The sequence below is a fragment of the Camellia sinensis genome, chromosome 6, assembly GCF_055761805.1.
Source record: "Camellia sinensis isolate YWXY chromosome 6, ASM5576180v1, whole genome shotgun sequence".
In the NCBI taxonomy this organism is placed as follows: domain Eukaryota; kingdom Viridiplantae; phylum Streptophyta; class Magnoliopsida; order Ericales; family Theaceae; genus Camellia; species Camellia sinensis.
In genome coordinates this window covers 166,618,016-166,762,194 of record NC_138966.1, presented here as the reverse complement: position 1 = coordinate 166,762,194, position 144,179 = coordinate 166,618,016, and the positions used below count along the sequence as shown (strand labels likewise).

At 40.0% G+C, this 144,179-nt stretch overlaps 1 pseudogene across 1 annotated transcript in view; it reads right to left on the bottom strand.

Moving 5' to 3' along the window:
- LOC145792545 (DAR GTPase 2, mitochondrial-like) overlaps positions 1 to 178 on the bottom strand; it is a 16,173-nt pseudogene extending 15,995 nt beyond the window's left edge. The window contains exon 1 of the transcript XR_014331919.1: positions 97 to 178. The product of XR_014331919.1 is annotated as a DAR GTPase 2, mitochondrial-like (transcript). The remainder of the gene's footprint in view (positions 1 to 96) is intronic.
- Between the last annotated feature and the right edge of the window lie 144,001 nt (positions 179 to 144,179).

The window sequence follows — 144,179 nt, the reverse complement described above, 5'->3', positions numbered from 1 at the left end:
TCCTCATCAGTTCAAATGTAGTAGGCTCGCGAGCCTGGTATAGCTGGGAGGCCCAGACCGGGTGCGCAATAGGCAACCTGGGCGAATGTGGTGCACCACCATCGATCTCGCCCTGTAAACTGATTCCTTGACCTAATGTGGTTGTCATAACCACAGTCTCTTCTGAATTCTGCGCCATCATAAGTCCTGCCTCAGCAAAGGGGGAACACTGGCTATTCTGTATCACCTCTCCGACTCTCTGAACCCTCAAAGGAAAAACAGACAGCATTTCAGCCCAAACTGATCAAACACGGGCGTAGCCAAACAACTGTACCCTACTGCTGATCACCGTTCCCAGATTTCTGTTCCCGAAATACTGAATCTGATACCCGCGGATAACTGATTCCTGATAACTGATTCTCAACAATACTGATTCTAGTGCCCTCGGGCCCGATACTCAAACTCGCAAACTGGTATATGCGTTCCTATAGAGGTACACTCTAAAAGCACATAGCAAATAAGAGAGAGCCAAAACACCCCTATGTTGGGGTAGGGTTTCCCTGTCCTATTTTGTCAGGAGCTAGGGTTTCACTACGCACACAGCGGTTTCAAACAACCTATAATCGGGTAAGCAACCTGTCCTAGCTTGGAATGGTCACTATGGTTTCCGAATATGCACTAGGTCGAATGGTCAAAATGGGTACCCCGGTAAAACCAGGGTTTGTGTTCCCATACTGTCAGAGCCCATAGCCGGTTAGCCTTATGGTCATGCCTTGACAAGACAAGCCTCCGGCAAACCGTTCAGGAATGGCAGATGGCAAACACGGTGTCCTAGGCGCACCAATGCACATGCAATGCAAAGAGACACATAAATGGAATCAAAACAGGATATCATGCGTTCGAGTCAAGCTCTCTAAATTCCCCAGCAGAGTCGCCAGAAACTGTAACAGCGCCCGCGTGGGACCTCGTGCTACAGTTCGGACTCGATTTGTGTCACGGTTCTTAATCTGAACCAAAGAGTCCAAATCTGGCAAATCGTTTTGAGAAACAGATTTTTGAAAAAGTAGTGCCAAACATGGACTGCTTTGCCAGATACAGAGTCGCCACCTAAATATTTTTTATGGGAGAATTTAGGAAACCCTGACTCGGTGCCGAAGGCCACATGTCCGTCATCACCGGAGTTGTCTCGGCTCGGGAGCTTGGGTACGATCGGGGAAGGTCAGCTATGAGCACCCCCTTTCGCCCGGTCCGAAGACCGGCCTCTACTAACCGTGATATCTGTTTTTGAAAACTTTATGTGTTCCTATACCAATTGTTAGCCTAGAATTACTATGTTATGCGCGCGGCAAACAAGTATAGACCGAATCGCCCAAATTGGAAATAAAACATTTTATGTTCGTTTTGAAAATGGTTTGCTACTCGTAAGTAGGCTAAAATGCAGGTTTTGCCACCTTCAAGTGGGCTTTTGGAAAAGATGGTTTTGCCACTATCTAGTGGGCTTAAAAATCGCAGTTTTAACGCATTATCCCAATTTAAGCAATTTGACCTCCACCCACAGGCATTCAAGCAGTTATATCACATAAGCAGCTAGCCTCATGGTAATCATACTGTCATGGCAACACTCACACGCATGCGATATGCTAAAGCATAAAAGCTTACCTCGTACTCCGTGCCAAAACAGTAAACTAGTTAGCAAACATGCATGTCCTAGTTCATGTTAAAAGTGGCTAATGCATCACATGCAAAATGCGATCTAGGCAGGCTCGGCTAGCCCTAAACATGGCATATGAAATGCGATCAACTATCACATAGTCAATTTTTGAATTGAAGTACGAATGCAGTTAGCGTGATGTACCGAGCCTAATGCATGTCAACAAATGCATGAATGCACGCATGCATAGCATAAGGTATGCTAAAATAAATATGCCCTAATCTACCATCATAAGCAGGTAAATAAAAGGGAGAAAGAAGTGGGGGTTGGAAGACATACACACACGCACCCACACTTATTACAGACTTGCCCTCGCTCGGAGGGACCGAATAAATATTACAAATTAATTAACTACGCAAGCTAATTAATATTACAAATTAACTAATTTAATTAACAAATTAAATAAATTAATTGAAACAGGAAAACGCCTCGGGAAGCGCGCCGCCATGCGCAAGCTGCCTCTGTTTTCCTTCTTTCACTCATCTGGAGACTGTCAAAACCTCAGGGTTGCATCCCTAGGCACTGGGGAGTACCACCGGCTGAGTGGAATCACCACCGGCACTGGTATATGTCCATCGGCACAAAATTGAATCTGTCGGCAGAGAAAAGGTTGCCGGCCGGCACCTTACACTGCCGGTCGGCAAAGAAAGTCTGCTGGACCTGCAATTCACAGCAACAGAGGGCAAAACGAGGCATGGCAGCGCAATTCAAGGCATGTATGCATCGACCATATCCCTTATCATTGTAACGACTCAAAGGGACATGTGCCTCGGTTCCCGGACCACCAATCACGCATTTCCATGCATGATGGCCCAAAGAACCAAGTATGCAACTTTGATTTCAAATGTATGCAAACCAATCAAACAAAACTCCGAATCCCTATCACCCAAGTCAAGGGACAAGGAATGCATGCAAGATGCAATGCAACCTAGGCATACAAGCTAAGAATGCAACATGGCATGGCAAGGCACTTATGCAAGCATACAAGCATACATATGGCAATGAAAATAGATGGAAAGATGGACTTTATACATGAATTAGGCAGCTCTAGTTAGGCCCAAAACAGTGGCCAATGGAAGAAAATGAAGTGCCTCGAAATGCGTGCGCACGGGCACGCAAACCGAGCCAAAGGCATATGCAATGCAATGGCTAAAATGGCATATAGAATGCAACATGGACTTATACTAACATGAGAGAGCCTCAGCCACACTCACATAAGAGGCCGATGAATGAAAATGAAGTGCCTCGAAATGCGTGCGCACGGGCACGCAAACCGAGGCAATGGCATATGCAATGCAATGGCATGGAAAATGACATGCAAATATGCTAATGGGATTTCAGCACTGAAATATGGGGGAAAACAGCCCCGGAATGAGGCGAAAACACACCCGATGCATGGAATAGTCCCGAAACATGGACTTTGGCACCCGAAATGGCCTATAGCTATATCAAACATGCACAACATGGATATGCAATGAATAGACAGTAGCAAGGCAGCCCCAAAATTAGCATTTTACTAGTACAACTCATGGCCAAAAAGCAAACAAAGATAGGGCAACAATGGCATGCAAAAATGGCCCTAAACATGAGATTATGAAGCAACTCACAGCTGCTGTCTCCAAACATGTTAGGGCCCTTCAACAACATTGAATAGGGGCCCAAAATATGCACATTCACAGTTCATGGTAGCCCCGAAATCAGTATACAAACATGCTAGAAATACAATGCAAAACGAGGCTCAAAAGTGGCTATAACATGAGGTATACAAAAAATTAACCAAACAGCCAAAGACCCTTAATAAAACATGTTAAGAAGGTCAAAATAAAGCCACTTTTAGTTCGGACCAAGGTCCAAAAACAGCAACATCAGGGGCTGCCAAGACATACAAAAATGGGACCAAAAAGAGGATATAAAGGGAAGTACAATATGGAAGTCCCAAACAGTGTTGAGCCCTTCCTCAATGTTGAATAGGGGCTCAAAATAAGCCTATCTATAGTTTACTACATCCCCAAAAACAGATTACACATAGGCCAAAAACAACATGCAAGATTAGGGCCTAAAGGAGAGATAAAGAAGGAAGTGCTAGCTACTATCCTCAAACAGCAAGAGGTCCTCAATCAAACATGAAGAGGACCTCAAAATATGATGATTTGAAGTTTGGGTCGGAGCCCAAAGATGTAAGCAACTATGGCTTAGATATTAAGCAAGAAAAGGCTAGAAAAGGGAAGATGAGGACTCACCCTTGAAGACCAGCAAATCAGCGCCTCTTGGACCAAGTTTAGGTGCTCCTAAGCTTTGGAGAACAGCCTCAAGCTACTGGAATGGGCGTTGGATGCCTTGTGCTATGAGTTGATGAAGAAATGGCCCAAGAACAAGGGTATTTGATGGTTGAATGAGAGAGATATGGAGAGAGATGGAGGGTTGCATGTATGTATATCAGATATATGTCTATATATCTCTGGTTTTTTGTCCTCAAAATCCAACCCTAACAAAGGAGGAGGAGAGGTGCTTATATAAGCAATGCTAAGCTTCTAAGACAAGCTTCAAAGGGGCCAAAGGGTTCAAGGGGGGGTGCAAGGCTTCTAGAGGAAGCTAAAACAGCTGGCCAAGCTTCTCCAAGAAGCTTGGCCAAAAGGTTCAAGCTTCTAGAAGGTTAAGGGGTTCAAAGGCTCACAAGGTGCAAAACAAACACACATGCACGTGGGGGATCAATTCTGTGCATTCCAGCTGGCACAGCTGGAATCCACTCAATCTGCAGAATGCTCCGGAAGGTCGTCGGCTAGCAAAAACTGCCGGTCAGCAAAATAAAGTGCCGGTCGGCACAATAAATTGCCGGTCGGCACAAATATAGTGCCGGTGGGTGGCCGGTGAGGTCAAAAAAGTTCCGGTTGGTGTCCAAATTGAAGCCCCGGAAGTTAGCTTTCCAATGGCGCAAACCTTGCATCAAAATTCCTCCTGTGCAAAAAGTTATGCCCTTTTCCGCGAAGCCGCGCAGATTCGATCCAACCGGGATGATGCCCGACTTCAACTGATCATATCTCCCCCACCCGGACTTGGCTCTAGGAGATTCTTGAGTGAAAAATGAAGCCGCGGAAGTAAGCTTTCCGATGGTAGCGGCATCATAGATAAAATCCAAGTGTACAGATAGATAAGCCCGATTCAGCGGGGGCCTGCTCGACTCGCTTCTACCCGGATTCATGCCGAACTTCTCCCAAACTAGTTTTCTCCTCTCCTTTCCTTTTTTCTTCAACTCCAAAACCCTAAACAAAGTGTTTTGAAATATTTGCCTCTCTTCTAGCCGAAGAAACTGATTTTTGCCCTGCACATCTCTCAATACCGAGCAAACCATCAGTAGTGCCCAAGTCTTAAGGGCGGTCAAAAATGGGGTGTCTACAGTTGCCCCTCTTTGACAGAACTCGAAAGTCATAACAATGACGGGAGTGAATGTCAAAGCCCAGAGACGACCCATTTTTGACAAGGCCGAAGACTTGGACAAACAAACAAAATACCGATAAATAAATGGTTGTGCCCACAGGCTGCCTACGTATCCCTTTGCAAGGAATCAAACCAGCGTAGTTCAGGGGCATGATGCAAATGATATGCAGGAAGACTTTGATAATTGGACTTATACGCCACGCGAAGCCAGTTTTGAAAGTTGGACTTATACGCTACGCGAGGCCGATTTTGAAAGTTGGACTTATACGCTACGCGAAGCCGGTTTTGAAAGTTGGACTTATACGCTACGCGAAGCCGGTTTTGAAAGTTGGACTTATACGCTACGCGAAGCTGGTTTGTATTCAAAACAATGCAATGTACTAACAAGTACAAGTGAGGTGCGCAAGATAGCGCGATAGAATGCATGCAAGATGCAAGTGAGGTGCACAAAACAGTGCGATGCGCAGAACAGCGCGAACAACTTTGAAATGCACAAAAATAGTGCGATGCACAAAACAGCGCGAACAACTTTGAAATGCACAAAACAGTGCGATGCGCAGAACAGCGCGAACAACTTTGAAATGCACAAAACAGTGCGATGCGCAGAACAGCGCGAACAACTTTGAAATGCACAAAACAGTGCGATGGATTGAAATGCACAAAACAGTGTGATGCGCAAAATAGCGCAAAGAAAATACAATGCACTAACAAGTGCAAGTAAGGTGCGCAAGATAGCGCGAACAAATGCAATGCACAAAATAGTGCGACGCGCAAAATAGCGCGAAGGAAATGTAATGCACAAAACAGTGCGATGCGCAAAATAGCGCGAACAAAATCTAATGCACTAACAAGTGCGATGCGCAAAATAGCGCGAACAAAATACAATGCACTAACAAGTGTAAGTAAGGTGCGCAAGATAGCGCGAACAAATGCAATGCACAAAATAGTGCGATGCGCAAAATAGCGCGAAGGAAATGTAATGCACAAAACAGTGCGATGCGCAAAATAGCGCGAAGAAAATACAATGCACTAACAAGTGCAAGTAAGGTGCGCAAGATAGCGCGAACAAAATCTAATGCACTAACAAGTGCGATGCGCAAAATAGCGCGAACAAAATACAATGCACTAACAAGTGCAAGTAAGGTGCGCAAGATAGCGCGAACAAATGCAATGCACAAAATAGTGCGATGCGCAAAATAGCGCGAAGGAAATGTAATGCACAAAACAGTGCGATGCGCAAAATAGCGCGAAGAAAATACAATGCACTAACAAGTGCAAGTAAGGTGCGCAAGATAGCGCGAACAAAATCTAATGCACTAACAAGTGCGATGCGCAAAATAGCGCGAACAAAATACAATGCACTAACAAGTGCAAGTAAGGTGTGCAAGATAGCGCGAACAAAATCTAATGCACTAACAAGTGCGATGCGCAAAATAGCGCGAACAAAATACAATGCACTAACAAGTGCATGTAAGGTGCGCATGATAGCGCGAGTGAATGCATGTTCTATGCAAATGAGGTGCATTTTCTATGCAAATATGGAAGAGTGCATTTTCTATGCAAAAGATACGAGCATTTTCTATGCAAGAAACAGGAGCATATTCTATGCAATATTGAAAGCATATTCTATGCAGAATCGAAAGAAAACATATTCTATGCAATGGAAGGGCATCAAACATGTACTCTGGTGCCTCCGATTTACCTTTCGGAGGACTTTGTAACACACCCAGCTCAACAAGGGCACACCCTGTTTATGTTGGCAAGAGATAACATCTGTTGCTGCTTTAATTGCCATTCTGACTTGAAGCAGGCTTACACTTGGGGTCGAGATACACTCATACTCCAGAGAAATGGCGAGGTCTGGGAAGGTGCACCTGAAATGCAGTCTCGGATCTTGCCAAAGCTGGAACACCCTAAGATGCTCCAAATTTTCCTTTTTCTTTTGCTTTGCAGTCTGGAACCTACATAGCTTCAGATAGGTCCTTGTTCTACTGTTCACACTTATCGGGGGTGGACCCTGCAGTTTTATGAAAGAACAAATACTGTTTTGCACAAATGTGGAGAATGGCACAGCACTCTGAGCACAAGATGATTTATTTTTGAAATTGAGATATGAGTTTTCGACCAGGTATTGAGCCTACAACTGAACACAGCGAGAAAGACTCAACAACGGAAAACAAAAGGTACACAACCTAAACACGTCGAGACACGCTCGGAACGACTCAAAACAAGAATCGAGATAAAACAAAAAGACACGACACTCAGACGTGCACAGGGAGCCTGTTTCACCGGGTATTATTCCCACCCTTTCTTATTTGTGATTCTCACATCACTCAGCTCTCAAGCTCGGTTTTTCTCTCAAAACCCTTTTCTCGCTTTTTCTCTCAACGCACATCTCTCTATTCTTTAATCTCTCGTTTTTCATCCCTCCCCTGGGTGGTTGATGGATAAGCTGGAAATTGTGGGCTCTTGCCCCTGGTATTTTACCAGACTCTGATTCTTGTTCACAACAGTGAATTCCTCCCATAGAGGGGTTGTGCTACAACTGGGTGTGTAGCAAATCTGCAGCTAACATCGGTTGATGATGCCCTGCTGGGGAGTTTGGACGTGGTTAGATCTGTCCAGATGAGGGAGTGGAACATCTCGCCCCATTCCAGTTCGTGCTTCGCACTTGTCTTGATACCTCGTTGCTTGGAGGATGAGAGAGCTTTCAGCCCTTTGTTGTTGACTTCAGTTGTGCCCTTTTCTGGCAGGTAGAGTGCCCTCTGGCAAATGCATTGACAACAGGGGGAAGACAGGAAGCCTGACTCAACTGTGCCCCTAGTTCATCATTTTGACCATTTTTTGTTTTGGTTTTCTACTAAAACAATTTTGACCAACATGAGAGTTAGATTAACACACTTGTTCGATTTTTGATTTGAAAATCATGCAAGTCAGGCTATGAGCACTGAAAATTTTCCTTTTTTGGATCCAAGAAATGGTCCAGTTTTTGGAAAAGATGGAACAATTTTCGAGAAAAGTAGTCAACTTCAGTAAAAATTCTCAAAAACTATTTTTACAAACGGCCAATGCTTAACAAGCACGGAACCCACTCTTGAGACGCACAACCTCGGATTTGGAGGAAAATTGCCCCCTTGCTCGAAGAGAGCTACATGGCAACGGAAAGTTGCCCCTTGTTTGCACGGCACCACAGCGCATTGAATGGCAACGGGAAGTTGCCCCTTGTCTGAATGGCCCCGTAGCGTATTGTAATCAGTCCTCAGAGCGATGATCACAACCGAACTCCCGGATACAGAAAAGACAAAGATGACTAAAACCATCACATGGACACAGTTGAATTTGAAGTATTTTACGGCTGGACTTCAGAATGAAGTTGCCTACGTATCCCAAACATGGGAATCAAGCCTTACGTAGTTCGGGGTTAAGGTACACTCGGGTATTTAACCTCTCTTTTTTAGGCTCTAACTTTTGCCAAGGCGCCCGTTGCGGGTTTTCGACCTTGCGAGCTTTGTTCTTCTTTTTCTTTTCAATTCTTTTCATTTCATTTCTTTTCATTTATTTTCATTTCATTTCCTTTTTTTGATTTTCTTTTTTTTGTTCTTTTCTTTGCATTTTTTCTTTTTTGTATTTTTCTCTTGCTCTAACTTTTGCCTGGGTCGCCCTTCCGGGTTTTCGGCCCAGCGAGCCTCTCAAAGGGTAAAAGCGTAACAAGTCCATGTCAAATGGTTTTAGGGTTTTGAAGCCATCCGTATCCAGGAGAGTGGCTGTTGTATTGATTTACTGAAGGATCCATCTTCGGCTCTTCGAGCACATCTGACATTTTTGCCCCTAGTTTGAGGGGGGGCTTCTGATCTAGCTTTACAAGCTTCCTTTGACCTGATCTTCTTGATCTGACTTTCTTGCCTCTCGTCCGAGGGCTGCTTCAAATCTGGCCACACAGGCCTCATATGGCGGTTGACCATTGAACGTTCTGAACTCAGGTTCAAGGTTTGAAAGTGAGGGGTCGAATCTCGAGGCTGAGAGCGATCCTAGGCTGCCCAATCTCAAGAGCGATTCCACACAGGTCTTCGCAGGACCGCGCAAAACATTTTGTTTTTGAAAGTTTTTAAGAAAGCGACAAATCGCTCGCGCTAAAGATAGTGTGAAACCAGTCTGGATCAAGCCAGGGTCCTTCTCAGTACTCACGCTAACAAGCATGATTTCATTCATTAAGGGCTTAGCATGCCTCTCTTTCTCTCAAATGATCAAATTTTGCAAATCCCGAGGAATTCCTTCCTCTTCGTTTTTACCGCAGTGTTCAAAAAAAGTTTTGAAAAAACTTAGGTCGATACAATGATTTCAAGGCACAGAAAAGGCAGGCGAAGAGCACTGTCATTCCATTCAATACTTCTGGCACAACTGGCACACGGCAGAAGCAAACACAAGAGTGTGAAAACCACTGCTGTTCCATTCAAATCTGTTGGCATAACTGGCTCCAAGGCAGAAACAGACTCAAAAGAAGGCAAAAAGACAAACACAAAACAAAATAGTGATGCCCGAGGTAACACCCCCGGAATCACCTGACCCTAACAAAACAGGACTGACTCGATACAACAAGACAGACCAGACTGACTCAGTATGAAAAGACTGACTCAATAAAAATTGAGAAGACTGACCCAATACCCAAGTCAGAAAACACAAAAACTAGCATTCGTAAAATGCTCGAAACAGTGCGTGCCAAACGCCACATCTGGAGTAAACTGAGTGCCGTCCACAGGTGGTTCATCCCCTGATCACATATTCGTACTATCCCTCGAGTTCACTGATCCAGTGCCGATAGATTTTGCAGGACCTGGTGCGGGGATGACTCCATTGTCAAATAGATCCTGTACTTCATGGCGAAGACGGAAGCAGACGTTGGTAGTATGGCCAGTTTGTTGATGGTACGCGCAGTACTGGGTAGTATCATGTGTAGCCAGAAGAGGGTTCGGGAGAGGCCGAGGCTCAAGGGGTTTGAGATGGCCTTGTCCAACAAGAATTTGGAGAGCTTTGGATAAAGGCATATAGAGGGCATGGAAGACCCTCCGACCTCGGGGTTGGTACTTCAAGGCTTGTGGATTTTTACTGGGCGCACCAGCAAAGGGATTGGCAGGTGCTGGCCTGGTTTGTCGATCATTTCCGAGCACGGGATTAGGGCTGAAGGGAACATTCCTGGCACAAAGGCCCTTCTCCTGGCTTGCCCCTTGATTCAGAATGCTCTCATTCTGAGCGGCGAAAGTGTCATCCACAGCTTTTGCAACAACTGCGAGGACTTGCTCTTTGTTCAGTCCCTCAGCTTTCAAAGCCTCAATATCCCACTGAAGGTGTTCATGGGGACCTATGCCTGCTCCTACCTTGTTCTTACCAGTCGCTTCCACTTTGTCAAAAGATTGGCCTTCTTCCAATGCAACCCGTCCCAAAGTTGGGGAGCCTTTAGACATGAACTCCCTGGTACGTGATGTGGTTGATGATGGGGCCAAAACCCCAAAGGCCAGATCTGCCACAGTTCTCTGAAGATCTTCGATCATCCTCATCAGTTCAAATGTAGTAGGCTCGCGAGCCTGGTATAGCTGGGAGGCCCAGACCGGGTGCGCAATAGGCAACCTGGGCGAATGTGGTGCACCACCATCGATCTCGCCCTGTAAACTGATTCCTTGACCTAATGTGGTTGTCATAACCACAGTCTCTTCTGAATTCTGCGCCATCATAAGTCCTGCCTCAGCAAAGGGGGAACACTGGCTATTCTGTATCACCTCTCCGACTCTCTGAACCCTCAAAGGAAAAACAGACAGCATTTCAGCCCAAACTGATCAAACACGGGCGTAGCCAAACAACTGTACCCTACTGCTGATCACCGTTCCCAGATTTCTGTTCCCGAAATACTGAATCTGATACCCGCGGATAACTGATTCCTGATAACTGATTCTCAACAATACTGATTCTAGTGCCCTCGGGCCCGATACTCAAACTCGCAAACTGGTATATGCGTTCCTGTAGAGGTACACTCTAAAAGCACATAGCAAATAAGAGAGAGCCAAAACACCCCTATGTTGGGGTAGGGTTTCCCTGTCCTATTTTGTCAGGAGCTAGGGTTTCACTACGCACACAGCGGTTTCAAACAACCTATAATCGGGTAAGCAACCTGTCCTAGCTTGGAATGGTCACTATGGTTTCCGAATATGCACTAGGTCGAATGGTCAAAATGGGTGCCCCGGTAAAACCAGGGTTTGTGTGCCCATACTGTCAGAGCCCATAGCCGGTTAGCCTTATGGTCATGCCTTGACAAGACAAGCCTCCGGCAAACCGTTCAGGAATGGCAGATGGCAAACACGGTGTCCTAGGCGCACCAATGCACATGCAATGCAAAGAGACACATAAATGGAATCAAAACAGGATATCATGCGTTCGAGTCAAGCTCTCTAAATTCCCCAGCAGAGTCGCCAGAAACTGTAACAGCGCCCGCGTGGGACCTCGTGCTACAGTTCGGACTCGATTTGTGTCACGGTTCTTAATCTGAACCAAAGAGTCCAAATCTGGCAAATCGTTTTGAGAAACAGATTTTTGAAAAAGTAGTGCCAAACATGGACTGCTTTGCCAGATACAGAGTCGCCACCTAAATATTTTTTATGGGAGAATTTGGGAAACCCTGACTCGGTGCCGAAGGCCACATGTCCGTCATCACCGGAGTTGTCTCGGTTCGGGAGCTTGGGTACGATCGGGGAATGTCAGCTATGAGCACCCCCTTTTGCCCGGTCCGAAGACCGGCCTCTACTAACCGTGATATCTGTTTTTGAAAACTTTATGTGTTCCTATACCAATTGTTAGCCTAGAATTACTATGTTATGCGCGCGGCAAACAAGTATAGACCGAATCGCCCAAATTGGAAATAAAACATTTTATGTTCGTTTTGAAAATGGTTTGCTACTCGTAAGTAGGCTAAAATGCAGGTTTTGCCACCTTCAAGTGGGCTTTTGGAAAAGATGGTTTTGCCACTATCTAGTGGGCTTAAAAATCGCAGTTTTAACGCATTATCCCAATTTAAGCAATTTGACCTCCACCCACAGGCATTCAAGCAGTTATATCACATAAGCAGCTAGCCTCATGGTAATCATACTGTCATGGCAACACTCACACGCATGCGATATGCTAAAGCATAAAAGCTTACCTCGTACTCCGTGCCAAAACAGTAAACTAGTTAGCAAACATGCATGTCCTAGTTCATGTTAAAAGTGGCTAATGCATCACATGCAAAATGCGATCTAGGCAGGCTCGGCTAGCCCTAAACATGGCATATGAAATGCGATCAACTATCACATAGTCAATTTTTGAATTGAAGTACGAATGCAGTTAGCGTGATGTACCGAGCCTAATGCATGTCAACAAATGCATGAATGCACGCATGCATAGCATAAGGTATGCTAAAATAAATATGCCCTAATCTACCATCATAAGCAGGTAAATAAAAGGGAGAAAGAAGTGGGGGTTGGAAGACATACACACACGCACCCACACTTATTACAGACTTGCCCTCGCTCGGAGGGACCGAATAAATATTACAAATTAATTAACTACGCAAGCTAATTAATATTACAAATTAACTAATTTAATTAACAAATTAAATAAATTAATTGAAACAGGAAAACGCCTCGGGAAGCGCGCCGCCATGCGCAAGCTGCCTCTGTTTTCCTTCTTTCACTCATCTGGAGACTGTCAAAACCTCAGGGTTGCATCCCTAGGCACTGGGGAGTACCACCGGCTGAGTGGAATCACCACCGGCACTGGTATATGTCCATCGGCACAAAATTGAATCTGTCGGCAGAGAAAAGGTTGCCGGCCGGCACCTTACACTGCCGGTCGGCAAAGAAAGTCTGCTGGACCTGCAATTCACAGCAACAGAGGGCAAAACGAGGCATGGCAGCGCAATTCAAGGCATGTATGCATCGACCATATCCCTTATCATTGTAACGACTCAAAGGGACATGTGCCTCGGTTCCCGGACCACCAATCACGCATTTCCATGCATGATGGCCCAAAGAACCAAGTATGCAACTTTGATTTCAAATGTATGCAAACCAATCAAACAAAACTCCGAATCCCTATCACCCAAGTCAAGGGACAAGGAATGCATGCAAGATGCAATGCAACCTAGGCATACAAGCTAAGAATGCAACATGGCATGGCAAGGCACTTATGCAAGCATACAAGCATACATATGGCAATGAAAATAGATGGAAAGATGGACTTTATACATGAATTAGGCAGCTCTAGTTAGGCCCAAAACAGTGGCCAATGGAAGAAAATGAAGTGCCTCGAAATGCGTGCGCACGGGCACGCAAACCGAGCCAAAGGCATATGCAATGCAATGGCTAAAATGGCATATAGAATGCAACATGGACTTATACTAACATGAGAGAGCCTCAGCCACACTCACATAAGAGGCCGATGAATGAAAATGAAGTGCCTCGAAATGCGTGCGCACGGGCACGCAAACCGAGGCAATGGCATATGCAATGCAATGGCATGGAAAATGACATGCAAATATGCTAATGGGATTTCAGCACTGAAATATGGGGGAAAACAGCCCCGGAATGAGGCGAAAACACACCCGATGCATGGAATAGTCCCGAAACATGGACTTTGGCACCCGAAATGGCCTATAGCTATATCAAACATGCACAACATGGATATGCAATGAATAGACAGTAGCAAGGCAGCCCCAAAATTAGCATTTTACTAGTACAACTCATGGCCAAAAAGCAAACAAAGATAGGGCAACAATGGCATGCAAAAATGGCCCTAAACATGAGATTATGAAGCAACTCACAGCTGCTGTCTCCAAACATGTTAGGGCCCTTCAACAACATTGAATAGGGGCCCAAAATATGCACATTCACAGTTCATGGTAGCCCCGAAATCAGTATACAAACATGCTAGAAATACAATGCAAAACGAGGCTCAAAAGTGGCTATAACATGAGGTATACAAAACATTCACCAAACAGCCAAAGACCCTTAATAAAACATGTTAAGAAGGTCAAAATAAAGCCACTTTTAGTTCGGACCAAGGTCCAAAAACAGCAACATCAGGGGCTGCCAAGACATACAAAAATGGGACCAAAAAGAGGATATAAAGGGAAGTACAATATGGAAGTCCCAAATAGTGTTGAGCTCTTCCTCAATGTTGAATAGGGGCTCAAAATAAGCCTATCTACAGTTTACTACATCCCCAAAAACAGATTACACATAGGCCAAAAACAACATGCAAGATTAGGGCCTAAAGGAGAGATAAAGAAGGAAGTGCTAGCTACTATCCTCAAACAGCAAGAGGTCCTCAATCAAACATGAAGAGGACCTCAAAATATGATGATTTGAAGTTTGGGTCGGAGCCCAAAGATGTAAGCAACTATGGCTTAGATATTAAGCAAGAAAAGGCTAGAAAAGGGAAGATGAGGACTCACCCTTGAAGACCAGCAAATCAGCGCCTCTTGGACCAAGTTTAGGTGCTCCTAAGCTTTGGAGAACAGCCTCAAGCTACTGGAATGGGCGTTGGATGCCTTGTGCTATGAGTTGATGAAGAAATGGCCCAAGAACAAGGGTATTTGATGGTTGAATGAGAGAGATATGGAGAGAGATGGAGGGTTGCATGTATGTATATCAGATATATGTCTATATATCTCTGGTTTTTTGTCCTCAAAATCCAACCCTAACAAAGGAGGAGGAGAGGTGCTTATATAAGCAATGCTAAGCTTCTAAGACAAGCTTCAAAGGGGCCAAAGGGTTCAAGGGGGGTGCAAGGCTTCTAGAGGAAGCTAAAACAGCTGGCCAAGCTTCTCCAAGAAGCTTGGCCAAAAGGTTCAAGCTTCTAGAAGGTTAAGGGGTTCAAAGGCTCACAAGGTGCAAAACAAACACACATGCACGTGGGGGATCAATTCTGTGCATTCCAGCTGGCACAGCTGGAATCCACTCAATCTGCAGAATGCTCCGGAAGGTCGTCGGCTAGCAAAAACTGCCGGTCAGCAAAATAAAGTGCCGGTTGGCACAATAAATTGCCAGTCGGCACAATAAATTGCCGGTCGGCACACATATAGTGCCGGTGGGTGGCCGGTGAGGTCAAAAAAGTTCCGGTTGGTGTCCAAATTGAAGCCCCGGAAGTTAGCTTTCCAATGGCGCAAACCTTGCGTCAACATTCCTCCTGTGCAAAAAGTTATGCCCTTTTCCGTGAAGCCGCGCAGATTCGATCCAACCGGGATGATGCCCGACTTCAACTGATCATATCTCCCCCACCCGGACTTGGCTCTAGGAGATTCTTGAGTGCAAAATGAAGCCGCGGAAGTAAGCTTTCCGATGGTAGCGGCCTCATAGCTAAAATCCAAGTGTACAGATAGATAAGCCCGATTCAGCGGGGGCTGCTCGACTCGCTTCTACCCGGATTCATGCCGAACTTCTCCCAAACTAGTTTTCTCCTCTCCTTTCCTTTTTTCTTCAACTCCAAAACCCTAAACAAAGTGTTTTGAAATATTTGCCTCTCTTCTAGCCGAAGAAACTGATTTTTGCCCTGCACATCTCTCAATACCGAGCAAACCATCAGTAGTGCCCAAGTCTTAAGGGCGGTCAAAAATGGGGTGTCTACACAAATTAACTAATTAATTAAAGCAGGAAAACGCCTCGGGAAGCGTGCCACCATGCGCAAGCCGCCTCTGTTTTCCTCCATTTCCTCCTCTGGAGGTTGTCAAAACCTCAGGACTACATCCTTGGACAGAGGGGATCACCACCGGCTAGATGAAACTTCCACCGGCAGTGTAGTATGGCCATCGGCACAAAATAGGGTCTGTCGGCAGAGAAAATTGTGCCGGTCGGCACATTACACTGCCGGTCGGCAGAGTATTCCTGCAGAACCTGCAACTCACAGCAACAGAGGGCAAAACAAGGCATGACAGCACAATTCAAGGCATGTATGCACCAAACATGTCTCTTATCATTGTAATGACTCAAAGGGACATGTGCCTCGGTTCTCGGTCCACCAATCACGCATTTCCATGCATGATGGCCCAAGGAACCAAGTATGCAACTTTGGTTTCAAATGCAATGCAAACCAATCAAACAAATTAGGCCCAATTCCTATCACCAATTCAAGGAACAAGGCATGCATGCAAGATGCAATGCAACCTAGGCATACAAGCTAAGGATGCAACATGGCATGGCAAAACACTTATGCAAGCATACAAGCATGCATATGGCAATACAAATGAGTGCAAAGATGGACTTAAACGTGAATTAGGCGACTCTAAAATAGGCCTAAAACAGTAGCCAAAAGTGCTAAAGAGTGAGAGCTAAATGGCATGCACACACACATGCACATAAGGACCAACACTTAAGCATGAATCAAACAACATTCAAGCACACTTGAAAGGAGGGATCATGGACTAATTAGCATGCAACATGAGCCCTAAAATCATGTTATAAAATGATGCCAAATCAAGTTATAAATCAAGCCAAAACATGCAAAGAGTAGTCCAAGTGTTCAAGGCAAATCAATAATGCATTGAACTACACTTATCATGACCAAACATGGCATGCATTAAACAACTAAAAACAGATTTTTAGTATGTTAAAACAAGGCCAAAGGACTCCTTAGATGGCATCTAAGTGGCCCAAATACAAAGGCATACACCATGGCCAAAACATGGAGCATTGCAACACATGCTTTCAAAGCATTAAAGAGACATGCAAGGCAATCCAACAAGCATGGAAATGGGACTGAAATAGCATGTAGGATGATTCCAAATCATCAAAACAATGCAAAGATGGCATGCTACACATGCACATACTCAAGGCCAACAAGCCCAAATACAAAAGAGCTATATAATGCATGCTAAAATCAACCTAAATACTTATGGACAGACCTAGAACATGGCAAAATAAGCACATAATCTTCACAAGACTAAGCCTAAAACATGCTCCAACAAAGGCTAACAACCTAAGGCACATTAAGGCATAAACAAGGCATTACATGGCAACTATGCTAAACATGCATGGAGTTCCAAAACCAACTTGAAATCATGTTATACCATGGATATATAAGCATGAAAAACAAACCAAACATGCTCAACACACACTCAAGCATAGGCTTCCTTAAGAGGCCAAAATATGCCCTTTTCAAGGACAACAAGGAGAGGGGGTGGCCCTCTCCTTCTTGGGACTTCAAAGCATCATCTTCACCACTGAAATCCCTCAAGATTTCAGTGGTGAAGAGACCTCAACACCAAAATCCCGGAGCTAGCACAAAATGGCTCAAAATGAGGCCTTTTGAGGCCTAAGGGTGGTCAACACCCCTCAAACAACAAAACACTCTTAATAAACAATAAAGAGGGCTTAAAAATAGAACTTTTTTATGTTATACAATAATCACAAAAACAGTTCTAAGATAGGTATAAAATTGATGCAAAAAAGGGGGAAAAATGGACTAGTTTCTCACCCTTGATGCCTTCTTCAACAAAGATGCTCCAATGGCCTCCTTGAGCTTGAATCCAAGACCAAAACTTCAAAACACACTCTTTAGGACCTCAGCTCCTAGAGAAAGGTGAAACACTAGGTGTTTGTGTGCAATAGTAAGACACAAAACACCTAGTGTGCAAAATGAGAGGGAAAGAGAGATAGGTGAGTGTATCTAACCCTAACCCTAAAAAACCAGAGCTCTCCTCTGTATTTTCCTCCCTCAAAAATGTCTAAAGCCCTCTTTTTTTTTTTTAGAGAGAGTTCCTCTCTATATGCCTCTTGTAAAGCTTACAAGACAAGCTTTGCAAGAGGGAGATCCCTCCATACACGTGTATGGAGGGGAGCAAAATCAATACAGCTGTCCTAAAATATCTACAAAAGCAGATGAACAGCAATCGGCCGGCAAAAAATGCCATCTTGGCCAAACAAAGTGCCGACCGGCAACAAATAGTGCCGACCGGCAAACTAAATTGCCGGTGGCAGCAAAAACCAGCCGGTGGCATCTAGCCACTGCCGGTGATGGGTGGGGATGGTCTACAAGCCCCACCCTGCCTCTCAAAGGCAAGATGCAAGTGTTTGGTGCAAAACCAGACACTAAACGGTCGAGTTCGGGGATCCTGAGGCGGGGCGCGCGAGCCGAGACCTCCGGGAACTCCAAACGAACACAAACATGGATAATCACCGAGTGTTCAAACGGTGACGTCCAAGTCTTGAGGACGGTCAAAAATGGGGTGTCTACACAAAGGTTGGGCCGGGACAGCACGAGATAGATTTCCACGTCTTGGAGGTTCCTGCAACGTTCAACCTGCTTTTGGGGCGGCCGTGGCTGCATCAGGTAAAGGCGGTCTCCTCTACCCTACATCAAATGGTGAAATACCCCTATGGGAAGGGAGTAGCCATTGTTTTTGGAAACTCATCAATTCATCCACCACCGGAGGTATCTACGCCTGTTCTAGAAATCGAGCATGGTATGGAAGATGTGTTCATATCAGGTTTTACCTTGGCCGAGGCTCGGGTCGTACAGAACATCATGGCAGCTAATGAAGGGGTGTATGTCAGTGCCCAAGCAGTCTATCTCATGAACAAACTCCAGCACATCCCTGGGATGGGATTAGGCAAGAGCGGCAGGAAAGGTGCCGCAGCATCGGCCGAAGTGCCACATAACCCACATACCTTTGGTTTGGGCTACCGACCCACCAAAGAGGATTGGATAAGGAAAGGAAAGGAAATGGCCGGAAGGGCCAGGGCAAAACAGATGGGGAAACCCTTTGACTTAATGCACCAGCCCATTCGGGGTACCCTAAACGGACGCTTCGTCCGGGAGGGGGAGGATTTTCCATTCTATGGTTTCCCGGAGCCGTGGCTCAACGCGGAGAAGAAGCGCGTGCCGGGATTTGAGATTTTCTTTGATTTACAGTTACCTGAGGATGACATCGCCGAAGGGCGGGCAGAACTATCGGCTGAGGCTGAGCAAAGTAAGGAAGTGCAGTCTGAGGACGCTGAAAACGAAATGGGGGCAGCACTGGCGTGTCTGCTTTCAGATCCTCCGATTGAACAGAAGTGCTTGGGGGATAGCTCCTCGGTATGTGTGATTGGGAATGAAGTGGCTGCGAGCCTACCATCAGCTATTTTGGATGCGTCCATCGCACCTTCTCTCATCTGGCAATATGAAGAAGGCTTTTTATCAAGCAGCACCGGGTCAAGTAGTGAGCCGGAATCTGATTCTACCGAATCTTGTGCGTCGGAATCAGATTCCAGCTCAACTGAGTCTGAGTCCGGTATTCCCGGGGGTGGTAACCCGGATGCCACAGTCCTGTCTAGGTCGTCTTTTTCATTTTCTTTTGAGTCTGTTGTAACAGAGGAATCCGACGGCTCGGAAGTATTTAATGAGAACGACGTGGATGTGGTTTCGGAGTATTTTTCTGTGCCTTTGATTTATTGCTTAAATCTGGATTTTCAAAATTTTGATGAAAACGACGAGGGAGAAATCCCTATGGTTTTGCAACGGTTAATTGATCAAGAGCAGGAAAGATTTGTTAAACCTTTAATGGATGAAATCACTACTGTGAATGTTGGTACTGAGAAGGACCCGCGGCTGGTCCAGATCGGGTCCACGTTGTCTTCCGAGGAACGCGAGCGCTTAGTCGCTTTGTTAAAAGATTTCAAAGATGTTTTCGCGTGGTCCTACGAAGACATGCCTGGAATCGATCCTGAGATTGTACAGCACCGGATCCCTCTTGATCCCGAGGCCCGACCTGTCAAACAGAAGCTCAGAAGGATCCGCCCTGATTGGGCCATTAAGATCAAGGAAGAGGTCACCAAGAAGATTGATGCAGGCTTCCTGTTGGTGTCTGAGTACCCGACTTGGCTGGCCAACATTGTTCCGGTACCGAAGAAAGACGGCAGAATTCGGGTCTGTGTAGACTTCAGAGATTTGAACAGGGCCAGTCCGAAGGACGACTTTCCCCTGCCACACATTGATGAATTAATAGATTTCATTGCAGGACACACCTTGCTTTCGTTTATGGATGGCTTCTCAGGCTATAATCAGATAGTAATGGCACCCGAAGATCGGGAGAAGACTGCATTCACTACCCCGTGGGGTACATATTGTTATAGAGTGATGCCATTTGGGCTGAAAAACGCTGGAGCTACCTATCAACGGGCAGCAACTACAATATTGCATGATATGATCCATAAAGAGGTCGAGGTGTATGTGGATGACATGATTGTCAAGTCCAAAGAAAGGGAGGGCCACTACGCCGCCTTACAAAAATTCTTTCAGAGGATCAGAGAGTTTCGGCTGCGGCTGAATCCCCAGAAGTGCACTTTTGGTGTTACAGCAGGGAAGATGCTAGGGTTTCTGATTACGCAAAGGGGCATCGAGGTCGACCCTTCCAAAATCAAGGCCATCTTAGAAATGCCACCACCAAGGACTGAAAAGGAGGTGCGAGGCTTTCTAGGTAAAGTGCAATTCATAAGGCGGTTTATCTCTAAATTAACCTTGACTTGTGAACCACTTTTTGGCCTCCTGAAGAAAGGAAAGAAATTCCAATGGGACGGCCGATGTCAAGTAGCTTTTGAACAGATTAAAGGATATCTACAGAACCCGCCCGTGTTGTCACCACCAGAGCCAGGGAGACCGTTGATATTGTACCTTTCGGTAACTGAGACTACCATGGGCTGCATGCTCGCACAGGAGTCAGAAGACAAAGTGGAAAGGGCCATCTACTATCTGAGCAAAAAGATGCTGGATTACGAGACCCGCTACACTCCGCTCGAGAAGGCTTGCTTCGCCTTGGTATGGGCTACCAGGAAGCTGCTGCACTACCTGTTAGCTCACTCTGTAATGTTGGTTTCACGTTTGGATCCCATCAAATATCTTTTCGAGAAACCAGCACTTACGGGTAGGCTAGCTCGTTGGTTGCTATTGCTTTCCGAATTTGACTTGAAGTATGTAACACGCAAGTCGGTGAAAGGGAGAGCGGTAGCGGAATTCCTTGCCGACCATCTGGTTGAGGGGGATGAAGCGGTCGAGTACCTATTCCCAGATGAAGCCATTCTGCACATCGAAGATGAAACTTGGACGATGTACTTTGACGGAGCGTCAAACCAGTATGGGTATGGGATAGGGGTGTTGCTGATAGCACCTGATGATTCCCGTATCCCTTTAGCGTTCAAGCTCCAGTTCAGAGTCTCGAACAATGAAGCAGAGTATGAGGCATGTATTGCTGGTCTGGAAGCGGCCCTAGAACTAGGGGTAAGACGATTGGACGTCATTGGGGACTCGAATCTTGTTGTGTCTCAAGCAAAAGGAGACTGGAAGGTCAAGGAGGAAAGGATGATAATTTACCACCAAATCTTGGATTTGTTAATTCCTCGGTTCGAGAAGCTAAATTTCACCCACCTCGTAAGAGAGAACAACAGGTTCGCAGATTCACTAGCAACTCTATCTTCCATGATAGACATCTCGTCGGGAGTCCGGATGCGTCCAGTCATCATTGATCAGAAGTTTGCACCAGCATACGAGTCAATTTCCGCCATAGATGAGGCTTAAGACGACAACCCCTGGTATTACGATATTTGGAACTTCTTGGAAAAGGAGACGTATCCACTAGGGGCAAATGCCAAGGATAAAAGGGCGATCAGAAGAATGGCTGCTCAGTTCATCATCTGCGGGGGTAAACTGTACAAAAGGGGTCATCTGGGAATGCATAAGCTCTGTGTAGAAGCTAAAGAGTCGAAGCGCCTAATGGAGGCCATCCACGGAGGGGAGTGCGGCGCGCACATGAATGGAGTAATGTTGGCCAGAAAGATCCTCAGGCAGGGTTACTACTGGTCGACCATGGAGGAGGATTGTATCGGCTTCGTTCGGCGATGCCACAAGTGCCAGATCCATGCAAACCGTATGAATATCCCACCATTCAAGCTTTACAACATGACGTCCCCGTGGCCATTTTCCGTGTGGGGGATTGATGTGATCGGAGCTGTTACCCCGAAGGGGTCGAACGGACATGAGTATATCCTGGTAGCGATAGATTATTTCACAAAGTGTGTCGAGGCCCAATCATACGCGGTGTTGAAAGCGTCACACGTTGCCAAGTTCATCAGAAACAACATCATTTGTCGCTACGGGGTGCCAAACGAGATTATTTCGGATAACGGATCCCACTTTAAGAAAGAAGTGGTCGACTTGTTGGAGAAGTATAACGTGGCTTTTCATAAGTCGTCTACATACCGGCCGCAAACCAACGGAGCAGTTGAGGCCGCCAACAAGAACATCAAGCATATACTGCGGAAAATGGTGGAGACCTACCGAGATTGGCCAGATAAGTTGCCGTTTGCTCTGTGGGGCTACAGGACTTCAATTAGAACTTCTACCGGAGCAACTCCGTATTCGTTAGTTTATGGAATGGAGGCTGTTCCACCTATTGAAAGTGAAGTTCCGTCTTTACGGGTATTGGCTGAGTGTCAGATAGCTGAGGCAGATTGGCAGCAGAGCAGGTTCGAGGAACTTATGCTCTTTGACGAAAGAAGGCTGAAAGCACTGTACCACGTTCAAAGTTATCAGCGCAGGATTGCTCGGGCTTTTAACAAGAAGGTTAAGTCCAGAAATCTAAAAGAAGGGGATTTGGTACTCAAAGATAACCGAGCACCCATCCACGACCCGAGGGGCAAGTTTAGGCCCAATTGGACTGGTCCCTATATCATCAAAGCTATCTGGTCAGGTGGAGCTGTGGTTCTGATGGACTTAGATGGCTTAGAATTTTCCCAACCGATCAACATGGACAAGTTGAAGAAATACTGCCCTTGAGAGGCTCGCTAAGCCGAAAACCCGAAAGGGCGACCTAGGCAAAAGCTAGAGCACAAAAAATTAGAAAATATAAAAACTAAGCTCGTAAGGCTGAAAACCCGCAAAGGGCGGCCTTGGCAAAAGTTAGAGCGCAAAAGGAGAGTGAAAATACTCGAGCGAACCTAAGCCGGAACTACGTGAGGCTTGATTCCCATGTTTGGGATACGTAGGCAGCTTCATCCTGAAGTTCAGCTATAACACTTCCCCGATCAACTTTGTCCATTTGATCATCTCAGTCATCTTTGTCTATCAGCATTCGTTGGAATCCCCAATACAGTGCTCTTCAGACTAGGGGCAACTTTCCGTTGCTATGCAGTGCTGCGGCGCTCTTCAAACTAGGGGCAACTTTCCAGTTGCAGGGATCTGGGGTTGTGCATCTCAGTGGCAGATCTCAGACGTGTCCAGTTCTGATCCACATCAAAAATGTCTTTGAGAAGTTTTAATAAAAGCTGACTTTGTTCAAATAATCTTTTTAGAACTTTGACCATTTTTGGACCAAGGTGGAAAACTTTCAGTGCCACAACTTTCAATTTCTTTGATTTCAAAACAGAGATCTCCTACTCTTACATACAATTGAAGTTTCTTTTTATTACATTCATAAGAGAAAACTTGAAAGTACTAATAAAGCAATAAATCTAGGGCATAGTCAAGTCAGGTGTTCCTACGCCCCCTCCCAGAGCTAGTCGAAGCCTCTGATGCCAAGCTGGGCCCAATCTGCGCTTCTTCATTGAGCCAATCCATGCACTCATCAGACAAAGTGCAACTGAAAGTAGGAGCGGGGGCCAGGAGTTCTCTCATCCTCCACGCAGTGGCCTGCCAAACAAGCTGTGCGCCTCGGGCTGGAAATGCAACAGGATACTCTATCCCCTCTGGCGGGCAGGTCTGGTTGTGGCCAAATTGACGTCGAATCTGAAATGGGAAATAGAATACACAGTGAGTGAGACCAACCAGTTGAATCCCAATCTGCCGGGGCATGTTGTAACTCATCGCTGGAAGGTTCAGCCAAGGACACCGCGAAACAATATGGTCTGCGGGGCTACACATCCAATCAACCCACCATTCCTCATCCAAGGCATTGACCAGACGATGCCGGAAGAAGTAGCCGCGAGCTGAATATGCTGGGTAGGAGTCCACAACCTGTAGTTTATCCATCAGCCACACCTGGGGAGGGATTGAAAAATGAGAGATTAAAGAATAGAGAGATGTACGAGGAGAGAAGAGTGAGAATGGGGTTTTTGTGAGAAAAGACCGAGCTCGAGGGCCGAGTGATGTGAGCAATACATAAATGTGAGATTGGGTGGGAAACATTACCTGTAGTAGTAGTGGACTCCCCACCAATCTAGGCGTCTCATGACGATAAAAGGCGTCTAAGCCCATTAGCGTCTCGGCCAGAGCCATGGCAATACAGCTCTTGCCCTCCTTCAAGCCTTGGGCAACCTCAATCAACCGGATACTAGCCCCTCCAGAGCCTGAGACGAACAGGAAATGGGACAGCATGCACAAGCAGAAGGCATGTCGCCGGAAGCCTTGCCAGTGATGGTTGTTGCGATCACCAGCATCAGAAAATCGATTAGCCAAACTCGGAATGTCCAGCATCCCGTCACAAATCAGGGACCGAGCGTCACGCATGCTGAGTCCACACATGCACCCTAAGGATTGGACATGACCAAAATTAAGTTGGGGCAGGAGTTCCTCGTCGCGCTCGGACTCCATTAAGGCTCGGAAGTCTTCGAAAGTAGGACATATCTCTTGCCCGGCGAAGCTAAAGACATGTGTCACCGGATTCCAAAACCTTGCCGCGGCTTGAAGAAACGGGAAGTGCAAGGGGGTATGACCCAAAGTGAATAGTGCATTTATGCCAAAACCCCGGAAATTCACTTTTTCCGAGCCATCCAAGCTAGCAATCCAAGCTGTGAGGTTTTGAGCAAGAAACTCTTCCATTGGAGCAAATCAGTGTGAAAATGAGAAAAACTACGAAGCTGGGATCTTTTGTAGGAGATAAGGATAAGTGGGGGACAGGTGTCAACATTCTGCTGATCCCCTCATTTAGTGTCGACCGGCCAAAAACTCTGCCGACCGGCCATTTTATTTTGCCGACAAAACAGACACATGGCCGGTAGCCATTCCTTGCAGCCGGTGGTCCCTACACCATGCCGGTGGACTTCCTTCTGGTTTTCTGAGCTGTTTATGCTAAGAATTGGGGAACTTCACCACCTCCAACCCCTCCCCGGCAATCTACTCTCGCGGGGCCACGCCTGTCTGCTTGTCGAGTTTTTGAACATTTGCTTATCGAGTTGTATTTCGCTCTCTTGGAGCTCTTGATTTGTTTATCAAGTTGTATTCACACTTGTTTGGTTGCATCATGTCCATGTTTTGCTTATCGAGTTGTAAGTCGGTTCACTACCTGATTATTACGATGGCAAATTTCCAAAATGAGTTCAATTTCGTTCACATTGTGGTGTGATACCCTGCGATGCGATGCATAGAAGATCCACAAATGCAACATCTTTTAAATAAAACGATTTGTTTCATTCCCATCACATGTTTTGCAAAGTGTGTGAATTTTGAGAAAGAAAATAAACCTGCCTGAGGTAGTGCAATGTGCTTAAACTACTAGTAAAAAGGAAAATAAAACGTAGAATGGCAGGGTAGCCAAGTGTCGGAATAGATACCAGCAAAACTCCCCTTGTGGTTAACGCACCTTCCGCACCTCCGTTCGGGTCAGCCACGTCGCTGGACGCCCTCACAATACGAGAAAGCATGCCTTTGAAACGTGAACCTTTGAGTTGACCTCAGGCCACAACTACTGCAAGCAATGCTCAATGAGTGCGAAGAATGTCCCGCCCCATATCCTTTTCATGCTTTGTGAACTCCACAAATTGTTTCAATTATGGTATGTAATGGTAATCCTTTCTTTACTTACGTAGACCGCATGTTCATTAATTTCATTACCTGCGTAGACCGCATGTTTTGATTGCGTAGACCGCATGTTTAATTCCATTACCTGCGTAGACCGCATGTTTTGATTGCGTAGACCGCATGTTTAATTTCATTACCTGCGTAGACCGCATGTTTTGATTGCGTAGACCGCATGTTTAATTTCATTACCTGCGTAGACCGCATGTTTTGATTGCGTAGACCGCATGTTTAATTCCATTACCTGCGTAGACCGCATGTTTTGATTGCGTGGACCGCATGCTTAATTCCATTACCTGCGTAGACCGCATGTTTTGATTGCATAGACCGCATGTTTAATTCCATTACCTGCGTAGACCGCATGTTTTGATTGCGTAGACCGCATGTTTAATTTCATTACCTGCGTAGACCGCATGTTTTGCTTGCGTAGACCGCATGATTTATCGATTTCAGTACCCGCGTAGACCGCATGTCATGATTGCGTAGACCGCATATTTAATTTCAATACCTGCGTAGACCGCATGTTTTGCTTGCATAGACCGCATACTGGTCAATTCCATTGCCTGCGTAGGCCGCATGCTTATGATCAATTTCGTCGCCTGCGTAGACCGCTTGCTCCACTTACCTAGTTGTATTTCCATATGCATGGTCATGCTCCCACTTGCTTTGCGCTGTCACGCATTTCGAGTACACTACTTTGCATGTTGCTAACGATATTGTACCTGTTAAGTTTGTTTTCTTTTCAGGCATGATATTGTATGTACGGTTCATTTGAGGTTGATGCAACCAGACGGGCCGCACAGGTATTGTATCTCCCGAGTGAGACGTATTGAGAATGGCATAATTCTCTTACATCCTTTCTGCATTATAGTGTGGTTTGATGTGTGCTAGCTTAAAACTGTCGCATGTATGCTTCGTTACAGCTTTCTTTGCATGATCATAAGTTACGCTCGGCTCTGCATTGTCTTGCATTTCGCCCCTGCCTTCGGGCGCGTATCTTATTTGTCTTGTGTGTTTGTCTGAGTCTTCGGCCGTGTCAAAAATGGGTCGTCTCTAGGCTTTGACATTCACTCCCATCATTGTTATGACTTTCGAGTTCTGTCAAAGAGGGGCAACTGTAGACACCCCATTTTTTACCATCCTCAAGACTTGGACGTCACCATTTGAACACTCGGTGATCATCCATGTTTGTGTTCGTTTGGAGTTCCCGGAAGCCTCGGCTCACGCGCCCTGCCTCAGGATCTCCGAACTTGACCGTTTAGTGTCTGGTTTTGCACCGAACACTTGTGTTTTGCCTTGGAGGGGCAGGGAAAGCCTTGTAAGACATCCCCACACCCCACCGACAGTGGCTAGAGGCCGCCGGCTGGTCTTTTGCTGCTATCGGCACTTTTGTTTGCCAGTCGGCATATTTTATTGCCGGTCGGCATAGTTTGTTGCCGGTCGGCACTGTTTTTTGCCGAAATGGCATTTTTGGGCAGCCGACCACTGTTCATCCACTTTATGGAGATATTTTGTGCCAGCTGTGATAGCTGGCACCAACTCTTCCCCCCTCCATACACGTGTATGGAGGGATCTCCCTCTAAGCAAGCTTGTTGAATAAGCTTTGCAAGAGGGAGTCTTATAAGAGGAGGGCCTTCCTCTTTGATCTAGGTTAGACTCTTGCAACCAAAAACCAGACCTTGGAGATATAGATACATATTATCTCTATACCTCCCTCTCTCTCCTCCTTTGTGTGTGTTTCTTAGCTCAAAAGGTGGTTTTTACCTTACTTTTGCACCATTACACACACCATTACACCTTACTCCGAGATTGAGGGACTTGGGGGGTTGTTTCTTGAGTTTTTGGACTGGTTTTGATCAAAAGAAGGAGGCTAGACCATTTGTTCTTCAAAGGTTCTTCAAGGGTGAGCATCTTGATTTATATTCCCCAAACTTGCAATATTTTTTTACCTATCTTGCTTGCTGTTTTAGGCCTTGCGTATAACATAAAAAGGGCTTGTATTTTCCTGCTCTAGCACTTTCATTAAGGTCATTTTGTGGTTTGAGTGCAAACTCACCCTTCTAGGCCTTGTTTGGTCCATTTTGGTGCCTCTTTGATAAGGTTTTGTTCACTTCAGTGTTTTGGCCCTTTGACCATTGAAAATCAGTGTATTTTTAGTGTAAAAAAAGTTGGTTTGAAGTCTTGCATAGGGGAGGGACACCCCTCTCCCTTTATGGTTTTGTTTCCTTGAGTTGTGGCCCAAGAGGGTGACATGCATGCTTGCTCGATTTTTGCTTCATTTCAGAACTTTTTGGGTGTTTTTAGGTCATGTGAGATCTCTATTTTTGGCTAGATTTGTACCTGCTTGTATACTTGTAGTACTTGCTTTGTATTGCTCCATTTTGCTTAGAAGTGCATCTCATGATTAGGCCATGATCCTTGTGTGTGTTGGCTTAGTTCCATGAAATTTTTAATGTTGTTTTTCCATGCTAAAAATCTGTCCTTACTTGTCTTAATCATGCCATAGCTTGGTCTTGTTGTTGGGGGTAAGTTGTCCCCTTTTGTGCCTTAACCTTGGGACCATAAGTTTGCTTGTTAACATGAGTTGTTAGTCCATCATTTTGAGCACTTTTGGTGTTGTTTTGAGGTGAATAAAGGTCTGCACCTTTATCACTTTGAGGTCCCCTTTGTATGCTTATCTCATGTTGGTTGCATGATTGTCCCATTAATGTGCTATTCCATGCTAACTTTATGGCAAATTGGTTCATGTTTGTATCTCAACTACATCTTGCATGATAACATTACATACTTGTCATGTTTTGTTGCATGATATTTGGCATATCTTGCACGTTTAGCATCATGTTGTATTTTGAGCCTTGTGAGCATAACATGCATTGCATCATTTGGCTTGGGGTGTCAAGCCAAATATTAGGGTCAAGGGACATTCATACTCCAAGTGATGCAATGTACCTTGATTCTCGGTCACCGGGGCCTTTGACCTCGACATGAAAAGGCTTCAGATCTCATTTTGTTTGTTGCATGCATCCTTACATTGAGTGGCGAATTTGATCCCTTGGGTCATCATGCTCCATTGATGGCTCAAAGATCGAGGGTCGTGCTTCTTTGAGTTCAAAACATGATAAGAAGCACAACCATGCCCGCATGTACCTGAGAACCCCATGCCATGCACTGTCTGTTCTCTGTTTGCTGTCAAATTGTCTTCTGCAGGAAGTTTCTGCCGACCGGCAGAATTTAGTGCCGACCGGCAATATCTGGAGTGCCGAGGAATCCAACAAATGCCGATGGGAGTTGTGAAGTGCCGGTGGGAATTCTGTCCGGCCGGTGGTGCTCTGCAGGATGCAAGGAACTTGCTCCAGTACTTTGGCAATTTTCAGAAAGACAAGGCAGTACAAACAGAGGCGGCAAGAGTACGGTACGGGTTTTCCGGGCGAGACGGATTCGAGCATGCACCATTTGCGCATCCCGAGGCAGCGGCTGCGGCTGCCCTCTTCTTTCCTTTGCCATCTTTTCTTTTAAATTAAAATAGAAATTTTGTAATAATTTTATTTGTTTTTTTTATTTTGGGACTGTAATATTTATTTGGGCCCTCCGAGTGGGGGGGGGGAAATCTGTAATAAGTGTGTGTGGGTGGTGTGTATGTTTTCCAATCCCCATTTCTTTCTTCCCTTTTATTTACCTGCTTATGGTGGTAGATTTGGGCATTTTTCAAAATTAGCATACCTTATGCTATGCATGCGTGCATCCATGCATTTGTATTGCATACATTAGGCTCGGTACATCACGCTAACCGCATTTGTATTTTAAATTCTAAACCGAATATGTGATAATTGTGCATTTTCACATACCATGTTTTAGGGCTAGCCGAGCCTGCCTAGATCGCATTTTGCATGTGATGCATTAGCCACTTTTAACATGAACTAGGACATGCATGTTTGCTAACTAGTTTACTGTTTTGGCACGGAGTACAATGTAAGTATTTTTGCTTTAGCATCCAGCATGCGTGTGAATGTTGCCATAATAGTATGCTTGCCATGCGGCTAAGTGCTTACATGAGATAAACTGCTTGAATGCCTGTGGGTGGAGGTCAAATTGCTTAAATTGGGATAATGCGTTAAAATTGTGAATTTTAAGCCCACTAGATAGTGGCAAAACCATCTTTTCCAAAAGCCCACTTGAGGGTGGCAAAATCTGCATTTTAGCCTACTTGCGAGTAGCAAACCATTTTCAAAAACGAACATAAAATGTTTTGTTTCCAATTTGGGCGATTTGGTCTATACTTGTTTGCCGCGCGTATAACATAGTAATGCTAGGCTTATAATTGGAATAAGAACACATAACGTTTTCAAAAACGGATATCACGGTTAGTAGAGGCTGGTCTTCGGACCAGGCGAGAGGGGGTGCTCATAGCTGACCTTCCCCGATCGTACCCAAGCTCCCGAGCCGAGACAACTCCGGTGATGACGGACATGTGGCCTTCGGCACCGAGTCAGGGTTTCCTAAATTTCCCCATTTTAAAAATATTTAGGTGGCGACTCTGTATCTGGCAAAGCAGTCCATGTTTGGCACTACTTTTTCAAAAATCTGTTTCTCAAAACGATTTGCCAGATTTGGACTCTTTGGTTCAGATTAAGAACCGTGACACAAATCGAGTCCGAACTGTAGCATGAGGCCCACGGGCGCGTCTACAGTGGGGACAACAAATCCATGGCCTACGTTATTCTTTCTATTTTGCAGGTTTGAGATAAGGGTATCTGGTTAGTTTCTTACAAAGACGTCTCAAAGTTTCGTAAAGCAGGAATCTGTCACGACCCCAAACCGCCCCTTAGTAGTTTGGTGCCGTGATGGCCAATAATCCGAGATTACTGAAGGCCAACTTTCGAAATTGGCTCACAGTCAGAGTATAAATATATGGGGCTCACAAGTGCGGAAGCAATAATCTAAAATACAAGTGGTCCATAAGAGCAGTGCATAAGTCACATGAGATAGTAACCATCCACATATGGGTTATAACTTAATAACAAGCAAGCAAAGTGCAAGTTACAATTTTCGTATTAGTAAAGGGCTCCATAAGCCGACATAAACAATTTGTACAAATTACAGATTTAAGTACACAGTTCGCCAGGTTGCCGACATCTTCTTTGCCTACATAACAATCACACAAAAACATACATCTTGATCAAAAGGCTTCTCAGCCGACGTGTTCAAAATACAAATATTACAAGTCGAGAAGCATGATTTTCAAGACTGCTAGCTTAGGTGCAGGTTAAGCCGACATAAATAAGACACAAAAACGAGCTCCAGAAATCACATCTATGCGTCACCGCTGTAGACGCGCCCGCGTGGGGCCCTCGCTACAGTTCGGACTCGATTTTTGTTTGCGGTTCTTAATCTGAACCAAAGAGTCCAAATCCGGCAAATCGTTTTGAGAAACAGATTTTTTGAAAAGAAGTGCCAAACATGGACTGCTTTGCCAGATACAGAGTCGCCACCTAAATATTTTTAATGGGGAAATTTAGGAAACCCTGACTCGGTGCCGAAGGCCACATGTCCGTCATCACCGGAGTTGTCTTGGCTCGGGAGCTTGGGTACGATCGGGGAAGGTCAGCTATGAGCACCCCCTTTCGCCCGGTTCAAAGACCAGCCTCTACTAACCATGATATCCGATTTTGAAAACGTTATGTGTTCTTATTCCATTTATTAGCCTAGAATTACTATGTTATGCGCGCAGCAAACAAGTATAGACTAGAATGCCTAATTTGGAAACAAACATTGCATATCCGTTTGTCTTAAAAAAAAGTACTTTGGAATTTGCTACTCGCAAGTAGGCTAAAATACGGATTTCAATGAGTTTTTCCAACTCAAGCAATCCAACCTTCACCCACAGGCATTCAAACAATTTATCACATAAGCATTTAGCCGCATGGCAAGCATACTGTCATGGCAACACTCATACGCATGCGGTATGCTAAAGCATAAATACTTACAATGTACTCCATGCCAAAACAATAAACTAGTTAGCAAACACGCGTGTCCTAGTTCATGTTGAATTGGCTAATGCAGCGCATACAGGATGCAATTAGATAGGCTCGGCTAACCTAAACATGGCATGTGAGATGCAACCAATTGATGCACGTATTCAATTTGGAATTGAAATACAAATGCAGTTAGCATGATGTACCGAGCCCGGTGCATGCAAGACAAATGTATGAATGCAAGCATGCATTGCATAAGGTATGCTTATTTAAACGTGCCCTAATCTACCATCAAAGCAGGTAAATAAAAGGGAAGAAAGAAGTGGGGATTGGGAGACATACACACACTCACCCACACTTATTACAGATTTGCCCTCACTCGGAGGGACCAAATAAATAATACAAATTAATTAACTACGCAAGCTAATTAAATATTACAAATTGCCTAATTAATTAATAAATTAACTAAGCTAGGAAAGACAGTAAACCGCCTCGGGAGGAGTGCCAGATGCAGCGCGTGCTTGGGTCTTGCTCGGAAATGCACCGCCATGCGTAGGCTGCCTCTGTTTTCCTTCCTTTACTCCTCTGGAGGCTGCCAAAACCTCAGGACTTCTTCCTTGGACATTGGGGAACACCACCGGCTGAATGGGATTGCCACCGGCAGTGGGATGTGGCCATCGGCCATTGGTGAAGCTATCGGTAGAGAAGGGATTGCCGGTCGGCACTGGAAACTGCCGGTCGGCAAAGTGTTCTTGCAGAATCTGCAATTGACAGCAACAGAGGGCAAGGCAAAGCATGGCAGCACAATTCTAGGCATATATGCACCAATCATGTCCCTTATCATGTTTGTGACTCAAAAGGGCATGTGTCTCGATTCTCGGACCACCAATCACGCATTTCCATGCATGATGGCCCAAAGGATCAAGAGTGCAACTTTCATGTCAAATGAAATGCAAACCAAACAAACAAACCAAGGCCCAATTCCTATCACCAAGTCAAGGAACAAGGCATGCATGCAAGATGCAATGCAACCTAGGTGTGCAAGCTAAGGATGCAACATGGCATGGCAAGGCACTTATGCAAGCATACAATCAAACATGAGGCAATGCAAATGGATGAAAAGATGGACTTACATATGATTTAGGCAGCTCTAATTAGGCCTAAAGCAAGGGCCAAAGTGCTATAATGAGGGACCAAATACACATGCACACATACACATGTTGAAAGGCCAACACTTAAGCACAAATGAGGCAACTCTCAAACACAATTGAAAGAGGCCTAATGTGGACTAATGGCATGCAAAGTAAGCATTGTAAATCATGTTAGGATGATGTCAAACCAAGCAACAAGATAGGCTAAACATTAGCATGCAAATGGTCCAAGTACTTGAAGCAAGTGAAGGGGACTTGAATCATGGCTAAGCCAACCAAGCCTCTCAAGGCTAAGAGGACTTAAAATAGGTTCAAGACAGTCCTAGACCACGCAAAGGGGACCCCCTAGATGGCATCTAAGTGGCTCAAATTCAAAGGCATACGCAATGGCCAAAACATGGAGCATGCAAGACAAGATTTCAAAGCATTAAAGAGACAACTAAAGCAAGCATACAAGCATACTATAAGGTCTGAAATGACATGGTGGATGGTCCCAAATCACCAAATCAATGCAAAAAAGTCATGCTATACACTCATACACTTAAGGCCAACAAGCCGGAATGCAAAGGAGCTATACTAAGCATGCCAAATTCGACCCAAACAACTATGGACAGACCTAAAACATGGCAAAATATGCACAAAAGCTTCACAAGACTAAGCCTAAAACATGCTCTAACAAGGGATTACATGGTAGGTATGCTAAGCATGTATGGTGTACCAAAACCAACAAAAAACAGAGGTATAATATGACATATTAAGCACAAAAAACAGCCAAGGCATGGTTAACATGAAGCTTAGCTAAGTACTCCCTCAAGAGGCCAAAAATGGTCCATTTCAAGGACAACAAGGAAAGGGGGTGGCCCTCCCCTTTTGGAGACTTCAAGGCACCATCTCCACCACTGAAATCCCTCAAGATTTCAGTGGTGAAGAGGCCCAAACACCAAAGTCTCGAAACTTGCTCAAAATAGCACAAAACGAGGCCTTACAAGGCTTAAGAGGGGCCAAACACCCTCAAACCACAAAACACTCTTAATAAACAATCAAGAGGGCTAAAAAACAGAACGTTTTTATATTATACACTAAGCACAAAAATAGTTCAAAGATAGGTAAAAACAAGATGCAAAAATGGGGTAAAAAGGGGTAAGATTCTCACCCTTGAAGACCTCTTCAACAATGATGCTCCAATGGCCCTCCTTGGCTTGAATCCAACACCAAAACACCAAAATCAGCCCCTTAGAACCTCAGGAGCCAAAGGAAGGTGAAACACTAGGTGTTTGTGTGCAATAGTATGGACTAAAACACCTAGAACACTAAAGAGAGGGAAAGAGAGATAGGATGTGTATCTAACCCTAACCCTAAAACCAGAGCTCTCCTCTGTGTTCTCTCTCTCTCTAAAATGTCTAAAGTCTCTAACCTTAAAGCCAAGAGACAAAGCTCTCTCTTATAGAGCTTATTGTCTTGTAAAGCTTACAAGACAAGCTTCATAAGAGGGAGATCCCTCCATACACGTGTATGGAGGGGAGCCAAAAGCAAGACAGCTGTCTTAAAATATCTGCAAAAGCAGATGCACAGTAGTCGGCCTGCCAAAAATGCCATCTTGGCAAAAAAGAGTGCCGACCGGCAATCAATAGTGCCGACCTGCAACAAAAAGTGCCGACCGGCAACAAATAGTGCCGATGGCAGCAAAAACCAGCCGGTGACCTCTAGCCACTGCCGGTGATGTGTGGGGATGCCTCACAAGGCATTCCCTGCCCCTCCAAGGCAAAACACAAGTTTTTGGTGCAAAAACTGTCGAGTTCGGAGATCCTGAGGCAAGGCGCGCGAGCCGAGACCTCCGGGAACTCCAAACGAACACAAACATGGATAATCACCGAGTGTTCAAACGGTGACGTCCAAGTCTTGAGGACGGTCAAAAATGGGGTGTCTACAACCGCCTTCTTGTTCATCACCTACATATATATAGAGAGGGTGAGCTTGGATACTCAGTGAATGGCATAAATAATAAAGGGGTTTGCATGAATAATAGCCGAAATCCTTTCAAAACAATACAAGACAAAACACTATATATATATATATATATAACAAGGAATGGACCTCGTCCATCTAACAAATCTTCACAGTTTCAAGGGATACGCACTAGCATCACATATTACAAATGATAACATTTCGGCGAACATATCCACGCGGTAGACCGTCCGTGGCAAAACAAGACCAAGCAAGATAGACATCTCAAACAAGGGTGCTACGAAAGTTTAGAGTCCTCTAGCACAAGGGACTTTCAAGACAAGATGTGCTGCGAAAGTTTAGAGTCCTCCAGCAGAAGGGACCTATGTTACAAGAGCCCGTAGCCCTTTAACACTTAGGTGCTGCTCAAGTTTAGAGTCCTCCAGCACAAGGGACTTTCCAAGAATATCGTCAAAACAAAGCTTACTTGATACATTGCCATTCAAAACGAAGCTTATACTTGATACATAAAATAGGGATATCATTCATGCTTAACAAATACTTTTATCAAAACAAGGCAAAGCTTTATCAAAACCTTAAGAACATAACTTTATTAAAAATACCACTCACATAGTTCTTCAAACGTCGGGGTCAAGGTAAGTCCAAGTCCTGCATCACATGTCAAAGTCTATTGAATGCACTACTCGAAACAAGTCTACCTTTTATGCAAATGGCCTCGGCATTCTTCAAAAACTAGGTCAATCGAGTTGAAACACAGTTTCTTATCCTTGGAAAAACGCGTTGGGCAACTACCAGGTCTAGGCCGAGGTCCCACACCTCCTTGCCGAGGTGTAGCCTCGATGGCCACCTTCAAAAGTGAAGTCGGGAAAAATCTGGGTTTCGCTCTTGATAATCATGAAGAACAAGAGCATGAAGAACTTGAAGAACATGAACATGAGGAAGATGAATGCAAAGATCAAACTTGCTATACAAAAGCTGAGATTTCATGCCACAACTACGAAAACGTGGACCTGGGTACCCATACCCAAGGATCTTATCAATACAAACACAAACGCATGAGCTTCGATGTAACCTTTCGGATCAAATGAGGCTTTTCTCCAAAACACATAAAAACCGCTTTTATCTTTCTAAAACCAACTTTAAATCAATGAATGGTGTGTAAAACAGGTTTGATCGTGCAATGCAGCTAGATAATGAATAAGAACAACAAGAATAGGTTAAGATTCTAACCTCAAAACTCGAATCTAACGGTTCAAGCTCCAACATTCAAGCTTGGAAGCCTCCTTCTCTAGCTCAACTCCTCCTCCTTCTAACTAGAGCTTCTCTCTCTAAAAAGGCAAGATTCATACCAAATGAAATGCCTCACACGACAAACACTGACTTAATCCCTCTGTCGGGACACGTGGCATCGGCTGATTCGCTCAACTCAAAAAGTGACTGACTTGACAAGACAAGACCAAGACAAAGCGTACTCAGCAAGTTAGGCGGCACGAACACACCGGCAAGTAACGACATCGGCTAACAGCAAGACTCCGGCAATCAAGAGGCAGGGACATCGGCTTGGGAGGACAACACTTGACTAAACTGTGCCACACCCTGGCCTAGGTGCGCCACACCTCGGTCTAGGTCATACCATCCCAGGAACAAAATCACTCAAGCAAAGATCAAGGATTTAGAACACCTAGACATTAACATCTCGGCCCAGATGGTGCACATCTCGGCCTAGGCAACGCGCACCTCGGCCTAGATGGTGACATCTCGGCCAATATGCCAGAGCGAAGATAGAGGTCAACCAATGGGGTTCTAAGATAGTTCTAAGTGACAAAGGTCTCGAAGGTGCCTAGGCTTAAGACAACCTCGGCAACACACCAGGTGAGAACAAAGCATGCAAGTAACACTCGAGCAAAACAAGACAAGATATGCAAATGCACATAACAAAACAAGATCATACATAAACGTATGCATGTATGACTAAGTCAAAATGAGGGTTGCTGCAGAATCACTCCTAGTATGTTTCCTTCTGGCAAAAGCTACATGGACAATGTTCAAACATGATTTTTGGATTTGGATATGTTATTTTGTGGGTAATGGTGATTGGATATTAATTGAATGAGAAACTGAATTAATGCTTCATTTGTTATTTGAATGGGAGTTATTATTTTATCTGTTAGTTTTATTACATGTATTTGGATGGGAGTTAATATTTTGTATGTTAGTTTTATTATAGGTATTTTTTTATTAATTGAATGAGAAACCAAATTCAATATTTTCTTACAGGTATTCTTTTTAATTTAATCAAATAAAATTAGCAGAATCTCAACCCAAAAAACAAAAAAAAACAAAAAAATATATGACAGCGTTTATACAAACGCCTCCTAAACCCTCAATAGTAACGGTCATATTTTTTAAACAGATACGACGGCGTTTCAAAAATGTCGCTAAATATCGTTGGTGATGTCAGCGTGTGTATAGTGGGACATTTGGCGACATTTTTTAAAACGCCTCCTATACTAATATCACGACGTTTTTAAAACGTCGCAAAGCTATAGCGACGCCCGCAGCTTTGACGTTTCGTACTAAACGCCACGAAATGAATTAGCGGCGTTTTTGATACATATAGCGGCGTTTTTAAAACGCCACTAATAGCCCGATTTCCAGCAGTGACACTTGCATGTTTATTTCTCTAGCACATTTGATTTTTTTTTTTTCTGAAATTTTCTATCATGTTGATCTTTTTAGGCCATCACACACTTACAATCTGACTTGCATACAAAATTTCTCTACAAATGTAGTCAGAGAAATTTACTTGCATGTTCATTTTTTCTAATATATTTGACTTTCTCTAACATTTCTTTGCAAATATAGTCAAAGAAATTTACTTACATGTTAATTTTCTCCAACACATTTGACTTTATCTGAAATTTCTCTGCAAATGTAACTGAAATTTACTTTCATATTGATTTTCTCGAACACATTTGAATTTCTTTGCAAATGTAAGAGAAATCTACTTTCATGTGGATTTCCACTTTCATGTGGATTTTCTCTTTACACATTTGACTTTTTCTAAAATTTCTCTACAAAAGAAATTTACTTTTATGTTGATTTTCTCTAACACATTTGACTTTCTCTGAAATTTCTTTACAAATGTAGTCAGAAAAATTTACTTTTATGTTGATTTCTAACTCAGTGAAATTTTATCAATATTTTCCCCTGAGTTTCATATTCCTCATACATCTTGTTGGATAGATCTCAGTGAGGGCATTCCAAAAATATAATTTTTGTTAAAAATGAACATCTAAATCAATGGTTATTGAATTTTTAAGTTTTCAAAATTTTCAAAAAGTGAAAGACGTTAAATTGACTGTAAAACACAAGGATATTTTGGTTCAATAATTTTGGAGGGAAGAGGTGCATATTTTTGAGGGACCTAAGGTACTATGAAAGTTTGGGATGCCCTTTATCTTCTAAAATTGTAATATTAGAGACCTTAAAAAAAATCTCAAAAAATCTTAAAATACAATTCAAAACTCTTTTCAAAACTCATAACCAAATAATTTTTTTCTTTTCAAAAATTTATCTTTTAAAACATAACTCAAAACTTAAAACTCATTTCAAAAATTAAATTGAAAGGAAGCCAATCTTTTTCTTACAAACTCTTATCTTTAAAAAGTTCAGAAAATATTAAATATATGTAAATATATATCTTAAAACATAACAATTGTGTCAACATAGGTGACTACACTAAATCGCTGTCCGCAGTGAATGAAAAAATAATAATAATAAATAAATAGACAGACCGCGTTTGACAAGGTTTTTTTTTTAAAATTGATTTTATGAACATCATTATATTTGGAAGAGATGAATTAGAGAATGTTGAGAAGTTATTACAAATTGAGCACAAGTATAAATAAGTGATTATTGGAATTGACTTGCAACTAAGCAAAGCAAAACAAAAATTTCACAAAGGTGGTCGTCTCGGATGACTGGGTGAGGAAAAATTATTTTTTAGAGAGAAATAGAGCAACAAAACACAATGAAACTTCAAATAAACAATTATGCAAGAAGATTATTCTTAATAATAAATCGGAAATTGTAACACAGAACAATACAATATCGTCAAGGCTTGTGTTAGACACAATTTTCTTAAGGTTTAATTTGCCCCTACCGAGGTGCTCAGTTATTGGTGCCAACCTCCCAGGATACAACGACTAAAATCCAAGACTGCAACACAATGATCTCAAATATAGCGAACCAAACTTGTGTTGCACTCTCTCTAACTCAAACTCTGAAATGAATAATGATGAAGAAAACATAGTAGAAATTTCGAAAAAATCGACGTGACCGTGACTCTAATTTATATTGTAATTCGATATGAATTTTCTTCTCTACAACAACTTAGGAAGAGTGGGGTACTTACAGACTTGAGATGGTGGTGTGAATAGCGTTAAATCTATTCTAATTTCAGTAATCTGACTTCTCGAAGTCATTGGAAACGCAATGAGAAATGCAGTGTCTTGTACAAAATTCAACGATGAAGTTACCAGAATTTGCCTATATCAGATCAAACCTCCATCAAGAATTCTCAAGAAAAAGAGAGAATCCAAATCACAATTGAAAATGAATTTCCATTAGAACACTTCGGAGTTTCTGAATGAAACTAGAGACGAATTCAAATTTGAATTCGTTCAACTACCGTGTTGTCGAAGCCTTCTTGGGAGTCAATTTTAACTAGGATGATATTAATCATGTCCACACTTGGTAATTTACCAGTTTACTTTTTGTTTGTATTTAAGATTCCTTATGTGTGGCTAATGAATTGGAGAAATTTCAGTGTTGCTTCTTACGTATGAGAGACAAGGAGGATTAACGAAAGCTTAGGCTGATTAAATGGGACAATGTGAATAGATCAAGAGATTTTGGTGAGATGGGTATTTGATCACTTAAAAATTATAAATTATGCCTGCGCTATAAAGAAAAGTTCTGTGTGAAAAATACAATGTAGAGAGAAATTCATGGTTGCATAAGACATTTAATTCAAATAAGGTATCAAGGATTGGTATGATATTATATCATTGGTAGGGGGTGAGACAATATTTAGTAATATGATAAAAAAAAGGTTTAAATTAATTGTTGGTGTTAGGACATATTCTAAAATGGGTAGGCAATTTGTCATTAAGAACAGCTTAGCCTAGTCATTACAAAAAAGAAAAAAAGAAAAAAAAAGAAAAAAAGAGGTCATATCTAATATTGTGGCCATTAGAGGAGAGAGAGCATTGGATAGAAGTTAAGTAATAATAGAGAACTTTATCCCTGGGAAAAAGAAGAGGAGAAATTATAAGATCATTAGATGGCTTTAAGGGCAACAATCAAACTCATGATAGAATGTCATGGAGTTATGCAAATGATGATTTGATTTATGTAGCCTCCATGAGTAGATTATATCATTTGGTTATGAGTTCCAAGTTTTCTGTTGGTTCACAATGCAAAAAAAATAAAATAATAATCACTACTTGCGATCTATTAGTAAGGAGGAAGATAGTGTCACCTCGAATTGTTGATAATTGTTGCTTCTATAAACTGCTCTGGTCAGTCTGTAGATCACGTGCTGCTAAGGTTTGGTGTAATGTGTTAAGAGTGTTAGGACAGGGAGATACCCTGGAAAACCTCATTACCAAAAAAAGAAATGATTAGTTCACAAAAGATAAACTCTAGTAAAAGCTTAATGTTCCATCAAACTACTCAAATTGATATAACAGAATTTTTTTTTTTTTTAGGTAAGTAAGTTATAAATTAAGACAAAAGAATGTATATATACAAGAGGCATTCCTCAGGAAGACCCAACAAACTAAAAGCAACAAAAGCAGCCATGCCTCAACAAAACTAGAACAAAATGACCATCTCGGCCAACACACTAAACTACAAAACAACAAAAACAGGAAAACGTCAAAAAAAAAATCAAAACCATGAACCAACAACATCTTGAGCTACCAATATGACAAAAGAGATTTCAACAGCACAGCATGCTAAACACAGTGACACTTAACACCTAACAGCTCTGCAGCAGACCAGTATAGCAACACTAATATAGTTGCAGGCAAGACCAACACAGTAGAACAGAGGCAGCACATCAAACAAGACAAAAATATGGGAGAAGGGACAGCAAACAACATAGCAAACAGGACAACAAACAGCACAACAAATAAGCTAAATGAACCGGTCACTTCTCACCTAGAAATATGAAGACATTGCACAGGAAAGGTCTACTCAAACACCACATACCAAGACCATTGGGGGGGGGGTTGCACAAAACAGGTGCAGCATAAACAAACTTCTTAGTCAAACAGAGACAACAACAGGAACAAAGCAACAACAAATATGAGACAGACAGGCAGAAAACAACAGACAAACAATTCAAAAAAAAAACTCAACTTTCAAACAACTCTCAACACTACAAGTAGTATATGTACTAAATTCACTCAACCCTCAACAAAGATTTCCCTTACATAAATGCCAGCTTGACAATCTGCATAAAAAACAGTTAGAAAAATCTAGCTTACAACACTTATCCCTAAGAAGAAGAGAACCTATGTATAGATCCTCACCAAACTCAACCCTCCTCCCTACTATTAAACTAGCTTAACAACTTGCACAAAAATTAGAACATAGATATGTAAAAGATTTATGAGCTCACATCACTTAACCCTCATATATAAGCTCACCATGCACTCAACCCTCAATGCTCACCACACTCCACTCTCAAAGACACACTCACACTACCGTAATTGTTTTAGCTGACAACACTCAACCCACAACATCTCTAAGTTAGTACCAGCTCAACCTGCAAAGTAAAACAGAGAGGAAATTTGGTGCTGCTCCAAAGATAATCCAGGAGACTTACAAGAGGGAAGCTACAAATAGTATGAGGTATTAGAAATCTGAGAGGAATGACAGACAAATGAAGGAGCATGAAGCCTTAACACAGAAGGAGGGAGTTGCCATGAACCCAAAAACCAATCATTTGCACCATGCTCCTTAAACTTGTTCACAGACAATAACCTAAATCTCATAAGAGATTCAACTTTTTTCACAATAACAGCAATAGGAGAGCAACCAAACGAGAAAATCCTAGCATTTCTCTCTTGCCAAATACAGTAAACAGTGCAGGTAGACACCAATCTCTTAATAGTGGTAGCCAAAAAATGACCAGAAAACTATTTAGACAACCAGTCCACCAGATTACTCTAGCTCAAGATAGGCCAAGACGTGTTACACTTAGCTAACAGAGGGCCTAACACACTCAATGAATAGTTGCAATTGAAAAAGAGGTGATCATGATCCTCATCCTGATGATTACACAAAACACATTGAGTAGAACTCCATCCCATAAACATCCAACCTATCAAGGGTATTCAACCTATCCAGAATAGCCAACCAAACCACAGTACTCACTCCAAGAATATGAAACTTAAACCAAATGAGCTTATGCCAGGTCACTCTAGGTTTATGAACTCTAAGCAAATCCCAATCAGACTGAACAGAGAAAATACCATTAGGTAAAGGGGTCCAAACAGATTGATCCTCATAATCAAAGGGAACCATATCACCAATAACAGAATTCCTAATCTCAATAAGCTCACAAGTTTGGGCATTCGGCCAATTCTAATCCCTAATGATAGTAGAAACAGTAGCCTATGATTCTAAACCAGGGTCAAACACAATCCTATCCCCATACTTGAGAAGAAGGGTACCTAACGGATTCCAGTTATCATTTCAAAGGTAGGTAGTGATACGATTTTAAATCTTTATGAATCAAATCATTCATAAAATCAGTCTATCCAAAATAACTAGGTACCAATGAAAGCCCAACAGGACAAGATGCGATGTTAATACAATCAAAAAACTAAGATATGATAATCAAGGATTACCATTCAAGAACATAAATTAAAGGAAATTGCTCCTACAAAAAAATCTGTATGTCACTCGTGTATACTCTTATAGGCTCATATCAAGGCCACAAATAAAAACTAGTGAAATAACAATGTCAAAGCGGTTTTTTTGTTTTTTATTTTTTTTTATCATCAAAGAAATATTTATTAATGTAGATAACACCACCCTATCCATCAATGGGAAGGATGGGATAAAAAAGTGTAGAAAACATGCCCAAACAAATTGTGAATGTTCCACCAACACAGAGTTAAAAAGAAAGAAAAATAAATCCCAGTAAATAAGGCTCCTAAAAACAGATGGCATCCAAGAATTCTACAGCAACATAAATAGGTCAACAATCTCCTTAAGATGACAGACAAAGTGGTTTTTCATATGACAATTGATATGTCAAAACTACTAACCAATTACGTAAATTGGAAAATACCATAAAAAAAAATTATAAAGAAGAAAGAATCAATTCTTGGATATATATATATATATATATACAGACACATTTAGAGATACTACTATTTGCATTCCTAAAATGGTGCATATGGTGTGCCCTCCATAACACCACCATAACCTTTTGTAAAGTAAATCACAAAAATCATTATTTTCAGCACCATAAAAAGTATAACTTTAACTTTACTACACACCATAAATTCATCATTCATAGCTTCTATTACAAATTGACATAACACCCCACAACCATTCTTGACTTTCATCACAAATATTAATCAATTTCATAGGATTTTTCCTATTTTAGGGTTGTGTATCATAGATTTTAATATATATATATATATATATGCATATGCTAAGAAGCACAGACACTTTTAAGAAGGTGACGTATCCGTGTCGGACACCGACACTCTTTGGACACTCTTAGGACACGTGTCCAACACTTTTCAAAACGTATCTTAATTTTTAAATTTTTTTAAAGACCCGGACACTCTTTGGACACTTGGAGGACACACATGTTAATCATATAAACACACGTGTCTATCGATTGGACACATGTGAAACTAATTATAAGTTTAAACAAAATAGCTTAAGATACAATAATAAAACAAAAACCATATAAATTTATAGAAATTAGTGTCATATTGTATTTTTTTATTATCTTAGAATGATATATTAATATATATAACATATAATAAATATATAAAATTACATATTTCACGCGTGTCCCCCACATGTCGTGCCCTTCATTTTTTGAAAATTAACATGTCGATGTGTTTGTGTCGTATCCGTGTCGTGTCATATGTCCGTGTCTGTCACGACCCGCTCCCCGTACCCAAGGGTTAAGCATCGTGATGGCCAGTAACTGAAGTTACCTACGGCCAATTCTGAAACAAATAAATAAACGCGAGCGAAAGTAATATTTAAAAGAGGGTACCAAAATAATCATTGAAGCTTCTATTTTTATTACAAAAATGAATTGACCAAACAGGCTGATATTTACATAGAAAAATGTCATAAAAGTGCTATGTGTGTCTAATCCGCAGCCCCGCATCTAAGACTTTCCAACAGCTATTTTTGACTTGCACTGTTTCCTGAAAATTGGTAAACAACTATAAGCACTTGGCAGAGTGAGAAATATTATACCAAGAGTATAAGGGATACGAAATAATCATGGATAGTTAATTAGGCCAAAACATTTACATAACTCAGTTTGGTAAATAAATCTTTGGTAAACAAATCATTTAAGTGGCAGAAACTGAAATACATAAATTATGTAAATATATAGCCATAACCACGGTACTGAACAGAACATAATAGAAGCCACAGAAGTGACAGTCAGAACAGAGGTACGGATTCAAGGGGTGGTTCGTACAGATTCTAGAGGTGGCTCCCACAATAGTGTAGCACTTAGCTCCGCACAGAACAGAGGTACAGATTCAAGAGATGGCTCGTACGGATTCTAGAGGTGGCTCCCACAATAGTGTAGCACTTAGCTCCGCACAGTACTTTACTCCGCACAGAACAGAGGTCAATGGATCCATGACAAACAAAGGACCACAAAGTGATCAAACAGAGGCCAATGATTATTTAAGTCCCCCAAGGCGTGAGACTCTCGTGGTGGTACTTACAAAACATAATTGTTTATAAGGCCATACCCAAATATTCTTTAAAATATAAACAAACATATCCATGGGTTTCACTTTCACAAATAGGGTTCAAAAAATAATCTACGTAATTGAAACTTTTATAAAACATAACTTTTATTAATATACTAATAAAATATAACTTGTATAAAATAGATTTTGGTAAGTCAAAACATATGTAAAATACATTATTGTAACTCAATGTATAATATAACTCACCTTAACTTTAATACCTTACTCTTCTTTTCGACTACCAAAGACCTTCTCAGCTTTCATTATTTTTTTCTTCCTTTCTTTTCTTTCTTTCTCTCTTCCTTTCTTTCTCTCCTTTCTTCTTTTCTTTTCTGTCTTCTTTCTCTGGCCCAGATCAGCGCCTCCCTATTTATAGGGAATAAGGCGCATACGTGGCAGATTCAATAATAAATTCACAAATTCGTTCTTATCCTTCATAGATATTTAAGATAATTATCTTTTGACTCAATATTTTAATATAATTATATAAATTAATTAATTTTTAATTAAATTACACATTATCGTATATCAACAGAAAATTAATTATTTATTTTACTACCACATCTATTATTATTATTATTATTATTATTATTATTATTATTATTATTATTTATATTTTGACCCCTAGATTTATAATAATTATATTATTTTACAAAATTACCCATAATAATATATAATAAATTATATATTTTCCTAATTGTGATTAAACAATATTAGTATAAATTGTATAGAATAATTAAAATCTGGGTTGTTACAGGGTCTATGCTTTTTATGTATATAAACACAACCAAAAGAAGCCTAGTTAAAAAAAAAAAAAAAAAATCAGATTGTGTTTCTTCTCAAAATAAAAACCAAGTTCAGAATTTATTTTTAGTAACCGCTAGCCAACATATTAAAATAGCAAAGGGCAATGTTTTAAAAACCGGACCGGTGAACGAACCGGAAAAGGCATCGGGTGGACGGGTCACCGGTTCAACCGTCGGGTTGAACCGGAATCGAACCGTGACGTAATAAATATATTAAAATTATATTTAAATAAAAATATAAGTAATAAAATTATAAATTAAAAATATTAAAAATATTAAATTATCTTAAATATTTGTCCTAATATTTTTTTTACTGAAAAATATAATAATATATTTTAAAATATTATTAATTTCAATTTTGGAAGATGAAATCAATTATTTAATATTCCCTCCATATGATTTTAATTCAAATAATTTGATTGAAAGGAAAACAAAAATTTTGGAGGGATATCAAAATTTCAATATTCCCTCAAATACATTTGATTGAATCCCACATGGATTTCTTGAGTTTTTTTGAAAGAGTTTTTTTCTTATAAATAGGTGAAGACTTTCACAATAATTTCATCAAACTCTTAATGGGATTCCTCACAAGAGGAGACCCTTGAAAAAGAGTTTCAAATTAAAATTTTCTTATATTCTTATATTTTATATATATATATATATATATATAATAAGAAAGAAAGAAAAGAAAGAAAGAAAATAAAAAAAAACAAAGAAAAAATTAAAAAAATAAATAAATTTGAAAAAATAAAAAATAGGCCAATTCTGATTAAAAAAATAAAAATAGGAAAATTAAAAAAATAAACAAAGAAAAAATAAAAAATAAATAAATAAATTTTAACCGGTGGGTTCACCGGTTTTCAAAAAATAGGCCGGTTTTTACAGTTGGCCGGTTTAAGGGGGCTGACCGGACCGGAACCCCATCCGGTCACCGGTTCAACCGGTTGAACCGGCCGGTCCGGTCCGGTTATTAAAACCATGGCAAAGGGCTTATAAGGTCTAAAACTTAATTTCATACGTCACACTCTAAATTAACTTTGACTGAATTTATTATTTTTAAAAATATTATAAATCTAAAATCTGAACTGATCAAATTAAATTGGAGATAAATCCCAATTCTGATCCAATGCACAAAGACTCAAGCTTTTTACCTAAAACTTCAAAACTAATTACGAAAACTGCGATCTGCGGAAGGCAACAATGGAAATCAGTCCGCAATAGAAACTGCGATCTGCAACAGTGCACTTGTGCAATTGGGTGAGAGGAAGAAAGAGAGATAAAGAGGCAATTGGGTGGGTGTGTGATTTTGTGTGTGCGCGTGAGAGAGAGAGAGAGAGAGAGAGAGAGAGAGAGAGAGAGAGAGAACTAGAGTTTTACACCTAGATTCGAGTTTGTTGTAAGAGGGAAAGAGCAGAGCAATCCAGCGGTAGAGAAGATGGGTTGTTTGCTTATAGAGAGAAAGAGGAGGGGATACAAGCGTGAGAGATTTTGATTCATTTTTTTATTAAAACAAATGTCGGATGTTTTCTTATAAAAACCGTATAATGAAACAGGTTGCAAACTTTCGGCGATGAAAATATGTTTGTTGCTAAAAATAAAAATCTTTGCCAACTAAAAGATTTTGTTTCCAAAACAAAGTGACTAACAACGAGACATATTTCGTTGCCAAAAAAACATGGTCATCGCTAAAACTTTTTCATTTTTGGAGAAAACATTGTTCCTTGGCACCTCATTAATATTTTCAATCTATAGCGACATATTGAGAATTACGTTGCTAAAAGTTTACCTTTACCAACGAAAATGATTCTTGTGTCGCAGAAAGTGCACTTTTGGCTACAAAAAATATACTTCATCTCCGAAAGTTGTCGCTAAAAATGTAATTTCTTGTAGCGATGTTTTGTAAATATCTTTGGTGAAATCATAGTTCTAAATCGCGGTATCGGGTAACGTAACGGTATCGATCGTGGAATATCAGTATCGGGAGTATCGGCCGGTACGTATCGGGTATCAGGCGTCGCGGCTGTGAAATTTCAAAAATCTTTAGCAATCCCTTTAAAACTCAATTTTATGTATTTTTTTGACTCTTTTAGCCTTAATTTATCATATTTTAATCAAAATTTTGATATGTAGAGGCACTTTTGACTCATTTTCAACTAAATGATATGTATTTATTTTAGTCTCAAGCTTTTATTTGGCATATATGTTAAATTTTAATATAAAATTGATGTGAAAATATTTTTTTACTTTTTTTCAACAATGAAATACTTTCACATGCACAACAAATTAATAAGAGAAAGAGGGACATGAAAATAAATCATTCGCTTCAGTCATAATCGCATACAAACAATCTATTACAAATCAACAAATTTTTTTTTATTTATTTTAATGCACTTTCAATCAATAATCAGGGTGACTTTAGTCTCATCCCCCATCAAGCAAACAAAAGCTCTTAAATTTTTTTGATTTGTATTATTAATATTTTATTATATATAGTTTGGTTATTTAAAAAAATCAAGGATCCCATCAAATAAAAAAAAATATTCAACACAATAATAATACTATCTAGAGACACTATCTAGATACACGTAAAAAGTAAAATATTTGTGAATATTTTTTTATAAAAAAATTACTAATTTTTCACAAATATGTTATTTTTTAGGTACTAATACAATACTAAGGTACTAATACAATACTAACCTCCACCTCTCATCATAATGTTAGATAAATGATTAGATCGGAAAAATATGATTCAGAATTTGGTGCACATAATGTTGGACTCTGCAAAGAAACTAATCACCACATGGGAGACTGAAATAGAAAAACAAAGTGGGACAGGTGTAGAGCTTTGCTTCAATATACATAAATGCTCCTAATATATATATATATATATATATATAAATATTTGAAGAATTATAAATATATATTAAAATATATCTCATTCCCATCCCATACCATAATATAAATAAAAAAAATAACCACAGAAAAAAGAAAAAAAAAACAAATTATAAACAAACCAAACACAACTTACCAAACAAAACCATTCCATACCATAATATAAATAAAAAAATAACTACAGAAAAAAGAAAAAAGAAGAAAGAAGAAAAAAAAAAAAAAACATATTATAAACAAACCGAATATGTTTTCGGAGCTGATGTTGTTAGGGATGAATCATGCTCTGTTTGTGTTTTTCTCTCATTCCCGTTATCACGATTCGTTTCTTCGGAGCATATTATAAATGAATGCAAAAGAATAAAGAAGAAAGAAAAAACCAGAGCATGAAACAAATACAAACAGAGAGACAAACCTTCAACAAAAAACAGAGCATGAAACGAATCGGACACTATATCGCTCACGTATCGGATTCAAGCCGATACGTGTCGGGAATCGGCCGCTACGGACGCGAAATTCATTCTCACCGGTATACCGGTGAGTATCCGACTCGGCACTCCCATTTTCTGTTACGAACTGGCCGGTACGGAACGTACCGGCCGATATTTAGAACCTTGGGTGAAATGAAAAAATCGACAAATAATATAAAAATATGAGGTTAGAGTTGCACCGATGTCATCGAGCGATTTAAAAATCTGTTCCCAAAACATTTTGGAACAATCTACACAAAAGGCTGCAAAGTTATAGATACGTGCTCCCCTATACTATTTTTCCCAAATTAAAACCCTAGATTCACTTTTTGCCAAAACTTTTCATCGCTCTCTTGTTTTTTTTTTCTCTCTTCAAATTCAATTTTCTCTATCTTTGCTTTTTCGATCCATATTAGAGTTTTGTCATGCTCGAATATGCATCGAAAAAGCAAAGACAGAGAGAATTGAATTTGAAGAGAGGAAAAAAAAAAAACACGGGAGTGATAAAAAGTTTTGACAGAAAGTGAATCTGGGGTTTCAATTTGGGAAAGATAGTACAGGGGAGTGTGTATTTATAACTTTGCGGCCTTTTGTGTAGATTGTTCCAAAATGTTCTAGGAACAGATTTTTAAATTGCTCGATGACGTCGGTGCAACTCTAACCTCATATTTTTATATTATTTATTGATTTTTTCATTTCACCTAAGATATTTACAAAATATAAATTTTTCAAGTTTCCAAAAAACTTTTCAACGTAAACAAGCATGAACGAACAAATAAATTATTTATAAGACTCTAAAATTCATGTAATTACATGGAATATTCAACAAACATGTTATGGTCATTTTCCATAAAGAAATTCCTAAAAATAATTTATGAATAATTTTGTAAAATTTCAAGAAATTTCATGACACAGATTCATCACATTTTCTTAAAATAATTCCACACTTAAAATTTATAAATCAATTCCATAATCTAAAAATTTATTATGAGACTAGACTTCTCAAATTTCATTTTTTATTTAAAAATTACCAGATTTGATTTAATATAGGATTTTTAATGATTTTTCAAACATGCAGTAAAATCTGTCTACAGTTTTAGATTTAATTAAAATTTTGTATAGATTCATACAAAATTATAATAATTTTTTCAAAAATTCTTGGATGAACTAAACATCATTCTTAACAACTTTAAGTATAAAATTGTCTAAAAATTAGTACAAGTTTTTGGCAAATTTAAGAGTCATATAACCAAATCAAATAAAATCTTTAATCATCTCTTTAATGGCACAAACTACACATGCAAGCCTAATTTCAAAATTATATCATGATTTTAAGGGTACTAATATGAATATATCCTTCAAACATTTGATATACAAATCACAAATTTACATACAAGTATAAATAAAATTCTATCTACAATTTTAGATATTTTATCATATGAACACAATCTAAAAATTTCAACAATTAAAAATAATGAGAGGGTTGAGAGGGTTTTTTTACTTAATGATAGGATTAAAATGAGGTAATGAAATGATAAGAAAAATTGTAAACTTCTTTATTCTTCTACTCTTCTTCTTCCTATTTTGACTTAGCTTTGCTCAAAGAATTTTTTATTTTTATTTTTAAAATTCTTCTCCCATCAGTTGAGAAGAGAATTGCAAGCCATATATATATAGCAGCTTCATCAAAACACCTTAGGCTCTCTCTCTCTCTCATCATTCTATTACATCCCATCTAATCTTCTAAATCCAAGACTAATCACAATCCTACTCTCCCTACTATTGCATGCATGTTTACAAGTGTTAGGTGATTAATCACCCCACACTGCCATCAAAATTCACATTTTTTTTAAGAATAATTAAATGTGAGTTCTTATAAGACAGATATTTAAATCAAAAGCTATAGAATTTTGAAATTTTCAAATGAGTTAAAAAAAAAAAAGGTATAAAATTTTGTCACTATGCGTTTTGGAGGACCTAAACTAATATAGAAAATTATGTTGTCCTTATCCTTTTAAAAAAACATTAATAGGATCTTAAACTAAAAACCCCTTATTTTTTCCCCTAACAATATAAGATTTTATGTATAAAATATAAGATCGTATGTAATATATATATATATATATATATATACACACACACACTAGCATAATACTTGTGTTATGCATGGACATAAATAAATTCTTAATTTTTTAAACGTCACATGTAATTTTTATTTTTTAAAAATTAAAAGTTGATTAATAATATTTTTAAAATTTGAAATTATACAAGACTACAATTATATTTATAATTTAAAACAAAATCAAATTTCAAATTAAAATTTCCTCTCTCTTTTTTTTTTTATACTTTTTATGTAAAGGTTTTTAAATATCAAAAAAATAGACAAGATTTAATGGGCCAACTAAGATTATTGTGGATTGTTTGTCACATTTCAAAGAAAAGTTGAAGGGGTTTTTAGTTTAAGATCTATGATATTAAGATTTTATAAGATAAAGGACATGCAGAATTTTCATAATAGTTGGGATCACTTAACATTTTCATACAAAAATTTCTACACTGAGAAATTTCAACTCTTTATTAAGGGACCTTAACTAATAAGAAAAAATATATTGGATCTCTCTTCTTATGAAAAATTAATAAATGATGTTTCACTAATTTTTCTAAAAACTAAATAATTAATTCAATAATTTATTTTCTTTCAAATTTTATTATCATTGCCAATATAAAAATCGTTAGGTCTGGGACTCCAACATCAATAATCATAAGGTGTGTTTGTTGTGTCATAATAAAGCCATATTTTATTATCATAAACGGTGAAACTTTTATTCTTGGCACCCCAATAAAAATGGCAAAAGAAAGGAGTGATTCCAACAAAATTAGGATTGAATTTCCATGTAAATATTTTACGATATCTAAGGGTATAAGTTCTGAGATCGTTGTCTCTGGAGTGACAATGAACTTGCATTGGCGTGGAGTTGTTTGGAATGTCATGGATGAGATGTTGTTTGTCTCTTATCATTGATTGTTGGATGATATTTCCAGTTTTAATTTCTTCATGTGGATCCTCTTCTTCCTCTTCTGGAAAATCACAGTAAGGGTAGAAATTGTTGAAATTTTAATAAAAATAAAAATAAAATAAATTATTTTTATTTAATTTGTTTGACCGTTATTAACATATATACTAGTTTTAAACATTTCAGTTACATGAATTTTATATTTGATATTATTATAGTACTTATGTCATGTTTTTAATTCTTTCATCTATTTATGTACACTTATTTGAGTTGTGTGGATATAGAAAAAGGGTGAGGGTTTTTTGTACAGAAAAGGAGAAAAAGAAGAGATGATTTGAGAGAGAAAATGTGATTTCAAATATGAGAGTTTCTAGAGAGAGTTCTGTATATTGTCACGCCCTCAAAATAACCCATTATATATATCTCATTGACATGCATTCTTTAAAGAAAACAATTCATTAATACATTCATCAGAGTATTACTAAATAAACGCATTACATGTAACATCGAATAAAATGCCCTACATGCTTACATCCTTCCAAGCCAACACTTGGATACAAAAATATGAGTTCTAACTCAATACAAGAAAAGCCCTAGGCTTGAATGTTTACATGTACTAATAAATAAAGACAATTAACTAAAGGTAGTCTTCTTCAAATCCAGAAGCCAAACCCTCCCAAGCTAAGTCCTTGGAGGTAGTTTATCACCTGAACCTGAAAATGATGTTCCCATAAAGGGTGAGCCACAGCCCAGTAGAAATATACTAAACCACATATAAGCAATGAATAAAGCAATAGCATTCAACAGATGGTTAACCAAGATAATCAATTACTTCATTTTACAGTCTCATGACACTATTGTCTAAGACACGTTTTACTTTCCAACTTTATCAACATGGCTCAGAACCTGGCCAAACTTACAACAGTGAATTATATATATCATATTCACATTCTTCCAATATCAACAAACAAATGAGACTCAAGCTCAAATCAAAACACTTCATACTTCCAGATTGATACACATTTTAGTGCTGTATCAATAAAAACACTTCTATATAAATAAGCACACATAAAAGTGATGCTAATGGAGTCCATCCCCTATCTCTTCCCAAACAAAATCCGGTTTAGAGGTCCATCCCCTATCTTCCCCTAAACCGTGGAGTACATCCCCTATCTCCTCCCACACAAAACAATGTATGCAAATGCAATGCTCAATCAATACACGTATTTTCTGTATCAATGCAATAGTCAAAATTAATGACTTAACCAATGTGATTAGTTTCAGTTATTCCTAATCCACATGCAATGTCTACAACAATCACGACTATCCTCCACCGATAGCCCAAAACAGTTATTTCTAGACTGGAAATAAATATATCAACAATTCAATGGGCGAGTGATTTACATTATCCAACTACACCATTTAAGCAATAAATTTCCCAATTTCATGAATTTAACCAAATTCCCCAATCCCCTTAAATTAATTACACAAATTAATTAATTTAAACAACTAGGGTTTTCCCAAAATTATCAAAGTAACCCCAACTTATCAAAATACCAAAACTTAGAACAAAACTTATAAAATGGAGTAGGAAATCCCTACCTCGAAGAAGACAACCCAAATGGAGAAGACAGACATGAATACCCAAATACCAATGTGCTCCAAATCGCCAATTGTTCAGATTAAATGAAAGCCCTCGACTCCCTCTATCTTTTTAATAAAGCAACTAGGGTAGAAACACACTCTAAACAGATCAAACCTAAGAGAGAAGGTAAGTAGGGAGAGAGAGAAGTCGGACCTTAGGGTTTGGAATCTAAAAAGATGATAAAAACTGATTAAAAACCCGCTGCTGCGTATATAAACTGGACAGGCTCGCTCGAGCGAAGACTTGGTCGCTCGAGCGACCAGACACAGAGAAGCTACGCTCGAGCCAAGGAAGCCTTGCTCGAGCCAACAACCCAAAAGCTCGCTCGAGCGAAAGAAAACTCGATCGAGTGAAGAACTCAAACCCTCAGGTCTGTAACCAGACTCACGCTCGAGCGAAGGAACTATCGCTCGAGCGAAGAACGAACTAACTCGCTCGAGCGAAGAAAATCTCGCTCGAGCCAAGAATGCAAAGCTACAGGTCCAAATCAGACGCAAACTCTCGCTCGAGCTACCAAACCCCGGCTCGAGCGAAGAACCAAAAACAACATCTCGCTCGAGCGACAAACTCTTCGCTCGAGTGAAGATCCAAAATTCTGGACAGCAACACTTGGTTTCTAAACCCAACCAACCTGAAACAAACCTGCCCAACACATCCTATAATTCCAAATGAGAAAATAAGGGACAACAACAACAACAATTATACAATGACAGAATCTACGGAACCTAAGTCCGGATACAATAATCAAATGGGAAAAGACCGGGGTCGCTATAACCTCCCCCCCTTCAAAGAATTTCGTCCCCGAAATTAAGCATAAGTTTTTGAAAACAGATTCCCTTTTTTTTTTTTTTTTGACAATTCATTAGTAAACATCTTGACCCAAAACTGGTCATTTCATCTCTTTATCAAGAGGCATCTCACATTATATATATAAAACAACATATACTCAACCTGTATCATTATTATGCATTATTCCTTTCAATGTTAACAATTCCCATGTCATATTCAATCGCATGATATATACAACCCATTCAACAATGTACTCAACAGATGCAATGTTACACTAAACTTCTATAATGAAGCAAGTTTCAAGATACATCCATTTACCAGTACAAACTCAATGTTTTACAACTTATGATATATGTTAAGCTCTTAAGTTCAACAATAATACAAAATCTAAATACAAGATTACAAATCGATAAACATGTCCGGGTATTTTTCGCGGACTACCAACTCACGTTCCCAAGTGGCTTCCTCCACTCCGTGGTGTTTCCACAAAACTTTGACCAAAGGGATGGTTTTGCCTCGCAAAACTTGATCCCGCCTATCCAAGACTCGAATCGGTCTCTCCTCATATGAGACATCCTCATCAACCACTAAATCGGTCCAATCCAACACATGTGATGGATCCGGCTCATACTTCCGAAGCATACTCACATGAAAAATGTCATGTACTCCGGACAGCTGCGGCGGTAAAGCTAAACGATAAGCAGCCTCGCCAATCCTCTCAAGGATCTCAAACGGACCAATGAACCGAGGGGACAACTTCCCACTCTTCCCAAACCTCATCAAACCCCGTCTAGGTGATATCTTCAGAAAGACATGATCATCCACCTCAAACACCAAAGGTCTCCTCCTACGGTCGGCATAAGATTTCTGATGACTCTGTGCTGTAACAAGCCTCTTACGGATAAGCTCAACTTTCTCCGTCGTTTCCCTCACCAACACCGGACCCAACAGAGGTGCATCACCCACCTCGGCCCAACACACAGGAGATCTACACGGTCGGCCATACAAGGCCTCAAATGGTGCCATACCGATACGAGACTGGAAACTGTTGTTGTAGGCAAACTCCACCAACGGCAAGTGCCTCTCCCACGACCCACTAAAGTCTAGAACACAACCCCGAACCATATCCTCAAGGATCTGAATAGTACGCTCGGACTGTCCGTCAGTCTGAGGATGATAAGCCGTGCTAAAGGTCAACTTAGTGCCTAAGGCACTCTGCAAACTCTCCCACAACCTGGTAGTAAAACGAGGATCTCTATCTGGGACGATCGTCACTGGAACCCCGTGTAACCTCACTATGTCCCGAATGTACAAGTCGGCAAGATGATCTACCGAATCTCTCACGCGCATAGGAATGAAGTGCGCCGACTTAGTCAACCAGTCTACAACCACCCAAGTAGCATCACTACCTCGCTGAGTCCTCGGAAGACCCACAACGAAGTCCATAGTGATGTGTTCCCACTTCCACTCGGCAATAGGCAAGGGTTACAACAAACTCGCTGGCCTCTGATGTTCGGCCTTCACTTGTTGACAAGTAAGGCACTTAGATACGAAAGCTGCCACATCTCTCTTCATACCCCGCCACCAGAACTGACGACCCAAATCCCGGTACATCTTAGTGCCTCCCGGATGCACCGCAAGGCGTGAATGATGAAAATCTCGGAGTACCTCCTCTCGACAAGACTCTAGCACAAACAGACAGTCTCGGTATCTCACACTCAGGTCGGGATACACCGTCAAACCCTTCTCAACCTTCCCACCGGAAATCTTCTCACGAAGCGATTCTACCTCAAGATCACCCCTCTGAGCCTCTAACACTCGAGTCACAAGTGTAGGCTGTGCAACAACAGAAAACAAGGCCGCAGCCTCAACGGATTCGCCCAAAAATAAATCAAACTCCCCAAGTGCACCCAACATCTCCCATTCTCGGATGGCTATACTAGCTATGACACCAACAGGTTTTCTGCTAAGGGCATCGGCCACCACATTGGCCTTTCCCGGATGATAATGCAATTCAAAGTCATAATCCTCTATGAACTCCATCCACCTCCTCTGCCTCAAGTTCAAGTCTTTCTGTGTAAACAAATATTTCAGACTCTTATGATCCGAGAATACCTCAAATCTCTCACCATAAAGATAATGCCTCCAAATCTTCAAGGCAAATATCACAGCTGCTAACTCTAGATCATGCGTAGGGTAATTCTGCTCGTGAATTTTCAACTGACGTGAGCCATAGGCAACTACTTTCCCTTCTTGCATTAATACACAACCCAGTCCCTCTCGTGAGGCGTCACAATAGACTGCATAACCCAACCCTCTCTCTGGAATAATCAAGACTGGAGCGGTGGTCAGTCTAACTTTCAACTCCTGGAACGACTTTTCACAAGTCTCACTCCATACAAATTTGACTCCCTTCCGAGTCAACCTAGTCAAAGGCGACGCTAATCTGGAGAAATCTTTCACAAACCGACGGTAATACCCAGCTAACCCCAGAAAACTGCGGATCTCAAACACACTCTTAGGCTGTGCCCAATCTTGCACTGCCTCAGTCTTGGATGTATCAACAGACACTCCTTCCCCAGAAACTACATGGCCTAAGAACTTGACCTCTTCTAGCCAGAACTCACATTTCCCAAACTTAGCATAAAGCTTATGGGCTCTAAGTAACTCAAGCACCACTCTCAAGTGTTCGTTGTGCTTCTCCTCAGAAGGTGAATAGATAAGGATGTCGTCCACGAAGACAACTACAAAACGATCTAAAAATTCCCAGAATATCCGGTTCAATAAATCCATAAAAACTGCCGGTGCATTGGTGAGCCCAAATGGCATCACCAGAAACTCATAGTGGCCATACCGCGTACGGAATGCCGTCTTCAGAATATCCTCCTCCCTGACTCTTAACTGATGATAACCCGATCTCAAGTCTATTTTCGAGAAACAACGGGAACCCTTCAACTAATCGAACAGATCATCTATACGAGGCATAGGGTACTTATTCTTAACCGTAGCCTGATTCAATTTCCGGTAATCTATGCAAAGTCTCAAAGCACCACCTTTCTTTTTAACAAAGAGGGCCGGTGCTCCCCACGGCGAAACACTAGGACGTATAAAGCCCTTATCTAGCAACTCCTGAAGCTGAATCTTCAACTCAACTAACTCGGCTGGGGCAAAACGATAAGGTGACATAGAAATCGGCGCCGTGCCGGGCATTAGGTCAATAGAGAATTCAATCTCTCGATGCGGTGGTAAACCAACAAGATCCTCGGGAAAAACGTCCGAATACTCACAAACCACCCTTGGCAACACAATCTGAGTCTCATCATCCTCACTAATGGAAAGGTTAGCAAGCAGACCACTAAGCTCACTTCGTCCTCGCGGAACATACCCCGGTGGCAACATATTACCAACCCGGTCCCCCAGAAAATGAAAATACTCTCCGTTCACAGTACAACAAGTGACCCTCTGGCGGTAGCAATCAATAACTGCCCGGTATGACGATAACCAGTCCATACCCAAAATAACATCGAAGCCCCTCATAGGTATAACGACAAAGGAAAATGAGATTCTATGGTAATCAACCTCTATATCACAACCCCTAACACCTTGTTTCAAAATCAATTCACCCCCAAGAGGTGACACTACAAAAATAGGAGATGCTAACTTTGCTAACTCCAACTCCAAAACAGATGCAAATGCAGCAGACACAAAGGAATGAGATGCACCCGTATCAATCAAAACATTAGCAACCGAGTTGCAAAACAAGAAGGTACCTCTCACAACTGATGGTGCTGGCACAAGATCCTGCGCGGTAACAGCATACACGCGCCCAAACGACCTCTGATCAACCTGCTCACCCCTAGGAGCATAAGATTGCTGCACCGACTGGGACGATGAAGCCCCCTGATTGGCCCTCGAGGCCTGACCCGACTGAGCTGGCTGCTGACCCTGAATCTGCCTCAAACCAGATGCACCAGGTGTGCCACCCAACTGCGGGCAATACCTCTTCATATGCCCTGGCTGACCACACTGATAACACGAGAGTGGCTGGCCTCTACCCTGACTCTGGCTCTGAGATCGAGCCGACGATGATGCTGCTCTCTGCACTCCTCCCCTCTAAGGACAAACTGGAGACTTGTGGCCCAGCTGGCCACACTTGAAACAGGTAATGTCTCCCTGACTGCCTTTCCCCGAACTAGCACTCGGCACAGGAAAAGTCGATCTAGAAAAGCTACTCTGAGACTGCTGAGGATTAAAACCCTTCTGTCTCCTACCATCACTCTGACCATCCTGACTCCTCTTGAAGCCCTTCTGCCCTTCCTCCTCCTCCTGCATCACGATCTCCATATGGGCTGCAGCATCAACCATACGCCCATAATCCCGAATCATTGTTCCCCCAACTCGCAGCTTGAGGCCACGCCTCAACTTCTTCTCAAACTCGATACAACGGCGTTCCTCAGACGCCACCAACTCAGGTGCAAACCTAGACAAGCTAGTAAATGCAGCCTCAAACTCCGCTACTGAAGAACTCGACTACTTAAGCTGACAAAACTGGTCTCTCAGCTTCTCCCTGACTGCTGGAGATAAGAACTTCTCCTGGAAAGCATTCACAAAAGCCTCCCATGTAGCTCCTATACGACCCTTAGTGAACTTCGACCACTGACCCGCATCCCCCTTCAACTGAAAAGATGCCAAGGTCACTTTCAACCCCTCGTCTTCGATGCCAAGCATCTCAAACGTCTTCGTTGTCTGTTCGAGCCATTCATCTGCCTTAAGCGGCTCTTTAGGATCACCCACAAATTCCTCCGGATTAGACCGGAAGAACTCCCTCTTCAGAAAGGAAGGTCCTGCATCCGCAACAACAACCTGAGCTTGATTCTCAGCTCTGAGAATGCCTACTGACTCCCTGAATGCCCCAGCTATCTCTCGGGCTAGAGCGCCCATAGCCTGCTGACCTACTGGCTCGGCCACATTGGCCTGGCCAATTCCCTCCTGAACTACCGGAATCTCCTCTGGCACAGGCACCTCCTGCCTACCCGGCCTACCACGCCTACCGCGTCCTCGTCCTGACATCCTAATAAAGGAAACAAAGACATTAGCACATTAATAAATGTGCCGAAGCTAAACACTCGCGTCTTAATGCATTGGACAACAATAATTCATTCCACGTAAGCACATAATCACATAAACACCAACGAATTTCATTCCTGGATAATGATAGTCCCAATGCGTTACTATAGTTCCGCTTGGAAGCAGCAGTGACCAAGTGCCTTTCCAACAAGACTACTAGAAACTCAAGGGTCCAATCAACATCCTAGAAACTACATTCCATACCCACATAATCACATAAACATGTTATCACATAAGCATATAACATTACACTAAGTCTCTATCAAACGAGACGAACCCAATGTGATACTAATCACTTCCCACGTACCCAAAGTATTCAAACCCGGTACGCTCTGATACCAAGTTGTCACGCCCTCAAAATCACCCATTATATATATATATCATTGACATGCATTCTTTAAAGAAAACAATTCATTAATACATTCATCAGAGTATTACTAAATAAACGCATTACATGTAACATCGAATAAAATGCCCTACAGGCTTACATCCTTCCAAGCCAACACTTGGATACAAAAATATGAGTTCTAACTCAATACAAGAAAAGCCCTAGGCTTGAATGTTTACATGTACTAATAAATAAAGACAATTAACTAAAGGTAGTCTTCTTCAAATCCAGAAGCCAAACCCTCCCAAGCTAAGTCCTTGGAGGTAGTTTATCACCTGAACCTGAAAATGATGTTCCCATAAAGGGTGAGCCACAGCCCAGTAGAAATATACTAAACCACATATAAGCAATAGCATTCAACAGATGGTTAACCAAGATAATCAATTACTTCATTTTACAGTCTCATGACACTATTGTCTAAGACACGTTTTACTTTCCAACTTTATCAACATGGCTCAGAACCTGGCCAAACTTACAACAGTGAATTATATATATCATATTCACATTCTTCCAATATCAACAAACAAATGAGACTCAAGCTCAAATCAAAACACTTCATACTTCCAGATTGATACACATTTTAGTGCTGTATCAATAAAAACACTTCTATATAAATAAGCACACATAAAAGTGATGCTAATGGAGTCCATCCCCTATCTCCTCCCAAACAAAATCCGGTTTAGAGGTCCATTCCCTATCTTTCCCTAAACCGTGGAGTACATCCCCTATCTCCTCCCACACAAAACAATGTATGCAAATGCAATGCTCAATCAATACACGTATTTTCTGTATCAATGCAATAGTCAAAATTAATGACTTAACCAATGTGATTAGTTTCAGTTATTCCTAATCCACATGCAATGTCTACAACAATCACGACTATCCTCCACCGATAGCCCAAAACAGTTATTTCTAGACTGGAAATAAATATATCAACAATTCAATGGGCGAGTGATTTACATTATCCAACTACACCATTTAAGCAATAAATTTCCCAATTTCATGAATTTAACCAAATTCCCCAATCCTCTTAAATTAATTACACAAATTAATTAATTTAAACAACTAGGGTTTTCCCAAAATTATCAAAGTAACCCCAACTTATCAAAATACCAAAACTTAGAACAAAACTTATAAAATGGAGTAGGAAATCCCTACCTCGAAGAAGACAACCCAAATGGAGAAGACAGAGATGAATACCCAAATACCAATGTGCTCCAAATCGCCAATTGTTCAGATTAAATGAAAGCCCTCGACTCCCTCTATCTTTTTAATAAAGCAACTAGGGTAGAAACACAATCTAAACATATCAAACCTAAGAGAGAAGGTAAGTAGGGAGAGAGAGAAGTCGGACCTTAGGGTTTGGAATCTAAAAAGATGATAAAAACTGATTAAAAACCCGCTGCTGCGTATATAAATTGGACAGGCTCGCTCGAGCGAAGACTTGGTCGCTCAAGCGACCAGACACAGAGAAGCTACGCTCGAGCCAAGGAAGCCGTGCTCGAGCCAACAACCCAAAAGCTCGCTCGAGCGAAAGAAAACTCGATCGAGCGAAGAACTCAAACCCTCAGGTCTGTAACCAGACTCACGCTCGAGCGAAGGAACTATCGCTCGAGCGAAGAACGAACTAACTCGCTCGAGCGAAGAAAATCTCGCTCGAGCCAAGAATGCAAAGCTACAGGTCCAAACCAGACGCAAACTCTCGCTCGAGCTACCAAACCCCGGCTCGAGCGAAGAACCAAAAACAACATCTCGCTCGAGCGACAAACTCTTCGCTCGAGCGAAGATCCAAAATTCTGGACAACAACACTTGGTTTCTAAACTCAACCAACCTGAAACAAACCTGCCCAACACATCCTATAATTCCAAATGGGAAAATAAGGGACAACAACAATAACAATTATACAATGACAGAATCTACGGAACCTAAGTCCGGATACAATAATCAAATGGGAAAAGACCGGGGTCGCTATATATATTGTTGTATATTTTATATTGATATTTTTGGGCAACTATGGTGTAACACTTGTATCCTTTAAACTATTGGAGAGTGTATTTAATTTCTTTATTTTCATTTTGGGAGTTTTTGGAGTTGTTGTATTTTGATTTTGGAGGAGTACAATTTGATTTAAACTTGTTTTTACTTTCTATATAAGGATTTTTAAATTCCAAAATCATAGATACGATTAAATGGCCAACTCAAATATTTTTAAATTTCAAATTATATATGGATTAAATATGGGCTAAATTTGGCTATACTTTTATGTTTTTTTTACTTTGTATATAAGGATTTTTAAATTGCAAGCTTATGGATAAGATTAAATGGGCCAACTCAAAAAATATTAAATTTCAAACTATATATGGATTAAATATGAGCTAAATATGGCTATACTTTCATGTTTTTTGCTTTCTATATAAGGATTTTTAAATTTCAAAATTATAGATATGATTAAATGGGCCAACTCAAAAAATTTTAAATTTCAAATTTTATGGTTATACTTTATGTTTTTTGCTTTCTATATAAGGATCTTTAAATTCCAAAATTATAAATACGATTAAATAGGCCAACTCAAATTATTGTAAATTCTTTGCCACATTTAAATGAGTAGATGCCATATGTATTTATGAATGTGGATCTCATAACTTTGTGCTTAGAAGTAAGAAAAATAGGTAAGAAATGGGATTATGTATTGTATTGCTTTAAAAGAAAAATATCATATATAATCCCTTATCTTACATTTTTTTCTCACTCCAAGACGAAAGTGAGTGTAGTCCATATGCATTTACAAATGTGCCTCATTATTTTGTGTTTATGAGTGAAAAATTGTGTTAAGAAATGAGGTTAAGTATAACATTGCTTTAAAAGAAAAATGCTTCATATAATTCAATTTCTTACTTTATTTTCTCAATCCAAGAGATAAGTGAGTTTATATGCATTGATTAATGTGATCCTCATTGCTTTGTATCTAAGGGTGAGAAAAAAATATAAGAAATAGGATTATGTATAGCATTGCCCAAAATAGAAGAAAAATCAAATTGGATTATAGCGACCCCGGTCTTTTTCCTTTAGATTATTGTATCCGGACTTAGGTTCCGTGGATCCGGTCAGTATATATTGGTTGTTGTCGTCCTTTAATCTCCTTGTATTTGAGTTATAGGATGTGTTGGGCGGGTCTGTTACAAGTCGGTTGAGTTTAGATGCCAAAACTAGTTGCCCAGATTTTGACCTGTCCGCTCGAGCGGGAGTATGATGCTCGAGCGGGGATTCTTTTGTTGCTTGTCCGCTCGAGCGGGGGTTTTGGTGCTCGAGCGGGATTATCACCCATCAAGTATTTCCTGGGCAGTGTTGGACGCTCGAGCGTGGGATTGGACGCTCGAGCGGAAATGTGTGAGTGCCGCTCGAGCGTGGAGTTGGACGCTCGAGCGGGGACCTGGTTCTGCAAAAGTACTGGGAGTGCGTATTCGACGCTCGAGCGGGAGTTTGGACGCTTGAGCGGGGAGTCGACTACATCAGTCCGTGATTTCACTTTTTGGATCACTTTTTGACCTACTTTTCTTTCTTAACTTTTAAAAACCGCCCCTTGAGAGTCTCTCTCTCTCTCTAAACCTGCCTTCTCTCTAAGAATTGATCTACCTAGGGTGAGTATCTAACCTTAGTCCTTTATTAAAAAGATAGAGTGAGTCAAGGGCTTCCATTTAATCTGAACGTTTGGTGGTTTGGAGCACTTTGGAATTTAGGTCTTCATCTTCGTCTTCTCCATTTGGGTTATTTTCTTCGAGGTAGGGATTTCCTACTCCATCCTATAAGTTTTGTTCTAATTAATTTAAGGAAATTGGGGAAATTGGTTAAATGCATGAAATTGAGGAATTCATTGATTAAATGGTGTAGTTGGATAATTAAAATCACTCGCCTATTGAATTGTAGATATATTTATTTCCAGTTTAGAAATAACTGTTTTGGGCTATCGGGGGAGGATAATCGTGTTTGTTGTAGACATTGCATGTGGATTAGGGAAAATTGAAACTAATCAATTTGTTTAAGTCATAAATTTAGACTATTGAATTAATACAGAAATTACATGTATTGATTGAGCATTGCATATGCATATTATTTGGGAGGAGATAGGGGATGTACTCCACGGTTTAGGGGAAGATAGGGGATGGACCTCTAAACTGGATTTTGTTTTGGAGGAGATAGGGGATGGACTCCATTAGCATCACTATTATGTGTGCTTATTATATTGAAGTGTTTTTTTACATGTTATTGATACAGCACTACAATGTGTATCAAACGGGAAGTATGAAGTGTTTTGATATGAGCCTGAGTCTCATTTGTTTTGTTGATATTGAAAGTAATGTGAATATGATATATAGTTCACTGTTGTAAGTTTGGCCAGGTTCTGAGCCATGTTGATAATAATGGAAAGTGAAATGTGTCTTAGACATTAGTGTCATGAGACTGTATAATGATACAATTGATTATCTTGGTTAACCATCTACTGAATGCTATAGCTTTATTCGATGCTTATATTTGGTTTAGTATTTTTCTACTGGGCTGTGGCTCACCCTTTATGGGAACATCATTTTCAGGTTCAGGTGATAAGCTACCTCCAAGGACTTAGCTTGGAAGGATTAGACTTTTGGATTTTGAAGACTATCTTCAGTTAGTTGTTTTGATTTGATAGTACATGTAAACATTCAAGCCTAGGGCTTTACTTGTATTTGAGTTAGAACTCATATTTTTGTGTCCAAGTGTTGGCTGGGAAAGATGTAAGCCCGTAGGGCATTTAATTTGATGTTACATGTAATGCTTTTATTTAGAAATACTCTGATGAATGAGATAATGAATTGTTTACTTTAAATATTGCATGTCAGTGACAAATATATAATGAGTCTATTTTGAGGGCGTTACAACTTGGTATCAGAGCGTACCGGGTTTGAATACTTTGGGTACGTGGGAAGTGATTAGTATCACAATGGGTTCGTCTCGTTTGATAGAGACTTAGTGAAATGTTATATGCTTATATGATAACATGTTTATGTGATTATGTGGGTATGGAACGTAGTTTCTAGGATGTTAATTGGACCCTTGAGTTTCTGGTAGTCTTGTTGGAAAGGCACTTGATCAATGCTGCTTCCAACCGGAACTATAGTGACGCTTCGGGACTAGTATCATCCAGGAATGAAATTCGTAGGTGCTTATGTGATTATGTGCTTATGTGGAATGAATTATTGTTATTCAATGCATTAGGACGCAAGTGTTTAGCTTCGGCACATTTATTAATGTGCTAACGTCTTTGTTTTCTTTATTAGGATGTCAGGACGAGGACGAGGGCGCGGTAGGCGTGGTAGGTCGGGTAGGCAGGAGGTGCCTGTGCCAGAGGAGGTTCCGGCAGTACAGGAGGGAGTTGGCCAGGCCAATGTGGCCGAGCCAGTAGGCCAGCAGGCTATGGGCGCTCTAGCCCGAGAGATAGCAGGGGCATTCAGGGAGTCAGTAGGCATTCTCAGAGCTGAGAATCAAGCGCGGGTTGTTGTTGCGGATGCAGGACCTTCCTTTCTGAAGAGGGAGTTCTTCCGGTCTAACCCGGATGAATTTGTGGGTGATCCTAAAGAGCCACTTAAGGCAGATGAATGGCTCGAACAGACAACGAAGACGTTTGAGATGCTTGGCATCGAAGACGAGGGGTTGAAAGTGACCTTGGCATCTTTCCAGCTGAAGGGGGATGCGGGTCAGTGGTGGAAGTTCACTAAAGGTCGTATAGGAGGTACATGGGAGGCTTTTGTGAATGCTTTCCAGGAGAGGTTCTTATCTCCAACAGTTAGGGAGAAGCTAAGAGACCAGTTTTGCCAGCTTAAGCCGTCGAGTTCTTCAGTGGTCGAGTTTGAGGCTGCATTTACTAGCTTGTCCAGGTTTGCACCTGAGTTGGTGGCGTCTGAGGAACGCCGTTGTATCGAGTATGAGAAGAAGTTGAGGCGTGGCCTCAAACTGCGAGTTGGGAGAACTATGATTCGGGATTATGGGCGTATGGTCGATGCTGCAACCCACATGGAAATCATGATGCAGGAGGAAGAGGAAGGACAGAAGGGCTCCAAGAGGAGTCAAGATGGTCAGAGTGATGGTAGGAGACAGAAGGGTTTTAATCCTCAGCAGTCTCAGGGTAGCTTTTCTAGATCGACTTTTCCTGTGCCGAGCGCTAGTTCGGGGAAAGGCAGTCAGGGAGACATTACCTGTTTCAAGTGTGGCCAGCTGGGCCACAAGTCTCCAGTTTGTCCTCAGAGGGGAGGATTGCAGAGAGCAGCATCATCTTCGGCTCGATCTCAGAGCCAGAGTCAGGGTAGAGGCCAGCCACTCTCGTGTTATCAGTGTGGTCATCCAGCATATGAAGAGGTATTGCCCACAGTTGGGTGGCACACCTGGTGCATCTGGTTTGAGGCAGATTCAGGGTCAGCAGCCAGCTCAGTCGGGTCAGGCCTCGAGGGCCAATCAGGGGGCTTCATCGTCCCAGTCGGTGCAGCAATCTTATGCTCCTAGGGGTGAGCAGGTTGATCAAAGGTCTTCTGGGCGCGTGTACGCTGTTACCGCGCAGGATCTTGTGCCAGCACCATCAGTTGTGAGAGGTACCTTCTTATTTTGTAACTCGGTTGCTAGTGTTTTGATTGATACGGGTGCATCTCATTCCTTTGTGTCTGCTGCATTTGCATCTATTTTGGAGTTGGAGTTAGCGCAGTTAGCATCCCCTATTTGTGTAGTGTCACCTCTTGGGGGTGAATTAATCTTGAAACAAGGTGTCAGGGGTTGTGATATAGAGGTCGCCGATCATAGACTTCTGTTTCCTTTTGTAGTTATGCCCATGAAGGGCTTTGATGTTATTTTGGGTATGGACTGGTTATCGTCATACCGGGCAGTAATTGATTGCTACCGCCAGAGGGTCACTTGTTGTACCGTGAGCGGGGAATGTTTTCATTTTCTGGGGGACAGGGTTGGTAGTGTTTTGCCACCGGGGTATGACTCGCGAGGGCGAAGTGAGCTTAGTGGTCTACTTGCTAGCGTTGAAAGTGGTGAGTGTAATGAGACCCAGACTGTGTTGCCAAGAGTGGTTTGTGAGTACTTGGACGTCTTTCCCGAGGACCTTGTTAGTTTGCCACCTCACAGAGAGATTGAGTTCTCTATTGACTTAGTGCCCGGCACGGCGCCGATTTCTATGGCACCTTATCGTTTTGCCCCAGCTGAGTTAGTTGAGTTGAAGATCCAACTTCAGGAGTTGCTAGACAAGGGCTTTATACGTCCTAGTGTTTCGCCATGGGGAGCACCGGCCCTCTTTGTTAAAAAGAAAGGTGGTGCTTTGAGACTTTGTATAGATTACCGGAAATTGAATCGGGCTACGGTTAAGAATAAGTACCCTATGCCTCGTATAGATGATCTGTTCGATCAGTTGAAGGGTTCCCGTTGTTTCTCGAAGATAGACTTGAGATCGGGTTATCATCAATTGAGAGTCAGGGAGGAGGATATTCCGAAGACGGCATTCTGTACACGGTATGGCCACTATGAGTTTTTGGTGATGCCATTTGGGCTCACCAATGCACCGGCAGTATTTATGGATTTGATGAACCGGATATTCCGAAAATTTTTAGATCGTTTTGTAGTCGTCTTCGTGGACGACATCCTTATCTATTCACCTTCTGAGGAGAAGCACAAGGAACACTTGAGAGTGGTGCTTGAGTTACTTAGAGCACATAAGCTTTATGCTAAGTTTGGGAAGTGTGAGTTCTGGCTAGAAGAGGTCAAGTTCTTAGGCCATGTAGTTTCTGGGGAAGGAGTGTCTGTTGATACATCTAAGACTGAGGCAGTGCAAGATTGGGCACAGCCTAAGAGTGTGTTTGAGATCCGCAGTTTTCTGGGGTTAGCTGGGTATTATCGCCGGTTTGTGAAGGATTTCTCCAGGTTAGCTTCACCTTTGACTAGTTTGACTCGGAAGGGAGTCAAGTTGGTATGGAGTGAGACTTGTGAAAAGTCGTTCCAGGAGTTGAAAGTTAGACTGACCACTGCTCCAGTCTTGATTATTCCGGAGAGGGGGTTGGATTATGCAGTTTATTGTGACGCCTCACGAGAGGGTCTGGGTTGTGTGTTGATGCAAGAAGGGAAAGTAGTTGCCTATGGCTCACGTCAGTTGAAAATTCACGAGAAGAATTACCCTACGCATGATTTAGAGTTAGCAGCTGTGATATTTGCCTTGAAGATTTGGAGGCACTATCTTTATGGTGAGAGGTTCGAGGTATTCTCGGATCATAAGAGTCTGAAATATCTGTTTACAGAGAAAGACTTGAACTTGAGGCAGAGGAGGTGGATGGAGTTTATTGAGGATTATGACTTCGAGTTGCATTATCATCCGGGGAAGGCCAATGTGGTGGTCGATGCTCTTAGCAGGAAATCTGTTGGTGACATAGCTAGTATAGCCATCCGGGAATGGGAGATGTTGGGTGCACTTGGGGAGTTTGATTTGCTTCTGGGCGAATCCGTTGAGGCTGCGGCCTTGTTTTCTATTGTTGCTCAGCCTACACTTGTGACTTGAGTGTTAGAGGCTCAGAGGGGTGACCTTGAGGTAGAATCCCTCCGTGAGAAGATTTCCGGTGGGAAGGTTGAGAAGGGTTTGACGATGTATCCCGACCTGAGTGTGAGATACCGAGACCGTCTGTTTGTGCCGGAGTCTTGTCGAGAAGAGGTACTCCGAGAGTTTCATCATTCACGCCTTGCGCTGCATCCGGGAGGCACTAAGATGTACCGGGATTTGGGTCGCCAGTTTTGGTGGCGGGGTATGAAGAGAGATGTGGCAGCTTTCGTGTCTAAGTGCCTTACTTGTCAGCAAGTGAAGGTCGAGCATCAAAGGCCAGCGGGTTTGTTACAACCCTTGCCTATTGCCGAGTGGAAGTGGGAGCATGTCACTATGGACTTCGTTGTAGGCCTTCCGAGGACTCAGCGGGGTAGTGACGCCATTTGGGTGGTTGTAGACCGGTTGACTAAGTCGGCGCACTTCATTCCTATGCGCGTGAGAGATTCGGTAGACCATCTTGCCGACTTGTATGTTCGGCACATAGTGAGATTGCACGGGGTCCCAGTGACGATCGTCTCGGATAGAGATCCTCGTTTTACTGCTAGGTTGTGGCAGAGTTTGCAGAGTGCCTTGGGCACCAAGTTGACCTTTAGTACGGCTTATCATCCGCAGACTGATGGGCAGTCCGAGCGTACTATTCAGATCCTTGAGGATATGCTTCGGGGTTGTGTCCTTGACTTTAGTGGGACGTGGGAGAGGCACTTACCATTGGTGGAGTTTACCTACAACAACAGTTTTCAGTCTAGTATCGGTATGGCACCGTTTGAGGCCTTGTATGGCCGACCGTGTAGGTCTCCAGTTTGTTGGGCCGAGGTGGGTGATGCACCTTTGTTGGGTCCGGAGTTGGTTAGGGAGACGACGGAGAAGGTTGAGCTTATCCGTAGGAGGCTTGTTACAGCCCAGAGTCGCCAAAGGAGTTATGCCGACCGTAGGAGGAGGCCTTTAGCGTTTGAGGTAGGTGATCATGTCTTTTTGAGGATATCACCTAGGCGAGGCTTGATGAGGTTTGGGAAGAGTGGGAAGTTATCCCCTCGGTTTATTGGTCCTTTTGAGATCCTTGAGAGAATTGGCGAGGTTGCTTATCGGTTAGCTTTACCGCCGCAGTTGTCCGGAGTTCATGACGCGTTTCATGTGAGTATGCTTTGGAAGTATGAGCCGGATCCATCACATGTGTTGGATTGGACCGATTTAGAGGTAGATGAGGATGCCTCGTATGAGGAGAGACCGGTCCGGGTCTTGGATAAGTGGGATCAAGTCTTGCGAGGCAAGACCATTCCTTTGGTAAAAGCTTTGTGGAAATATCACGGGGTGGAGGAAGCCACTTGGGAACGTGAGTTGGAAGTCCGCGAGAAATATCCAGACATGTTTATCGATTTGTAATCTTGTATTTAGATTTTGAAATATTGTTGAACTTTAGAGCTTTATATATGTCTTAAGCTGTAAAACATTGAGAATATTTTGGTTAATGGAAATATTTTGGAACTTGTCTCGAAATGGAAGTTTAATAGAACATTGCATATGTTGAATATATTGAAAATTGTTGAAATTGAAAGAAAATTACATAGTGTTAATGCAGGTGGAAATATATGTTATTTTACATATTGAGAAATGCCTCTTGATAAGAGATGAAATGGCCAGTGTTGGGTCAAGTTGTTTATTTTGAGTTATCATATTGTTGGAATCTGAGAAAAACTTGTTTTCGAAACCTTATGCTTAATTTCGGGGATGAAATTCTTTTAAGGAGGGGAGGTTATAGCGACCCCGGTCTTTTTCCTTTAGATTATTGTATCCGGACTTGGGTTCCGTGGATCCGGTCAGTATATATTGGTTGTTGTCGTCCTTTAATCTCTTTGTATTTGAGTTATAGGATGTGTTGGGCGGGTCTGTTACAAGTCGGTTGAGTTTAGATGTCAAAACTAGTTGCCCAGATTTTGACCTGTCCGCTCGAGCGGGAGTTTGACGCTCGAGCGGGGATTCTTTTGTTGCTTGTCCGCTCGAGCGGGGGTTTTGGTGCTCGAGCGGGATTATCACCCATCCAGTATTTCCTATGCAGTGTTGGACGCTCGAGCGGAAATGTGTGAGTGCCGCTCGAGCGTGGAGTTGGACGCTCGAGCGGGGACCTGGTTCTGCAAAAGTACTGGGAGTGCGTATTCGACGCTCGAGCGGGGAGTCGACTACATCAGTCCGTGATTTCACTTTTTGGATCACTTTTTGACCTACTTTTCTTTCTTAACTTTTAAAAACCGCCCCTTGAGAGTCTCTCTCTCTCTAAACCTGCCTTCTCTCTAAGAATTGATCTACCTAGGGTGAGTATCTAACCTTAGTCCTTTATTAAAAAGATAGAGTGAGTCAAGGGCTTCCATTTAATCTGAACGTTTGGTGGTTTGGAGCACTTTGGAATTTAGGTCTTCATCTTCGTCTTCTCCATTCGGGTTATTTTCTTCGAGGTAGGGATTTCCTACTCCATCCTATAAGTTTTGTTCTAAGTTTTGGTATTTTGATATGTTGGGAGTACTTTGGTAATTTTGGGAAAAACCCTAGTTGTATTAATAAATTAACTTGTATAATTAATTTAAGGAAATTGGGGAAATTGGTTAAATGCATGAAATTGAGGAATTCATTGATTAAATGGTGTAGTTGGATAATTAAAATCACTCGCCTATTGAATTGTTGATATATTTATTTCCAGTCTAGAAATAGCTGTTTTGGGCTATCGGTGGAGGATAGTCATGTTTGTTGTAGACATTGCATGTGGATTAGGGAAAATTGAAACTAATCAATTTGTTTAAGTCATAAATTTAGACTATTGAATTAATACAGAAATTACATGTATTGATTGAGCATTGCATATGCATATTGTTTGGGAGGAGATAGGGGATGTACTCCACGGTTTAGGGGAAGATAGGGGATGGACCTCTAAATCGGATTTTGTTTGGGAGGAGATAGGGGATGGACTCCATTAGCATCACTATTATGTGTGCTTATTATATTGAAGTGTTTTTTACATGTTATTGATACAGCACTACAATGTGTATCAAACGTGAAGTATGAAGTGTTTTGATATGAGCCTGAGTCTCATTTGTTTTGTTGATATTGAAAGTAATGTGAATATGATATATAGTTCACTGTTGTAAGTTTGGCCAGGTTCTGAGCCATGTTGATAATAATGGAAAGTGAAATGTGTCTTAGACATTAGTGTCATGAGACTGTATAATGATACAATTGATTATCTTGGTTAACCATCTATTGAATGTTATAGCTTTATTCAATGCTTATATTTGGTTTAGTATTTTTCTACTGGGCTGTGGCTCACCCTTTATGGGAACATCATTTTCAGGTTCAGGTGATAAGCTACCTCCAAGGACTTAGCTTGGAAGGATTTGACTTTTGGATTTTGAAGACTATCTTCAGTTAGCTGTTTTGATTTGATAGTACATGTAAACATTCAAGCCTAGGGCTTTACTTGTATTTGAGTTAGAACTCATATTTTTGTGTCCAAGTGTTGGCTTGGAAAGATGTAAGCCCGTAGGGCATTTAATTTGATGTTACATGTAATGCTTTTATTTAGAAATACTCTGATGAATGAGATAATGAATTGTTTACTTTAAATATTGCATGTCAATGACAAATATATAATGAGTCTATTTTGAGGGCATTACAGGATTCAACCAAGATTATTCTGGGTGTATAAATGAGTGAAGGGAGGCAACAATAAGAAACATAAAAAATATAATTCTTACATTACTAGTGAGATACAATATGAAGAAGTCATTCATTCCCTTGATCATCTTCACATTTCACTTGCTTTGCTCAACCACCATGGGTGGTGATGCTCTTTTTCCAACATATGAGGTTCATATCATCAACGATCTTCCAACCAACTCTCACTTCTTTTTGCTAGTTCATTGCCAATCAAAAGCCGATGATTTCGGAATGCATAAGCTTGAAAGTGGTGAAGAATTCTACTGGAGATTCAAACCCAACATTATAAAAACCACTCTCTTCTTCTGCCATTTTTATTGCGATACCAAAGATGCAATTTTTAATGTTTACGATAGGAAACTAGATGATGATTATTGCTACAAGTTTAATACATGTTACTGGAGTGTTAGAGATGATGGCTTTTATTTCAGCGGTGATAATACGGCTCAGGCAACATGGTCGAAATTCAACGATTGGACTCCTTAATTGTTATGTATGATGTAAGAGCTTATGCATTTGCCATCATCTTGTATTTGGACTATCAATAACTTATATGTAAATGTATGCAAGGTTTGAAAAATTGACTATTCAAGTCACACATAGTCATTCATAGTAGTAGAGAATGGTTTTGTGAGTGCCTTTTAAAGTTAAATTTCGACTTTGAATCTAGCCATTATATCCTATCTTAACGAATCTTATTTATCCTCTTGTGTTTTTAGTAAGATTTTTAATAAGACTGTTAATACATGTAGAATTATTCAAAATTTAATGAAATAATTTTTCTTGAGCCTATTATGTGGCTTATGGTGTGTCGTAGCCCATCAGTACATGTGGTATTGGGCCCAAAACATTGGCCTAGCATAGTACGCCTAGATTTGTTTTCATGCTAGGCCTAACTCTAAATGAGTCGTGTTGGTCCGACTCATTTAATTTACACCTCTACTTAGGACAACGCAATACATTAATGTGATTTATAGACATAAAATTCATATAAAAAACATATTTAGAATGATTTGTCAATCACATTTATAAAATTATAATGATAATAATAGGTGTTTTGATTGAAAATGAAAAGACCACAAAGTATCAACTCATTTTGCCCATAATTTCTATATCAAAATTTTATTTGTATGTCAACCACTAAAAAGAAAGAAAATATATACCATGTATTTGTTGGACAATCTTCACTGTATTTAAAAGATTTAATTCTATTGTGTACACAACAACAATTAGAATTTAAAGAAATAAAGAAAAGGAGAGAATTTGTTTGATTACAAAAATCAAACTTGAAATAAAAATAAATAAATAAAAACAAATTTTATTTTGTTACAAAAACAAAATTTAAATATGATTTTAATAAATAAAAACAACACTGAAAATAAATTAAATAACTTACTTGATTTAATTTGTTCGAATTATTTTCTGATCAAGTCCAGTGTTTGACACTGTGTCCTTAAGACAGATTCGTCCTCTCCACGGTGCTTTTAGAATTTGGAGGTCTATCTCCCAGGATGAAATGATCTTACCACAAACAATAGTAGCACTACAAATTGTTTGCCTTACGAACACACTAAGTGTTTACACTCTTTCTTTCAGAAATAAAATGCAGCAAGATGATGAATATAATTAGCAGAGGTACCAAATTTCTGAATGAAAAACATCAAATGAGGGTGGTCCTATTTATAGATGTAAAGGTGGCTCTTGGTTTTAAATTGAACAGGTATGATACCTGTTGGTTTTGAATTCAAACAGATTTCAATCTGTTGATAATTCAAACAGATAGCAAAAAACGGGAAGGGCCCTGTTTGGGTGTGCACTAATTCCAAACTAGTTTATTTCTGTTTGAAAACAGTAAGGGCCCTGTTTGGATGTACAGAAAATTCAAATCAGTTTAATTTGAATTTTGGATTTTATTTTACCAAAAAATAAAATTAAATTCAAATGTTTTTGGCCCAAAAAGATTAGAAGCCCAACCCAACCACACACCACGCACCCGCGCCCAATCCCAGCCCGCCCGACCGGACGGACGGCGGCGGCGGCGCGCGCGTGTGGTGATTTTTGGGTCCAATGGGTCTAGCCCATTTTGCCCATAACCTCTCCCTCTAAAACACTTGGGTACCCCTTGGGGCACACCCCAAGTATCTCACCCAAGCCTGATAAACCCTTTCAAAACTTTCCACCAAATCAATGTGGGACAAGCCAATTTACAACCTTAAGGAATTTCCACCAAAACTCCATTTCTATGGAGCACACTTTGGCTTCAATTTCCCATTCACTCGGTAATGGTTTTGAGCAACCAAATATACCACGTGAATCACAACGCGGCATAGAACGCGTTACCACTTTGACCTGAGTAAATCGACACTCGGGGCCCACCTAAAAAATAGAACAAACTTGAGAAAAAATTCTGGTTTTACCCAGAATTTTTCTACCATTTCCAACAATCCCCCACATGAATGGAATTTGATGACAACGGAAATGCAACAATATGCAGACTTAACGAAAGAGTATAAGTCGAAAATATCTTGCATCAGGATAGGTAGTTTTCGGCCTTGAACCTTCCATAGTGATAACCTATCGGACTTACTGGCTAACCAATGGACGCGATGCCTTGAATTGTTCAGCCGTTTGTGTAAGCCAAGACAATAGATTTCACACAAAATATCTTCTAACACATCGTGGTTCTCACTGTTGTGTTCATTTTGGCCTTGAACGCGCCTGGTTTTCATAAGTGTTTCTAGAGAATTTAGCCTTTTCATTCTCATAGAACCGGCCCCAGTTCAACACTCATATAGGTGATTCTTATTGTGAGTATCTCCTTATACTTGTCTTGATTTTATACTTTAATCAAGATATAAGTAATCATTAAAAGCAAAGCTTATCCTTATACCCCTGCATACAACATATGTTGCAGATATCACTCTCACCATAAGAATGGGTAGGGAATTTTTAATCCCTTGGTGATTTCTGGTGAGCCATACATAACTTAGTTGTCCCTTTGAACTTAGTTCTTGGGATCTCCAGTCATACAAGTAGGGTTACCATTATGACGATTCTTATGTAATAGGCTTTAATCCCATCCCCTTCGATGAACTATACACTAGCTCTTTTGTCAAACCTTTTGTTAATGGATCCGCAATATTCTCTTTAGATTTTATATAATCTATTGAGATTATTCCGTTTGACAACAATTGCCTTACGGTATTATGTCGACGACGAATATGTCGTGACTTACCGTTATATATGTGATTCTGTGCCCTGCCTATTGCAGATTGACTATCACAATGAATGCAAATAGCTGGCACAGGTTTTGGCCACATTGGAATGTCTTCTAAGAAGTGACGAAGCCATTCTGCTTCTTCACCTGCTTTGTCTAAAGCAATGAACTCAGATTCCATTGTGGATCGTGCGATGCAAGTTTGTTTCGTGGACTTCCAAGAAACAGCAGCGCCTCCTAGAGTAAAGACATATCCACTAGTGGATTTTGAATCTTTAGTATCCGATATCCAATTGGCATCACAATAACCTTCGAGTACTGCTGGATATCGAGTAAAGTTCAAACCATGATCACGAGTAAATCTTAGATATCTAAGAACCCGAATGATCGCTTTCCAATGGTCTTCTCCAGGGTTACTAGTGTACCTACTCAATTTACTGATAGCATAAGCTATATCAGGACGAGTACAATTCATTGGGTACATTAGGCTTCCAATGATTTGGGAGTATTTTAACTGAGACACTGCGTCACTTTTATTTTTCGATAAATAAAGACTGATGTCTACAGGTGTTCTAGCTAAATTCAAATCATCCTTGATAAATTTATCAAGAATTTTCTCAATATAATGAGATTGAGATAATGCATATCCGTTAGATGTTTTAGTAATTTTCATTCCTAATATAACATCTGCGACCCCCATATCTTTCATATCAAATCTTTTGTTAAGCATTTGCTTAGTTGATTTGATCATGTCTTGACTGCTTCCAATGATAAGCATGTCATCCACATAAAGACAAACTATGACATATCCTTGGTCAGTGTTTTTAACATAGACGCATTTGTCACATTCGTTTATCTTAAACCCATTAGTAAGCATTGCATGATCAAATTTTTCATGCCATTGCTTAGGTGCTTGTTTTAATCCATAAAGGGATTTTACAAGCCGACAAACTTTCTTTTCTTGCCCTGATACTACAAACCCTTCGGGTTGTTCCATGTAGATCTCTTCATTTAGATCACCGTTTAAGAAAGCTGTCTTAACATCCATTTGATGCATTTCTAAATTAAACAACGCTGCTATAGAAATAAGCATGCGAATGGATGTTATTCTTGTCACAGGGGAATATGTGTCAAAATAGTCCAGACCTTCCTTTTGTCTGTAACCTTTAACAACAAGTCTTGCTTTATACTTGTCAATTGAACCATCTGCTTTCATTTTTCTCTTGAATATCCATTTATATCCAAGAGGTTTAGAACCTGGTGGAAGATCCACCAATTCCCAAGAATGATTTTGCATAATGGATTCAATTTCATTATTAACAGCCTCTTTCCACAAAGGTGCTTCAGGACCTGTCATTGCTGCCTTAAAGCTTTGAGGTTCATTTTCTAACAAGTATGTCAGAAAATCTAGATCAAAGGATTTTGATGTTCTCGCTCTCTTACTTCGTCTTGGTTCATCATTAGTTAAATCCTGTTGGTCGAGACTATTACTAGTCTCTTTTGTTTGATTGTCATTAGTCTATTGACTTTGTGTACAATTATAAGTTCTTTTCTGTGAACTTAATTCCTGTCCTTTCTTGTAAGGAAAGACATGTTCAAAAAACACAGCATTCCTTGACTCTATAATAGTGTTCACATTTATATAAGGTATTTCTGATTTATAAGTCAGAAACCGATATGCACTACTATTCTGAGCATAACCAATAAACACACAGTCTACTGTTTTTGGTCCAATCTTAGTCTTTTTAGGAATAGGAACTTCAACTTTTGCCAAACATCCCCACACTTTTAAGTATTTGTAGGAAGGTGGTTGACCTTTCCACAATTCATAAGGAGTGCTGTTGGTTTTCTTGTGGGGTATTCTATTAAGAACATAATTAGCAGACAATATTGCTTCCCCCCACAAGTTCTGTGGTAAACCTGAACTTAGTAACATGGCATTCATCATTTCTTTGAGGGTTCTATTCTTCCTTTCAGCAATTCCATTTTGCTGTGGAGAATAAGGGGCTGTAGTTTGGTGAATAATGCCATGTTGTGCACAAAATTCATTTAATGGTGCATCATATTCACCACCCCTATCACTTCTAACCATTTTAATGGTTTTACCAAGTTGATTTTCAACTTCTGTTTTGTAGAGTTTAAACATTTCTAAGGCTTCATCTTTACTTCTAAGTAAATAAACATAACAATATCTTGTGCAATCACCGATAAACGTTATGAAATACTTTTTGCCTCCTCTAGTTTGAATAAATTTTAGACCACATACATCAGTATGAATTAATTCTAGAGGTTCGGTTTTCCTTTCAACCGATTTAAATGGAGCCTTAGTTAGTTTCGCTTCTACACAAATTTCACATTTATGATTAGGATTAATTTCAAACTTTGGTATATAATCTAAACCAATTAATCTACGCAAAGCATCAAAATTCACATGTCCTAATCTACCATGCCATAAATTTGACTCAAGAATATAAACAAAAGATGTGTTATTCTTATTCATAGCAACTTTCGGTACAACTGTCATTACATTCAACTTAAAGAGACCATCACTCATGTATCCCTTACCAACATACATACCACTCTTTGTTAATACAAATTTATCAGACTCAAATACAAGCCTAAAACCATTTTTACTTAACAAAGACCCAGAAACTAAATTCTTCCGGATGTCAGGTACATGCAGTACGTTGTTGAGGGTCAGTTCTTTCCCTGATGTCATCTTCAAGATAACTTTTCCTTGTCCAACCACAGTAGAAGTAGAAGAATTTCCCATGAAAAGTTGTTCACCATTTGCAGCCTCATTGTAGGTAGTGAACATCTTCTTGTCCACACATATGTGACGAGTTGCTCCAGTGTCAACCCACCACTCTTTGGGATTTCCAACCAAGTTAGCCTCAGGCACCACAGCAGAGAGGTTGATGTCATTCACTCCGTCAGAGATGTAATCCAATTCTGTTACATTGGCCTGATTGGTGGTCTTCTTACTTGTACTTCCATGATCCTTCTTAGGGCGGCGGCAGTCAGAAGCTCGATGTCCAGTTTTGTCACAGTTATAGCATTTTCCTTTGAACTTCTTGCTACTATCGCCTTGTTTAGGACCATCTCCAGTAAACTTCCTCTTTTTGTTATGTGGTTTATGAACTTGTTCAACCACATTAGCCTTGGACTTAATGGGATTTTTTCCATTCCTCTTTTCAGCCTTTCGGTTATCTTCCTCAATTCTTAATCTTACAATCAATTCATCCATAGTCATGTCTTTGCGTTTGTGTTTTAAATAATTTTTGAAATCTTTCCAAGCCGGTGGTAACTTTTCCACTAAAGCAGCGACTTGGAATGACTCACTAAGAGACATACCTTCTGAATGAATATCATGCAAAATTATTTGAAAACTTTGAACTTGAGATATTACCGTTTGGGAGTCTACCATAACAAAGTCCAGAAATTTACCGACGACAAATTTCTTCGTGCCGGCATCTTCTGTCTTGTATTTCTTCTCCAAAGAATCCCACAATTCTTTTGCTGTTTTCAGAGGACAGTATACATTATACAGCATATTGTCAAGGCCATTTAGGATGTAGTTTCTGCACAGGAAATCTGAATGTTTCCAAGCATCTACAGCGGCAACAACTTGCCGATCACTTTCACCCTCTTTAAGTGCTGGAGCCTCTTCATGGAGAAACCGGGCCAAATTAAGAGTCGTAAGATAGAACAGCATCTTCTGCTGCCATCTCTTAAACTCGGTACCGTTAAATTTTTCTGATTTTTCTCCATGATTGATTGGTACATGAACATGGTTCTGGATAGGGACCGATGTAGGTGTAACAATAGGAGTACCACTGCTAGATGCAGTTTCAGTTGTAGTAGCCATAATCTCTAATTACAAAAATCAGAAAAAATTAAAACACAAATTAATTTTCTAGTTACTAAAACCAGAAAATAAATTATAACAACAAAATAATTTTATTTTCCTTGTTACTAAAACTAGAAAAATAAAATATCACAAGAATTTTTTGTAATACCAAATAATATTCTGCAATTGTTAATGACACCAGTATATTACTACTAGTTGTTAAAGAAAACAGACAGTATATTACTACTATCTGTCAAATAGCATAAATCACTATTTGTTTTTCCAACCAGAATATTACTTTGAAAACACAGAAAATTAAATACAATGAAGATACCAAAAAATGAGTCTGTCTTAAGATTGTTGGACAATCTTCACTGTATTTAAAAGATTTAATTCTATTGTGTACACAACAACAATTAGAATTTAAAGAAATAAAGAAAAGGAGAGAATTTGTTTGATTACAAAAATCGAACTTGAAATAAAAATAAATAAATAAAAACAGATTTTATTTTGTTACAAAAACAAAATTTAAATATGATTTTAATAAATAAAAACAACACTGAAAATAAATTAAATAACTTACTTGATTTAATTTGTTCGAATTATTTTCTGATCAAGTCCAGCGTTTGACACTGTGTCCTTAAGACAGATTCGTCCTCTCCACGGTGCTTTCAGAATTTGGACGTCTATCTCCCAGGATGAAATGATCTTACCACAAACAATAGCAACACTACAAATTGTTTGCCTTACGAACACACTAAGTGTTTACACTCTTTCTTTCAGAAATAAAATGCAACAAGATGATGAATATAATTAGCAGAGGTACCAAATTTCTGAATGAAAAACATCAAATGAGGGTGGTCCTATTTATAGATGTAAAGGTGGCTCTTGGTTTTAAATTGAACAGGTATGATACCTGTTGGTTTTGAATTCAAACCGATTTTAATCTGTTAATAATTCAAACAGATAGCAAAAAACGGGAAGGGCCCTGTATGGATGTACAGAAAATCCAAATCAGTTTAATTTGAATTCTGGATTTTATTTTACCAAAAAATAAAATTAAATTCAAATGTTTTTGGCCCAAAAAGATTAGAAGCCCAACCCAACCACACACCACGCACCCGCGCCCAAGCCCAGCTCGCCCGACCAGACGGACGGCGGCGGCGCGCGCGCGCATGTGTGGTGATTTTTGGGTCCAATGGGTCTAGCCCATTTTGCCCATAACCTCTCCCTCTAAAACACTTGGGTACCCCTTGGGGCACACCCCAAGTATCTCACCCAAGCCTTATAAACCCTTTCAAAACTTCCCACTAAATCAATGTGGGACAAGCCAATTTACAACCTTAAGGAATTTCCACCAAAACTCCATTTCCATGGAGCACACTTTGGCTTCAATTTCCCATTCACTCGGTAATGGTTTTGAGCAACCAAATATACCATGTGAATCGCAACGCGACATAGAACGCGTTACCACTTTGACCCGAGTAAATCGACACTCGGGGCCCACCTAAAAAATAGACCAAACTTGAGAAAAAATTCTAGTTTTACCCAGAATTTTTCTACCATTTCCAACAGTATTAATTGAGACTTGCCTAGCAACATCTTTATGGAATATATTAGGAAAAAATCAAAAAATAAAAATTACAAATCGGTCAGGTCTAGACCACAACCTTACGAATTGATTTGGTTTGATTTTCTCAATAAATGGTTCCTGATTATTAAAATAAGTAAATCGCACCTGACAGTTTAGTTTGTGATTTTATAATAAAAAATGGTTGAGAGCACTAAAAGCGCTACTCTAATAGCACCACTAATGATGCCCACTACCTATGCTCTTTTTTTTTTAGCATTCCCAATGCATTAGTGCTATTAGTGATTTTTTTTTAGTGATATGAATCATTATTATTTTATAATTATGGTCCTGATTTGAAATGGAACTGATTTGTTTAAATGCACACACATGTATAAATATGTATATAATTTGTTATTTATTTGAAACACTCATAAATTGGATTTTTTCAATTGTTTTTTCCAAATCATATTTTTGACCTTTTTTTCTAACTCTAAGACACAAGTGAGTGAATTTGGTATGCATTTATGATTGTGGGCTCATTGCTTTGTGCCTAAAGTTGACACATTGCTCATTTATTATTCCATTTAGGTAAATTCAATTGTCTTCACTTGCTAAAAATACTAAAAAGAAAAATTCAATTACATTTAGCCTATATATTTTCTGTGTATTTCATTGCGCTCAAATATGCAATGAACAGGTCATTTCGTTTCGTATTACAAAAAAAAAGCAGCGTCAAATTCAACTCCCCATTTAAATCTTCCATCTCATAGCAGGATTTGAACGACGAATAGAGTGAATGAATGGGAGATACTCAGCTAGAATTAATGAAGGTTGGTTCAGGAATGCTTGCCACTTTGGCTAGTTGTAAAGCTGCTTGGCTTTGTCTAAGGCGGTTTGGTTGTTTGGATTGGATATAAAGATTTTAAGAAGATATGTAATACTTAAAGATAAAGATGACATATAATATATTATAAGATATGAGATGAATTATATATACTATACAGTCACTTATACTATATTTGATTAAGATAGAATATAAGAAGGAAGTGATTATTTTTAACTTTTAGATTAAAGATGAGTTACATCCGACAGTGGAGATATACAATACGATCCTTTTGCATCATATACTATCTGGACTCTCTATATCCAAAGCAACCAAACATGGGATATAAGGGGGGGGGGAAAAAAACATGTAAACCTCATCTCATATTATATTCGGTCTCACAGCTATATTTAACTTTTATATCCGGTAAACAAACATGGCCTAAGGCCTTGTTTGATTGTCCAGATATAAAATGAAGAATATAATATGCCTTGGGATTTACTCAGTATATGCAATGAATAGGATATATGGATTGGACAACATATCCCATGCTCATGTTTGTTGAGTTCATGATATAATACTGAATATTTCTTATCCATGTTTGTTTTACAAAAAAATTATGGGATATAAGAAAGTAACATACATTAATGTCTATTTTGTCCCTATGCCCATCAATATGCAATATATATGTACGTGAATCTAAAAAAAAAAAAAAATTTGTCTTGTTAACACACTAAAAAAGTGTATGAACAAATTTATTTTCAAAGAGGTGAGACATGAATAATATATTCATAACCTTAAGGGTTTGGTCTAGTGCTTCTCTCTCTAAAAACAACCTCTCTCTCCTTCTTCTCTCTCTAAAAACCTCCTTCCCCGACCTCTTTTTGGGCTGGCCGGCCGCCGCCTTTGGCTATGGTGGTCGGCTGGCCTAGCTCGCTTCGGTGGCTGTCTTGTTAGTTTCTTCTTTCAATAAACTTGAGTCTCCCATTTTTCCCCACCTAGGTGTAATTTTTGTTTGCTGCGGGAGAGTTTTGGTGAGTCAGGGGTCGTTCAGGTATTTCTTTAGGGGCTGTCTAGGTTTGTCTTCGGTTGTCTTCTTGTATTTCAACCTTGCCGTTATAGCTGATTCATCAGGGGAGTCCAAGAATTTCATTCGAGCACTTTTGGCGAGTAGGAGCTTGAGGGGTGCACTCTGGTTCGTAAGCGATCAGTTCTTTCCAGTTTTCACTCGAGCGCTCCTCATCGAGTGAGAGTTTGAGTGGTGAATTTCTACCATTTGTATGGAGGTGTCCTAGCAGGTGGTCGGTGTTCGGTGGGTGTGTGGATCCGTGGTGTGACATAGAAGACCTGTGAGGTAGAAGTCCTGTTGGCTATGGAGTTCGGCAGCAGCATAGACGTGGGCTGCAGTAGAGGCTTTGGCGTGGGTACTGGGTAATGTGTGGGTGTTTGCGGGTGTTGCGATCTGTGGATTTGTGGGTGTTGTGTAGGGGAGTTGCAGCAGCTTGGAGTCTTCAGTAGGGGTGTTGCTGTGGATCTTTGGGGTCTTCTTGGCCGGTGTGGGTTGTGGGATTGGTCGGTGGCCGTGAGTGTTGATTGTCCTTGGGAGTGTTCAGTTGCATTGCGTATTACGTGCTCGGAGTTTGAATCAGATTAGAAGTTCCCGCCCATGGAGTGTGGCCGTGGGTGTTGGGTGTTGTCAGTGGGTGGTCGGTGGTATGCAGATGGGCGTTGTCAGTAGGTATAGTAGGTTGTTTTTGGTGCTGGGGTGTCGTGGGTCTTGGCTAGGCTTTGGGAGTGTAGCAACATGTGGGTGTGGTTTAATCATGTGGGAGTGTAGCAGTCTGTGGGTGAAGGAAAGGTGGGTTATCAAAGCTTGGTGTTGCAGCAGCAGCTATGGCGTGGGTCTTGGGTTGTAGCATTGGGAGTTGTAGCAGCAGTGTGGGTTGTTGTTAAGATGATTTAAAACCGTGAGCCCTACAGCAGAGGTGATTAAAATATCTGGGTTGATTAGATGGGTTTCTAGCTCGGGCTTCTTTGAGAGTTGGTTTAGTTAATCTAGTTTGGTTTGAGTGTTTTGGTGGGTTGATTATGTGGAGATTCATGTATTTTATTTTTCTAGTTAAGTTCTTCTTGACTCTTTAAAAAAAAAAAATCGAGAGGCTTAGGGGTTGGTTGTATGGATGCGAGTAGCAATAGTAGGGGTATTTTTATACTTCCGAATCTCTCTCAATGCATGTCATCTTCTTGTACCTTTAATTTCATGCTGTTAAATGAAATTTTTCTTTGCTGATCAAAAAAAAAATTTAAAAAAATAATCAATTAAGTAATAACATAATCAAAAACTTAAATAATAATATAAATTTGTTAAAAATATATAAGAAAAATAATTTAGAATCAATTAAGTTTTAACATTTTTAAAATTATTTTCCTAAATTTAATCGTGTATTCTAAATTCTTACAAATAAAAAATACATATTATAGTTTAATTGGCAAATTCAAAAATAAAATAAAATGCATATCATAGTTTATTTGGCCCACTTATTTATTTAAATCTTAAATTGGTAAATATTTTTTGAATTAGAACTTTGAAAATTCAAAACCTTTTAAATTAATATAATTATAAATATTTTTTTTATATTTAAAATTAAAAAATTAAATTAAAACTTTGAATTTCAAAAAGGAAACAATATTTTTGTTTATATATATAGTCTATGTAAAAATTTAGCTGTAAAAATTTCAAAATAAAATTCATGAACATAATTTTTTTGGTCATATACAATCGGATTTTTAATATACACAATCAAATTTATGTAAAGTTCATATATACACATAATCAGATTTTCCATTGTAAAAGGGTAAAATTATACTTTTAATTCTTATCCCATATGATGGGCGGTGGTGCTACATGCACTAATTAATATACATACTAGTGTACCAACTAGTGTTATGCCATTATATTGACCCCACCTATTATACAAATTACAAATACCCAAAACCTCTAAAATTATGCCACATCATCTGTTAGTATACTAGTTAATATATTAATTGGTACATATAATATTATTCTCGATGAGATATGATATGATAGAGGAGAATTGGTATTGTACATCCACCCATTTTGAGGATGAACAATCTAATTATATTTGTATTCTCCTCTAAAAAATATTACAAACACAAGATATATGGACCCAACACTGGCCCTCCAGTCTCAGATTAGAGGGTACTATTGGGCCCGTGGTAGGCCCCATTGTGATAATCCGAACTGTTGAATATGTAGATCTCGGTAAGTACTATATGCTTGTAAAAAATCACATTGATCAGATATCGATAGCTATGTTATTAAATCAGTTTTGTATTAAAAAAATAAACAGTGAAAAAATAAACGGTTGACAGAAAACTGATCCGATGAGATAACTATTGATATCCGATCAATCTAATTTTTTACAGGCATATAATACTCTACAAATTCTACACATTGAACAGTTCGGATTATCGAAAGGGACCCATGGTGGGCTTCCACAAAGCCAACATCACCCTTCAGTCCGATCTGAGACTTAAGGAAAACCAGGCCCATATGGACCCATAGTATATAATCTCCAATCTCACCTTCTATATCCAAGAATCAAGCAGGGCCTAAGTTTCTTGAGAGGATTGAGAAGACGCAGAAAAGTGCAATGCCAGTCAAAGAAGATTCACAACTATGGCTGTCAAACCTCCCCAAGGAAATCATCAACCCTAATTGATTGGGATGAAGGAAGGTGGAAGAGGCGCGGTTGTTAAAAGAGGAGGAACAGAGAAAATGAAGAATGTGACAATTCGCTACTACCACCAATAACGATGATGCTAATGATGATGATGATGAAGAATCGACGATGATGACGACTCTGTGCGTGTATATGGAGAAACTTAGACCCGATCAAGCTGACAATATCAAATTTTTTTCCATTGATATCGATACTAGTCGAGTTCAATATCGAGATCGCTCACCCATCACAATCAATCACCTAACAGTTTTCAATCCTCCAACCAATCATTCACTCCATTTTGCGTCAATCGCGTCCTGACTATTTCTATTTGGTGAGACCGCAACAGAGGATTCAAGAGCCGTCCTCGTATCCCAACTCTCCCGCCGCCGCACCACCACCAGGAGCAGCGGCGACTGGCATGGTGGTCCTAGGCTAAAGGCAGCGAAGCCTAATCCCCTAGTGGTAATCGTTGATGGAAAGATATATGCCCTAGAAGAGGTTGTTGATCTCGAAAAGTATAAAAGCAAATTTGGGAATCGAGATCTAGAACCAGTTTTTGTGTACTTATTGAATGTATAATTGTTGTTGATAATCTTTATAGCGATCCCGGGTTTACCCTTGTTGTACAGTGATCCGGACGTGTGTCCATGGATGTTGGTAGTTGTTTATTATCTTGTTTGCATCCTTTTTACTTCGCATTTGAGTTATAGGATGTGTTGGGCAGGTTTGTTACAAGTTGGTTGAGTTTAGAAACCAAAACTAGTTGCCCAGATTTTTACCTGTCCGCTCGAGCGGGGGTTTTGGCGCTCGAGCGGGAATTGCACCCATCCAGTATTTTTCTGTGCAGTGTTGGACGCTCGAGCGTGGTATTGGCCGCTCGAGCGGGGAGTTGGAAGCTCGAGCGGAGACCTGGTTCTGTAAAAAGTTCTGGGAGTGTGCATCCGCCGCTCGAGCGGGATTGTTGGCGCTCGAGTGGGAGTCTGTGAGTGACGCTCGAGCGGGTCGACTGGGTTTAAGTTCCGTGTTTTGACTTTTCAAATCACTTTTTCACTTTCTCTTCTCTCTCCTACTTTTCCAAAAACACCATTGTTGAGCCTCTCACTCTAGAACTCAACCTTCTCTCTAGGTTTTGATCTAGTAGGAGTGATTTGCTCATCTTTGGCCTTTGCAAAAAGGTTGTTGATCGTCGAGGGCTATTCTTTAATCTGAAAATTTCGGGTTTTAGAGCACGTTAGGTTTTGTCATCTTCTCCTTTGGAGCTCCGAATTTGAGGTAGGGATATCCTACTCCTCTCTATGGATTTTGTCTTTAAATTTTGGTATTTTGAGATGTTGGGGTTGGTTTGGTAATTTGGTGAAAGTATGGGGCTTTTGTGCTATTGTACAAAAGTTGGGGTTTTATTCATAATAAACCTAGATGTATGTTTGGCATAGAGAAATGGGATAAATGTGAAATCATTGATGAAAATGGGACCTAAGGGTTGTAATGTTAATTATGGGAATTGACCTATTTACATTGATTGATTAATTGGGATAATTAATTGTGAGGAATGAGGAAATGAAATGGGATTGTTGAGACTGGAAGTGTATGGGGTTAAAGGGTGTAGTTGAATTGTTTATCACACACCGAATTGAAATGTTGATTGAATATCCATTGTGCATTTATTTTCTGTTTAGAAATAACTGCTTTGGGCTATCGGTGGAGGATAGTCGTGATTGTTGTAGACAATGCATGATGATTAGGAAAACGGAAACTAATCAATGGAATGTGTCATGGAATTTGACGGTTGATAGAATACATTAACTGTATGTATTGAGTGATTGTATATAGAACCATTGTGTTTGTATACGTTATGTGTAGAGGAGGAGATGGGGGATGTACTCCGCGGTTTGGGGGAAGATAGGGGATGTACCTCTAAACCGGATAGTGTTGGGAGAAGATAGGGGATGAACTCCGTAGATACAGCTCATATGCTTGTCTAGAGAAGTGAAGATAGAGCTCATATGCTTATCTTTGTGAAATGTGGATACAGCTTATATGCTTATCTGTGAATGTGGGATATTGTTGTATACATATCTGTTGAGAATGTGGATATAGCTTATATGCTTATCTGTGAATGTAGGATATTGTTGTTATACGTATCTGTTGAAATGATGATAGAGCTAACATGCTTATCTGTTGAAAAAGGGAGAATGGAAAGTAACTTGGACTCATAAGTCGTATGACATCAATATGTGATTTATGTGAGTGTGTCAGGGTTGGCCATCTATCAATTGCTAATGTTTTAGTCATTGTTCATGGTTGGTTTAGTGTATTTCTACTGGGCTGTGGCTCACCCTATATGGGAATATCATTTTCAGGTACAGGTAGCATGCCACCTCCAATGACATAGCTTGGGAGGCTAGAGGCGGACATACTTTTTGTCGTTTTACTTTTGATGTATTACATGTAAATTCAGGCCAAGGGCTTAACGTGTATGAGTTAGCACTCTTTTGTTGTAACCAAGTGTTAACTTGGAAAGCTGTAAGCCCAAAGGGCATTTGCTTTTGTTGTTAACATGTAATACTTTTTGTAATGAAACTTAGATAAATGGAAGAATGTGAAACTTTTACATAACAATGCATATCTTTATTGATGGGTTTAATGTTGTTATTTTGAGGGCGTTACAACTTGGTATCAGAGCGTACTGGGTTCGAATACTTTGGGTACGTAGGACGTGATTAATATCACAATGGGTCTGTCTCGCTTGATAGAGACTTAGATGTAGTGTCATATGCTATGTGTTTGATTGATAACATGCTTATGTGATTATGTGGGGTATGGGATTTAATTTCTAGGATGTTGATTGGATCCTTGGGTTTCTGGGAGTCTTGTTGGAAAGGCACTTGATCAATGCTGTTTCTAACCGGAACTCTTGTAACGCCTCGGGACTATCATTATCCGAAAATGAAATTCGTAAGTGCTTATGTGTTTACGTGCTTACGTGGAGTGAATTACAGTTGTCCATGCATTAGGACGTGAGTGTTTAGTTTCGGCACATTTATAAATGTGCTAATGTTCTGTGTTACCTTTATTAGGATGTCAGGACGAGGAAGAGGTGCTAGGCGTGGTAGACCTGCGAGGCAGGAAGTACCGTCACCGGGTGAGATTCCGGCAGTGCAGGAGGGAGTTGGCCAGGCCAATGTGGCCGAGCCAGTGGGTCAGCAGGCCATGGGTGCTTTGGCCAGAGAGATAGCAGGAGCTTTGGGTATTCTTAGAGCTGGGAATCAGGCAGCTGAGGCAGGGCCTTTCTTCTTGAAGAGGGAGTTTTTCCGGTCTAATCCGGATGAGTTTATCGGGGATCCGAAGGAGCCACTAAAGGCTGATGAGTGGCTAGAGCAAATCAGTAAGACGTTCGAGATGCTTGGCATCGAGGACGGAGCACTGAAAGTGACCTTGGCATCTTTCCAACTGAAGGAAGATGCGGGTCAATGGTGGAAATACGAGAAGGCTCGTGTTGGTGGTACTTGGGAGGCGTTTGTAAATGCTTTTCAGGAGAGGTTTTTGTCTGCAGCAGCTAGGGAGAAGCTGAGGGATCAGTTTAGCCGGCTTAAACAACAGGGCTTGTCAGTGGCCGAGTTTGAGTCTACTTTTACCAGTCTGTCCAGGTTTGCACCGGAACTGGTGGCGTCCGAGGAACGCCGTTGTTATGAGTTTGAGCGGAAGTTGAGGCGGGGCCTCAAGTTGAGAGTTGGTGGGTCTTTTATCCGAGAGTATAGACACCTGGTAGATGCTGCTGCTCATATGGAAATTATGATGCAGGAAGAGGAGGAAGAACAGAGGGGCTCCAAGAGGGGCCAAGATGGCCAGGGTGATGGCAGGAGGCAGAGGGGTTATAACCCTCAGCAGTCTCAGGGAGCAGTTTCTAGATCGACCTTTCCAGTGCCGAGCGTAGGCTCGGGGAGAGGCAATCAGGGGGAGTTTGCTTGTTATAAGTGTGGCCAGCTGGGTCACAAGGTCTCTGTTTGCCCGCAGAAGGGTGGGGGTCAGAGAGCTGCTTCTTCTTCAGCTAGACCGCAGAGTCAGAGTTTGGGCAAGGGGCAGCCCTTGTCTTGTTATCAGTGTGGACAGCCTGGGCACCTGAAGAGGTTTTGCTCACAGTTGAGTGCCACTTCGGGAGCGTCTGGTTCCAGGCAGACGCAGAGTTTTCAGGCAGCTCAGTTTGTGCAGGCCTCGAGGGCCAATCCGGGGGCTTCGTCGTCCCAGTCTGTGCAGCAGTCTTTTGCTCCTAGAGGTGAGTAGGTAGGCCAGGGGCCTACGGGGCGCGTGTATGCTGTTACCGCGCAGGATTTAGTACCAGCTCCATTGGTGGTGAGAGGTACTTTTCTGTTTTGCAACTCGGTTGCTAGTGTGTTGATTAACACGGGTGCATCTCATTCTTTTGTATCTGCTGCATTTGCATCTGTTTTGGAATTGGAGTTAGCAGAGTTAGCATCTCCTATTTGTGTAGTGTCACCTCTTGGTGGTGAGTTGATCTTGAAACAGGGTGTTAGAGGATGTGATATAGAGGTCGCCGACTATAGGCTTCCTTTTCCGTTTGTTGTCATGCCCATGAAGGGTTTTGATGTTATTTTGGGTATGGACTGGCTATCGTCATACCGGGCTGTTATCGATTGCTACCGCCAGAGGGTCACGTTATGTACCTTGAGCAGGGAGTGGTTCCATTTCTTGGGAGACCGGGTTGGTAGTGTTTTGCCACCGGGGTATGATTCGCGAGGGCGAAGTGAGCTTAGTAGTCTACTTGCCAGTTTTGAGAGTGGTGAGAGTGGTGAGACCCAGCTTGTGTTGCCGAGGGTGGTTTATGAGTATTCGGATGTCTTTCCAGAAGATCTTGTTAGTTTGCCACCTCACCGAGAGATAAAGTTCTCTATTGATTTGGTGCCCGACACGGCGCCGATTTCTATGGCACCTTACCGTTTTGCTCCAGCAGAGTTGGTTGAGTTGAAAGTTCAGCTCCAGGAATTGCTAGATAAGGGCTTTGTTCGCCCTAGTGTTTCGTCGTGGGGAGCACCGGCCCTCTTTGTTAAAAAGAAAGATGGCGCCTTGAGATTGTGTATTGACTACCGGAAGTTGAATCGGGCTACGGTTAAGAATAAGTACCCTATGCCCCGTATAGATGATTTGTTTGACCAGTTAAAGGGTTCCCGTTGTTTCTCTAAGATAGACTTGAGATCGGGTTACCATCAGTTGAGGGTCAGGGAGGAGGATATTCCGAAGACGGCATTCCGTACGCGGTATGGTCATTATGAGTTTCTAGTGATGCCATTTGGGCTTACCAATGCAACGGCAGTCTTTATGGACTTGATGAACCGGATTTTCCGGGAGTTCTTAGATCGATTTGTGGTTGTCTTCGTGGACGACATTCTTATCTATTCGCCTTCTGAGGAGGAGCACGAGGAACACTTGAGAGTGGTGCTTGAGTTGCTTAGAGCCCATAGGCTGTATGCCAAGTTTGGGAAGTGTGAGTTATGGCTGAGAGAAGTCAAATTCTTAGGCCACGTGGTATCCGGGGAAGGGGTGTTTGTTGATACATCCAAGGTAGAGGCAGTGCAAGATTGGGCACAGCCTAAGAGTGTGTTTGAGATTCACAGTTTTCTGGGATTAGCTGGGTATTACCGTCGGTTTGTGAAAGATTTCTCCAGGTTAGCGTCACCGTTCACTAGACTGACTCGGAAGGGAGTCAAGTTTGTGTGGAATGAGACTTGTGAAAAGTCGTTCCAAGAGCTGAAAGTTAGATTCACAACCGCTCCGGTGTTGATTATTCCGGAGAGAGGGTTGGGTTATGCGGTTTATTGTGATGCTTCATGAGAGGGTTTGGGTTGTGTGTTGATGCAAGAGGGGAAAGTGGTAGCTTATGGCTCACGTCTGTTGAAAATACACGAGAAGAATTACCCCACACACGACCTAGAGTTAGCGGCTGTGATCTTTGCCTTGAAAATCTGGAGGCATTACCTTTATGGTGAGAAGTTCGAGGTATTCTCGGACCACAAGAGTTTGAAATATCTGTTTACACAGAGAGACTTGAATTTGAGGCAGAGGAGATGGATGGAGTTCATCGAGGATTATGATTTTGAGTTGCATTATCATCCGGAAAAGGCCAATGTTGTGGCCGATGCCCTTAGTAGGAAATCCATTAGTGATGTAGCTAGTATAGCCATCCGGGAATGGGAGATGTTGGGTGCACTTGGCGAGTTTGATTTGCTACTGGGCGAATCTGTTGAGGCTGCGGCCTTGTTTTCTATTGTTGCACAGCCTACACTTATGACTAGAATGTTAGAGGCACAGAGAGGTGACCTTGAGGTAAAATCCATCCGAGAGAAGATCTCCAGTGGAAAGGTTGAGAAGGGTTTGACGGTGTATCCCGACCTGAGTGTGAGATGCCGAGACCGTTTGTTTGTACCGGAGTCTTGCCGAGGGGAGGTACTCCGAGAGTTTCATCATTCGCGCCTTGCGGTGCATCCGGGAGGTACTAAGATGTATCAGGATTTGGGTCGCCAGTTTTGGTGGCGGGGTATAAAGAGAGATGTGGCTGTTTTCGTATCGAAGTGCCTTACTTGCCAGCAAGTGAAGGCCGAGCATCAGAGGCCAGCGGGTTTGTTGCAACCCTTGCCTATTGCCGAGTGGAAGTGGGAGCATGTAACTATGGACTTCGTTGTAGGTCTTCCGAGGACTCAGCGGGGTAGTGATGCTATTTGGGTGGTTGTAGACCGGTTGACTAAGTCGGCGCACTTTATTCCTATGCACATGAGAGATTCGGTAGATCATCTTGCCGACTTGTATATTCGGGACATAGTGAGATTGCACGGGGTCCCAGTGATGATCCTCTCAGATAGAGATCCTCGTTTTACTGCTAGGTTGTGGCAGAGTTTGCAGAGTGCCTTGGGCACTAAGTTGACCTTTAGTACGGCTTATCATCCCCAGACTGACGGGCAGTCCGAGCGTACTATTCAGATCCTCGAGGATATGCTTCGGGGTTGTGTCTTTGACTTTAGCGGGACGTGGGAGAGGCACTTGCCATTGGTAGAATTTGCCTATAACAACAGTTTTCAGTCTAGCATCGGTATGGCACCGTTTGAGGCCTTGTATGGCCGACCGTGTAGGTCTCCAGTTTGTTGGGCCGAGGTGGGTGATGCACCTTTGTTGGGTCCGAAGTTGGTTAGAGAGACGACGGAGAAAGTTGAGCTTATCCGTAGGAGGCTTGTTACAGCCCAGAGTCGACAAAAGAGTTATGCCGACCGTAGGAGGAGACCTTTGGCGTTTGAGATAGGTGATCATGTCTTTCTGAAGATATCACCTAGGCGAGGCTTGATGAGGTTTGGGAAGAGTGGGAAGTTATCCCCTCGGTTTATTGGTCCTTTTGAGATCCTTGAGAGGATTGGTGAGGTTGCTTATCGGTTAGCCTTACCGCCGCAGTTGTCCGGAGTTCATGACGTGTTTCATGTGAGTATGCTTCGGAAGTATGAGCCAGATCCCTCACATGTGTTGGATTGGACCAATTTAGAGGTAGATGAGGATGCCTCGTATGAGGAGAGACCGGTTCGGGTCTTGGATAGGTGGGATCAGGTCCAGCGTGGCAAGACCATTCCTTTGGTGAAAGTCTTGTGGAAACATCACGGAGTGGAGGAAGCCACTTGGGAACGTGAGTTGGAAGTCCGTGAGAAATATCCGGACTTGTTTGTTGATATGTAATCTTGTATTTAAATTTTGAACTATTGTTGAACTTAAGAGCTTTTATATATGTCTTAAGTTGTGAAACATTGAAAATGTTTTGGTTTATTGGAAGTATGTTTTGGAACTTGCCTCATATGGAAGTTGAATGTAACACTATATATGTTGAATATATTGTTGAAATTGGAAAGGAAATGCGTAATGTTGATGCATGTTGAAAGTACATATGTTGTTTACATATTGTGAAAGGTCTCTTGTTAAAGGGATGGGATGACCGGTAATGGGTCGAATTGTTGAATGTTAAAATGTAACATTGTTTAAAATGGAGAAAAACTTATTTTTGAAAACTTGTGCTTAATTTCGGGGACGAAATTCTTTAAGAGGGGGAGGTTATAGCGATCCCGGGTTTACCCTTGTTGTACAGTGATCCGGACGTGTGTCCATGGATGTTGGTAGTTGTTTATTATCTTGTTTGCATCCTTTTTACTTCGCATTTGAGTTATAGGATGTGTTGGGCAGGTTTGTTACAAGTTGGTTGAGTTTAGAAACCAAAACTAGTTGCCCAGATTTTTACCTGTCCGCTCGAGCGGGGGTTTTGGCGCTCGAGCGGGAATTGCACCCATCCAGTATTTTTCTGTGCAGTGTTGGACGCTCGAGCGTGGTATTGGCCGCTCGAGCGGGGAGTTGGAAGCTCGAGCGGAGACCTGGTTCTGTAAAAAGTTCTGGGAGTGTGCATCCGCCGCTCGAGCGGGATTGTTGGCGCTCGAGTGGGAGTCTGTGAGTGACGCTCGAGCGGGTCGACTGGGTTTAAGTTCCGTGTTTTGACTTTTCAAATCACTTTTTCACTTTCTCTTCTCTCTCCTACTTTTCCAAAAACACCATTGTTGAGCCTCTCACTCTAGAACTCAACCTTCTCTCTAGGTTTTGATCTAGTAGGAGTGATTTGCTCATCTTTGGCCTTTGCAAAAAGGTTGTTGATCGTCGAGGGCTATTCTTTAATCTGAAAATTTCGGGTTTTAGAGCACGTTAGGTTTTGTCATCTTCTCCTTTGGAGCTCCGAATTTGAGGTAGGGATATCCTACTCCTCTCTATGGATTTTGTCTTTAAATTTTGGTATTTTGAGATGTTGGGGTTGGTTTGGTAATTTGGTGAAAGTATGGGGCTTTTGTGCTATTGTACAAAAGTTGGGGTTTTATTCATAATAAACCTAGATGTATGTTTGGCATAGAGAAATGGGATAAATGTGAAATCATTGATGAAAATGGGACCTAAGGGTTGTAATGTTAATTATGGGAATTGACCTATTTACATTGATTGATTAATTGGGATAATTAATTGTGAGGAATGAGGAAATGAAATGGGATTGTTGAGACTGGAAGTGTATGGGGTTAAAGGGTGTAGTTGAATTGTTTATCACACACCGAATTGAAATGTTGATTGAATATCCATTGTGCATTTATTTTCTGTTTAGAAATAACTGCTTTGGGCTATCGGTGGAGGATAGTCGTGATTGTTGTAGACAATGCATGATGATTAGGAAAACGGAAACTAATCAATGGAATGTGTCATGGAATTTGACGGTTGATAGAATACATTAACTGTATGTATTGAGTGATTGTATATAGAACCATTGTGTTTGTATACGTTATGTGTAGAGGAGGAGATGGGGGATGTACTCCGCGGTTTGGGGGAAGATAGGGGATGTACCTCTAAACCGGATAGTGTTGGGAGAAGATAGGGGATGAACTCCGTAGATACAGCTCATATGCTTGTCTAGAGAAGTGAAGATAGAGCTCATATGCTTATCTTTGTGAAATGTGGATACAGCTTATATGCTTATCTGTGAATGTGGGATATTGTTGTATACATATCTGTTGAGAATGTGGATATAGCTTATATGCTTATCTGTGAATGTAGGATATTGTTGTTATACGTATCTGTTGAAATGATGATAGAGCTAACATGCTTATCTGTTGAAAAAGGGAGAATGGAAAGTAACTTGGACTCATAAGTCGTATGACATCAATATGTGATTTATGTGAGTGTGTCAGGGTTGGCCATCTATCAATTGCTAATGTTTTAGTCATTGTTCATGGTTGGTTTAGTGTATTTCTACTGGGCTGTGGCTCACCCTATATGGGAATATCATTTTCAGGTACAGGTAGCATGCCACCTCCAATGACATAGCTTGGGAGGCTAGAGGCGGACATACTTTTTGTCGTTTTACTTTTGATGTATTACATGTAAATTCAGGCCAAGGGCTTAACGTGTATGAGTTAGCACTCTTTTGTTGTAACCAAGTGTTAACTTGGAAAGCTGTAAGCCCAAAGGGCATTTGCTTTTATTGTTAACATGTAATACTTTTTGTAATGAAACTTAGATAAATGGAAGAATGTGAAACTTTTACATAACAATGCATATCTTTATTGATGGGTTTAATGTTGTTATTTTGAGGGCGTTACAATCTTAGACATTGGTAAGCATAAAAACAAATTTGGGAATTGGGAAGAAAATTTTTTTGGCTTTTTTTTTTTTTTTGGCTAAAATAGTATTAAAAAACAAAATAATCTAAAATAGTCAATAAGATAAAATTTCACATTAAATCCATAATCATTTTTTTCCCTAACAAATATCATATTCAATTACAAAAAAAATCTAATTGTCTTCTTAAACACAACTATTTTAACTTATTAAATAGCTAAAAACTAAAATAATCAACTTTCCAAACACCAACGAAATGTATGATTGTTGTTGATAATCTTAGATATTGCTGTTGAGGCTCTTGGTTTCATTCCGCTGATGTTGTTGATAGTAAGTTGTTTCAGTGCACATTGCAATGTAGGTTCCCAAAAAATGTTTATGTATACGATTTAGCGGTGAAGAAAGAGTATGTAATTCCAGAGGAAGGATATGATGACCTTTTGTGTTTTTTTTTTTTTTTTGTTGATAACTCAGGGTGTCTGGGCCAACTTGCGCGCACCTCGACTAATCCCTAGGGGACCAATCCCACTGTCCACTGGCGGGGGCCCATTTAAAGCTAGAGCAAAACTCTGTATGGACTGGCCCAACACAAGGATTGATAGCACCTAAGAGGTTTAGAATTACTTCCGGTGGAGGGTTTGATTGATCAACATGATTCCCAGCAAGAGGAATAGAACCACAGGTATGAGTATTACTTATTTGGTGGAGAATAGGAGGTACTGCGTTGTTGCTGTATTGGATAATGTGGAGAAGGAAACATTCTGTTTGTGTATGCGTGCGTGCACATTTGATATTGAGGAAGTAGTCATGGTGATTGACAAGGAGGGTAGCTAGCTGTGAAGAAAATAAGCAATCGAACCGTCGCCATTTTCAGGCAAACAATGTTGTCTATCAAGATTTTGAATTTGGGTTTTTTTTTTTTTTGTATGGATTGTCCGTCCAATTGTGCAAAGTCAATTTTGATGGATAGACAGCCATTGTTTTGGAGAAATTTGGTAAATATGATCTTAAATAACATTAGTTTTAATGGTAAATACAATGCAGTGTGTTTGGTTTCAATTTTTTAGACGTTGAGTTTTTTATTTTTTGTGTTTTTATATTTTTAGTAAATATTTTTAAAATTTTAAGCAATTTTTTTACTCTTTTAGATGCACCTTACTTACATATATCTAAAAAGTAAAATATTTGTGAAAGAATATTTTAAGAAATTAATAAATACACAAAAATATGAAAGATGTACAGAATTTTTGTACTTTTTTATATATATTTTTGATATGTAGTGATTTTTTTAAAGATTTTTTTAAAGATTTTTTTCACAAATATTATACTTTTTAAGTGTATTTATGGAGTGTTTTGGGAATATGGTTAAAAACTAATTTTTTGACTTTTTAAAATTTTTTTTTTGAAAAAACATGTAAAAAATGTGAGAGATGATATGACTCAAAATGGGTTAAAAGCTGAAAAGTAACTAAAAATTTAAAAAAAAATTAATTTAAAATATTAAAAAATTTTAATAAAAATAAAAAACATAAGAAAAATAAAAAAGTAAATTTTTTGAAAAGTAAATTATGAAAATAAGTAACTAATTTTAGTGATAGGCTAACAGTGCTAAGTGATAGGCTAACAGTGTTAAATAAGTTCAGTTTCAGCAGTATGTATGATTATATTGTGTAGCATGTAAGGTCAATTCCAATGATGAATAAAATTACAAAAACTACTTTCATTTCCCAGTAAAAACTAAAAACTGTCTTTAGGGGTGCAAATTTGGCATGGGCCCGGCCCGGTCTGGCCCATGTCGGATTTCACTAGTTCTCATTAAAATTTGGATCGGGCCAGTCCATGGGCCGAAAATAGGCCCAAGTTTAGGGGGTATTTGGACCTTAGATGGGCCGAAGAGCTAGGCCTTGAGTCAGGTCGGTGGGCTTGGGCCCGGACTCAGGTTTGGGTGGGTTTGAACATTTTTTTTATTATTTTTATTTTTTCCATCAAAATTTTATTATTGTTCACTATAAATGATAACAAACCTCTGGTGGATCGAGTTTTGAGTAGGCCTTGTATGGGTTGATGGATGGGGCCACAGGCTGGCCTGACCCACGGGTTGGGCTGGACTTCAAAATGATGCCCTAGGCCCAGGTTTAGGATCTCAGGCCCGGGCCTAACTAGGTCAGGCCCACACCCCAAGCCGTAGACAAACTTTGGACCACCCACGGACCACATGTTATTTTTACACTCCTAATTTTCTTATTTTTTGTATCAGGTTTTAACATTCGTCACAAAAATCCCTATATATACATTGACTATAGAAAAATCTGACAAATCCATTGTTGATCTTTTTTTTTAGGGTGAATATCCATGTTGGTTGGTTTGGGTTTTTGATAGTAGGTGTTAGAAAGCTTTTTTTTCTTATCTCTGTCCTACTACAAACCTAGAAAATTTATTCATAATTTTATTCAGAAATACGAATGTAATTTTGATTCATTTATGAGTAATAACATTGGGTTTGGGTTTGTAATAACATAAGAAAAGTCTAGAAGGTAATTTTTGAATTTGATTAATAGCTCTTTGGATTCTCTTCAATTGGATGCCATTGTTTAGGGCCTATTCTCATCCATTGCTGAAGTAGTTGTCATTGTTGATTTTATTATTATAGTTGTTATTAGTTTGTGTGGATTCGGATACTTGATGCATCTTGCATCTTCATTTAATTGAAAGAAAATACAGTACGAAGTGGAAGAATTTTTTTTTTAAAACCATTGATACCTTCATTAGCTACCAGATTAGCTCACTTGCTATTAGAATCTCAAACATCTTCAACTTTTTTTCTTTTTCTTTTTTTTTTTGGGGGGGGGGGGGGGTCTTGAACATCAACAAAATTTGCAAAATAGGAGGGATTTTATTTATTTATTTATTATTATCATTTGTGATTGTGGGAACTTTCTGGAGTCTCAAATATTTTCTATTTTCAAATTAAGTTATTGAATTTTTTTAAAAAAATTACAAATTAATTTGACAAACATAAACACTAAAAAAGTTATTTTTGTCTTAAAAGAAGAGAAAATTAAATAAAATGAGTTTTAAGAAAAAGATTTTGAAGCAGGGCTTTATATTTTTGGGTTGGTGGTGCGCGTAATGCCAACATTTGGCCATCAAGCCAAAATAAATAATTACTTGGCATCAAGCCAAAATAAATATTTTCCTCATAGTTTCCTTTTTTAATATAATAATAATAATAAGTGGGTTTCGGAGTTTCATAGGGGACATTTGGCAACATCAATAAAAAGTCAAAAATCATTTTTTAATTTATTTTGAGTTATATTATTTTTTACATAAACAAATTTAAAAAAAATTAAAAAGTTAGTTTTTAATTGTCTTCTCAAAACACCCTATAGTCTTGGTTAGGCATGTGGGTTAGGGTGGATTGAGGCTGAAATAGTCATAAAAAGATAAAATAAACTTTTTAGTCCTAGGCTAAAAGTTATCACATCCAAATCATAATTATTTTATTTTTTTCTCACAAAAGTCAAAAAAATCAAAAAATTCATCCTAAACGAGGCTATTTAGTCTCATGCTAAAATAGTCAAAAAATTAAAAAATCAAAAAGCCAACTCACATCCCAAATGATGCCTTATTTTAAGATTCATGTTAGAAATCTCAAGGAATCTTTGAGGATTCATATGACCCAATAATAATTTTTAATATCAAACTATTTTGATTGATTGATTTAAGGGAAAATTAGTCCAGGGTCCCTCTCCCACTTTTCGTAATGGAAGAGATCCACAAAATAATGTTTTGATGTCTAAGGTCCCCAAACATATATTAGAGAAATTTACTCTCTCTCTCTCTCTCTTCTCCTCTCACCCACTGTCTTCCGGATCCAAGGTAACAAGCTTTGCTCCTCCACCCTCCTCTACGATCTCTTCCTCAACACCTTCTCCTCCGACTCCTCCCTCCGCTCCGCCACCATCGCAGACCTCCGCGCTACCCGGATCCGCGGCCCGGCCTGCCTCTCCTTCTCCAATGGCGCACCCTAGCAACCTCCTCTGCGACGGAGACGGCATTTGCATGATCTGAATCTCATCGACAAGCCAGTCAGCCACTGTTTCTAGTTGTGACAACATTGCCTTTTGCTGAGATGACATTATCTGACTTGCCACTCCTAGCTCTGCAACCATGAATAAAAGCAAACTGATGACCAGTGAATACCCCTAAACTTCTCAACTTCTCTCTCTCTCTCTCTCTCTCTCTCTCTCTCTCTCTCTCTCTCTCTCGTAATGGAAGTAGTGGAAGTGAAGAATGGTTATGGTGGTGGTGGTGGAACCACCGTGTGCGTGACCGAAGCTTCAGGTTTCATCTGTTCATGGCTCGTTATGCGTCTTCTTCAACGTGGCTACTATGTCCGAGCCACAGTTCGCGATCTTAGTCTCCATCATCACCTTTATCAAGGTTCAGGTGGAGGGTTGGGAAGTTGATGAGAAATTTTCTGTTGCCTGAGAATGCTTTGGAGCATAATTTCTCTGGAGAGAAATTTCGATGTGAGCTGCAGCTCCGGTGGGTTTACTCTGTTAGACTAAGCTTTGCATTTGTGTAGAAATGAAGTCAGGTCTGAGGGTCTGGTTTTGCATGGTATTTTGGAATAGAGAAGATGGCCAATGACGCCATTTGCTAGGTTCTCCTCCTCCTAGCAAGAGACTAGTCATGTTTGAGGTTTGATTACTTAGATTTTCTTCAATGAGAAATTATTCGGTGGATTAAGCAAGCTCCTGGATTTTCTCTGGGTTGTAGACTCCAGAGAAATTCTCTGGGTTGAGAGAATTTCTCTGGAAATATGTCTGGGAATTTTCTCTGAGTTGTGGAGTCCAGAGAAATTCTCTGGGTGAGAGAATCTCTAAAAATATCAAACGTTTCATGTATTTTATAGATGAGAGAATTTTCCTGAATAGATACACAAATTTTCTCTCCACAATTTTCTTTGGTTTGAATCCAGAGAATTTCTCTGGAGAGAAGTTCAATTTTCTCTGGAGAGAATTTCTCTGGGACTGAAATTTCTCTGGATTGATGTTGAGGGGCCTTAGACATCATGAAAATATTTGATGTCCTTTATACTATAAAATCATAATATCAGGGACCTTAAAAAAATACCCCTTGATTTAATTACTTTTTTTTTAATGAAATTTAGAATTGTTTGTGATTCAAATAATTTAAGGGGTTTTTTTTAATGAAAAAATAATAATTAATTTTTATGAAATAGTTTAAATAATTAATTTTTTATGAAATAACTATTATTTTATCGGTTGGGAACAGTATTTGTGTATGTATCAATTGAATTATACAAAATAGATTTGTGTGTGAAATTTCTCTAAGATGTTTCTCTAGTCACTATACACTTTACACACTTAATACTTTCTTGTGTATATGAAATTTCTCTAACTTACCTATAAAATTTCTTTGCAAATGTAGTCAGATAAATTTACCCTCTTATGCATTTGATTTTCACTTGACACATTACACACTTGCATGTTTATTTCTCTATCACATTTATTTTATTTTTATTTTTTTGAAATTTTTCTGTCATGTTGATCTTTTTTGGCCATCACACACTTACAATCTGACTTGCATATAAAATTTCTCAACAAATGTAGTCAGAGAAATTTACTTGCATGTTTATTTTTTCTAACATATTTGACTTTCTCTAAAATTTCTTTGCAAATATAGTCAAAGAAATTTATTTACATGTTAATTTTCTCTAACACATTTGACTTTATCTGAAATTTCTTTGCAAATGTAAGAAAATTTTACTTTCATATTGATTTTCTCGAACACAATTGAATTTCTTTGCAAATGTAAGAGAAATTTACTTTCATGTGCATTTTCACTTTCATGTGCATTTTCTCTTTAACACATTTGACTTTTTTTGAAATTTCCCTATAAAAGAAATTTACTTTTATGTTGATTTTCTCTAACACATTTGACTTTCTCTGAAATTTCTTTACAAATGTAGTCAGAAAAATTTACTCTCATGTTGATTTCTAACTCAGTGAAATTTTATCAATTTTTTCCCTTGAATTTCATATTTCTCATACATCTTGTTTGATAGATCTTAATGAGAGCATTCCAAAAATATAATTTTTGTTAAAAATGAACATCTAAATCAATGGTTATTGAATTTTTAAGTTTTCAAAATTTTCAAAAAGTGAAATATGTTAAATTGAATGTAAAACACAAGGACATTTTGGTTCAATAATTTTGAAGGGAAGAGGTGCGTATTTTTGAGGGACCTAAGGTACTATGAAAGTTTGGGATGCCCTTTATCTTCTAAAATTGTAATATTAGAGACCTTAAAAAAAATCTCAAAATACAATTCAAAACTCTTTTCAAAACTCATAACGAAATAATTTTTTTCTTTTCAAAACTCATTTCAAAAATTTATCTTTTAAAACATAACTCAAAATTTAAAACTCATTTCAAAAATTAAATTGAAAGGAAGCCAATCTTTTTTCTTACAAACTCTTATCCTTAAAAAAATTCAGAAAATATTAAATATATGTAAATATATATCTTAAAACATAACAATTGTGTCAACATAGGTGACTACACTAATTGCTGTTCGCGGTGAATCAAAAAATAATAATAATAAATAAATAGACAGACCGCGTTTGACAAGCTTTTTTTTAAAAAAAAATTAATTTTATGAACATCGTTATATTTGGAAGAGATGAATTAGAGAATGTTGGGAAGTTATTACAAATTGAGCACAAGTATAAATAAGTGATTATTGGAATTGACTTGCAACTAAGCAAAGCAAAACAAAAATTTCACAAAGGTGGTCGTCTCGAATGACTGGGTGAGGAAAAATTATTTTTTAGAGAGAAATAGAGCAACAAAACACAATGATACTTCAAATAAACAATTATGCAGGAAGATTATGCTTAATAATAAATCGGAAATTGTAACACAAAACAATACAATGCCGTTGAGGCTTGTGTTGGACACAATTTTCTTAAGGTTTAATTTGCCCCTACCGAGGTGCTCAGTTATTGGCGCCAACCTCCCAGGATACAACGACTAAAATCCAAGACTGCAGCACAATGATCTCAAATATAGCGAACCAAACTTGTGTTGCATTCTCTTTGACTCAAAGACTCTGAAATGAATAATGATGAAGAAAATAGAGTAGAAATTCTGAAAAAATCGACGTGACCATGACTCTAATTTAGATTGTAATTTGATATGAATTTTCTTCTCTATAACAACTTAGGAAGAGTGAGGTACTTATAGACTTGAGATGGTGGTGTGAACAACCTTAAATCTATTCTAATTTCAGCAATCTGACTTCTCAAAGTCATTGGAAACGCGATGAGAAATGCAGTGTCCTGTACAAAATTCAACGATGAAGTTACCAGAATTTGCCTATATCAGATCAAACCTCCATCTAGAATTCTCAAGAAAAAAAGAGAATCCAAATCACAATTGAAAATGAATTTCCATTTGAACACTTCGGAGTTTCTAAATGAAACTAGAGACAAATTCAAATTTGAATTCGTTCAACTACCATGTTGCCGAAGCCTTCTTTGGAGTCAATTTTGCATTCACTCGGAAAAGGTTTTGAACAACTACATACACGAAATGGATCATCACTCGACAAAGAAGCGTTGCCACCCAGACACACCTCAATTGGTGTCCGGAGCCCATCTCAATTTAGGCTCAAAGTGAGCCAAAACACATGGTTTCACAAACCATTTTTCCAACAATCCTCCACATAAATGGAATTGACGATGACAAACATGCAAAAACAGGCAGACTAATAAAGTGTACATAAAGGTAATACATTGTATCAAGATAAGTAACTTTTGGCTTTGAGCCTTCCCTAGTGAAAAGCCTATCGGACATACTGGCTAACCAGTAGACGCAATGCCTTGAACTGTTCAGTTGTTTTTGTATGCCAAGACAATAGACTACACACAGTGTATCACCAACACAGCTTGGTTCTCACGGTTGTGTTCATTATGGCCTTGAACAATGCCTAGCATTCATGAGTGATCTAGAGAATTTAGCCTTATAAATTCTCATAGAACTAGCCCAGTTCACACTTATATAGGTCATCTCACTTATAAGGACTATCTTGCTATACCCCAACTTGAATATGCAAGTTATAAGAGTCATTAAGAGCCAAGTTCACCATACAAACGCTGCAGGTTTCACTTTTTTATCATAAAAATGGGTAGGAGAGAATCTCTAGGTAAGAGATAATTTCCTTTATGATACGGGAGTCATCCATAATTCGGTTGTCTTTTTGAACTTAGATCATGGGATCTTCAATCAGCTAAGTTGGGTTTCCATTATGGTGACTTTAAATAATAGGCTTAAATGATAAATAATATAGCTGCTTTCTGGCAAGCCTTTTAGTCAATGGATCCTCTTACTTTATACACTCAACGGAAATAATTCCATGTGAAAGCAATTGTCTAACGGCATTGTGTCTTCAACAAATATGTCTAAACTTTCTATTATACATCACAATTTGTGCCCATCCTATTTTTGCTTTACTATTACAGTGAAAGCATATAGTTAGCATAGTTTTAGGCCGCCTTGGAATCACTTCTAGGACATTTTGAAGCCACTCTACTTCTTTTCTAGTTTTATCCAACATGATAAACTCATATTCTATTGTAGACTTTTCTACGCATGCTTGTTTGGATAATTTCCAAGAGATTGCATCGCCTCCCAAGGTAAAGACATATTCACTCATTTGCATCATTGTACCATTCTAGTACTTCTAGATATCGAGTATACTGTAAGCCATATTTTTTAGTATGTCTTAAATATCTAAGCTCCCTTACGATAGCTTTCTAGTGCACTTTCCTTGGATTACATATATACCTACTCAACTTGCTTACAACATAAGCAATATTAGGCCGAGTGCAATTCATAAAGTATATCAAGCTTTCAATAATATGGAAGTACTCTAATTGTGATATGCTTTCACCTGTATTCTTCAATAAATTAAGACCCATCTTAACAAGTGTTTTAGTAAGACGATTGTCATGCTCACCAAATTTCTTCAGAATCTTCTCAACATAGTGAGACTGAGATAAAGCATATCTGTCAGGAGTTTTTTGTAATCTTCATTCTAAGAATTACACCTGCAACTTCTAAGTCCGTCATTTTAAACCTTTTGTTTAACATCTTCTTTGTAGACTTTATCATGTCATTATTACTCCTAATAATGAGCATGTCATCATAAAGATAAGCTATGACATAGTCTCCGTCTATTTTTTCATATAAACACACTTGTCACATTCATTTATCTTAAACCCATCCAAAATCGTGGCTTGGTCAAATTTCTCATGCCATCGCTTCAGTGTGTTTCAACCCATAAAGAGATTTTATATGTTTACAGACTTTCTTCTCTTGGCCTGAAACTACAAATCCCTCGGGTTGTTCTATATAAATCGTTTCATCTAAGTTGACATTTAAGAAAGCTGTCTTAACATCCATTTGATATATCTCCGAATTATACAACGTCGCAATTGCTATTAGCATGCAAATGGATGTTATTCTTGTAACAAGGGAATATGTATCAAAATAGTCTTTTGCCGATACCTCTTGACTATAAGCCTCGCTTTATACTTGTTAATTGAACCATCTGCTTTTATTTTTCTCTTGGAAGTTTATTTATATCCAAGTGGTTTACATCCTAGAAGGAGATCAATCAATTCCCAAGTATAATTTTGCATAATGGATTCAATTTCACTATTCACAGCCTCTTTCTACAAAGGTGCTTCAGACCTGATATCGCTTCCTTAAAGCTTTGAGGCTCGTTTTCTAACAAATACATTAGAAAATTAGGACCAAAGGATTTTGAAGTTCCAGCCCTCTTACTCCATTTAGGTTCATTTTCCTCTTGATGTTCTTGGTCCTCACCGTTACTCATAACAGCATCATAAGTCCTCTTGATAGAACTTATGTTTTCAACTTTCAGAGTCATAGACTCTACAACTGTCATGAAAGGAAATATATGTTCAATGAACATTACATTCCTTGACTCAATAATAGTATTCTCATGCATATCAAGATTTTCATATTTATAAATAAAAAATCAACATGCACTACTATTATTCACGTAACCGATGAATACACAATCAATGATTTTTTTTATCCAATCTTAGTCATCTTTGGACAAGAGATTGCCACTTTTGCCAAACACCCTCACATTTTGTAGGTAGGTTTCCAACCTTTGCACAACTCATGTGGTATTTGATTTGTCTTCTTATGGAGGTATTCTATTTAAAATAAAATTTGCAGATAGAACTGCCTCCCCTCACAAGTTTTAAGGTAAACCCGAACTTATCAACATGGCATTCATCATCTCTTTTAGAGTTTGATTCTTTCTCTCAGCCACTTCATTTGACTGAGGAGAATAAGGTGCAGTAGTTTGATGAATAATTTCGAATTGAAAACACATTTTCTCAAATGGACCATTATATTCATCACTTCTGACAACCTTAATTCTCTTGCCAAGTTGGTTCTCAATCTCAACTTTGTATTGCTTGAAAGCCTCTAAGGCTTCACTTTTTTATTTCTCAGCAAGTAAACATAACAATGCCGCATGCTATCATCAATAAAAGTAATGAAATACTTTTTACCTTCTCTTGTTTGAACATATTTCATATCACAAATATCTGTATGAATCAAACTCAAAGGTTTAGTACTTCTCTTTACTTTATTGACTGATGCCTTAGTAAGTTTTGCCAAAGCGCAAACTTCACACTTGTCCCAATAATTTTGTCTCACAGAAAATTGCAAAAAGATTGATGTTTACCAACCTATCTGAAAGGTCGTCAACTTCAGTCAAATGTGCTTGTGCAGGTCTCTTGCTCGAACCTCCGTTGTCCTTGCGTTGATGGCAATTCATTGCTCAATGTCCATCTTTACTACACACAAAACACTTGCCTTTGAACTTTTTGTTGTTCAACTCTTGGAAGCCCTACTAGGACTCTTCTAGTATACTTTCTCTTTTTGTTATTGGATTTAGAACATTGTCCTTGTTCCACAACATTCGCTTTGGCTTGCATGATGTGATTGTCTGCTTTCTTGTCAAAATTGTGGTTATCTTTCTCAATAAAGGACTGCACTATTAATTCCTCCAGTTTCATCTCCTTACGCTTATGCTTAAAATAATTCTTAAAATCCTTCCATGTCGGTGGCAACTTCTCAATAATTGTCACAACTTGAAAGGATTCACTATGAATCATTCCTTCAGCATGAATCTCATGAAGAATTAACTAGAAGTCTTGCACTTGACTGATAACAATCTCGGGATCATCCATCTTATAATATAAAAAATGTATGATAACAAATTTCTTTGTTCCAGCGTTTTCTGTCATATATTTTAGTTCTAAAAAGATTCCCACACTTCTCTAGTAGTCACTTGCACGTAGGGGTGTAAATCTGTCCCGGCCCAGGCTAGCCCATGTCAGGCCTCGCAGGCTCCCGCCAAAATTCGAGCTGAGACGGGCCAGCCCACAGGTCAAAAAATTAGGCCTAGGTCCAAGCCCAGGGGTATTAGGGCCTTGGGCAGGCCGATAGACCAGCCTAGTGGGCCTGTGCTTAGCCTCAGGCTTAGGCCGGGCTTGGGCAGGCCTAACCTTTTTTTTTTGTTTTTTTAAATTTTTTCTACCAAAATTTCATTATGTTCCACTAAAAAAGGCAATGGGCCTCGGGCCAGGCCTTGAGTAGGCCTTAAGCGGGTTGATGGGCTGGCCCTCGAACCAAACCAAGCGGGCTAGGCCCACAAGCCGAGATGGGCTTCAAAATGATGGCCCAGGCCCACGCCCAGGGGCTCAGGCTAGGCTCAGGCCCGGGCCTAAACGAGTCAGGCCCACCCCGGGCGACGGGCGAGCTACGGGCTGCCCACAGGCTGTGGACCATTTTTACAATCCTACTTGCACACAATACACATTATAAAGTGTATTTACGTGACTATTGAGAATATAATTCCAACATAGGAAGTCTACATGTTTTCCAGGCTTCCACTACAGCCACAATTTGTCGGTCAGTTTCTCCATCTCTCATTACTGGTACAGTTTCATAGGAATCTTAAACCAGAATTAAAGTAGTAAGATAAAATAACAATTTTTGTTGTCATATTTAAAATCGATTCTCTCAATTTATTTTATTTTATTTTTATTTCTTTCCCCTTTCTCTATGATTGGTCAATACTGATGAAGTTATTATTAGCATCACAATTGTTAGGAAATAATAGAGTCTCAGCACTCTCCTTTTTAGTTATCATAATTTTAAACATTATAACACAATATAATAGCACATTTTTGTAAATAATGAAAAACTATATTTTAGAAAAGAAATAATTTTTCTAGTCTATTATAATGGTGGTGGTGGCGGCAGCAATGGGCATGGTGGTGGTGGTAGCGGCAGCAGTAGCAATAGTAGTGGTGATAATGGTAAAGGTAGTGGTGGCGGTGGCCTGATGGTGGTGGTGGTGGTGGTGATGGCGGTGGCGATGGCGGTGGCAGTTGCGGTGGTAGTGATGGCGGTGGCATGGTAGTGGTAGTGGTAATGATAGTGGTAGCAGCTGTAGTGGTAGTGGTGGCGGCGACGGTGACGATGGTGATGGTGGCATGGTAGTGGTGGTAGTAGTAGCCATGGTGGGGGTCATAGTAGTAGCGACGGCGGTGTTGGTAGTGAGTTTAAAATAGTGTATGCTTATATTTAGTATTTACAAATTTAGCCAAAATTAAGTAAGTTTCATATGATTTCAATTTTCTTAAAATTTTAGCCTACATTTTAAGAGACATTTAAAATTTTAAATGATATCAATTGTGATTATCAAACACACTTAATTGACTATCACTTAATATATTCAATTTTAAGTGCTGAATCACATTATCAAACACCCCATTCATTGTCGATCTTGAACTCTCGTCTCTTGTCTCTCGTCGTTGTTTCAAATTAGTCATATTCATAAATACAGAGTTGAACAAACTTAATGTGTTCAAAAATTTATATCCAAACACTAAATAAAAGCTTAATTTATTTTAACCGAACTAATTTAGAATGTTTAATTTTTTTATATATCAACATTTAACATTTGGTCAATCTTAATAATTTGAACAAAATTATTTTGTTCAAATATAAATAATCTAACATTGTATAAAAGTTCAACTCTGATTATCCGAACACGACGAACAAACTCATCTTCCCAACATACGAACGAGATAAATAAATAATCAAAAAACCAAGTCATAAACTTACATTTTCAATGTTCAAATCAATGTTTTCAATGTTTATATTAGAACCAACCATCTCAGTGTCATTCATGGTATGCAAATATTCAAAACTAATTGATTTCAATATTCTTAAGACTTAAATCTTCAAAAACAATAATGTTTTGAGTTTGAAAAATAAATATAATAGATAAAAGCATGAAGTGAGCTGATTGATAATGAATGATATCAAAAGTGTATATCAATGGTGAAGATGATAAACAAATATAATATTTATATGTTAAAATCCTAAACCCTAAAGGAATGATGGTGTCATGACCCCAAACCGCCCCTAGTAGTTTGGTGCCGTGATGGCCAGTAATCCGAGATTACCGAAGGCCAACTTACAAAATCACACACAACAAAGTATAATATATGGGGCTCACAAGTGCGGAAGCAATAATTCAAAATACAAGTGGTCCATAAGAGCAGTGCATAAGTCAAATGAAATGGCATACATCTTTACAAAGCTTTATAACTTGAATACAAAAGTACATATTACATCTTGGCAAAAGGCTTCTCATGCCGACATAAATATAACACATGAAATACAAATTAAGAATACAAAATCTTCAGATTGCCGACATCCTTACAGCCGACCAAACATGCATACAAAACACACATCTCGGCGTAGCCGACTTCTTGCTTGTTACCTACATATATACATAGGGAGGGTGAGCTTGGATACTCAGTGAATGGTACAAGTAATAAAGGGGTTAAATGAATGATTCCCGAGGTCTTTCAAAACAATACATAATATATCTTTGTCAAAACCATACTTATCATAGCTTGTGCAAAACATGAGATAAATCTTGTTCATCAATCAAATCTTGGTCTTTCAAAACTTACTTACATACTTAACATACGTCAATCTTAAAACAAGGGGTGATGACATAACAAGGGTGCTACTTAGGCTTAACGTCCCCTAGCACGAAAGGACGGTGTTACTTAGGCTTAACGTCCCCTAACATGAAAGGACGGTGTTACTTAGGCTTAACGTCCCCTAACACGAAAGGACTATGTTACTTAGGCTTAACGTCCCCTAACACGAAAGGACGGTGTTACTTAGGCTTAACGTCCCCTAACACGAAAGGACGGTTCCAAGAATGTCATTCAAAACAGAGCTTATCCTTGATACATAAAATAGGGATATCATCCATGCTTAACAAATACTTTTATCAAAACGAGGCAAAGCTTTATCAAAACCTTAAGAACATAACTTTATTAAAAATACCACTCACTCTAGTTCTTGGGACGTCGGGATCAAGGTAAAGGTCCAAGTCCTTAGAACACAGATCTAACGGTTCGGTCTCTAGGAATCAAGCTTGGAAATCCACTCTCTCTCAAGAACTCTTCTTCCTCTCCTAGAGCTTCTCTCTCTTCTTCAAAACAAGCATACAACAAAATGATGGGTTCTCTCTCTCTATCGACTGACTTAACTCTCAGCTCGGACACGTGGCAACAGCTGGTTGGTTCTCTTCGAAAAGGTGATGGATTGACAAGACAAGGCTCTGACAAAGCGTATCTAACAAGCTACTCGGTAAGGCACTCCGGCAAGTGATGACATCGGCTAAGGACAAGGCTTCGGCAACTAAGGTGACAATGACCTTGGCTAGGAAGGACAACACTTGACTAAGCTATGCCACACCTTGGCCTAGATGTGCCACACCTCGGTCTAGGTCATACCACTCCAGGACAAGATCACTCAGGTGCAAAGGTAACATCTCGGCCTAGATAATACACATCTCGGCCTTGGTGATTCACACCTCGGCCTAGATAATGACATCTCGGCCAATATGTCAAAGCAAAGGTGGAGGTCAACAAAGGGGTTCCAAGATACTTCTAGACTGAAGATGACCTCGACTTGGAATGATCTAGGCTTAACATAACAGGAAAGGGACAAAGCATGCAAGCAACACTTAAACACTTCACATAGCCACAAAACAAGGCATGGACCTTACTCACTTAAGCAAAACAAGTCACAAACATACAAATGCAAGCTTAACAAGTCATAATCATACAGATGCTCATGAACATGACTAAGACATAAATGTGGGTTGCTACAGATGGTGTGTGAAGAGTATTTTATGTTTTTAAATATGAAATTTTTGAATGTATAAAATATATCTTATGTTGTCCTTAATGGTCATTTTATTAGAGGATATTATTTTAATATAAATTTAATCTATTAATGATATATACTGAAAGTATTAATGATATATAAATAGAATCAATCTTAAATTTTTAGTTTTGAGTGCCCTCTATATTAAGGCTCAATTTATAAACTTGACTAAAAATTAAAAGTCTACTTTTAACAAACTTTCCAAAATAACTTAAAACATAGAAATTGTCTCGCCGTGTGACCGCTAAACTGCAGTGAATAAAAAAAAAAGTAATAATAAACTAATAGACAGACCACGTTCGACTAAAGTTTCTTTCTTTTATGAACATATTCATACTTGGGAGAGATGAAATAGAGAAGTAGAGAGAGAATATGGAGTTAATGAGGAGGATTCAGAGATGGTTCAAAGATCAAGAACGTCGAGCTCTGATCGTTCTAGGTAAATATATATTAGTTGCATCTTTCTTGTGGAGTTTATACTATACTTCAATACTATAGCAATTACTTTCATCCTGTACTCTTTTTTGTTTTTAAATTTGCGTTTCATTTCAAGGTTCTGATATAAATATCATTGGCAACTGGAACTACTAGCATATTATAATTTACAAGAGCGGTTTGTTCTATTTGCCGTAAATTCATAAGAAAAAAAGCTCCATCATACTATAGTAATACTTTCTAAAGAGTTATAATTTAAATCCAGTTATGTGTTGCCTTTCCAAGTCCACCAAATAGATCACATCCATAAAGCCCCAACACATTTGAATCATCTTATCTTATCTTAGTTAATAAGTAATATGGTAAATTACAAATATGTCCTTAAAGTTTGCTTAAAATATAAATTAATTTAAAAAATTATAAATACCTCATTGTTAGAATTTTTTATTTAACAGAATTAATTAAAAAAAATTCTAACTATTTTTCTATATAATAATAAAATTGCATGAATTATTAATTGAAATAAAATTTTGATATCATTACAAACTGTTAATTGGATTGATTATTTATTAATAAAGAAAGCTATTTATTATGAAATTAAAAATCTTAATAAATAAAATTTAATTTTTAAAACTATATAAAGTATAGATTGTATAAAATCCCTCATTGTCTATTTCAATATATTATATTTAAGACTGTCTTTGTATAAATGATTCATTCAATTCATAATTTCAATTAAAGTGAACAATCAATCAAAAATATAATTCAAGTGATTATAAAGAGACATTAATGATATTAAAATTTTATTTCATACTTGATTTAATCTACTGTGTTGTTAAAAAAATATATAATCAAATTGTTCAATCACTCTTTAAATTTTCAAAAACAAAAATTCTATCTTATACCACTTGTGATAAATAATTCTAGAGAGGCGTCATCTATTTTTCACTTGAATTTCAAAATTACCCTTCTTATTTTTTTGTTGTTGGATTTGGATGATGGTGGTGGTTGGGTATTTTGGAGTTGGTGGTAGTGGATTGTCGGAGTGACGGGAGATGATAATTGTTGTGGCGGTGTTGCTTGTGGCGATGTGATGGTGTGTGGAAGTGAGATAGTAGTGGGTGTGGAGGGATGGGGACTAGTGCTCTGCTTCAGAGAAAATTGGGTTGGTCTAGAGAAATTCTTTGGTTTGGACTTAATTTTCTCTAGGTTGAAATAGTGCTCTGCGTCAGAGAAAATTGGGTTGGTCCAGAGAAATTCTCTGGTTTGGTCAAGAGAAATTCTTTGGTCCAGAGAAATTCTCTGGTTTCCAAAGCTTCCACATATTAAGACCTCTATCAACAATAACTGACGATAAAGAAATTTTCCTAGAAAGCCTATACTTATGCAATTTATTGTTGAAATATTTTGTATTCAGGTTCCATGAATAAAGTTATATGAGATACGACGATTGTGTTGTTGCCTGGCATTAACCATGGCTGGTATATACACTTCTTAAACATATCGTGCCCTTTACAAGACTTGCAAGATATTAAATGTGAAAGTTCAAATAGTCTATACATTCTACAACTTAGAGATAGTGGACTTTCTGGAATTTGCTGTAAGATCATAACAAATTTATCAAACATTACCTTCCGATGAGTCACTTTAGATGCCTTCCAGCAAAGCAAGTTTCTTGATTTAGGTTCTAATTTCCTATAGAAACCAAGAAATATTAGAGCCATTTCAAAGTTCATGAACAGAATCAGCTGGCGTCGGAGTCAACAATTGAGGTTGCAATTGGGGATGATAGCTCGCTAGAGCCAAAGAGGCTGGCATCAGAGTCTGATTGTAAAGAGACGAAGAGGAAGACGACGGAGCACAAGACGATTCGCGGCGGAACTGAGCGTGGCCAGTTCGGTTCAAAACTCACCGCCATTGAAGCTATATATATATATATATATATATATTTATGTATGTATTTTAGAGAGAGAGAGAGAGAGAGAGAGAGAGAGAGAGAAGTAGGAAACTGAGGTTTGATTTTAGTCAAATTTTTCTGTGATATATGGGTGTGGGAGTTGAGGGACCTTAGACATCATAAAATAATATTGTGGATCTCTTCAATTACTAAAAATGGGAGAGGAACCTTAGACTAATTTTTCTTTTTTTTAAACAAACACCATAAAATGAAATAAAAATAAGATTATCAAATCCAAAGTATAAATAAATAGACAAACAAGTGAGGTATGGATTGATTTGAAAATAGATTAAAAATTAATTTTTAATATATTTTTTTTAAAAACGTAGAAAAATGATACCACTCAAACTAAAGTTAAAAGTCCAAATCAGAGATGGATTATTTGTCGTCGTTGCCGAAAGATTGCAAATCAGAGATTCTGACGTTGACGACTCCTCGAGATGCATGCTGATTAACCGCCATCTCGAGGCGATTAAAGTCCGCTGCCAATTCCGACACTGTCTGGGGGAGATTTCTACCGTCCGATTATCGGCAAATCACATCGGGATCGGTATCTCACCCTCACTTCTCCACCAAGAAACAGCTCTATTTCACTCTCTGCCACTCTCCAATCGTCATCGATGGTGCCAAATTAGTAACCCAATCACTCTTCATTCTTTCTTTGTGTATATGTATGTGTATGAGTTTGGTGTACATAAGGCAATGATCAATTATCTTTTGCTTTTCTATCAGTTTTTCTAATCTAATCACAAAATCAAACTCAACCCAATGCTCTCACATATTAGATGATTATCTGACTATAATCGAATTCTCTGCACTTAAAAAGCTTCCTTGGCTTTTGACTTTGAGGTTGTTTTTGGTTGGATTGATAAATTTGATGAAGGAAATGAAAAGAGAAAATAAAATACAATAACACTTGTTATTTATATAGGAAAAGAAAGTGAGAGAGAAAGGTAATTTATTTTTTATTTTTTCAGTTCACTTAGGCTTAGTTTGGCATCTCTAAAAAAATTTAAAAAACCAAAAGGTTTAAAGGGTTGTTTGGGATATTCTAAATAAGTGTATTTTTTATCTTTTTATGAAATATGGATTGGGTTTGAAGTGATGTGATAGAGAGGTGATTGGACTTAAATAAGATGATGTGATTTAAATAGGATAATGACTTTTTAGCTTTTTGACTTTTTTAGGGGTGCCAAACCTAACTTAAAAAAGTTTAAAAGTTATCACTATTCATAAATTAAAATATAAAAAAATTAATTTATTACATATTTTAATACAAAAACGTGACTGGTACCGAGAATTGATGGAAAGGTTGTCAAAGGGAAAAAAAAAAAGAAGGTACATATATTTATTAAATTGGAGGGTAATGTCGGGCCAGTTGGGGCCCATCATGGGTCCTGTTTTGATAATCTGAACCGTTCAATGTGTAAAAATCGTCGAGTACTAAATGCTTGTAAAAAGTAACGTTAATCAGATATGAATTGGTATATGATTAAATCAGTTTTGTATAAACAATAGATGGTGTTATAGTTAACGGTTGACAAAAAACTAACACGATCAGATAGCAATCGATAGTCGATCAACGTGATTTTTTACAAGTATATAGTACTCGACGACTTCTACATATTAACGGCTCTGATTAGCAAAACGAGACCCATGGTGGGCCCACACGGGCCGAACAATACCGTCCAATTTAAGCCTGAAAAGGAGGGAACCATTTTCCATCTCTTAACAGCCAACTACACTGCCTAGGTACTGTATGGGCTACTCAATCACTTCTTCTATACACTTATTTATATAATTTTTTAATACACATTTTTTTGTAAAAAGTCAAAAAATTAACCCAAATATTCATATTTTTTTCCTCAATTTTTTAACCCAAAAAAACAAAAAGTACACTTATTTAGTTATCCAAAACAACCACCTAAATTTGATGATGCTGAGTCTACTAACTTTCCTTTTGATATTATATTTTTTATTTTATTAATATAATATATTTTAACAGGTCTCAAAAAAATATCTTAACCCTATTTTAAAACATTAAAAATTGTGTAAAACGTGATACTTTGAAGGAAAAAAAAAACATATTTTTAAATAATTACTACAAAAGTTTAGATAGCGTTTGGTTTACTTTTTAAATTATTATTTTGTTTTAAAATCATGATTTGAATAAAATATGTTAACAAAACATATTTTTAAAATATAACTTAAAATTACTTTTAAAACTACTATCTTCTATTTATTTATTTATTGTTATTAATCAATCAATCAATCATTTTTTCACCCTCATCTTTCCTCTCACACTCTCTCACATTTTATACATCAATCAATAAAAAAATAAAAAAAAAATTATAAACCATTCTAAAATTATTTTCAAAACTCATAACCAAATAAATTTATTTTTTTTTCAAATCATGATTCAAAAACTCAAAATTCAAAATATAACTCCACACTAAAATCATTATTATAAACTAAACCAAACGAACTCTTACTTTTTCATAAAAAATAAATTTACTTGTCATACAAAATAATAATAATTATATGAATAAAAAATAGTACATGAAATATATGATTTCTTTAGTTTAATTAGTTTTTAATATTTAATTGTGCCAATATAGGCTTGTTTTGGCAAGTGTTAAAAAGTCATTTTTTGACTTTTAACTTATTTTAAATTACATTATCTTTCTATTTTTTTTATATATTTTTTAAAAAAATTAAAAAAACTAAAAAAATCAATTTTTAACCTACTTTTCAAAACAATTCATAATTCGCAACTTGTTTATGATTACAGACAATTTAATGAAAATACTCTTACTCGGAAAATTATTTAATAATCTCAGAATATTAAGTGGTCATACTCCAGGTCAATCAGGAAGCGAGGACACTGCTGCGCAGCCTGCGCAACAGCGTCTACTGTGCGGCGATTTGGGCCCATTTCAGGACCCATTTTGATAATCCGAACCGTTCACATTTTAGAATATGCCAAGTAGAACATGTCTGCAAAAATTAAGTTAATCGGATATCGTTTACCTATTCATCCACTCACATTTGTATCTACAAAAATAATTTGTATCTACAAAAATAAATACAAATGTATTTTAATTTGATTAAAATGAATACAAATGTGAGTGGATGAATAGGTAAATAATATCCGATTAACTTAATTTTTTGCAGGCATGTTGTACTTGACGTATTCTAAATATGAACGGTTCGGATTATCAAAATGGGCCTTGAAATGGGCCCAAATCGCCGCACAACAGACACTGCTGCGCGGGCTGCGCAGCAGCGCCCCCACTTGGGGTCAATCACTAATTACTTAACTCCCATATTATTTCTCCATCCCTAATATAAATCGTGAATCCTTATCTTTCTCTACCAATCAAAACCTTATAAAATACCACATATTAATATTTCGAAAGTACTAAATAATCACCCCTCTTACTCTTACTATCAATTGTAGACCGTTAATTTTGCTATCAAAGTGGATGAGACACCTATTGGATCCAAGCCACGTGTCTTCTTGCTTGAACTGTTTGAATTCCTACAATATTCAAATCTAATTAAATATTTAATATATAGATATGAATATAGAAATATATATAGGAATCACATAATGATATCATATCATATGATCATATATATATATATATATTATTAAAAGTAATATTTTTTTTATGTTTAAGTGGCACATTTTAAGAGTTTATTTTATTTTATTTTATTTTTGATACATCAGAAAAGGAAATACAAAACAAACTACAAACTAAGAAGGAATAACTTCTGTTTGGTAGAGCTTTGGAACTTTAGTTCCACCCTTTGGTTTGCACGTGATGTTTGTTTAGAGTTTTCAAAAATTAATTCCACACTCACATTGAAAACTCTGTCCAATGCGGGAAAATTTAGGCTAACCGGTCGTCCTCCCGAATGTCTGGCCGGTTAACTGGAACAGTGCATTTATTTTATTTATTTATTTATTTACAATTGCCACATATTTTTTATATTTTAAATAATAAAAAATTCAAAAAATTTTAAATTTTTTTATGAGTTTTGAATAGAATTTTGAATTGTATGTTTGGTTATGAGTTGTAAGTTTTTGTATCAAATATCATATTTCACATCAAAAATTTCCCACTCAATTCAAAATTCATTCACCAAACAAATTTTCTACACTCAAATCATAATTCTGAAACTCACAAATTCAAAATACAACCAAAAGTATATTTAGAAAACTCTACCAAAAGTTACCTAAGTATCCCCAAAACGTTGTTTGAGATAATTTTTGTGACGCCCCAAAATTTGAGGACATCATATTAAGGTTTAAAACTTAAAATCAATTTTCTTAATTAAGAACTTATAATCATTGCTACCACCAAGTTTACTATCATTCATTAATTAATAATATAGAAATTAAAAATTCTCAAGCTACAACTTCAATCAAACTTAGGGCTTAGTCTTAATACATTGAAAAAAAAAACACAAATATAAAAAAGAAAAACTAGAAAATTGAGAAAAATGGTTCATGGAACTTGGGCATTCTTCAAGCTGACCAATGCTGAATGTCGCCTTGTAAGGCCTCGGTGTTTCCTTTGGTTTCTTCGGTACTTGGAATAAAATGCCAAGGCAATTGGAATGCCAATAAGCGACGAGCTCAATAAGATGCTACAACCCAAAAATACTCACCCTGATAATAGTACTCACAATTAATGAATACTGTGTAGAATAACAAGCAGCATTTAATAAACATAATAGGGATGCTATCAGTTGAAATAATAACAATAGATAATAAGAATAAGGGCAAGCAGAAGCAATATTTCATCATAGGGAAAAGTGCCAACTTTTCTTTTAAATTCACATATATTTATTATGTCAGGTAATTTTAAGTAGCTCCCCGCGGAGCACTATTTCCACTCAACCGCTAAGTAATGGCTACGGGCAATTATGACTTCTCCTTGGTCAAATATTCAAACGTTACTTGCGGTAACTATCAATGATGCCCACGCACTAGGGTTACGTACCCCAAGTTGTGACATCACGATCTGCCCCTGGAGAACAGTCTATGTTGTGACACTCGCACCACCAACCTTATGTTGCCTATTTCTCACACTTCTTATTTTCAGCATTGTATGGTCAAACTAAAAATAATGAAACCCATATTAAATGAAATTTAATTATTACAATATTTTAAATGATGCTAGTTCATTGAGTTATAAAAATATTTTATGAAGAAAACGGAGAAATAAAATTTAGAAGAAAACTGGTTTCTGGGACAGTGAGTTATAGTAACTTCCATAACAGGTGATTTGTGTTTGAAAAATAAAAATAGGCATCAAACGGTGTCAAAAAGAGGTATGGTTAGAACGACTTGCTAGATTTTTGAGTTTAAAACATATTTTCAGAAGAGTTTGAAGACTGAAAACCAATGGAAGATGGTCAAATAATTTTTTTAAGAAAATAGGACAAATTTTGTTGCATTTTAGTAAAACTACAATTTCTCCCTTTAGGCTTATCCATTTTTTGTGAAATCCGCGATAGATGAAAGATAACTCTTATATCTAACTATCCCAAGTGGTTGTGCAAAAAAATACCATTTGAAGAGGAAATGGGACCTGTTTGAAGTCACTGTTTTTGATGTGTTGTGAACAACACTTAGGACAAATATTTATTTCGGTAAGAAAATGCTGTCCAATTATTTTATAAAAATTTACACGTGTATAGAACACCTATATATACTCCTAGTAACAAAATATTTTTGACACAAGTTATTTTCAATTTATTAAAGTATTTTACCTCTGATAAAATCTGAGATAGTGAAGAAAACATAAGTTTCGAGTAAAAATGAACCAACCTTATCTCATTTTACCCCCATGCAAAATTATTTCAAACAATGGAGAATATTTGAACACATAAGAAGATAAAATCAGTAGCTAAACCATCTAATGTATGCTTGGAAGAAGGAATAGAAATCATATAATTATGAAATTACTATTCTATCAAAATGTAAACATGCATTGAGCTATTCTTGCTTTGTGTGTATTGACAATGCACACTCTTGCATATTTTTAATATATAGATTTAGTAAAAAAAAAATATCTAAGGAAAGATAGATGTTGAGTATTCCTACCTCAAGAGTTTTTACAAACTATTCTTAAGTTTAATTTTGAAATGATAACCACCAAGCACCCTCTCCCCTTCCTCTCTTTTTTTTCTTTTCTACTCTTCCCCTCTTTGTTTCTCTTTGCTCAGCCATGGAAATGAAAAGGGCTGAACAATGTTCTATATGTAAGAGTTTGGAGGCAATTTTTATTTTATTTTGGGTAAATTACACTGACCTCCCCTGAGGTTTACCTTAATTATAGAGACCTCCCTTGCAGTTTCAAAAATTACTTATACCTCCCATGCTTTTGAAACTATTATACAGATTCCCTCATGCTGTTAACTTGATGTTAATAAAGTAACAAAATCAGTGACATTGCCTCCATAAATCTACAAATGGCCAAAATACCCTTGGCATCCTATATAAAACAATACACTCCTTTGCTTACTATTTCCCTCCAATTCCCAGAGCACTTGTTAAGTTTCCCACCAAAGTCTTTCTCTCTCTCTCTCTCTCTCTCTTTCTACAACATTGCTTGACATGGATCAAGATTTCATGCGAGCTCTCTCTCTCTCTCTCTCTCTCTCTCTCTCTCTCTCTTTCTCTCTTCTAGTTCTGTGTATGTTATTTATAGGTGAACTATGTAATTTTTTTTTATTTATGCAGGCACAAGCGCAGTGATATGGCATCATCAAACAATGGAAGCAACATACTAAAATATAGAAGCAAAACAAGTTTGTGTGGTGAAAAAACAGCTATCAAGGTGACACAATCTGAAAGAAACAAAAACAAATGAAAGTTGTACTATGCTTGTGTAGAAAAAAATGCAAATTTTGGGATTGGTGCAAACTGTTAACTCAACTGATGAAGCTATTGATGCTGTTCAAAGGCCACTACCTCAAGGCAATTTCAAGGATGTGCATACAAGACCGCAAGTAGTTAAAGACAACCATGGATATATGAAGCTACTGATAGTCATAAGTTTAGTGATAAGTCTGTTTGCCCTGTTTGTTGCCATTATGAAGTAACCTATTTATCATATGTAAAGCTTGTTCTATGGATATGTAATGCAAGGATATCCTAGTATTGTGTAATGAAATATGTAAGTGTAAGTGTAAGACAACAAGCTTGTACTACTTTTCCCTTGGAATGAATGGCAATTCCCAAATTGTGTTCCAATTATGAGTGCTTTAGACATATATAAACAAGTTCAAATATCCATGCTTCATAGTTACATTTGATGATTCACAGTTAGTTGAAATTTACATCATGGTTATAAAAGTATGATCAAGATGCCCACAACAAAAAAACAAAAGTACGTGCATCATCCTATAAGCACTATGCACTATCCATATATTTTGTACTTGTTCATTGTCACACGTGTCTTACCACTATGCACCTCATCTATCAGTACATCATAGTTACAAAAGTATGATGAAGATGCCCATAACAAAAAAACAAAAGTGGGTGTATCTTCCTATAAGCACTATGCACTATCTATATATTATGTACCTGTTCATTGTCACACATGTGTACCCAAAAACCATCAATAAGTGCACCATTTATCTACAACAAACAACCAACCAAAAAAACAAAAACAATTTAGAGCACATAAGTTGCAAACCAAACAAAGTATTGAATTCATAACTTGCAAACCAACCAATTTAGAGCACTAACCAGACATTCTCAGCTGAAATGCCTCTTCCAGATGAGCCTCTGCCTCTTCCACTTGGAATATCCTGAGTTACAAAAAAAAAAAAAAAAATAGTTGCAAACCAAAATTAGTTAGTACCATAATAACAATAGAAAAAAAAAATACAAAGGCAAAGAAAACAAAAGATGGTTATAGATGAAGTGTTTCTTCTGCCTTTGCCTCTCCCAAATGAAGTGCCTTATCTACCTCTCCCACTTGGAATATCCTGAGTTGCAAGCCAAAATTAGTTGCAATATAAAATTAGTTACTACCATAATAACAATAGTAAAAAGAAACAAAAAAAAAAAAAAAAATACAAAGGCAAACAAAAGAAAAGATGCTTACAAATGAATTGTTTCCTCAGCCTCTGCTTCTCCTAGTTGAAGTGCTTTCTCTGCTAGATGAAGTGCTGCCTCCTCTGTCCACAGATCTGCATCCTTTGTCAGCTGAAGAACCCGTGTGTAGACACCCCAATTTTGACCGCTCGTAAGACTTGGGCACTTGATTTCGAGCACTCGATGATGACAATTACATTGAGTTAGTGGTTTAAATTCTCGATAAAAGAATCCGAGTTCGAGCTCTAAACAATTCCAACTTGCCATACCCACTGTATTTCTACCCCGAAATTTCAGTATTGCACCTTGCATCTGTAGACGCGCCCGTGGGCCTCATGCTATAGTTCAGACTCCCTTTGTGTCGGTTCTTAATCTGATCTCACGATGTGCAATGTGAGATTGATAAATCATCAACGAGTCCAAGTTTGGCAAAAAGTTTTTTAAAAAAAATAGGTTTTTTGAGAAAGAAGTGTCAAACATGGACTGCTTTGCCAGATACAAAGTCGCCACCTAAATATTTTATTTTGGGAGAATTTAGGAAACCCTGACTCGTTTGCCTAAGGCCAAGTGTCAAACTTGGGTACGATTGAGGAAGGTCAGCTATGAGCTATAGCGATCCCGGGTTTACCCTTGTTGTACAGTGATCCGGACATGTGTCCGTGGATGTTGGTAGTTGTTTATTATCTTGTTTACATCCTTTCTTACTTTGTATTTGAGTTATAGGATGTGTTGAGCGGGTTTGTTACAGGTTGGTTGAGTTTAGAAACCAAAACTAGTTGCCCAGATTTTTGGCCTGTACGCTCGAGCGGGGGTGTTGGCGCTCGAGCGTAGATTACATCCATCCAGTATCTTGTTGTGCAATGTTGTGAGCTCGAGCGTAGGGTTGGGAGCTCGAGCGGAGGCCTGGTTCTGCAAAAGTGCTGGGCGAGTGCATTCTGCGCTCGAGCGGGAGGTTGGCCGCTCGAGCGGAAGTCTGTGAGTGGCCGCTCGAGCGGGGTGTTTTACGCTCGAGCGGAAGACTGGGTTTAAGTCCCGAAATTGTGACTTTTCAAATCACTTTTTACTTTTTCTTCTCTCTCTTACTTTTCCAAAATCACCATTGTTGAGCCTCTCACTCTAGACTCTACCTTCTCTCTAGGTTTTGATCTAGTAGGAGTGATTTACTCACCTTTGGCCTTTACAAAAAAGTTGTTGATCGTCGAGGGCTTCATTTTAATCTGAAAATCTCGGGTTTTGGAGCACGTTGGGTTTTGTCGTCTTCTCCTTTGGGACTCCGAATTTGAGGTAGGGATAACCTACTCCTCTCTATGGGTTTTGTCTTTAAATTTTGGTATTTTGAGATGTTGGGCTTGGTTTGGTAATTTTGTGAAAGTTTGGGGCTTTTGTGTAATTTTACAAAAGTTGGGGTTTTATTCATAATAAACCTAGATGCATGTTTGGCATAGAAAAATAGAATGATTGTTGAATCATTGATGAAAATGGGACCTAAGGGTTGAAATGGTAATTATGAAAAATGGCCTAATTACATTGTTTAATTAATTGGGATAATTAATTGGTGAGAAATGAGGAAATGAAATGTTGATTGAATATCCATTTGTGCATTTATTTTCTGTTTTAGAAATAACTGCTTTGGGCTATCGGTGGAGGATAGTCGAGATTGTTGTAGACAATGCATGATGATTAGGTAAACGGAAACTAATCAATGGAATGTGTCATGGAACTTGACGGTTGATAGAATACATTAATTGTGTGTATTGTGTGATTGTATATAGAACCAATGTGTTTATATACGTTATGTGTAGAGGAGGAGATAGGGGATGTACTCCGCGGTTTAGGGGAAGATAGGGGATGTACCTCTAAACCGGATAGGTATTGGGAGGAGATAGGGGATGAACTCCGTAGACAGAGCTCATATGCTTGTCTAGAGAAGTGAAGATAGAGCTCATATGCTTATCTTTGTGAAGTGAAGTGTGGATACAGCTTGTATGCTTATCTGTGGATATTGTTGATATACATATCTGTTGTAGAGTGTGGATACAGCTTGTACGCTTATCTGTGGATATTGTTGATATACATATCTGTTGAGAATGTGGATATAGCTTTTATGCTTATCTGAATGTGAGATATAGTTTTTATACATATCTGTGGAAATGATGATAAAGCTAGCAAGCATATCTGTTGAAAAGGGGAAAATGAAAAGTAATTGGGACTTGTAAGTCGTTGACATAAATATGTAATTTATGTGATTGTATCAGTGTTGACCAACTATCAATTGCTAATGTTTTAGTCATTGTCCATGGTTGGTTTAGTGTATTTCTACTGGGCTGTGGCTCACCCTATATGGGAATATCATTTTCAGGTACAGGAAGCATGCCACCTCCAAGGACATAGCTGGGAGGCTAGTGGCGGGAATAGTTTTGTCGTTTTACTTTTGATGTATTACATGTAATTTCAAGCCAAGGGCTTAATGTGTAAACGAGTTAGAACTCTTTGTTGTAACCAAGTGTTAACTTGGAAAGCTGTAAGCCCGTAGGGCATTTTGTTATGAGGTTAACATGTAATACTTATGTCTTGGAATTCTAATGAATGAAAGGAATGCGGTTAGTTTAAATGTAAATGCATGTCTTATCTGATGGGTTTATTGTTATTATTTTGAGGGCGTTACAACTTGGTATCAGAGCGTACCGGGTTCGAATACTTTGGGTACGTGGGAAGTGATTAGGATCACAATGGGTTTGTCTCGCTTGATAGAGACTTAAATGTGGTATCATATGCTATGGGCTTAAGTGATAACATGCTTATGTGATTATGTGGGTATGGGATTTAATTTCTGGGATGTTGATTGGATCCTTGAGTTTCTGGGAGTCTTGTTGGAAAAGCACTTGATCAATGCTATTTCTAACCGGAACTCTAGTAACGCCTTGGGACTATCATTATCCGGAAATGAAATTCGTAAGTGCTTATGTGTTTATGTGCTTATGTGGAGTGAATTACAGTTGTCCATGCATTAGGACGTGAGTGTTTAGTTTCGGCACACCTATGAATGTGCTAACGTTCTGTGTTACCTTTATTAGGATGTCAGGACAAGGAAGAGGTGCTAGGCGTGGTAGACCTGCGAGGCAGGAAGTACCGTTACAGGGTGAGATTCCGGCAGTGCAGGAGGGAGTTGGGCAGGCCAATGTGGCCGAGCCAGTGGGTCAGCAGGCTATGGGTGCCTTGGCCAGAGAGATAGCGGGAGCTTTGGGTATTCTTAGAGCTGGGAATCAGGCAGCTGAGACAGGGCCTTCCTTCTTGAAGAGGGAGTTCTTTCGGTGTAATCCGGACGAGTTTATCGGGGATCCTAAAGAGCCGCTTAAGGCAGATGAATGGCTCGAACAGACAACGAAGACGTTTGAGATGCTTGGCATCGAGGACGGAGCACTGAAAGTGACCTTGGCATCCTTCCAACTGAAGGGAGATGCGGGTCAATGGTGGAAGTACGAGAAAGCTCGTGTTGGTGGTACTTGGGAGGCGTTTGTGAATGCTTTTCAGGAGAGGTTTTTATCAGCAGCAGCTAGGGAGAAGCTGAGGGATCAGTTTAGCCGGCTTAATCAGCAGGGCTTGTCAGTGGCCGAGTTTGAGGCTACTTTTACCAGTCTGTCTAGGTTTGCACCTGAACTGGTGGCGTCTGAGGAACGCCGTTGCTATGAGTTTGAGCGGAAGTTGAGGCGGGGCCTCAAGTTGAGAATTGGTGGGTCTTATATTCGAGAGTATAGACACCTAGTGGACGCTGCAGCTCATATGGAACTTATGATGCAGGAGGAGGATGAGGGTCAGAGAGGCTCCAAGAGGAGCCAAGATAGTCAGAGTGATGGCAGGAGACAGAAGGGTAATAACCCTCAGCAGTCTCAAGGTGCAGTCTCTAGATCGACCTTTCCAGTGCCTAGTGTAGGCTCGGGGAGAGGCAGTCAGGGAGAATTCACTTGTTACAAGTGTGGCCAGCTGGGTCACAAGGTATCTGTTTGCCCGCAGAAGGGTGGGGGTCAGAAAGCTGCTTCTTCTTCAGCTAGACCGCAGAGTCAGAGTTTGGGCAGGGGGCAGCTCTTGACTTGTTATCAGTGTGGACAACCTGGGCACATGAAGAGGTTTTGCCCACAGTTGAGTGCCACTTCGGGAGCGTCTGGTTCTAGGCAGACGCAGGGTTTTCAGCCAGCTCAGTCTGTGCAGGCCTCGAGGGCCAATCCGGGAGCTTCGTCTTCCCAGTCTATGCAGCAGTCTTTTGCTCCGAGAGGCGAGCAGGTAGACCAGGGGCCTACGGGGCGTGTGTATGCTGTTACCGCGCAGGATTTAGTACCGGCTCCATCAGTAGTGAGAGGTACTTTTCTGTTTTGCAACTCAGTTGCTAATGTGTTGATAGACACGGGTGCATCTCATTCTTTTGTATCTGCTGCATTTGCATCTGTTTTGGAATTGGAGTTAGCACAGTTAGCATCTCCTATTTGTGTGGTATCGCCTTTGGGTGGTGAGTTGATTCTGAAACAGGGTGTTAGAGGATGTGATATAGAGGTCGCCGACTATAGGCTTCCTTTTCCGTTTGTTGTCATGCCCATGAAGGGTTTTGATGTTATTTTGGGTATGGACTGGTTATCGTCATACCGGGCTGTTATTGATTGCTACCGCCAGAGGGTCACGTTATGTACCTTGAGCGGGGAGTGGTTCCATTTCTTGGGAGACCGGGTTGGTAGTGTTTTGCCACCGGGGTTTGATTCGCGAGGGCGAAGTGAGCTTAGTAGTCTACTTGCTAGCTGTGAGAGTGGTGAGAGTGGTGAGACCCAGGTTGTGTTACCAAGGGTGGTTTGTGAGTATTCGGATGTTTTTCCCGAAGATCTTGTTAGTTTGCCACCTCACCGAGAGATAGAGTTCTCTATTGATTTAGTGCCTGGTACGGCGCCGATTTCTATGGCACCTTACCGTTTTGCTCCAGCAGAGTTGGTTGAGTTGAAAGTTCAGGTCCAGGAATTGCTCGATAAGGGCTTTGTTCGCCCTAGTGTTTCACCGTGGGGAGCACCGGCCCTCTTTGTTAAAAAGAAAGATGGTGCCTTGAGATTGTGTATAGACTACCGGAAGTTGAATCGGGCTACGGTTAAGAATAAGTATCCTATGCCCCGTATAGATGATTTGTTTGACCAGTTGAAGGGTTCCCGTTGTTTCTCTAAGATAGACTTGAGATCGGGTTACCATCAGTTGAGGGTCAGGGAGGAAGATATTCCTAAGACGGCATTCCGTACGCGGTACGGCCATTATGAGTTTTTGGTGATGCCATTCGGACTTACCAATGCACCGGCAGTCTTTATGGATTTGATGAACCGGATCTTCCGGGAATTCTTGGATCGGTTTGTAGTCGTTTTTGTGGACGATATCCTTATCTATTCGTCTTCTGAGGAGGAGCACGAGGCACACTTGAGAGTGGTGCTTGAGTTGCTTAGAGTCCATAGGCTGTATGCCAAGTTTGGGAAGTGTGAGTTCTGGCTGAGGGAAGTCAAATTCTTAGGCCACGTGGTATCCGGGGAAGGGGTGTCTGTTGATACATCCAAGGTTGAGGCAGTGCAAGATTGGGCACAGCCTAAGAGTGTGTTTGAGATCCGCAGTTTTCTGGGATTAGCTGGGTATTACCGTCGGTTTGTGAAAGATTTCTCCAGGTTAGCGTCACCGTTGACTAGACTGACTCGGAAGGGAGTCAAGTTTGTGTGGAGTGAGACTTGTGAAAAGTCGTTTCAAGAGCTGAAAGTTAGATTGACCACCGCTCCGGTGTTGATTATTCCGGAGAGAGGGTTGGGTTATGCGGTTTATTGTGATGCCTCACGAGAGGGTTTGGGTTGTGTGTTGATGCAGGAGGGGAAAGTGGTAGCTTATGGCTCACGTCAGTTGAAAATACACGGGAAGAATTACCCCACACACGACCTAGAGTTAGCAGCTGTGATCTTTGCCTTGAAAATCTGGAGGCACTACCTTTATGGTGAGAGGTTCGAGGTATTCTCGGATCACAAGAGTTTGAAGTATCTGTTTACACAGAGAGACTTGAATTTGAGGCAGAGGAGATGGATGGAGTTCATCGAGGATTATGATTTTGAGTTGCATTATCATCCGGGAAAGGCCAATGTTGTGGCCGATGCCCTTAGTAGGAAGACCATTAGTGATGTAGCTTGTATAGCCATCCGGGAATGGGAGATGTTGGGGGCACTTGGCGAGTTTGATTTGCTACTGGGCGAATCTGTCGAGGCTGCGGCCTTGTTTTCTGTTGTTGCGCAGCCTACACTTGTGATTAGAGTGTTAGAGGCACAGAGAGGTGACCTTGAGGTAGAATCCCTCCGAGAGAAGATCTCTAGTGGGAAAGTTGAGAAGGGTTTGACGGTGTATCCCGACCTGAGTGTGAGATACCGAGACCGTTTGTTTGTACCGGAGTCTTGCCGAGAGGAAGTACTCCGAGAGTTTCACCATTCGCGCCTTGCGGTGCATCCGGGAGGTACTAAGATGTATCAGGATTTGAGTCGCCAGTTTTGGTGGCGGGGTATGAAGAGAGATGTGGCTGTTTTCGTATCGAAATGCCTTACTTGCCAGCAAGTGAAGGCCGAGCATCAGAGGCCAGCGGGTTTGTTGCAACCCTTGCCTATTGCCGAGTGGAAGTGGGAGCATGTCACTATGGACTTCGTTGTAGGTCTTCCGAGGACTCAACGGGGTAGTGATGCTATTTGGGTGGTTGTAGACCGGTTGACTAAGTCGGCGCACTTTATTCCTATGCGCGTGAGAGATTCGGTAGATCATCTTGCCGATTTGTATATTCGGGACGTAGTGAGATTGCACGGGGTCCCAGCGACGATCGTCTCAGATAGAGATCCTCGTTTTACTGCTAGGTTGTGGCAGAGTTTGCAGAGTGCCTTGGGCACTAAGTTGACCTTTAGTACGGCTTATCATCCTCAGACTGACGGGCAGTCCGAGCGTACTATTCAGATCCTCGAGGATATGCTTCGGGGTTGTGTCCTGGACTTCAGTGGGACGTGGGAGAGGCACTTGCCATTGGTAGAGTTTGCCTACAACAACAGTTTTCAGTCTAGCATCGGTATGGCACCGTTTGAGGCCTTGTATGGCCGACCGTGTAGGTCTCCAGTTTGTTGGGCCGAGGTGGGTGATGCACCTTTGTTGGGTCCGGAGTTGGTTAGGGAGACGACGGAGAAAGTTGAGCTTATCCGTAGGAGGCTTGTTACAGCCCAGAGTCGACAAAAGAGTTATGCCGACCGTAGGAGGAGGCCTTTGGCGTTTGAGGTAGGTGATCATGTCTTTCTGAAGATATCACCTAGGCGAGGCTTGATGAGGTTTGGGAAGAGTGGAAAGTTATCCCCTCGGTTTATTAGTCCTTTTGAGATCCTTGAGAGGATAGGTGAGGTTGCTTATCGGTTAGCCTTACCGCCGCAGTTGTCCGGAGTACATGACGTGTTTCATGTGAGTATGCTTCGGAAGTATGAGCCAGATCCATCACATGTGCTGGATTGGACTGATTTAGAGGTAGATGAGGATGCCTCGTATGAGGAGAGACCGGTACGGGTCTTGGATAGGCGGGATCAGGTCCTGCGTGGCAAGACCATTCCTTTGGTGAAAGTCTTGTGGAAACATCACGGAGTGGAGGAAGCCACTTGGGAACGTGAGTTGGAAGTCCGAGAGAAATATCCGGACTTGTTTATTGATATGTAATTTTGTATTTAAATTTTACATTTTGTTGAACTTAAGAGCTTGGATATATGTCTTAAGTTGTGAAACATTGAAAATGTTTTGGTTATTGGAAGTATGTTTTGGAACTTGCCCCTTTTGGAAGTTGAAAGTGACATTATATGCGTTAAATATATTGTTGAAATTGGAAGGATAGTGCATAATGTTGATGCATGTTGAAAATACATATGTTGTTTACATATTGTGATATGTCTCTTGTTAAAGGGATGGGATGACCGGTAATGGGTCGAATTGTTGAATGTTAAAATGTAACATTGTTTAAAATGGAGGAAAACTTGTTTTTGAAAACTTGTGCTTAATTTCGGGGGCGAAATTCTTTAAGGGGGGGAGGTTATAGCGATCCCGGGTTTACCCTTGTTGTACAGTGATCCGGACATGTGTCCGTGGATGTTGGTAGTTGTTTATTATCTTGTTTACATCCTTTCTTACTTTGTATTTGAGTTATAGGATGTGTTGAGCGGGTTTGTTACAGGTTGGTTGAGTTTAGAAACCAAAACTAGTTGCCCAGATTTTTGGCCTGTACGCTCGAGCGGGGGTGTTGGCGCTCGAGCGTAGATTACATCCATCCAGTATCTTGTTGTGCAATGTTGTGAGCTCGAGCGTAGGGTTGGGAGCTCGAGCGGAGGCTTGGTTCTGCAAAAGTGCTGGGCGAGTGCATTCTGCGCTCGAGCGGGAGGTTGGCCGCTCGAGCGGAAGTCTGTGAGTGGCCGCTCGAGCGGGGTGTTTTACGCTCGAGCGGAAGACTGGGTTTAAGTCCCGAAATTGTGACTTTTCAAATCACTTTTTACTTTTTCTTCTCTCTCTTACTTTTCCAAAATCACCATTGTTGAGCCTCTCACTCTAGACTCTACCTTCTCTCTAGGTTTTGATCTAGTAGGAGTGATTTACTCACCTTTGGCCTTTACAAAAAAGTTGTTGATCGTCGAGGGCTTCATTTTAATCTGAAAATCTCGGGTTTTGGAGCACGTTGGGTTTTGTCGTCTTCTCCTTTGGGACTCCGAATTTGAGGTAGGGATAACCTACTCCTCTCTATGGGTTTTGTCTTTAAATTTTGGTATTTTGAGATGTTGGGCTTGGTTTGGTAATTTTGTGAAAGTTTGGGGCTTTTGTGTAATTTTACAAAAGTTGGGGTTTTATTCATAATAAACATAGATGCATGTTTGGCATAGAAAAATAGAATGATTGTTGAATCATTGATGAAAATGGGACCTAAGGGTTGAAATGGTAATTATGAAAAATGGCCTAATTACATTGTTTAATTAATTGGGATAATTAATTGGTGAGAAATGAGGAAATGAAATGTTGATTGAATATCCATTTGTGCATTTATTTTCTGTTTTAGAAATAACTGCTTTGGGCTATCGGTGGAGGATAGTCGAGATTGTTGTAGACAATGCATGATGATTAGGTAAACGGAAACTAATCAATGGAATGTGTCATGGAACTTGACGGTTGATAGAATACATTAATTGTGTGTATTGTGTGATTGTATATAGAACCAATGTGTTTATATACGTTATGTGTAGAGGAGGAGATAGGGGATGTACTCCGCGGTTTAGGGGAAGATAGGGGATGTACCTCTAAACCGGATAGGTATTGGGAGGAGATAGGGGATGAACTCCGTAGACAGAGCTCATATGCTTGTCTAGAGAAGTGAAGATAGAGCTCATATGCTTATCTTTGTGAAGTGAAGTGTGGATACAGCTTGTATGCTTATCTGTGGATATTGTTGATATACATATCTGTTGTAGAGTGTGGATACAGCTTGTACGCTTATCTGTGGATATTGTTGATATACATATCTGTTGAGAATGTGGATATAGCTTTTATGCTTATCTGAATGTGAGATATAGTTTTTATACATATCTGTGGAAATGATGATAAAGCTAGCAAGCATATCTGTTGAAAAGGGGAAAATGAAAAGTAATTGGGACTTGTAAGTCGTTGACATAAATATGTAATTTATGTGATTGTATCAGTGTTGACCAACTATCAATTGCTAATGTTTTAGTCATTGTCCATGGTTGGTTTAGTGTATTTCTACTGGGCTGTGGCTCACCCTATATGGGAATATCATTTTCAGGTACAGGAAGCATGCCACCTCCAAGGACATAGCTGGGAGGCTAGTGGCGGGAATAGTTTTGTCGTTTTACTTTTGATGTATTACATGTAATTTCAAGCCAAGGGCTTAATGTGTAAACGAGTTAGAACTCTTTGTTGTAACCAAGTGTTAACTTGGAAAGCTGTAAGCCCGTAGGGCATTTTGTTATGAGGTTAACATGTAATACTTATGTCTTGGAATTCTAATGAATGAAAGGAATGCGGTTAGTTTAAATGTAAATGCATGTCTTATCTGATGGGTTTATTGTTATTATTTTGAGGGCGTTACAACTTGGTATCAGAGCGTACCGGGTTCGAATACTTTGGGTACGTGGGAAGTGATTAGGATCACAATGGGTTTGTCTCGCTTGATAGAGACTTAAATGTGGTATCATATGCTATGGGCTTAAGTGATAACATGCTTATGTGATTATGTGGGTATGGGATTTAATTTCTGGGATGTTGATTGGATCCTTGAGTTTCTGGGAGTCTTGTTGGAAAAGCACTTGATCAATGCTATTTCTAACCGGAACTCTAGTAACGCCTTGGGACTATCATTATCCGGAAATGAAATTCGTAAGTGCTTATGTGTTTATGTGCTTATGTGGAGTGAATTACAGTTGTCCATGCATTAGGACGTGAGTGTTTAGTTTCGGCACACCTATGAATGTGCTAACGTTCTGTGTTACCTTTATTAGGATGTCAGGACAAGGAAGAGGTGCTAGGCATGGTAGACCTGCGAGGCAGGAAGTACCGTTACAGGGTGAGATTCCGGCAGTGCAGGAGGGAGTTGGGCAGGCCAATGTGGCCGAGCCAGTGGGTCAGCAGGCTATGGGTGCCTTGGCCAGAGAGATAGCGGGAGCTTTGGGTATTCTTAGAGCTGGGAATCAGGCAGCTGAGACAGGGCCTTCCTTCTTGAAGAGGGAGTTCTTTCGGTGTAATCCGGACGAGTTTATCGGGGATCCTAAAGAGCCGCTTAAGGCAGATGAATGGCTCGAACAGACAACGAAGACGTTTGAGATGCTTGGCATCGAGGACGGAGCACTGAAAGTGACCTTGGCATCCTTCCAACTGAAGGGAGATGCGGGTCAATGGTGGAAGTACGAGAAAGCTCGTGTTGGTGGTACTTGGGAGGCGTTTGTGAATGCTTTTCAGGAGAGGTTTTTATCAGCAGCAGCTAGGGAGAAGCTGAGGGATCAGTTTAGCCGGCTTAATCAGCAGGGCTTGTCAGTGGCCGAGTTTGAGGCTACTTTTACCAGTCTGTCTAGGTTTGCACCTGAACTGGTGGCGTCTGAGGAACGCCGTTGCTATGAGTTTGAGCGGAAGTTGAGGCGGGGCCTCAAGTTGAGAATTGGTGGGTCTTATATTCGAGAGTATAGACACCTAGTGGACGCTGCAGCTCATATGGAACTTATGATGCAGGAGGAGGATGAGGGTCAGAGAGGCTCCAAGAGGAGCCAAGATAGTCAGAGTGATGGCAGGAGACAGAAGGGTAATAACCCTCAGCAGTCTCAAGGTGCAGTCTCTAGATCGACCTTTCCAGTGCCTAGTGTAGGCTCGGGGAGAGGCAGTCAGGGAGAATTCACTTGTTACAAGTGTGGCCAGCTGGGTCACAAGGTATCTGTTTGCCCGCAGAAGGGTGGGGGTCAGAAAGCTGCTTCTTCTTCAGCTAGACCGCAGAGTCAGAGTTTGGGCAGGGGGCAGCTCTTGACTTGTTATCAGTGTGGACAACCTGGGCACATGAAGAGGTTTTGCCCACAGTTGAGTGCCACTTCGGGAGCGTCTGGTTCTAGGCAGACGCAGGGTTTTCAGCCAGCTCAGTCTGTGCAGGCCTCGAGGGCCAATCCGGGAGCTTCGTCTTCCCAGTCTATGCAGCAGTCTTTTGCTCCGAGAGGCGAGCAGGTAGACCAGGGGCCTACGGGGCGTGTGTATGCTGTTACCGCGCAGGATTTAGTACCGGCTCCATCAGTAGTGAGAGGTACTTTTCTGTTTTGCAACTCAGTTGCTAATGTGTTGATAGACACGGGTGCATCTCATTCTTTTGTATCTGCTGCATTTGCATCTGTTTTGGAATTGGAGTTAGCACAGTTAGCATCTCCTATTTGTGTGGTATCGCCTTTGGGTGGTGAGTTGATTCTGAAACAGGGTGTTAGAGGATGTGATATAGAGGTCGCCGACTATAGGCTTCCTTTTCCGTTTGTTGTCATGCCCATGAAGGGTTTTGATGTTATTTTGGGTATGGACTGGTTATCGTCATACCGGGCTGTTATTGATTGCTACCGCCAGAGGGTCACGTTATGTACCTTGAGCGGGGAGTGGTTCCATTTCTTGGGAGACCGGGTTGGTAGTGTTTTGCCACCGGGGTTTGATTCGCGAGGGCGAAGTGAGCTTAGTAGTCTACTTGCTAGCTGTGAGAGTGGTGAGAGTGGTGAGACCCAGGTTGTGTTACCAAGGGTGGTTTGTGAGTATTCGGATGTTTTTCCCGAAGATCTTGTTAGTTTGCCACCTCACCGAGAGATAGAGTTCTCTATTGATTTAGTGCCTGGTACGGCGCCGATTTCTATGGCACCTTACCGTTTTGCTCCAGCAGAGTTGGTTGAGTTGAAAGTTCAGCTCCAGGAATTGCTCGATAAGGGCTTTGTTCGCCCTAGTGTTTCACCGTGGGGAGCACCGGCCCTCTTTGTTAAAAAGAAAGATGGTGCCTTGAGATTGTGTATAGACTACCGGAAGTTGAATCGGGCTACGGTTAAGAATAAGTATCCTATGCCCCGTATAGATGATTTGTTTGACCAGTTGAAGGGTTCCCGTTGTTTCTCTAAGATAGACTTGAGATCGGGTTACCATCAGTTGAGGGTCAGGGAGGAAGATATTCCTAAGACGGCATTCCGTACGCGGTACGGCCATTATGAGTTTTTGGTGATGCCATTCGGACTTACCAATGCACCGGCAGTCTTTATGGATTTGATGAACCGGATCTTCCGGGAATTCTTGGATCGGTTTGTAGTCGTTTTTGTGGACGATATCCTTATCTATTCGTCTTCTGAGGAGGAGCACGAGGCACACTTGAGAGTGGTGCTTGAGTTGCTTAGAGTCCATAGGCTGTATGCCAAGTTTGGGAAGTGTGAGTTCTGGCTGAGGGAAGTCAAATTCTTAGGCCACGTGGTATCCGGGGAAGGGGTGTCTGTTGATACATCCAAGGTTGAGGCAGTGCAAGATTGGGCACAGCCTAAGAGTGTGTTTGAGATCCGCAGTTTTCTGGGATTAGCTGGGTATTACCGTCGGTTTGTGAAAGATTTCTCCAGGTTAGCGTCACCGTTGACTAGACTGACTCGGAAGGGAGTCAAGTTTGTGTGGAGTGAGACTTGTGAAAAGTCGTTTCAAGAGCTGAAAGTTAGATTGACCACCGCTCCGGTGTTGATTATTCCGGAGAGAGGGTTGGGTTATGCGGTTTATTGTGATGCCTCACGAGAGGGTTTGGGTTGTGTGTTGATGCAGGAGGGGAAAGTGGTAGCTTATGGCTCACGTCAGTTGAAAATACACGAGAAGAATTACCCCACACACGACCTAGAGTTAGCAGCTGTGATCTTTGCCTTGAAAATCTGGAGGCACTACCTTTATGGTGAGAGGTTCGAGGTATTCTCGGATCACAAGAGTTTGAAGTATCTGTTTACACAGAGAGACTTGAATTTGAGGCAGAGGAGATGGATGGAGTTCATCGAGGATTATGATTTTGAGTTGCATTATCATCCGGGAAAGGCCAATGTTGTGGCCGATGCCCTTAGTAGGAAGACCATTAGTGATGTAGCTTGTATAGCCATCCGGGAATGGGAGATGTTGGGGGCACTTGGCGAGTTTGATTTGCTACTGGGCGAATCTGTCGAGGCTGCGGCCTTGTTTTCTGTTGTTGCGCAGCCTACACTTGTGATTAGAGTGTTAGAGGCACAGAGAGGTGACCTTGAGGTAGAATCCCTCCGAGAGAAGATCTCCAGTGGGAAAGTTGAGAAGGGTTTGACGGTGTATCCCGACCTGAGTGTGAGATACCGAGACCGTTTGTTTGTACCGGAGTCTTGCCGAGAGGAAGTACTCCGAGAGTTTCACCATTCGCGCCTTGCGGTGCATCCGGGAGGTACTAAGATGTATCAGGATTTGAGTCGCCAGTTTTGGTGGCGGGGTATGAAGAGAGATGTGGCTGTTTTCGTATCGAAATGCCTTACTTGCCAGCAAGTGAAGGCCGAGCATCAGAGGCCAGCGGGTTTGTTGCAACCCTTGCCTATTGCCGAGTGGAAGTGGGAGCATGTCACTATGGACTTCGTTGTAGGTCTTCCGAGGACTCAATGGGGTAGTGATGCTATTTGGGCGGTTGTAGACCGGTTGACTAAGTCGGCGCACTTTATTCCTATGCGCGTGAGAGATTCGGTAGATCATCTTGCCGATTTGTATATTCGGGACGTAGTGAGATTGCACGGGGTCCCAGCGACGATCGTCTCAGATAGAGATCCTCGTTTTACTGCTAGGTTGTGGCAGAGTTTGCAGAGTGCCTTGGGCACTAAGTTGACCTTTAGTACGGCTTATCATCCTCAGACTGACGGGCAGTCCGAGCGTACTATTCAGATCCTCGAGGATATGCTTCGGGGTTGTGTCCTGGACTTCAGTGGGACGTGGGAGAGGCACTTGCCATTGGTAGAGTTTGCCTACAACAACAGTTTTCAGTCTAGCATCGGTATGGCACCGTTTGAGGCCTTGTATGGCCGACCGTGTAGGTCTCCAGTTTGTTGGGCCGAGGTGGGTGATGCACCTTTGTTGGGTCCGGAGTTGGTTAGGGAGACGACGGAGAAAGTTGAGCTTATCCGTAGGAGGCTTGTTACAGCCCAGAGTCGACAAAAGAGTTATGCCGACCGTAGGAGGAGGCCTTTGGCGTTTGAGGTAGGTGATCATGTCTTTCTGAAGATATCACCTAGGCGAGGCTTGATGAGGTTTGGGAAGAGTGGAAAGTTATCCCCTCGGTTTATTGGTCCTTTTGAGATCCTTGAGAGGATAGGTGAGGTTGCTTATCGGTTAGCCTTACCGCCGCAGTTGTCCGGAGTACATGACGTGTTTCATGTGAGTATGCTTCGGAAGTATGAGCCAGATCCATCACATGTGCTGGATTGGACTGATTTAGAGGTAGATGAGGATGCCTCGTATGAGGAGAGACCGGTACGGGTCTTGGATAGGCGGGATCAGGTCCTGCGTGGCAAGACCATTCCTTTGGTGAAAGTCTTGTGGAAACATCACGGAGTGGAGGAAGCCACTTGGGAACGTGAGTTGGAAGTCCGAGAGAAATATCCGGACTTGTTTATTGATATGTAATTTTGTATTTAAATTTTACATTTTGTTGAACTTAAGAGCTTGGATATATGTCTTAAGTTGTGAAACATTGAAAATGTTTTGGTTATTGGAAGTATGTTTTGGAACTTGCCCCTTTTGGAAGTTGAAAGTGACATTATATGCGTTAAATATATTGTTGAAATTGGAAGGATAGTGCATAATGTTGATGCATGTTGAAAATACATATGTTGTTTACATATTGTGATATGTCTCTTGTTAAAGGGATGGGATGACCGGTAATGGGTCGAATTGTTGAATGTTAAAATGTAACATTGTTTAAAATGGAGGAAAACTTGTTTTTGAAAACTTGTGCTTAATTTCGGGGGCAAAATTCTTTAAGGGGGGGAGGTTATAGCGATCCCGGGTTTACCCTTGTTGTACAGTGATCCGGACATGTGTCCGTGGATGTTGGTAGTTGTTTATTATCTTGTTTACATCCTTTCTTACTTTGTATTTGAGTTATAGGATGTGTTGAGCGGGTTTGTTACAGGTTGGTTGAGTTTAGAAACCAAAACTAGTTGCCCAGATTTTTGGCCTGTACGCTCGAGCGGGGGTGTTGGCGCTCGAGCGTAGATTACATCCATCCAGTATCTTGTTGTGCAATGTTGTGAGCTCGAGCGTAGGGTTGGGAGCTCGAGCGGAGGCTTGGTTCTGCAAAAGTGCTGGGCGAGTGCATTCTGCGCTCGAGCGGGAGGTTGGCCGCTCGAGCGGAAGTCTGTGAGTGGCCGCTCGAGCGGGGTGTTTTACGCTCGAGCGGAAGACTGGGTTTAAGTCCCGAAATTGTGACTTTTCAAATCACTTTTTACTTTTTCTTCTCTCTCTTACTTTTCCAAAATCACCATTGTTGAGCCTCTCACTCTAGACTCTACCTTCTCTCTAGGTTTTGATCTAGTAGGAGTGATTTACTCACCTTTGGCCTTTACAAAAAAGTTGTTGATCGTCGAGGGCTTCATTTTAATCTGAAAATCTCGGGTTTTGGAGCACGTTGGGTTTTGTCGTCTTCTCCTTTGGGACTCCGAATTTGAGGTAGGGATAACCTACTCCTCTCTATGGGTTTTGTCTTTAAATTTTGGTATTTTGAGATGTTGGGCTTGGTTTGGTAATTTTGTGAAAGTTTGGGGCTTTTGTGTAATTTTACAAAAGTTGGGGTTTTATTCATAATAAACCTAGATGCATGTTTGGCATAGAAAAATAGAATGATTGTTGAATCATTGATGAAAATGGGACCTAAGGGTTGAAATGGTAATTATGAAAAATGGCCTAATTACATTGTTTAATTAATTGGGATAATTAATTGGTGAGAAATGAGGAAATGAAATGTTGATTGAATATCCATTTGTGCATTTATTTTCTGTTTTAGAAATAACTGCTTTGGGCTATCGGTGGAGGATAGTCGAGATTGTTGTAGACAATGCATGATGATTAGGTAAACGGAAACTAATCAATGGAATGTGTCATGGAACTTGACGGTTGATAGAATACATTAATTGTGTGTATTGTGTGATTGTATATAGAACCAATGTGTTTATATACGTTATGTGTAGAGGAGGAGATAGGGGATGTACTCCGCGGTTTAGGGGAAGATAGGGGATGTACCTCTAAACCGGATAGGTATTGGGAGGAGATAGGGGATGAACTCCGTAGACAGAGCTCATATGCTTGTCTAGAGAAGTGAAGATAGAGCTCATATGCTTATCTTTGTGAAGTGAAGTGTGGATACAGCTTGTATGCTTATCTGTGGATATTGTTGATATACATATCTGTTGTAGAGTGTGGATACAGCTTGTACGCTTATCTGTGGATATTGTTGATATACATATCTGTTGAGAATGTGGATATAGCTTTTATGCTTATCTGAATGTGAGATATAGTTTTTATACATATCTGTGGAAATGATGATAAAGCTAGCAAGCATATCTGTTGAAAAGGGGAAAATGAAAAGTAATTGGGACTTGTAAGTCGTTGACATAAATATGTAATTTATGTGATTGTATCAGTGTTGACCAACTATCAATTGCTAATGTTTTAGTCATTGTCCATGGTTGGTTTAGTGTATTTCTACTGGGCTGTGGCTCACCCTATATGGGAATATCATTTTCAGGTACAGGAAGCATGCCACCTCCAAGGACATAGCTGGGAGGCTAGTGGCGGGAATAGTTTTGTCGTTTTACTTTTGATGTATTACATGTAATTTCAAGCCAAGGGCTTAATGTGTAAACGAGTTAGAACTCTTTGTTGTAACCAAGTGTTAACTTGGAAAGCTGTAAGCCCGTAGGGCATTTTGTTATGGGGTTAACATGTAATACTTATGTCTTGGAATTCTAATGAATGAAAGGAATGCGGTTAGTTTAAATGTAAATGCATGTCTTATCTGATGGGTTTATTGTTATTATTTTGAGGGCGTTACATGAGCACCCCCCTCTCACCCGATCCGAAGATCGGCCTCTACTAATCATGATATCTTGTTTTGAAAACATTATGCGTTCTTATTCCGGTTGTTAGCCTAGATTTAATATGTGATGCGCACAGCATACAAGTACAGACTGAATCGCTTGAGTTAGAACAAAACATTTCATGTTTGTTTTTTGAAAGTAGTTTGCTACTCGTAAGTAGGCTAAAATGCAGGTTTTGCCACCCTCAAATGGGCTTAAAACTCACGGTTTTAATGCATTATTCCAATTCAGGTAATTCAACCTCCATCCACAGACATTTAAGCAGTTATATCACATAAGCAAATAGCCTCATGGTAATCATGCTGTCATGGCAACACTCACATGCATGCAAGGATGCTAAAGCGTAAAAGCTTACCGAGTACTCCAAGCCAAAACAAAAGCTACGGTAGAAATCCATGCATGGTCCTAACTATATAGAAATGCCTAATGCAACACATGCAAGAATGCGAATACAATAGGCTCAACTATTCTAAATGACATGCGAAATGCTACAACTAACACGTATTCAATTTGGAATTGAAACACGAATGCAGTTAGTATGATGCGCCGAGCCCGGTGCATGCAAGACAAATGTATGAATGCACGCGTGCATAACATAAGGTATGCTAATTTAAATATGTCCTAATACTAACCATCAAAAGCTAGTAAGTAAAAGGGAAGAAAGAAGTGGGGTTGGAAGACATACACACACTCACACACACTTATTACACAATTGCCCACGCTCGGAGGGACCGAAAGAATAATACAGTTCGAATAATGAATCAACTATCCTAGAGACACTCTTAATTAATTAACAAATTAATCACAAAAATAATTTAAATGTGAAGCTAAAGAGACTGCCGCAGCTCTGCCTCGGAATGCGCGAATGATGCATGCTTGACTCGTCCCGCTCGAAAACTCGCTGCCATAGCACTGTTGCCTCTGTTTACACTGCCCTGCTCCTCTGAAAATTTGCACAAGTCCCAAGGATGCTTCTCTGAACACTGGGGAGCATCATCGACCAAGTGAGAACACCACCGGCCGAGGGGAATGGTCATCGACCATTGGTTGAGCCACCGGCTAATTGTATTTGGTCGGTCGGCACTCCAAGTAGCCGGCCGGCTATTTCTTCCTGCAGAATCCTACAGTTGACAGCAGCAGAGGGCAAGCAGTGTATGGCATGGAATTTTCAAGCAAATGTGAGCATGGCTACACTCCCCATCATGCAATGGACTCAAGGGAGCATGACCCTCAGCCGTCGGGCCATCAATTATGCATTTTGATGCATGATGGCCTAAGAGGCCAAGTTTGCCATTCAATGTAAAATGCATGCAACAAAAGAGATGAATGCTAACACCCTATCATATTGAGATCAAGGGCGTCGGCGACCGAGGATTGAGACGTGTTACGTCACTTGGAGTACGAATACTCTCAATCCTCATGCTTGGTTTGACACCCCAAACCAAGCAATGCAATGCATGTATACGAACATGGCTCAAGAATGCAACATGAGGCTAAGATGCAAAACATGCCAAATGCAATGCAATCTATTATGCAAGCATGCAATGTACTAATTATGCAAGAGGCAATACAATGCAATTTAACATGTGATCCAAACATGGTACAATGTAAGCATGCAACGAGAGGCAACAAATCAAACATACAACTATGTACAAGAATGGACTTAGACTGAAATGGAAGGCCTCAGCCACACCCTAAAACAGTGGCCAAAAGGGTCAAAAATGGCACAACTTATGCATGCAAGCATGCACACACCAAAGCCTATCATCTAAGCATGGAATGGGACAACTCTAAGCATACTTAAAGGCAATATTCTTGGACATTAAACACTCATGTTAAACTCTGAAAAGCATGCAAAAGATGACACCAAGATATGCTAGGGAATGGATGCAAAATAGAAGGTATTCAAGGCCACAAAAGAGAGCATTGCTTAACACCTACCCCAAGCAAACATGGCATGAACTAAGAAATCCAAAAAAGAGTTTTAAAATGCAAAATGAGCCCCCAAAATCCACTGATATGGCAGGCCCAAAGACTTAAAACACTTAAGCATGCACAATGCTCATTTCAAGGCACAACAAAACAACTCTTCAAGGCACGAAAGGGATGATAAATGCAATCATACGAGCATGGGTTATGGACTGAAATAGCATGGGAAATGACTCCAAACCACTGAAACAACCCAACTCAAGCATGCTCATGGCTCACACCCTCAAGGCTCACAAGCCAAAATGCAAAAAGGCTATACCAAACATGGCAAATATGATCAAAACAGCACCCAACAGGCCTCAAGCATGGTAAGATATGGCTAAGAATTTCACAAAGTTAGGCCAAAACATGAGAGCATGGTATGTTAAATGCATGATGCACTTCTAGGACAAAGAGAGGAATGCAAAGCAAGTATATTAAACATGAAAGGGGCCATTAATCCGACCAAAAACAGAGGCATAATATGACCCAAAAACACCCAAAAAACTCTGAAATGAAGCCAAGAACAACTAATCATGCATGCTACCCTTATGAGCCAAAAACAAGAACAAAAGAGAGACAAAGGGAGAGGGGTGCCCCTCCCCTATGCAAGACCTCAAAACCCCTTCTTCACCACCGAAAATCCACTAGATTTCAGTGGTGAGATGGCCAATACACAAAAGTCCCCAAAGCTTAACAAAGAGAGTACAAAAAGGGCCAAACAAGGCCTAAGAGGGGGAGATCGACCCCAAACAACAAAATGACCTTAATGAAGTATCTTAAGCATGCAAATACAAGACTTTTTTCAGTTATACATGAAGCTCAAATCAATATGCAAAGAAGGTCAAAAGCTAGTGCAAGATTGGGAAATCTAAAGCAAAAGTGTTACCCTTGAAGAACACCTCAAGAACAGCAAGTCCAGCCACCTTCTTCTGATCAAAACCAGCTCAAAACCTCAAGAATAAACCCTCAACACCTCCTAAAGTCAAAGTATGGTGTAATGATGTGTGTTTTAGTGCAAAAGTAAGAACAAATCACCCTTTTAGGCCCTCAAACACACACAAATGAAGAGAGAGAGGGAGATATAGAGAGAGAAGATGTATATCAGATATATATATATATATATATATATGTATTTTGCTCTGGTTTTGTTGAACCTCCACAAAGGAGAGGGGAGGTCTCCTTATATAGACAAGGCAAAGGCTTGAAGCTTCTTAGAGAAGCTAAGTGAAAGGGTCAAAGGGACCAAGCTTCTAAGAGAAGCTATCCCAAAGGTCCAAGCTTCTTGAGGAAGCTAAGACAAAGGGTCAAGCTTCCTCAAGAAGCTTGAGCAAAGGGTGCAATCTTCTAGAAGAAGTTTGGATCAAAAAGGGTGCAAAGGAGCCAAAACAGCCACACACGTGTGTGGAGGTAGGGTCTGTGCATTCCAACTGGCACAGCTGGCATGCACCACGCCTAAAAAAGGCAAAAAGGTGGTACTGGCCAGAAAAGGAGGCCATCGGCCAAATAGGTGGTCGGCCGGCCACACAAAGTGCCGACCGGCTAATGGACTATTTCACTAATGGCCGATAGCCTCAAAACACGGCCGGTGGCCTCAAGCCATGGCCGGTGGGTATCAAGGGTAGCTAGCAAGCTACTCTCTACCCTCAGGTGCAAAAACAAACAAGTCCTTGGTGTAAAACCAAGCACAGAACAAGCAAGTCGAGAGATCTTGAGGCAAGGCGCGTAGCCAAGACCTTCGGGAACTCGAAACAAGCACGAACATGGATGATCACTGAGTGTTCAAGCGGTGATGTCCAAGTCTTGAGGACGGTCAAAAGTGGGGTGTCTACAGTATCAACCTGTATTGAACCTAAAAGTAAGAGATAGTGGAAATACATTGAAGTCCAGCTAGACCTAAGTGATATCCGGCCGGAGATACCAACATCCGGCCGAACCTCTTGACTTTTCAGGCAGTATCAGCAATGTTCTGCTAGCTGCCTAATTCTGCAGATATTTTGATCAAACCTGCTCAGGGCTTATAAATAGCAGGGTTCATACTGCTGTAAGGAGGTTGAAAAACATATATAGAATTTGGTTGGAGGTTGAAAAACATATATAGAATTTGGTTAGAGAGACTAAATCAATATCAAGTGAGTTAGAAAAATCAAGAGTTAGAAAAGATCAAAGCTATCATCCTTCTTGTTCTTCCACAAGGCTTGAAGCTCTCATATCATCCATACATACCATAGAAGAGCTTGAACTTGAATTTGATTTGAGAATTGAAAATCATACTCAAACTTGAGGGTGCTTTGGAATCAAGTTTGGTTAACAACAAGAACACCTTCTCTACAAGAGGAAAAGCTTTCTTGCTTTTATTTCAATCTTTGTTCATCTTTTTCTTGTGTTTTCATACTATTTTTGGATTGTTTTGAGGGCTGAAACTTGTGATTAAAAGCTACCCAAAGGTGGAAGGGTTAATCCCCCTTGCTTGTACCTTACTCCTAGCTTAAATCCTTGTGTTTCCCACTTGTTTTCGTCAACTTTTGCCACTGTTTTGGGGTTGTTTTTCAACATCTAAACTATGTGATTTGAAGTTGTAAAAGTGGGGAGGGGTTAGCCACCCTTCCTCATACTTGTACTAGCTTTAATCTCTCTATGATTATGCACCTTCTATAGTTTAATTTCAGCACTATTGTATGTTATTTAGGGGCTGTTTAATTTATTTGAATAAGTTTGTTTCATTTATTATGTTTGTGTTA